At 40.4% G+C, this 119,014-nt stretch overlaps 12 protein-coding genes and 2 long non-coding RNA genes across 22 annotated transcripts; 7 read left to right on the top strand and 7 right to left on the bottom strand.

Moving 5' to 3' along the window:
- Window positions 1-5,338: 5,338 nt before the first annotated feature.
- Window positions 5,339-25,953, bottom strand: c16h8orf34 (chromosome 16 C8orf34 homolog). Of its 2 annotated transcripts, none has more exons than XM_077736549.1 (15): window positions 25,576-25,953; window positions 20,857-21,001; window positions 20,650-20,781; window positions 19,612-19,722; window positions 19,445-19,473; window positions 19,230-19,384; window positions 17,434-17,600; window positions 16,554-16,689; window positions 15,074-15,168; window positions 14,902-15,008; window positions 12,928-13,036; window positions 10,999-11,429; window positions 10,817-10,916; window positions 5,970-5,996; window positions 5,339-5,875 (listed from the first exon to the last, which is right to left on the bottom strand). In XM_077736549.1, exons 1-15 carry the CDS (start codon window positions 25,642-25,644, stop codon window positions 5,868-5,870), a joined length of 1,821 nt encoding a protein of 606 aa, XP_077592675.1. In that variant the 5' UTR covers window positions 25,645-25,953; the 3' UTR covers window positions 5,339-5,867. The 2 variants fall into 2 exon arrangements, with proteins under 2 accessions (XP_077592675.1, XP_077592676.1); XM_077736550.1 differs by lacking the exon at window positions 25,576-25,953 and adding an exon at window positions 22,963-23,120.
- Window positions 25,954-26,927: 974 nt separating this feature from the next.
- On the bottom strand, window positions 26,928-50,213 carry prex2 (phosphatidylinositol-3,4,5-trisphosphate-dependent Rac exchange factor 2). The gene is made up of 40 exons (XM_077736091.1): window positions 49,870-50,213; window positions 45,935-46,006; window positions 45,348-45,470; window positions 45,181-45,285; window positions 44,226-44,327; window positions 43,147-43,308; window positions 41,993-42,126; window positions 40,841-40,944; window positions 40,606-40,755; window positions 40,399-40,540; window positions 39,946-40,046; window positions 39,723-39,826; window positions 39,610-39,659; window positions 37,861-37,936; window positions 37,726-37,798; window positions 37,429-37,664; window positions 37,216-37,364; window positions 37,060-37,145; window positions 36,366-36,502; window positions 35,680-35,797; window positions 35,420-35,604; window positions 34,676-34,837; window positions 33,867-34,089; window positions 33,589-33,796; window positions 33,274-33,444; window positions 33,118-33,212; window positions 32,977-33,059; window positions 32,820-32,910; window positions 32,541-32,669; window positions 32,265-32,306; window positions 31,797-31,894; window positions 31,522-31,656; window positions 31,333-31,435; window positions 30,687-30,830; window positions 30,508-30,622; window positions 29,863-29,929; window positions 29,271-29,461; window positions 27,956-28,058; window positions 27,420-27,487; window positions 26,928-27,340 (listed from the first exon to the last, which is right to left on the bottom strand). The coding sequence occupies exons 1-40, from the start codon at window positions 50,008-50,010 to the stop codon at window positions 27,295-27,297; spliced, it is 4,824 nt and encodes a 1,607-aa protein (XP_077592217.1). The 5' UTR covers window positions 50,011-50,213; the 3' UTR covers window positions 26,928-27,294.
- Window positions 50,214-50,580: 367 nt separating this feature from the next.
- On the top strand, window positions 50,581-57,403 carry cpa6 (carboxypeptidase A6). Its single transcript, XM_077736092.1, has 11 exons — window positions 50,581-50,844; window positions 52,559-52,634; window positions 52,714-52,838; window positions 53,258-53,372; window positions 53,440-53,541; window positions 53,600-53,704; window positions 54,330-54,440; window positions 54,504-54,594; window positions 56,544-56,746; window positions 56,824-56,908; window positions 56,985-57,403. Exons 1-11 carry the CDS (start codon window positions 50,747-50,749, stop codon window positions 57,197-57,199), a joined length of 1,326 nt encoding a protein of 441 aa, XP_077592218.1. The 5' UTR covers window positions 50,581-50,746; the 3' UTR covers window positions 57,200-57,403.
- LOC144209655 (uncharacterized) lies at window positions 53,863-56,233 on the bottom strand. Its single transcript, XM_077736093.1, has 3 exons — window positions 56,165-56,233; window positions 54,345-56,085; window positions 53,863-53,944 (listed from the first exon to the last, which is right to left on the bottom strand). Exons 1-2 carry the CDS (start codon window positions 56,231-56,233, stop codon window positions 54,871-54,873), a joined length of 1,284 nt encoding a protein of 427 aa, XP_077592219.1. The 3' UTR covers window positions 53,863-53,944; window positions 54,345-54,870.
- Window positions 57,404-57,753: 350 nt separating the features above from the next.
- arfgef1 (ADP-ribosylation factor guanine nucleotide-exchange factor 1 (brefeldin A-inhibited)) lies at window positions 57,754-74,929 on the top strand. Of its 4 annotated transcripts, XM_077735941.1 has the most exons (38): window positions 57,779-58,241; window positions 61,901-61,931; window positions 62,998-63,154; window positions 63,240-63,386; window positions 63,505-63,684; window positions 63,894-63,947; window positions 65,140-65,452; window positions 65,524-65,625; window positions 66,223-66,443; window positions 66,534-66,667; window positions 66,785-67,019; window positions 67,079-67,178; window positions 67,286-67,425; window positions 67,497-67,605; window positions 68,714-68,915; window positions 68,986-69,097; window positions 69,163-69,368; window positions 69,433-69,517; window positions 69,583-69,748; window positions 69,809-69,960; window positions 70,028-70,156; window positions 70,321-70,479; window positions 70,565-70,709; window positions 70,779-70,869; window positions 70,945-70,985; window positions 71,059-71,380; window positions 71,462-71,634; window positions 71,709-72,000; window positions 72,103-72,232; window positions 72,312-72,447; window positions 72,517-72,655; window positions 72,729-72,774; window positions 72,842-72,968; window positions 73,040-73,179; window positions 73,238-73,409; window positions 73,527-73,665; window positions 73,744-73,861; window positions 73,937-74,929. In XM_077735941.1, exons 1-38 carry the CDS (start codon window positions 58,118-58,120, stop codon window positions 74,114-74,116), a joined length of 5,649 nt encoding a protein of 1,882 aa, XP_077592067.1. In that variant the 5' UTR covers window positions 57,779-58,117; the 3' UTR covers window positions 74,117-74,929. The 4 variants fall into 4 exon arrangements, with proteins under 4 accessions (XP_077592065.1, XP_077592066.1, XP_077592067.1 ...); XM_077735939.1 differs by having other exon boundaries at window positions 57,754-58,241; window positions 70,565-70,869; XM_077735942.1 differs by lacking the exon at window positions 63,894-63,947 and having other exon boundaries at window positions 57,787-58,241.
- A 545-nt stretch (window positions 74,930-75,474) lies between these two features.
- cops5 (COP9 signalosome subunit 5) lies at window positions 75,475-77,705 on the top strand. The gene is made up of 8 exons (XM_077735990.1): window positions 75,475-75,914; window positions 76,069-76,303; window positions 76,377-76,505; window positions 76,565-76,630; window positions 76,697-76,782; window positions 76,871-76,982; window positions 77,194-77,342; window positions 77,495-77,705. The coding sequence occupies exons 1-8, from the start codon at window positions 75,778-75,780 to the stop codon at window positions 77,580-77,582; spliced, it is 1,002 nt and encodes a 333-aa protein (XP_077592116.1). The 5' UTR covers window positions 75,475-75,777; the 3' UTR covers window positions 77,583-77,705.
- Window positions 77,706-78,784: 1,079 nt separating this feature from the next.
- On the top strand, window positions 78,785-84,445 carry ppp1r42 (protein phosphatase 1, regulatory subunit 42). 2 transcript variants are annotated; one of them, XM_077736285.1, is made up of 9 exons: window positions 78,785-78,879; window positions 78,958-79,114; window positions 79,217-79,383; window positions 79,455-79,593; window positions 80,637-80,753; window positions 82,157-82,274; window positions 82,354-82,482; window positions 82,998-83,083; window positions 83,156-84,445. In XM_077736285.1, exons 2-9 carry the CDS (start codon window positions 78,983-78,985, stop codon window positions 83,222-83,224), a joined length of 957 nt encoding a protein of 318 aa, XP_077592411.1. In that variant the 5' UTR covers window positions 78,785-78,879; window positions 78,958-78,982; the 3' UTR covers window positions 83,225-84,445. The 2 variants fall into 2 exon arrangements, with proteins under 2 accessions (XP_077592411.1, XP_077592410.1); XM_077736284.1 differs by lacking the exon at window positions 78,785-78,879 and having other exon boundaries at window positions 78,890-79,114.
- Window positions 83,926-86,264, top strand: tcf24 (transcription factor 24). The gene is made up of 3 exons (XM_077736286.1): window positions 83,926-84,072; window positions 84,664-85,041; window positions 85,747-86,264. The coding sequence occupies exons 2-3, from the start codon at window positions 84,673-84,675 to the stop codon at window positions 85,849-85,851; spliced, it is 474 nt and encodes a 157-aa protein (XP_077592412.1). The 5' UTR covers window positions 83,926-84,072; window positions 84,664-84,672; the 3' UTR covers window positions 85,852-86,264.
- mcmdc2 (minichromosome maintenance domain containing 2) lies at window positions 84,353-93,048 on the bottom strand. Its single transcript, XM_077736287.1, has 15 exons — window positions 92,902-93,048; window positions 92,709-92,839; window positions 92,579-92,638; window positions 92,176-92,371; window positions 91,979-92,101; window positions 91,787-91,888; window positions 90,538-90,666; window positions 89,919-90,156; window positions 89,648-89,853; window positions 89,423-89,589; window positions 89,176-89,355; window positions 88,979-89,118; window positions 88,507-88,616; window positions 88,225-88,430; window positions 84,353-84,960 (listed from the first exon to the last, which is right to left on the bottom strand). Exons 1-14 carry the CDS (start codon window positions 92,996-92,998, stop codon window positions 88,264-88,266), a joined length of 2,046 nt encoding a protein of 681 aa, XP_077592413.1. The 5' UTR covers window positions 92,999-93,048; the 3' UTR covers window positions 84,353-84,960; window positions 88,225-88,263.
- Window positions 86,520-88,210, top strand: LOC144209784 (uncharacterized). The gene is made up of 4 exons (XR_013329235.1): window positions 86,520-86,660; window positions 87,590-87,627; window positions 87,833-87,884; window positions 88,090-88,210. It is a non-coding gene; the product is annotated as an uncharacterized LOC144209784 (long non-coding RNA).
- Window positions 93,049-93,276: 228 nt separating the features above from the next.
- Window positions 93,277-99,871, bottom strand: sgk3 (serum/glucocorticoid regulated kinase family member 3). Of its 3 annotated transcripts, XM_077735999.1 has the most exons (19): window positions 99,696-99,869; window positions 99,153-99,214; window positions 98,681-98,858; window positions 97,186-97,299; window positions 97,027-97,110; window positions 96,868-96,940; window positions 96,725-96,800; window positions 96,547-96,628; window positions 96,331-96,380; window positions 96,196-96,253; window positions 95,835-95,918; window positions 95,644-95,775; window positions 95,189-95,301; window positions 95,092-95,128; window positions 94,742-94,828; window positions 94,573-94,668; window positions 94,262-94,417; window positions 94,092-94,181; window positions 93,277-94,015 (listed from the first exon to the last, which is right to left on the bottom strand). In XM_077735999.1, the coding sequence occupies exons 4-19, from the start codon at window positions 97,261-97,263 to the stop codon at window positions 93,845-93,847; spliced, it is 1,467 nt and encodes a 488-aa protein (XP_077592125.1). In that variant the 5' UTR covers window positions 97,264-97,299; window positions 98,681-98,858; window positions 99,153-99,214; window positions 99,696-99,869; the 3' UTR covers window positions 93,277-93,844. The 3 variants fall into 3 exon arrangements, with proteins under 3 accessions (XP_077592125.1, XP_077592124.1, XP_077592126.1); XM_077735998.1 differs by lacking the exon at window positions 99,153-99,214 and having other exon boundaries at window positions 99,696-99,871; XM_077736000.1 differs by lacking the exon at window positions 99,153-99,214 and having other exon boundaries at window positions 98,681-98,823.
- A 122-nt stretch (window positions 99,872-99,993) lies between these two features.
- On the top strand, window positions 99,994-106,046 carry mybl1 (v-myb avian myeloblastosis viral oncogene homolog-like 1). The gene is made up of 15 exons (XM_077735996.1): window positions 99,994-100,019; window positions 100,248-100,345; window positions 101,166-101,250; window positions 101,320-101,391; window positions 101,482-101,574; window positions 101,833-102,053; window positions 102,131-102,302; window positions 102,477-102,575; window positions 103,179-103,328; window positions 103,509-103,763; window positions 103,833-103,951; window positions 104,028-104,142; window positions 104,216-104,335; window positions 104,395-104,499; window positions 104,684-106,046. The coding sequence occupies exons 2-15, from the start codon at window positions 100,320-100,322 to the stop codon at window positions 104,969-104,971; spliced, it is 1,920 nt and encodes a 639-aa protein (XP_077592122.1). The 5' UTR covers window positions 99,994-100,019; window positions 100,248-100,319; the 3' UTR covers window positions 104,972-106,046.
- Window positions 100,080-108,371, bottom strand: LOC144209589 (uncharacterized). Of its 2 annotated transcripts, XR_013329174.1 has the most exons (6): window positions 108,259-108,350; window positions 104,353-104,556; window positions 104,183-104,257; window positions 103,198-103,325; window positions 101,627-101,693; window positions 100,080-101,191 (listed from the first exon to the last, which is right to left on the bottom strand). It is a non-coding gene; the product is annotated as an uncharacterized LOC144209589 (long non-coding RNA). The 2 variants fall into 2 exon arrangements; XR_013329173.1 differs by lacking the exons at window positions 100,080-101,191; window positions 101,627-101,693; window positions 103,198-103,325; window positions 104,183-104,257; window positions 104,353-104,556 and adding an exon at window positions 107,274-107,559 and having other exon boundaries at window positions 108,259-108,371.
- Window positions 108,372-109,700: 1,329 nt separating this feature from the next.
- On the bottom strand, window positions 109,701-112,592 carry rrs1 (ribosome biogenesis regulator 1 homolog). Its single transcript, XM_077736556.1, has 3 exons — window positions 112,185-112,592; window positions 111,463-111,865; window positions 109,701-110,124 (listed from the first exon to the last, which is right to left on the bottom strand). Exons 1-3 carry the CDS (start codon window positions 112,524-112,526, stop codon window positions 109,805-109,807), a joined length of 1,065 nt encoding a protein of 354 aa, XP_077592682.1. The 5' UTR covers window positions 112,527-112,592; the 3' UTR covers window positions 109,701-109,804.
- Between the last annotated feature and the right edge of the window lie 6,422 nt (window positions 112,593-119,014).

Below are 119,014 nucleotides of genomic sequence, written 5' to 3' on the forward strand. Positions count from 1 at the left end.
CTTTTTATCGGAAAAAAACGACATACTATAGTAAGGCTTTTTTTTCGGAAAAAAAACGACATACTATAGTAAGGCTTTTTTCGCAAAAAAACGACATAGTATAGTAAGGCTTTTTATCGCAAAAAAACGACATAGTATAGTAAGGCTTTTTATCGCAAAAAAACGACATACTATAGTAAGGCTTTTTATCGCAAACAAACGACATACTATAGTAAGGCTTTTTATCGCAAAAAAACGACATACTATAGTAAGGCTTTTTTTTTCGCAAAAAAACGACATACTATAGTAAGGCTTTTTTCGCAAAAAAACGACATAGTATAGTAAGGCTTTTTATCGCAAAAAAACGACATACTATAGTAAGGCTTTTTATCGCAAAAAAACGACATACTATAGTAAGGCTTTTTATCGCAAAAAAACGACATACTATAGTAAGGCTTTTTATCGGAAAAAAACGACATACTATAGTAAGGCTTTTTATCGCAAAAAAACAACATAGTATAGTAAGGCTTTTTATCGCAAAAAAACGACATAGTATAGTAAGGCTTTTTATCGCAAAAAAACGACATACTATAGTAAGGCTTTTTATCGCAAAAAAACGACATAGTATAGTAAGGCTTTTTATCGCAAAAAAACGACATACTATAGTAAGGCTTTTTTTCGCAAAAAAACGACATACTATAGTAAGGCTTTTTTTCGCAAAAAAACGACATAGTATAGTAAGGCTTTTTATCGGAAAAAAACGACATACTATAGTAAGGCTTTTTATCGCAAAAAAACGACATACTATAGTAAGGCTTTTTATCGCAAAAAAACGACATACTATAGTAAGGCTTTTTATCGCAAAAAAACGACATACTATAGTAAGGCTTTTTATCGCAAAAAAACGACATACTATAGTAAGGCTTTTTATCGCAAAAAAACGACATACAAGAGTAAGGCTTTTTATCGCAAAAAAACGACATACTATAGTAAGGCTTTTTATCGCAAAAAAACGACATAGTATAGTAAGGCTTTTTATCGCAAAAAAACGACATAGTATAGTAAGGCTTTTTATCGCAAAAAAACGACATACTATAGTAAGGCTTTTTTTCGCAAAAAAACGACATAGTATAGTAAGGCTTTTTATCGGAAAAAAACGACATACTATAGTAAGGCTTTTTTTCGCAAAAAAACGACATACTATAGTAAGGCTTTTTATCGCAAAAAAACGACATACTATAGTAAGGCTTTTTATCGGAAAAAAACGACATACTATAGTAAGGCTTTTTATCGCAAAAAAACAACATAGTATAGTAAGGCTTTTTATCGCAAAAAAACGACATAGTATAGTAAGGCTTTTTATCGCAAAAAAACGACATACTATAGTAAGGCTTTTTATCGCAAAAAAACGACATAGTATAGTAAGGCTTTTTATCGCAAAAAAACGACATACTATAGTAAGGCTTTTTTTCGCAAAAAAACGACATACTATAGTAAGGCTTTTTTTCGCAAAAAAACGACATAGTATAGTAAGGCTTTTTATTGGAAAAAAACGACATACTATAGTAAGGCTTTTTATCGCAAAAAAACGACATACTATAGTAAGGCTTTTTATCGCAAAAAAACGACATACTATAGTAAGGCTTTTTATCGCAAAAAAACGACATACTATAGTAAGGCTTTTTATCCCAAAAAAACGACATACTATAGTAAGGCTTTTTATCGCAAAAAAACGACATACAAGAGTAAGGCTTTTTATCGCAAAAAAACGACATACTATAGTAAGGCTTTTTATCGCAAAAAAACAACATAGTATAGTAAGGCTTTTTATCGCAAAAAAACGACATAGTATAGTAAGGCTTTTTATCGCAAAAAAACGACATACTATAGTAAGGCTTTTTATCGCAAAAAAACGACATAGTATAGTAAGGCTTTTTATCGCAAAAAAACGACATACTATAGTAAGGCTTTTTTTCGCAAAAAAACGACGTACTATAGTAAGGCTTTTTTTCGCAAAAAAACGACATACTATAGTAAGGCTTTTTATCGCAAAAAAACGACATAGTATAGTAAGGCTTTTTATCGCAAAAAAACGGCATACTATAGTAAGGCTTTTTATCGCAAAAAAACGACATAGTATAGTAAGGCTTTTTATCGCAAAAAAACGACATACTATAGTAAGGCTTTTTATCGGAAAAAAACGACATAGTATAGTAAGGCTTTTTATCGCAAAAAAACGACATACTATAGTAAGGCTTTTTATCGCAAAAAAACGACATAGTATAGTAAGGCTTTTTATCGCAAAAAAAACGACATAGTATAGTAAGGCTTTTTATCGCAAAAAAACGACATACTATAGTAAGGCTTTTTATCGCAAAAAAACGACATACTATAGTAAGGCTTTTTTTCGCAAAAAAACGACATAGTATAGTAAGGCTTTTTATCGCAAAAAAACGACATACTATAGTAAGGCTTTTTATCGCAAAAAAACGACATACTATAGTAAGGCTTTTTTTCGCAAAAAAACGACATAGTATAGTAAGGCTTTTTATCGCAAAAAAACGACGTACTATAGTAAGGCTTTTTATCGCAAAAGAACGACATACTATAGTAAGGCTTTTTATTGCAAAAAACGACATACTATAGTAAGGCTTTTTTTTCGCAAAAAAACGACATAGTATAGTAAGGCTTTTTATCGCAAAAAAACGACATACTATAGTAAGGCTTTTTATCGCAAAAAAACGACATACTATAGTAAGGCTTTTTATCGCAAAAAAACGACATAGTATAGTAAGGCTTTTTATCGCAAAAAAACGACATAGTATAGTAAGGCTTTTTATCGCAAAAAAACGACATACTATAGTAAGGCTTTTTATCGCAAAAAAACGACATAGTATAGTAAGGCTTTTTATCGCAAAAAAACGACATAGTATAGTAAGGCTTTTTATCGCAAAAAAACAACATAGTATAGTAAGGCTTTTTATCGCAAAAAAACGACATAGTATAGTAAGGCTTTTTATCGCAAAAAAACGACATAGTATAGTAAGGCTTTTTATCGCAAAAAAACGACATAGTATAGTAAGGCTTTTTATCGCAAAAAAACAACATAGTATAGTAAGGCTTTTTATCGCAAAAAAACGACATACTATAGTAAGGCTTTTTATCGCAAAAAAACGACATACTATAGTAAGGCTTTTTTTTCGCAAAAAAACGACATACTATAGTAAGGCTTTTTTCGCAAAAAAATGACATAGTATAGTAAGGCTTTTTATCGCAAAAAAACGACATAGTATAGTAAGGCTTTTTATCGCAAAAAAACGACATACTATAGTAAGGCTTTTTATCGCAAAAAAACGACATACTATAGTAAGGCTTTTTATCGGAAAAAAACGACATACTATAGTAAGGCTTTTTATCGCAAAAAAACGACATAGTATAGTAAGGCTTTTTATCGCAAAAAAACGACATACTATAGTAAGGCTTTTTATCGCAAAAAAACGACATAGTATAGTAAGGCTTTTTATCGCAAAAAAACGACATACTATAGTAAGGCTTTTTTTCGCAAAAAAACGACATACTATAGTAAGGCTTTTTTTCGCAAAAAAACGACATAGTATAGTAAGGCTTTTTATCGGAAAAAAACGACATAGTATAGTAAGGCTTTTTATCGGAAAAAAACGACATACTATAGTAAGGCTTTTTATCGCAAAAAAACGACATACTATAGTAAGGCTTTTTATCGCAAAAAAACGACATACTATAGTAAGGCTTTTTATCGCAAAAAAACGACATACTATAGTAAGGCTTTTTATCCCAAAAAAACGACATACTATAGTAAGGCTTTTTATCGCAAAAAAACGACATACAAGAGTAAGGCTTTTTATCGCAAAAAAACGACATACTATAGTAAGGCTTTTTATCGGAAAAAAAACGACATAGTATAGTAAGGCTTTTTATCTCAAAAAACGACATACTATAGTAAGGCTTTTTATCGCAAAAAAACGACATACTATAGTAAGGCTTTTTATCCCAAAAAAACGACATACTATAGTAAGGCTTTTTATCGCAAAAAAACGACATACAAGAGTAAGGCTTTTTATCGCAAAAAAAACGACATACTATAGTAAGGCTTTTTATCGGAAAAAAAACGACATAGTATAGTAAGGCTTTTTATCTCAAAAAACGACATAGTATAGTAAGGCTTTTTATCGCAAAAAAACGACATACTATAGTAAGGCTTTTTATCGCAAAAAAACGACATACTATAGTAAGGCTTTTTATCCCAAAAAAACGACATACTATAGTAAGGCTTTTTATCGCAAAAAAACGACATACAAGAGTAAGGCTTTTTATCGCAAAAAAACGACATACTATAGTAAGGCTTTTTATCGCAAAAAAACGACATACTATAGTAAGGCTTTTTATCGCAAAAAAACGACATACTATAGTAAGGCTTTTTATCGCAAAAAAACGACATACTATAGTAAGGCTTTTTATCCCAAAAAAACGACATACTATAGTAAGGCTTTTTATCGCAAAAAAACGACATACAAGAGTAAGGCTTTTTATCGCAAAAAAACGACATACTATAGTAAGGCTTTTTATCGGAAAAAAAACGACATAGTATAGTAAGGCTTTTTATCTCAAAAAACGACATAGTATAGTAAGGCTTTTTATCGCAAAAAAACGACATACTATAGTAAGGCTTTTTATCGCAAAAAAACGACATAGTATAGTAAGGCTTTTTATCGCAAAAAAACGACATACTATAGTAAGGCTTTTTATTGCAAAAAAACGACATACTATAGTAAGGCTTTTTATCGCAAAAAAACGACATACTATAGTAAGGCTTTTTATCGCAAAAAAACGACATAGTATAGTAAGGCTTTTTATCGCAAAAAAACGGCATACTATAGTAAGGCTTTTTATCGCAAAAAAACGACATAGTATAGTAAGGCTTTTTATCGCAAAAAAAACGACATAGTATAGTAAGGCTTTTTATCGCAAAAAAACGGCATACTATAGTAAGGCTTTTTATCGCAAAAAAACGACATAGTATAGTAAGGCTTTTTATCGCAAAAAAAACGACATAGTATAGTAAGGCTTTTTATCGCAAAAAAACGACATACTATAGTAAGGCTTTTTATCGCAAAAAAACTACATACTATAGTAAGGCTTTTTATCGCAAAAAAACGACATAGTATAGTAAGGCTTTTTATCGCAAAAAAAACGACATAGTATAGTAAGGCTTTTTATCGCAGAAAAACGACATAGTACAGTAAGGCTTTTTGGCTTCAAAAACGACATAGTATAGTAAGGCTTTTTATTGCAAAAAAACGCAAAGTGATGAGCACCATATCATTTTATTAACATACAGGCATTCCTTTGATTTCATCCACATGTTTGAAAAGCTCTTTCCTCTCTCTGGACGGCAGCCCATTACACAACTTACGTGAGTATTAACATCCTTTATTGATTGAATACACATTGGCAGTTGTAAAAATGTCATAGTCATTCAAATTGGCGTCCATACAACCAAGTGACGGCTTTGTTTTGGTAGGAACGTTGCCTGGACCCCAACATGGCTGCCTTGAAACTCCCATCAGTGTACCACCACCACCACCACCACGGCGGAAGGTGAGTCCAATCTTTGTCGGTTTAGGAAAGAGGTTTTCAAACGACAAAGTGCACGCGGCCATGCGTGGCGCCCCAAAGCATGCGGAAGGAAGAACAAAGCACAAATTAAAAAGATCGTAACAGTCTAGGAAATATTGGTGGAAAACAAACATATACAATCTTCCTCATTAGGCTTTAGAAAAATAACACCATTTGTTTAAAATGTCTGACAGCTGACGTCATGGTGTCGCACGGGAGGACGCAACTCGTCTTCATAGACCTGAAGAGGACACGAAAAAACACAACGTCGATCAGAGTGGGTGTCTGCGAAGACTGAAGACATTTGGACACTTTGTAGGAGGACAAAGTCTCACCTGAAAAGAGGGATCTTCTGCCGGCGCCTACGAGACAAAAGTGAAATGAAATTTTTGAAATGACAGTATATATAGTAAAGCATTTCTTTCGTAAAAGATGACATAGTATATTAAGGCTTTTGTTCCTTTAAAAAAACGAGGACAAGATAGTAAATAAAGACTACTGCTTACTTGCCAGTTGGCGTAGTGGGTTGGTCACTCGCCTTCCGTCGGGAAGAGCCGGGTTCGCTCCCCGGTGTCACCGGTTGACGACTTCCCCTAAGTGTTAATTCCACTCTTTGCACTTCTCATATTGTTGATCCAGAAACAAGTTCAAATCCAGAGTGAGTTTCAATCCAGGACAGAGAGTGCTGATCCTGTTTACCAATGGAGTTGAGGTAATGAAGAGAATAAATCTGACTTCCGATTGCACCCACTCTTGTTGTTACTGTGGTCGAGTGGCAAAAACACGGGGTTAAAACTTTAGGTAGGAACAGGTTTAAATCAGGAGTGAGTTCAATTCCACTCTATGCAATTCTTGAATTGTTTATTGAGGTGCTGAAAAGGATAAATATAACTCCCACTTGCTTTATTTCAGACGTCACCGTGGTCCAGTTGCAAAGACGTTGGTCAGAACTTAAAGTGGAAACCGGTTTCAATCAGGGGTGAGTTCAACTCTTCTCTTTGCATTTCTCAAATTGTGTATCCAGTTAATGAAAAGGAGAAATATAACTTCCAAGTCATACTTTTCTAAAGTCCCTGTGGTCCAGTGGCATGTACATTGCTCAGTACGGATGGTGAAGTCCAATTCAGGATTGGGTTCGAATCCACTCTTTGCAATTCTTCAATTGTTTATTGAGGTAATGAAAGGATAAATATAACTTCCAAATTGTACATTTCAGAAGTCACTGTGGTGCAGTGGCAGAGATACTGCTCAGAACTTGGGATGGTGAAGTCCAATTCAGGAGTGGGTTCGAATCCACTCTTTGCAATTCTTCAATTGTTTATTGAGGTAATGAAAGGATAAATATAACTTCCAAATTGTATATTTCAGAAGTCACTGTGGCGCAGTGGCAGAGATACTGCTCAGAACTTGAAATGGTGAATCCAATTCAGGAGTGGGTTCGAATCCACTCTTATCAATTCTCCAATTGTTTATTGAGATGGATGAGAAAAGGGTAAGTATAAGTTCCAAATTGTATATTTCAGAAGTCACTGTGGTCCAGTGGCAAGGTTACTGCTCAGAACTTGAGATGGTGAAGTTCAAACAGGTGTGGGTTCGAATCCCACTCAAAGCTCAGAACTTGAGATGGTGAAGTTCAATTCCCGAGTGGGGTCAGATCCACTCAAAGCTCAGAACTTGAGATGGTGAAGTTCAAACAGGTGTGGGTTCGAATCCCACCCAAAGCTCAGAACTTGAGATGGTGAAGTTCAATTCCCGAGTGGGGTCAAATCCACTCAAAGCTCAGAACTTGAGATGGTGAAGTTCAAACCCGGAGTGGGGTCAGATCCACTCAAAGCTCAGAACTTGAGATGGTGAAGTTCAAACAAGTGTGGGTTCGAATCCCACCCAAAGCTCAGAACTTGAGATGGTGAAGTTCAATTCCCGAGTGGGGTCAAATCCACTCAAAGCTCAGAACTTGAGATGGTGAAGTTCAAACAAGTGTGGGTTCGAATCCCACCCAAAGCTCAGAACTTGAGATGGTGAAGTTCAAACCCGGAGTGGGGTCAGATCCACTCAAAGCTCAGAACTTGAGATGGTGAAGTTCAATTCCTGAGTGGGGTCAGATCCACTCAAAGCTCAGAACTTGAGATGGTGAAGTTCAATTCCCGAGTGGGGTCAAATCCACTCAGAGCTCAGAACTTGAGATGGTGAAGTTCAAACCCGGAGTGGGGTCAAATCCACTCACAGCTCTCAAATGAAGGGAGTGCCAGTAGTGGGGTCAAATCCACTAACAGGTAGAGGGGGGGGGGGAGGTAGGATAGGGTAGAGGGAGGGGGAGGAGGAAGGGTAGAGTAGAGGGGGGGGGGGGAGGAAGGGTAGAGTAGAGGGGGGGGGGGGAGGTAGGATAGGGTAGAGGGAGGGGGAGGAGGTAGGACAGGGGGAGGTGAGTAGGTAGAGTAGAGGGAGGGTGGGGGAGCAGGTAGAGTAGAAGGGGAGAGGAGGTAGAGTGGGGTAGAGGGAGGGAGAGGTATAGTATTTTTCTCTTCTAATACTTGGTCATAAATTACATGTCATTCTAACCATTCATTCTCTTTAAATACTTGCTTTTTTAATTACAAATTATTATAGGGAATGAATGGTTAGAATGACATGTAATTTAAAACCAAGTATTAGAAGAGAAAAATACTATACCTCTCCCTCCCTCTACCCCACTCTACCTCCTCTCCCCTTCTACTCTACCTGCTCCCCCACCCTCCCTCTACTCTACCTACTCACCTCCCCCTGTCCTACCTCCTCCCCCTCCCTCTACCCTATCCTACCTCCCCCCCCCCCCCCTCTACTCTACCCTTCCTCCTCCCCCTCCCTCTACCCTATCCTACCTCCCCCCCCCCTCTACTCTACCCTTCCTCCTCCCCCTCCCTCCCTCTACTCTACCTTTCCCCCTCCCTCTACCTGTTAGTGGATTTGACCCCACTACTGGCACTCCCTTCATTTGAGAGCTGTGAGTGGATTTGACCCCACTCCGGGTTTGAACTTCACCATCTCAAGTTCTGAGCTCTGAGTGGATTTGACCCCACTCGGGAATTGAACTTCACCATCTCAAGTTCTGAGCTTTGAGTGGATCTGACCCCACTCAGGAATTGAACTTCACCATCTCAAGTTCTGAGCTTTGAGTGGATCTGACCCCACTCCGGGTTTGAACTTCACCATCTCAAGTTCTGAGCTTTGAGTGGGATTCGAACCCACACTTGTTTGAACTTCACCATCTCAAGTTCTGAGCTTTGAGTGGATTTGACCCCACTCTGGGTTTGAACTTCACCATCTCAAGTTCTGAGCTTTGAGTGGATTTGACCCCACTCGGGAATTGAACTTCACCATCTCAAGTTCTGAGCTTTGGGTGGGATTCGAACCCACACTTGTTTGAACTTCACCATCTCAAGTTCTGAGCTTTGAGTGGATTTGACCCCACTCGGGAATTGAACTTCACCATCTCAAGTTCTGAGCTTTGGGTGGGATTCGAACCCACACTTGTTTGAACTTCACCATCTCAAGTTCTGAGCTTTGAGTGGATCTGACCCCACTCCGGGTTTGAACTTCACCATCTCAAGTTCTGAGCTTTGAGTGGATTTGACCCCACTCGGGAATTGAACTTCACCATCTCAAGTTCTGAGCTTTGGGTGGGATTCGAACCCACACCTGTTTGAACTTCACCATCTCAAGTTCTGAGCTTTGAGTGGATCTGACCCCACTCGGGAATTGAACTTCACCATCTCAAGTTCTGAGCTTTGAGTGGGATTCGAACCCACACCTGTTTGAACTTCACCATCTCAAGTTCTGAGCAGTAACCTTGCCACTGGACCACAGTGACTTCTGAAATATACAATTTGGAACTTATACTTACCCTTTTCTCATCCATCTCAATAAACAATTGGAGAATTGATAAGAGTGGATTCGAACCCACTCCTGAATTGGATTCACCATTTCAAGTTCTGAGCAGTATCTCTGCCACTGCGCCACAGTGACTTCTGAAATATACAATTTGGAAGTTATATTTATCCTTTCATTACCTCAATAAACAATTGAAGAATTGCAAAGAGTGGATTCGAACCCACTCCTGAATTGGACTTCACCATCCCAAGTTCTGAGCAGTATCTCTGCCACTGCACCACAGTGACTTCTGAAATGTACAATTTGGAAGTTATATTTATCCTTTCATTACCTCAATAAACAATTGAAGAATTGCAAAGAGTGGATTCGAACCCAATCCTGAATTGGACTTCACCATCCGTACTGAGCAATGTACATGCCACTGGACCACAGGGACTTTAGAAAAGTATGACTTGGAAGTTATATTTCTCCTTTTCATTAACTGGATACACAATTTGAGAAATGCAAAGAGAAGAGTTGAACTCACCCCTGATTGAAACCGGTTTCCACTTTAAGTTCTGACCAACGTCTTTGCAACTGGACCACGGTGACGTCTGAAATAAAGCAAGTGGGAGTTATATTTATCCTTTTCAGCACCTCAATAAACAATTCAAGAATTGCATAGAGTGGAATTGAACTCACTCCTGATTTAAACCTGTTCCTACCTAAAGTTTTAACCCCGTGTTTTTGCCACTCGACCACAGTAACAACAAGAGTGGGTGCAATCGGAAGTCAGATTTATTCTCTTCATTACCTCAACTCCATTGGTAAACAGGATCAGCACTCTCTGTCCTGGATTGAAACTCACTTTGGATTTGAACTTGTTTCTGGATCAACAATATGAGAAGTGCAAAGAGTGGAATTAACACTTAGGTGGAGTCGTCAACCGGTGACACCGGGAAGCGAACCCGGCTCTTCCCGACGGAAGGCGAGTGACCAACCCACTACGCCAACTGGCAAGTAAGCAGTAGTCTTTATTTACTATCTTGTCCTGGTTTTTTTAAAGGAACAAAAGCCTTACTATACTATGTCTTCTTTTACGAAAAAATAGCTTTACTATATATGTTGTTCTTTCAGAAGAATAGCCTTACTATACTTAGTCGTTTTTTTACGAAACAAAAGCCTTACTTTATATACTGTCATTTTTTAAGAATAAAAGCCATACTATACTTAGTCGTTTTTTTTACAAAACAAAAGCCTTACTATACTTTGTCGTTTTATTAAGAAATAAAGCCCTACTATACTATGTCGTTTTTACAAAAGAGTTAAGGCTTACTTTTGTCTTGCTCGGGAGGTTCCACCATGTCGCCGCCGTCCAAGTCGCCGGGGAGATGCCAAGGCTGCCGGATGGCCTGCAACCGCTGGTAAAACTCATCCTGAAAGACACGGACAAAACATGATATTTAAACATTTTGGGACAACCCCAAACAAGACTTAGAAATGGGTAGGTGGTCGTACCTCGGACAGGTAAGCCCTCAGGCTGGCCCCCAGGCTGTCGGTGGTGCTCAGCCCGGGCGGCGTCAGCAGGCGTCGGGTGTACGCCGGTCGCCCGGTGGGCGTGACCGGTCGACTCCGCGACCGCCGGAAGCCCCCGGCCGCCTCCTTGTGGCCGTAGAAGCCCGAGCGTAGGCTGTTGGGCGTCCCGGGCGTGTGCGTCCTGCTGCCGGGGTTGCTGAAGGCCCGAGCCCTGGCCGTGGGGCGAGGGGACGCCGAGCCGGGGCTGGCGGGGGGCGGGAAGGCGCCGCCAGCCTTGGCCGAGCGAGCTCCGTACGGAAAGCCGGCGAGGGGTAACGTGTCGGGGAGGCTCCGCATGAGGCTTCCACCCACCGGGTTGTTCCGGGCGTGTGATTTTCCGGCTTGGGCCAGCTTGGCCAAGTCTTTCTCCACTTCTGTTGGGAAGATTGACAGAATGGGAAATTTAGGCGTCATCAAAATGAATGAAATTTCCCAAATACATGATGAATAAAGTTATCCAATCCTCGCTTGCAAATATTTACAGCAAATGATTGATCTGCTGGCCAGTTAAGAAAAAAAATGAGCCATGGTGAGAACATTCAAGCTAATATTTACACGTCTCTGTGAATCACGCAAGCAAGAAAAACAATCACCCCGCGGCGTTTTGTTGACACGTGTTGCCTCGACCCGTTTTTAAACAAAAGTGACTCAGCCAACAGTGGGCTCAGTTTTTCCCTCGGCAAATTGTTGATGCTTTTGTACCGTTCTAACGAGCGTGACTCACCGGGAGACAAACGTCAGACGCTACAGGCGACGTTTAATAAACATCGACGATGGGAAAAGGTCGGCGGGGGCAAAACCAACGCAAATTAGCACAATAGCTCAATGTCCATCAAAGTTTTAAAGTCGATTAAAGCTTCTATCGCTGTTAATGGAAGTCAAAGAGTTAATAGTGAAAAATGACAATACATATTTTAACATGTTTTTTTTTTAGGGTGCTTGAAGAACAATTACACGGCAGGTGACCCTCAAATATGGAACGTGTTAGCGGCTAATAAAGACTGCGGAGCGGCCAATTAACTCGTTCAGACGCCCGACGGGAGCTCCACGTCAAATCAAAGACACGTGAGGCCGTCTACGTACAGAAAACGATGAGTGCGGGCCCGAGGGATATGCTATAAGAAAAATAACTTTCATGTCATTAATAAAAAACTAAATAAACATTCCCCAATGCTAAGTTGTGCCTCATTGTTATGCTTTTTTACACTTAGTCAGTTAAGGTTGGTTCTTATTTTGGAGGTGATGCTATAATGCTTAGCTACCAGATTGCTATTAACTGATAAACATCTACTTCATATTGTTTAAATATTATTAGCGATGGAATAGGTGATATTGGGTATTGTATGACTAGATGGATTAAAGGCCCTGAATATTCCACTATTTATTGATCTAAAACAATGTTTATTTTAGCTTTTTTTAATATATTTTTTAGATTTTAACAAATGATTTTTGAATTAAAAACAAAAAACAATGGATTAAGAAATTACAATTATTGATTTAAAAGGGAAAATCAGGAAATGTAATATACATATATAACCTTCATTGTAAGTTTTTGATAGATCTAAAACAAAGTTTATTTTAGCTTTTTAAAATATATATTTTTTACATTTTTGAACTAAAAAGACAGAAAAAAATAATTAAAAAATGACAATTATTGATTTAAAAGAGGGTAAATCAGGAAATCTAATATACATCTATACTCTTCATTTTAATTTGATCCTAAAACAGAAAGTCGGCACTCATCATTGACTTTCTCTGGCCAGATTTTGCCCCCGGACCTCCACTTTAACACTTATTTGCCTCAATCTATAATGGATCGCCATGGGTGTTAAAAATATCCCCTTGGACTAAGCCACAAAGACTTGTACGTACCAGCTAGCTGCTTGCCCATGCTCTCCAACTCCTTGGAGAAGAGGGGGTCCCCCAGCATCAGACCTCCAGCCCTCCAAGCTTTGACATCAGCGTCCCAGACAGACTGACGCTATCGTGAAAAAGGGAAAAGCGAAAGAGGGGGTTTTAGAAAAGAGGGAAAGTGACATAGGAAAAAAAAAAACTTCAATTAAACTCCTTTCATATCATTTGCAGTCAATTACTGGAAACATCAGAGCCGCCATGTCTGTTATTATTTTACGGGCCAGAGATCAAAGCATGTACTGGTGTAATATTGCCTTTTAAATAGTGTTTAAAACGGCCAATGGTGAGACTTTTTTTTGCCAAGTCTCGGCGTGTGGCGAGGGAATCCCCCTCCGCCAAACTCGCACGCCGGTGTCATCTCGCAATTTGGATGGCGAAGCTTTTAAAGCCCGGGGCCGAATACGGATGGGATAGGATGACGTGGCATCGCCATGGAAACGGAACATAAAGCCTCATAACATCGTCTGCCTTCCATCACGCTCATTTTCCGGCACGCGGTGGACAAATGAGCATGGATTTATGGCGCCGACCATCGTTGGGTTTGATCTGGGACGAATAAAAATATTAAAAAAATAAAGAAGGGTTGTTTAAGGACATTTTTTTTTGTAGCGGCGGGGCATTTATCGCCCTTGGAAGGAAAAGGGGAGGAGTGGGCCAAAATAATAATAACAAGCGTTAACAGTTTTTACAAGCTAAATTGAGGACAGGTGCTGTACAACATGTCATCATTTCAAAGAAATGTTGAATCATAAACTGAAGGAGGAGAAAATGGAAATAAGCCTGGATTTTAGAGGGTTTTTTTTTTGGGGGGGGGGGGGGGGGGTCTTGTTGGCGTGGTTTAAAAGGGGGGCGAGTAGAGAAATTTAAATGGCAAGATGTGGAGGATCTAATTTATTTAGTGTCATAATTATGATATAATATATTGAAAATATAGCAGAATAGAAATGTATTACGATTCAATAGAATTTGAAGGATTTTTGTTTTTACACTAAAATCCAATTCAAAATTGAAGTAATATATTCTACTTTTAATGGCAAAAATAAAAAGCCAATTGTGACTAGATATAAATATATTGAATATTGAAAATATAGCAGAATACAAATGTATTACAATTCAATAGACTTATTCTACTTTAATGGCAAAAATAAAAATCCAATGTTTATTTTAGCTTTTTTTTTTTAAATATATCTTTTAGATTTTTTAACTAAAAACAGAAAAAATGATTACATGTATTACAATTAACTTTGAGGGTATTTTCATTTTACAATAAAATCTAATCCAGGTTTGAAGGCATATTTTACTCTTAATGGTAAAAACAAAAATCCAATATTTATTCTATCTTTTTAATTAAAAAAATATCGTAAACCAAAAAGCTAATAGCCTCTCTCTCAATAACATAATGCTTCACATAGCCTAACTCTGTGGTTTCCCCCCCAATTGGGGTCGGCGCCATTCTATAATGAACTCCAAAAACCCTTTTTCTCACTCTCTCAGCCCTTTTGTTTTGGTAATTGCCTCTATCTCAGCCTTCTCTACACAACTTTTTACGACAATTTAAAATCTGACCTCAAGAAAAAGAAAAAAAATGAGCGAGTCGGAGCCTTGCCGAGACGTTACAGATGCGGCGAGTCTCGACGCTAACTGAGAGCAGACCCAATCAAAGCGGCGACTCGGCGTCGTTCTTTCGCAAATCTTTTCATCGTACGCGGAGACCTGAAAATCTCGCACCTTAGCCGCTAATGCGCACCATATGCTAACCAGCGTCAACTTTTGAATATTTTATACGACTATTTTAGCATTATTAGGCTACTTTGTTCTCGCTGCTAACACGATAGCACGAGTCACTAAATGGGTAAGTATACTTTACCGGCCCAGGGCTTTGGAATAAACCCCCCCCCTTGTAAATACATCACGATATCACGTGAGACTTACGGCGTTGGTGGACATGTGAGATGGCGCCTCGCATTCCTGCAAGCGTCTCGCCGCTGCCGCCGTCGTTGTTGTCGTCGTCAAAGCGTCCAACCCGCCGGGCGAGGAGGCTGAAAGATGAGACGGCATTGAGGTGGAGGTGAAGTGGAGATGCACTGACGTTTTTGGCACTTACATGTGATGTCGGGAACGGCTCGTTCGGACACGGGAGGTGGTGGAGGTCGTGGAGTTTCCTGGGGTGGGCCGCTGGAGAGGCTGTCGCCCTGCAACCTGACAGACAAAAAAATATGTATTCTTAAAATCACCAAAATATGCTTTTTGCGCTTTAAAGCGATGCCGATTTATCATGAAATCTAAAATAAATATGATTGGATTTGTGCCCATTGTGCTAAAATTGCAATGTGATTAATATTCCCTCTAATTTTTTGCTGGTCTGGGCAGAGAGACAACCTCCCTGAGTAACAGTGTGAGTGACATCTAGTATCATAACTGCCATAAGCAGATGCATATGTCAATGTTCCCTCTAATTTTTCATGTAAAACATGCTGTAAAACACAAAAAACATCAGAGTGGACAGAGATACTGCCATTGGTTGTCAAGTAAACTGCACCATCATGGAGAAAGGGGTAAATAAATACAGTTTGGATTTTATTTACCGCGCGTCATATGATTGCTGCTGCGCAGAGAAGACGAGAGTAGTGCAATTCCCATAATTTAGTTGCAATTTTTCCTACAATAGTCAGATTTGTTGTTGTTTTTTTCCATTGACTGTTGATCGCCCGCAAGATGAGTTAGTTACACAAGCAAGAAAGGATGACAAACAAACAACATAGGACTGCGATAGAATCCGTCTGTTTACATAACGGCTTCCTTTTAGGATAAGGGATATATAGTTATGGCTAGCTTACAAATGTCCTGACGAAAGGACATGAGTCATGCTTAAGTTATGTTTGTATAAAGCTAGATTGTATTGATATATTTTTTTCTGTTGAACTTTGTCAGTGCATTCACTAGTATTACAATGACAGTACTACAATTTTCGGTTTTTAGAATAAATTAACAAACATTTTTAAAAAATAAAACAGCTTGAATGGTAAATACTTAGTTTTTTTAAATCTTTGCCTTTTTTCTGAATGAATTTAGTTAATTAAATATGTTTGTGTAGTAAATTATAGTACATTTTGAGGATTTAATGATAGAAAATATATAAACTAAATATAGTACTGCACTAGTTAATGGGCTTAATCATGCAATGTATTAATTTAGTCATTCTAGGATTATTTTAAATGTTCTTTGGAGATGTTTAGGATTATTAAAAAAAATAATGCCACGGTGGATTAGAGTGTTAACTGAAAAAAGTCTATTTGATTGTGTTAAAATACTTTATATATCAATTATATAGCACAATTATGCCAAAATAAAGGGAGATGACAGATTAGCCTAGTCGTATAAATTACCACACGATTGTGACATCCAAGCGGCAGAACGCGATCCCGCGATAACATTCATCCCGCTGCGGGATGTGCGAAAACACCCTCGACTGATAAGAACGCGGAGAAGAAAACAGGCACGTCGTCCAGCCCAAACAACGGCGACATCGCACGGACAGATAAGGCTACGTCGCCATGATGGTGTCATGACGTGCTTTCCCTTACCTGGCGCAACGGGAGCAGATGTTGAGCGTGACTTTAGCCTGAGGTTCCGCCTGGTAAGAGCCACGGCCTCGACTGAATTTGCAACCGGACGGGGCCAAAGCGTTTACGCCTTCCATTCTGAGGTCGTCCAGGTCCTCTGTAAGCAAAGCAACCAATATTCAGTACATTCCAAAATCCGTTAATTATTATTTCTTTTTGAAAACTATTTCTATGAGCACTCAATATTCTGGAAAGAAATGCGATTGTTATTTTTCTTTTCTATTGGTGGACCCCCACCAAACCCACGCGCGCTTACTCGTGGGGGGGCGCAGATGGGAATCAGATGTGTCCGTGCACACATCACAGTTTGGAAAGTTTTATAAAAGTTGTTGTAAACCTTAACAGCCTCAACCACACTTTTTATTAGATTTTTTTTTTCTTTTTCCTTCTAAAAGGGCAATGTTCATATTCGACGTGTTCGCTAAGTGACACCAATGTGGAGGCTTCAACTTTTTACAGAAGCGCTAACGACAGTTAAGCGACATTAGCCAAACATTAAGAGCTCCGCCTAGTGGTTAACAAAGCAGTACATGCAAAATACAACAGTAAAAACTTTAATTATATTTAATTCATGTTGAAAAGATATTTTGAAAATGATTAAAAATAGAATAAGATGATCATTTGTTGTCAGAACTACCCAAAATGCTTGAAAAATATATTACAAAAATCCAAACCTCTCAAGGTAAAACTATGTCACATTTAAATCTATTTCTATTTAAAATACATAACCTTTAGCACACATAACCGTGATGACAACTCAGTACCACGAGAGGGCAACCTGCACAAAGCCTTTTACCCAAATCATAAAAAAAATCAATACCGAGCAGCACGGCGGACTCACCCAGAAGCTCCGTGGCGTCGTCATCGACATCGTCGTAGTCGTCTTCGAACGGCGCGGGACCGCGGAGGGGGCTGACAGAGTCCTGTGCCAACATGGCGGCGAGGAGATCTCGGTGATGCTGCTGCTGCTCCTTTAGGCCTTTCATTCTTTTGGGCTTGAACTTGAAACTGTAGGTGAGAAGGTGACATGGTCAGAAGGTTTTGACTGAAAAAAGTTAGAAGTTAATAATTTTTAGTTATGATTTTTAGGGGGAAAAAAACATGCTCGAGGTAACTAAAAATGTTACACTACTTCGAAAAGGTTTCTAAATGTCTAAATAGAAATGTAAGAAATTATATATACATTAAAAAAGAGAGTATATTTTAAAAATATAGCCTACTATATTGTACTCACTAGTACAAATAGAATAATATTAAAAATATACACTATTAGTTAAAACATTATCTTGTATATAGGGTAAAATGTATGTATTTTACCATTTTAACCGTTAAAAAAATGTGTTCTCCAAATATTTGAATCATTAAACTATTTTTAAAAACTGAATTTCATTTTTTTGCATCTGGGATTGGCTCCAGCACCCCCCGCAACCTTAATGAGGATAAAGCGGTTCAGAAAATGAGATGAGCATCTATTTTTCACATGCCTAAAAAGGGGTGTGTTAAAGAAGACAGGTCATTAGATATAATACCTCACTGTCCAATCCATTTCACAGGTTACCAACCAACCAACCAATCAGCCGTGTGCACAACATAAAAAAGTCCCTCCCTCCCTCCACTGTGTCTGCTAACTAAGTGATTTCTCCCCCAGCAGCCTAATGATATTATCAGCTAGTGTGTGTGAGAGAGAGAGAGAGCCGGGCATGATTTACGACTTCATAGCCTCATCCTCCACTAATTAGTCACATCACAGCGCAAATGATATCTCGCACGCAGGCGACGTGAAACGAGTATCTCGCTTCGGAAAAAAGCGCTCCGTTTAAATTCAAAAATGACTTTGCTGATGGGTGGACTTTGAAATGGGATTATGGCCGCCATTCTGAGATGGTTGAGGCCCCTCTGGCGACCTCAAAAAGTCCACTTGAAAGGCCTCCTCCGTATTACTTTTTAGGAACTTTCGGGGACCATTTTCATTCTTAAGACGCAAAACCTTTCTTAATACATTCCTTTTTACTCTACTTTGTACTTTATACTTTGTACTTTATACTTTGTACTTTGTACTTTATACTTTGTACTTTATTTTGTACTTTGTACTTTATACTTTGTACTTTATTTTGTACTTTGTACTTTATACTTTTCACTTTATTTTGTACTTTGTACTTTATACTTTATACTTTGTACTTTATACTTTGTACTTTATACTTTGTACTTTATACTTTGTACTTTATACTTTGTACTTTATACTTTGTACTTTATACTTTGTACTTTATACTAGACTTTGTACTTTATACTTTTTACTTGACTTTGTACTTTACACTTTTTACTTGACTTTGTACTTTATACTTTATATTAGACTTTGTACTTTATACTTTATATTAGACTTTGTACTTTATACTTTATATTAGACTTTGTACTTTTTACTTGACTTTGTACTTTATACTTTGTACTTTAATGATGAGTGATGATAATGTTAATACTTGAGTCTTTTTTTTCTATTTATGTTTCATATGTACTGTTAACAGATGCACTTTTTTATATGTATAATATCTTGTGCTGACCCGGCCCATCTCTCCAATTTTCAAACTCATTGTGGCCCCCCGGGCCCAAAAGTTTGCCCACCCCAGCACTAGAACCACCAACCTGGCAAGAGGAAGGCCATCCCCGCTCCAGCCGTGACTTTTCCCTGGCGGGACGGTCATCATCTCGGCGGCCAGCGGATCGGCGTCCTCCTCAGTCCGCCCGCTCCACTCGCCAACCACACGAGGGCGTAGCACCGGGTTAAAGCCGCCCAAGTTCTACAACAAGAAAACGTCTGAGAATTGGGACTTTCGCCTCCTGGCTACTGTGTGGCATACCTGATCGACATCGTCTGGGTTAGCCATGCCTGCAAAGAGAGAAGTAAAGCTTTAAGGCGAGAGAAGGGAGCGGCGGCGAGCGAGAACCACGTGGTGGTCTGGGAATTTGCCGCCGGGGAGCGTCTTACGGCTGCTTTTTTGCTACTTGTACGAGAGGGAGCGCTCACTGCGTGAAAGGCTCTCCAGGGCTCGGCCCAGCTTCTTGCTCTCCAGCAGGATTTGGTTGAGTTCGTCCAGGTCGCGGCCGTCCCGCCAATCCCACGACGGACACTGAGGCACTGGACAGACGAGAGCATAAAAATGAAAAATGGCATCATTGTCGCGTGCCATTGAGAGCTGGTGTCAAACGGGCTTTCCATTTTTCATGAAGTGCACGCGAACCCGAGGCCTCGGGAATGTTTTTTTAATGGGATCAGACCGCCAAATCTCTGGTTTTGGTCCTTTTGAAGCATTCTTTCACCCGATTGGCTCTTTTTTTTCAAGACCGCAGCCTGGAATAGTCGGATGAGGCGTGTTCAATTATTGAAATGATCGGAGCGCTCTACATTTGACCCCGCTTGGCGTCTCTGGTGGTTTCCGCGAACTGCGGTACGCTCGCTATGTGAGGGGTGAGCAAATTGGCCAAAGAATTTACATTTTTTGTTTATATTTTTATCTAGATTTGGTCATGTTAAAATTATTAATTAATTTTTTTTTTTTTATTATTTAAAAATATTTATAACGGGATTTGGTCACATTTGCTTTTATTAATTTAATATTTTTTTAATAATTTAAACATTTTTAACTGGATATGGTCATATTTACTCTTAATAATTTAATGTAATTTTTTTTTTTTATTTTAAAATATATTTTTAATGGTAAACTTTTTAATTACAACTTTTAAAATAACATTTAAAAAATTATAGAAACGGACTGAACAAATGTGCATTGAGCCGTCCCAGTCAAAATAGATATAACTACTATTACTGTCAATTACAGCCAATGAGTTGAGAAATAATATTATCCTCCATATGTTTTACGATATAGCAGTCATATCATGTTAAACATGCGACTGAGAAAATGGACGTCGGCGCACTTGTGTGCAACACACTGTGACAAATTCCAATCCCAGATAATGACATCAAATTAAAACTCGACGGAGCGCGTGACGGGGAAACAAGTCATACGATTAGCACGTCCGACATCGCCGACTGACATCAACTCACGGGACTTGTGCTCGGGCGACGGCGGCGACAAACTGGACACGGCCAGGTCGCTTTTGGACTTCTTGGGCTTCTTGGAGTGAAACTGCCACGCTTTGTCATGTTGCCGCGGCTCCCGGCGAGTGTTTTTACTCTCTTTGAAACAAAAGAGAAATACATTAAAAAACAAATAAGTCAGGAAAAATTGATATTTCCGTATCGTCCACCAACCGGGCGAGGTCTGAGCCCATAGCGCCGCTGACCCGGACAGCGCCCGGTGCATCTTTCCCGGGCTATCCTGCTTGCTCTGGAGGTGGTCGATGAGGAACGGGATGGGCCGGTCGGGGGTCTCGCTTATGAGTTTGGTCATCAACTCCTGTAAAACAAGTAAAAAACAAGGAATTGGAAGTCAATGAGATAGTAAAATATAATTGTCTGCATATTCCAATAATATGAAACTATAAACGTAATACATCTCTATATATGAAACAGTACTTCGATATGAAACAGTACTAAGACATTCAACAGTACTAAGACATTCAACAGTACTTAGATGTTAAACAGTACTTAGATGTTAAACAGTACTTAGATGTTAAACAGTACTTAGATGTTAAACAGTACTTAGATAGTAAAGAGTACTTAGATAGTAAAGAGTACTTAGATAGTAAAGAGTACTTAGATAGTAAAGAGTACTTAGAGAGTAAAGAGTACTTAGATAGTAAAGAGTACTTAGAGAGTAAAGAGTACTTAGATAGTAAAGAGTACTTAGATAGTAAACAGTACTTAGATAGTAAACAGTACTTAGATAGTAAACAGTACTAAGATAGTAAACAGTACTAAAATAGTAAACAGTACTTCGATATTAACAGTACTTCGATATTAACAGTACTTCGATATTAACAGTACTTCGATATTAACAGTACTTCGATATTAACAGTACTTCGATATTAACAGTACTTCGATATTAACAGTACTTCGATATTAACAGTACTTCGATATTAACAGTACTTCGATATTAACAGTACTTCGATATTAAAAAGTACTTCGATATAAAACAGTACTTGGACATTAAACAGTACTTGGACATTAAACAGTACTTAGGTATTAAACAGTACTTAGATCTTAAACAGTATTTAGATCTTAAACAGGTAAAAAAATACTGCAGTTCCAAAATTCCTTCATTGGAAGAAATGGCTCTCCCCTGACCGGTCTGAAAAAAAATCTGCATGCAGCTCACATCCTTACTGTAGAAGGAGAACAAGGCGACCGGTCGCGTGCCAGCGTATATCGATTGCTATGACATCATACCACCAAATAAAAGCGCTTTTTTCCATACGCTGGAGAAATATAGATTGAAATCAGTACATGGAGGAAATAAAATTGCTTTTCAGAGACTGAAGACTCCAGATTTTAGCTCGGAAGTAATTGAATGTCTGTCCGCCGGCCAAGAGACTGACGGGCCCGGTGTCATTGGACGCTCCCGGCGGGGCGCGCAAATTCTCAATGACGGCCGTGACCTGCTACACGCTCAAAAAAAAAAAAGAAGGTCGAAACATCAGCAGAGTTGGCCAGTCGGTTCAACAGCGATTCCATCTTGCGTGTGACGTATAATAATCAAAAATGCATGAATCCGTTTATAGGCACTGTCCCTGGGGTGATTGAAATACACAAATGCATTGACAAGCTTGTCACGAGCGCTCAGTCTAGCACTATAAAACGTAGACATGCTCTCATCATGATCCGTCCTTGTGTGAAGAAGCAAAATGACGACTGGCAGATATGGATGCTATTTTGCTGTTGGCTTCTTATTGTGGTCACAATTCATATTGAGTAGTATAAGGGGACATGTAAGTGGGTGGACGATAAAGATACAAAAAAAATACAAATGGAAAAAAAGGTTATTTGAAGTTGGATTCAATCTGATGATTTACAGTAGAGGGGATCGTTTTTAAAGCATGATAAATATTACACTAACGTTATTTCTATGACTGAAAATACAATGCGTTAAGGGTGGGGTTTGAACTACAGGTCACGTGATTTTACGAAGTTCGATCGATAGTATTTCACTGGAATTTATATAAATATATATTAAATATCTACATTTTTTAACAGAAATTAGTGTTATTAGAACAATCGGTACTCAATTAAAGTACGATCTTAAAGATCGCTCTTCATTTTCTTCCGTATGTTACGATAGCGTATGCTAGCAAACATCGGCGTTATGTACATTCTAGCGGTTAGCATCGAACATCGCGGCCTTTTAAACCTCTTTAAGCCACATATTTAAACTTGAACCCTGGAGTAACACGTGTTGATGTTAATTTAGAAAGTACTCACCCTCATCGATCGTCGATCTGATTCCAGATAAGTTACTCGATTAGACAATTTCGGAGTTGCTCAATAGACGTGTACTGTACTTTCTGCATAACAAAACCGTAGAAAAACTTTGTATACACGTTTTCCAACAGGTGTGATGAGAAAAGTTGAAAGCTGTAGCGCTCTCTAACGGGAAACGCCAACAGTGCATGACTATTGGTCCCTCAATGCAATGGCGTAACGATTCTTCTTCTTTTGTTTCTAGATATGCTGCACTGCCATCTAGCGGACACAGCAGCGAACTGCAGTCAAAAAAAAACAATGATAATTATAGTGTTGTACCTCAGGCTAGGAAAAAAATAAAAATAACTTTTTTATATGTTGATAGCATTGTATTTTTTTAAATAATTATAAATCTACAGCACAAAAACACATGCAATATGACTTTTCTCCCCTGTTGACCATCCCAATAGGGAATGTAGGTCAAGGTTTGTGCATGAGTCAGAATATGATGGCACACGTTTGTTAAAACATTAACATGCAGCCTTCATCCTCTTCCAGGCTGCCGTCCTTCCACAAATCACATTCTCACCGGCCTCTTACGAACCCTTGCGCACACTGGACCTGCTCCATCTCTCTCGGTGACATATCTTCACAACCCTCCTATGATGCATCTGGCCTCGGGCTAACTCCGCTGTGCGTAATTACTCTTTAGAGCCTCTGTCAAAGCAACACCTCTGGAAAAAAAGGTGATAAAAACAAGAGGGGAAACTTTCCGCCGGCGGTGGGACGATAAACAGCACATTAAGGAACATATCTTTGAAAATAGCTGGTGTTTAATTAGTGTGTTTGCGGTCAATGAAAGCGATAGACGTCTGGCCTATTTCAACTGAGACAGTTGCTGCCGTCCTTCCCAGTTCTCACCATCAGGAGCACACAAAGGTCAAAACTAAGGTCGCTCATTTACAGCATCCATTTGTCTGGGTTAGAGGAAAGCATAAGAAGAATGACTGCAATTAGTGGTGAAGCTAGCATTGGCTATTGAGTTTGACTTGAGCCTAATTGAGAAAAGTTTACTGGTATTGATGCTGGGACTTGATGTGGAAATTTGTTAGCACAGCATTTTATTAAGACCTTAAGTAAGTTTTGATCTCTAAAAGTTTTACATACATTTTTTCTATTCATTTCACATAACAGTAAATAATAGTTTAATCAGAAATAAACTGTATGTGGCATTACTCAAGGCTAAAATTTGAAACCATTGTAATTTTGGCATAGAAAGATGGTTAAAAATGATTTTTTGGATTGAAAATTAAAGGGAAAAACTTAATTCAAGATAGTACATAAGTGGCGTTCCTCAAGGCTCAATGTCGGAACCACTATAAGTCACATTAAAGTAGCTGAAAATGCTTTTCTGATTAAAAAAAAAGGAAATACATTGAATTTTTAGTGTGCTGCCAAACAATAAAGTCCTTAAAGCATATTTTCTTAATGAGAGTCACTTTCCGTGTTAAAGTAGCATTCTTTCTGTTCTAAATCCGCATCCGTGACATCATCGTATTCCTCTAAGGAACCGAATCCATGCACTGGGATTGTGTGTAATGAGTCGTAAATGGATATTGGTGAAAACACTTCCTCACATCTGCTTAGCATGCGCTTCTTTTTGCATGTGTGTGTGTGTTTTGTGTCGCTAGTCGCCCGAATGCGACAAAGTGTCACGTCAGCACTTTGTGATTACATTACAGCTCACACACACACACGTACACAAGTGAGCCGGGTGACCGTGATGGAGCCGTTTGTCTTGTCTTGCTTTTAAGCAATAAAAAGCCCAGAGTGGTCACACCGCTCCAACTAAACAAGAAGAAGGAAGTGTATGCTGGGAAATTTGGCCAGTGAGAAAACAGCTGCGGGCTTGAGACCTGTTTTCTGATCCCTAGTTGCAGCTGAGGTGCATGACAACAAGGCACAAACGGACAAAAAATGTCTGCTTGAAATGAGTCACGTATGCACAAATGAATTGAAATGAAGGTTGCTACCTTACATGAAATAATGAAGGGAAAATTGGTATGGATTCAAGTTTGCCAGCTACTTCAATAAAGTCATCCATTCATTTATTCTGGGGCCATAAAACAGAAACTGTATATACTCAGTGACCCTTGTGAGGATAAGCACTTGAGAAAATGAAGGAATTAATCATTTTTCACTCTCGGAAGAGGCTTCAAATGAACGGTTTAATAGTCTAGTAATAAAAAAAACTGGAAAAAATGATTTTTTTTCAATAAATATAAATACCCTTCTAATGAAAAACATGTTTTCAGCCAAATTGCCCAAATAAAACTCACAATGCAATCCTATATAAATGAATTGAAATATAAACCCTTCAAAATAAAACATTGCTAATTGAGCTGTCTAAATTAAAAGCAAATAAATAAACAATAAAGAACTATTTTGTCATTCATACACAAGCATATATGAAACATGCATACAAATGAGCTTGTATTTTTTCTTAAATAGCTGGAAAATCATTTACAAGGTTGCCAAATAAAAACTGCCCAAGTGCCCATAAGCAAGGCACCCCAACACTTGCATACATAGATTGGAATTTAAAAAAAATGGAAATAAAAGTGTACTTGCCTCAAACAACGGTCCAATTTTGTTGCTCTCCAGATAGGACTGAATCCTGGACTGTTGCGGAGACGCCATGGAGAAAGTGCCAAAGGGGGAGGGAGAATGCCTGCCTGCCTGCCCGGATGGGGGGTCCCTTCTCGGAAGAGCTTTCAGCGGGATCAGCCGCTCCGACCAGCGCCGATGAGCGCCCCTGGCGCCGGCGCCGTCATTCGCCCGCCCTTCAGGCGGCTTTCACGGGCTCCTCTGCTGCTGCTGCTGCCACCTGCCCGCCACGCGCTGGCTCGGCCGGCCGCGGGGGGGTGGATCATCTCCGGCGGCGGCCAGCAGCCCTGCAAGCGGCCAACATTTCCCCCCCACCCCCCTGTGCCCGTCCGCGACACCACTCGCTCTGGGTGGATGCAAGCGTGTAACACACACACACACACACACACATATTTCACCTTACTCTGTAAACGCTCCCTCGCGCTTGCGCACTGGTACGCCAATTTCTTCATTAATATTCACCGATTGAACTCCATTTCTAAGATGTACGTCTAATTAGAGAGTCATCGATCAAATATTTTCATCATGGGCTAGTCCGGGGGTGGGCAAACTTTTGGCACATTGACTTTAAAAATGTGACAGATGGGCCAGGTCAGTATAAGATAGAATACATATAAAAAAGTGCATCCGTTAACAGTACATCTGAAAGATAAACAGAAAAAAGGACTTAAGTATTAACATACTCATCACTCATCATTAAAGTCAAAAGTATAAAGTACAAAGTCAAGTAGAAAGTATTAAGAAATAGTAAAATTGAATTTAAAAAAGATAAAGGGGCTGGAAAACACGAAAAACAAATAAGAGTGGAAAGCTACTGCCACTGGCTTCCGCATGACGGCGCCATCTTGGGAAAAAAATATTTGGACACTGTTGGTGGGCCGGATTAAAAAGCCTAGCGGGCCTGATGTGGCCCGCGGGCCGTAGTTTGCCCACACCTGGCCTAGTCGCTTCATTAGTTACACTTTCTACATTGACGAGCGAAAATAGAAATGCAAAAAGGGATTTGTTACTTTAAACTCGCTTTGACTTACAAGTTTAGATTTGGACTCGGAAAAACTCTTACCTTAAATCGCCATTTAACTTTTTCACTTTCTTCATTCCTTAATGAGTTTTCTGCTACTCAATCATTTCCTGCCAAGTCAAATGTGGGTGAATTTCATATACTTTTGTAGTATGCAATTGTTCATTATGGGATGTAATTGTTTTATGGTGCATAAACTTGCAAGATAAAGCCACATATCTTAATATTTTTGCTCAAATGTTGGTCAAATTCACTGTCAAAAGTACAATTAACAAAATTATTTCAAATATTTCAATCTCAGATAAGAAATTTAATATACATAAATATATATATTTGACACATTGTATATATAATTTGAAGTTATATAGAAGATATTGTGACCAAAAAACAAACTAGCTTATTGGCGCTGTTTTTTGTTTGCATAGTGAGCTACCATTGGCTGTAATATGCCGTCTATATTCGTCAAACCTGAGAAAAACAATAACAGTACATGATCATAAAATGTATATTTACAATATATCCTAAAAATAGCGTTTCCTATACGTCACTAAACATTCAAAAATACTATGAGGCTTTTAAAAAAAACGATAAATCTATTTACAGTGTATAAAAATAAGCTAATGGGCAAGTCGGCGGGTTGTTGTATTACTCGCCGCAATGCATTATGGGTCACCATCTGGTGGGGGAGGTTGGCAAAGCTTGTATAACCTGGAAGGAAGGACATGCACATATTTCAAATGAGTCATATTTAATTTTTCTTTTAAATTGTTAATCTTATTTTTTTTACCTTGGCACTGATGAGGGTGTCCGATCTCGCACCCCCAAGTTTTTGGCTGAATTTTGAACTCTGGCACCCTAAAAAGACAGAAATGATTATACAAAAAAGGTCAAAAATGGTACTATAATTTGAATTCTAGTTAGTAGTATTGAGGTTTTTGTTTCCCATTTTTCATTGTTTCTGTATGTAGGCCATAAAATAGATTGCTCAGGACTTTTCAAGATGAATGTTGTTTACGTGCGATTATTATCATTACTGGCCAGTCATGAATTTTGGGAGCTGCTTGCGTTGCGTCGTGCACACGCTGCAACTTTTATTTTGAAAGCTGCGCTCAACAAAACATACGCGCACGACTAAATGACAAGCCAAAGAGAGAGAGAGAGAGTAAAAGTGGGATTGCATCAGCAATTATTTCATTCCCCTTTGCATAAAAAGGCCGCCAACGCCCTCAAAAGGACGATAACGCGGGAAATGGAAGATAGTAGGGGACATTTTACTTGGGCGAGTTGTTAAAAAGTCAGTGTTTGATTCTAGTTTGAGGTTACCTGCTTCCTCATGACGTCGGTGGCTTGCATGATGCAGCGAGGGGGGAGTCCGTGGTTGCGTGCTAAGAGGATGGCTTGCTCCAGTGTCACGCTAAGGGTGCATCTGAGTGGAGAAAAAAATAATAATAACACATACATAATTGATATTTAAAAATGGTACATTTTTTAAAAAGTGGATTTTTCTCTTGGATTCAAATCCACTGGCTTCTCAAATGTTATTAAATTAAGGAATAGAAGTAAAAAAGTGATTTTTTTTTAAATGTACTGATTTATTTATTTTATTAACTCATTTCCAAACAATAAAAATAGTCTGGATAGAATATTATGTTTAAAATGTATGAATATTAAGGGAAAGCTAGTTGTGTCGTATATTCCGGACTATAAGTGGTACTTTTTTTTATTTTAGACTAATACCCAAGTGACACTTTTGAAATTTTTTTCTCTCTCTGACCATTAAAAGCCTGTTATAGTTAGTTAATGATTGTGTTTTTTACTACTAAGCATTATTTCAGAAGCGGGGCTTACATTAATGACGTTAACAACATTTTGGCCATGTTGAAAATGGCAGGTGGCAAGAATTTTTTTTTAAAAAACTAAAGAAAAAGGATCTTTAAATATCTCCTGAGCCGGAGCGGAATAAAGGAATGTCTTCTCCCGCTTTACTGGAGCCGCTAGCAGCTGATTTATGTCCGTCTGTTTCCCAGTGTTGGCATCCATTTTACACCCCTGCCGAGACCAAATACAGCCAGCGCTCCAAACTAAAGGAGGAAAATAACTACAGGATGCTAAGAGAGTAGTAAAAAATTGACTTTTTACCCTAATTGTCTCTTATCCAAGGAAAGATGAAGTGCAATACAAAAAAGGACTAGTGTAGCAAATGCCACTTTATGTACTACAACTATATTTAAATACACTAAGAATACTCCATAGTCTCCAAATCGTCCTATTTCAAGCATACAGTGAATACATTTCATTCTCCCTCTTGCGGAATCCATGAATGAATGAATGAAGTAGATGAATAATTAAAATAATCGCCGGAGATATTTTAGAAAGGAAGGATATGACGACAAACTCGCCCCGAGACAAACTGCCGTTAATCAATGAGGCGAAGGGATGAAAATAACTCGGACATTTGTCACTATTTGGCCCACCTTTCATCTTTTCCTCCCCCGCCCGCTGACAGATTCCACATTTTTTTTGGTCTCGCTCGCCAGAGGCGTTTTTCATGACCGATGACAGCGTGTAGTCACGCCGTTTTGATCTCTAATGGAAACTTTAAACTGGGTTCGAATAGACTGGCGAGGTAGGCACTCACCTGTGAACGCCGCTGTTGCACATGACCACGTGGGCGGCGCCCAGACGTGAGCACAACTCCGAAGCCACGGTCAGGAGGCCCACGCCGGACGCCCCGCAGGGCGTGTACTGGCAGGCGGCCGTGCGGCGGCAGCGGATGAAGCTATCCAGCAGGCGGTAAAGTTCGTCCACGGCGTTTAGGGGACGCATCATCTGGAGGGCGAAAGCGGCAATAAGTGAGAATTCAAGTGAGGATTCAAAGAAGCAAAAGTCAAGGTCAATAAGAAAAATAATCACCAGTATTGAATATTTTAGTCTCATTAATGAGTATTCAAAAATAAAGGTTTGAGTCCCGGACAGATCCGTAAGTGTGTCAATTGTGCAATTAAGACAAAAGTTGTTGAGACGGTTTGTTTCTGCATAGAGGAAACTGGTGAAGAAACTCATTTTTATCTTTTGGTGAAAATTGAAAGCATTTCGGGCTCACTTAAAATCTAATATATAGCAAAAAGTCTGCATTTGCCTCTATCAAATTAGGTAAAGTATGCCTGCGGGAAAACAGTTGGACTTAAAAGAATCTTTGTTTAAGGGCTAATAGCGTTTAAACTTCTTACCTTATCAATCAAGGCAGCTTTGGGAGCAGCACTTGGTGGCACATTAGACTGATCCATGTAGAAAGCCCTGCAAGAGGAATGACAACAATCCCCATGTGAATACAATAGCGCAAAAAAAATACGTCATGGTTCATTTTTCCTGTCATCCCTCCCTTCTCCACCGGGGGCAGCGACGAGCCAATGGCAACTTTGGGCCACAAACTCTGCAGCGTGGGACTCCATCAAATGTGTGTAATCCACTAGTGCGCTAAAAATAGCAAGACTGCACTATATTAAAGTGGGTGTAATGTAATCACACTAGCTTTTACTTAAAGCAAGGCGCCGTAATAATGACGTACGGCGACCATTTTTTGAGGTTGAAAGTCAACAAAGGGGAGTCAGCAAAGAGTGCGATGCATTAAAATTTGTTTGCAAATGATATTGATCCATCCCACAATAATTAGCTGTCCATATGTAGTGTTTTGTGTACATTCACACAGTATTTTTGCATTAAGAGATAGCACTTTGAGGCCGGAGAGCAGGTGCCGGCCGGCTGACACCCCATAAATTTGTTTCCCACGCGGGGCGGGATAACAACCCGTGTAATTGTTTCAAGCTGGCCAATCCGCTCAAACGGAAAACACGCTTAACTCCAAAATGGCAAACCTTAGCTTCTTGTTGTACTGCTGGACTTTTTCCAGGGAGGCGGCGTTGATGTTAGCCTGGTACTCCTCCACGGATACATTGTCTCTGTAGTAGTAGCCCTCCATGCTCTCCAATGCTAGATGGGGATGGGATGGTGTTTTTAGGATGGGGAGATGGATTGAGGAGAAAGAGTAGTGTACCTTGCGTGAAGAGGACGGGGTGGATTTTGATGCCGCTGCCAGTTTGTAGTCGGGCAGGCAGATGAGAGTAGTGAAAAGTCTCCAGCTGGAGGAAGACCTTCAGATGTTGCCGACTGCCTTCGATGTGGTAGGAAACCGGCATGTCTGGAGACAACACCAGTATGTTAGTAATCATTACAAATATTTATATTGTGTGTGTTCAACTTGCAGCTAAGGGGGCCCCAGATACTGATTTTTTTAGATGAATAGTTTGGGAGGTTTTGGGCCTTAATGAATGATTAAAGACTCAAATAAGAAAAAAAAATTAAGTGATCTTTATAAAAAAATATCTGAATTAATAAAGAGAATGTTAGTGATCATTTTTAAATTGAGAATACATAAAAATTGGTGAAGTTTTGGGTTGTATCTTGTTTTGGTTATGTGTCTTGTATTGTAAATTTAAATATAAAATAAAAAAACTAACTATTTAGATGTTCAAAATTTCAATTGGACAATTTTTCAATACAAAAAAAAACAATGAAAAATACTTTTTAGGTACTTAAAAAAAGCGATGAGTGGATAATTGGACAAAAAAAGTACAGAAAAAACAGTTTTACACCCCTGCATTAGATCATAATCATAAAAAAATATGAGTATGCATATGTACTGGCAACTCGAGGTTCCCCTTCGAAGTGCTGGAAATGGAAGGTGACTTTCTCCAAGTCCATCAGCGCCACTTGCGTGTCCTCCAGCATGGCCTGTTCATCCGTCTGCAAAGCATCACATAATAGTTTTTTTTACCCAGTTTCTTTAGTATACATGTGTTACCTTTATTTAGCCCAACAATGCAGCTCACCAGGTTAGGCGAGAGAAGCGACTGGAAGTGAAAGAGCAGCCCGGCACTGGCTATCTGCTCCAGCCATCTTCTGCTGGCTTCTTGAGTCTCCTGCGGGTCCTGTTCTGGCTCGGACTCTGTGGCCAAACCGTGGAACTACACCCACACAAAAAGAAAAGTAGTAGTTTTACAGTTTTTCGTGTATCTCCATACTTTTCTCCAATTTTCTTATGGTAGCTTTTTCATTTCCACCATTTTCTTTCCATCATTTTCATTTCCATTTCCCCACTGTTCACCTGATTGAGTACAGCCAGCAGGTGCTCGGAAAAAGCGCAGACGGCCGCCACCAGCGACTGACAGAAAACCATGTCTCGCCGCAACTGGATTTCCGAGTCTGGAGGAGAAAAATGGAGACGTCAAACTGTGTAAAATAAACAAAAGTTGACGACATGGTTGCCCGGGTTTCGTCAACAACCGCAAACACTTGGTAGCGTCCTGGTTTGTGGTGCTTGGCGGTTGTAAATGTAAATAAACACTCTGTTAGGGGGCGTCTGTGTTTTATAGCGCCGTTAGCGCACAGACTGATTCACTTCTTAATGCCTCTAGTCACTTTACGAGCACTTTTTAATTCACATGGACTCTTTTTTTATGCACCGTAAAGTGGAACTGAATGTGTCGACTTTTACCTCCCGTCTTTGGCACTACATTTTGCTTTGGTTTGGTTTTTTTTCCACTAAAGTGTGTATTATGGCGAGTTAACAAACCTGTGTATTGGAGGAGGACCAAGAGTAGCCGCGTCTTCACTTCTGTAAAAACACACAAAAAGTTTTTTAGATAAAAAGAAAATATGTATTTAGCCAGTGTTTGTTTTGATTAGAAAAAGGTAAGAAAAATACCAAGAAAAATAAAAATGAATTATTTTTAATAGGCTCAAAAAGAGGTTTTGGATCTATTTGAGGTCAACAATGTCTTTAAAAAATTAAGCAACTAGCAAAATTGTTTGATAATGAATTAATCGATCAGGTGAGGTGCTCACCAACCTTCCACAAATTTCTCGATAGTTTGCGTGAGCGCCTGCACACTTCCGGGTAAATTCCACGGGTCCTCCTTGACGTGGAGCCGCAATCTCTTGGTGTAGTTCACTTTAGGTTCCATTTCTTGCTGGAATTCTGATGGAAACAAAATGTAAAAAACTGGCTTAAAAATCTGGAGATAGCTCCTCAGATAGTTTAGGATCGGTGCTAAGATATTAAACAGATACTTGGATATTAAACAGTACTTAGATATTAAACAGTACTTAGATATTGGAATTTGCTAACCTTGGAAGCCTCTTTCCGGCATGAAGTACTTGGTCTGCTCGAAGGCCCGGACCACCAGTGCTCCTCGTAGTGTGTTGCAAATGGAGTCCACCTAAGGTTTAAGGTTCAAAGTTCATATTTGAAGGAACCTCTGCAAAATGTGAATACTTTTTCTTACCTGACTAAAAAGGTGCTCTAAAAAGCTATGGAGCTTCTTCTGCTTTTCATGGGACAGCCACACACTGGACGTTGCGTCATCCCCTGCCGCATTTCATATTTAAATTATTTATTATTTGACAATGTTTGGCGTTTGGCCTACCTGAGTCCATTTCGTCACTGTGGACGTATGAGCTGCAATGGCTGCTGCAAATGCTGGTGAAGGAGGCGATGGAGTTTCTGTTGCTGTTACAGTCACTGAAAGTGGAAAAATATATATTAATATTTGTCATAATATTAAAGGATTTTTTTTTTGTACCTGTACGAGTCCCTGTTGCTGATGGTGTCATGGCCAGAGTCTTCCTGTTCATCTCCCGCCACATTAAAACACACTTTCTTCCCATTACGTTCGCCCTTGTCGTTGTCACTCTCGGCCGGTACAAAATTCTTGTCCTCGCTTGCCGGGGGGTACGTGATGGACGCTAACAGACTGAGTACAAGAAGAACAAAAGAACAATTTGAGGCTCACGAATGCCCCTTTCCACTTCTTCATCCTCATGCTCGTGGCTGTTAAGTTGTATGTCAGGAAAGAACATAAACACAGTTTCCTTCGAACCGAGAGCAATGATCTCACTCATGAATTTGTCCTCCGTGTGTCTCCATCTCCTTGACGACGGTGTCCAATTTGTCCAGGAGTTTCTGGTACGCGTCCAGGGCGAGCAGGTCTTCTTCTCGGAGAATGAAACGCAAGCCGTGGCCCTCGGTTCGACCCAGGCTGTGTCCGGATGGGGCGGCCATGGAGGTGATGGTGTGCTGGACGTGAACTGTGGGGCTCAATTTACCTTAAAAAGAACATAAATGTATACCGAAATTCTATTGGCTGACCTCGATGTGGCCCCCGGCGAGACTCACCCCGCTCAGCAGTGGAGCGCCCGCCTTTTGCGGGCGTATTCTTGCGGTTGTCCAACTGTACTCCGAAGGAACTGCCCAAGGAGGTGGTGGTCTTGGGGTAGGACACCTCCATGGTGTTGACGTGACAGTTGGTGGGGCAAAAGTCGCTGCTGTGTAGAGGGGACACTTTGCCCTTGGCTTGCTTGAACGTAGGCCAGGCTCTGTTCTTCAAGACTCGAGCAAACTGCAAGGATATTACGTTAAAAGACGTTAAAGATAAGATTCGGGTGATGGGATCTCCATGGACAATGGTAAAGACAAGGCAAGCCATTCCATGTTTTCCCTGGTGTCCTTGTATCTTGGGTCATTTCCTTGCCTACTCCCTTTAATGACATTCCCTTCAATGCCCCGCCCCCTTTCCTTTCTCTGAAAAAGGAATGTGCCCAAGGAGGAGACGGCTTACATAAACGAGGCCTTTTTGTGACCGTGCTATTTATAAAACCACTGGTAATTAATACAAGAGCAGCTTTAACTTGTAATGAGTTGGGAGCCTCCAGACATATGGGATCAAGCTAAGGGCTGCATGAACACATTAGAATTATTTATGATGGCTTGTTTTGGATTTTATGAGTGACATTTTTGCTTTTGTGATCTCTTCTCTTCTTTTTGTATTCTTTCATTACATTTATTATAGTCATTGTTAAGTTTTTTTACGATTACAATTTGTTTTTACAGATTTCATTTTATTTTGGAGTGTATTTTTAGCTCGGTGATATTATTAGAACTTTGTTAATAGTTGTATTGTTGAAAAACATCCAACACGGACTCACCTTTCTGTAGTTAGCGATTCGTCTTCTGATGCGCTCTGCTTTCTCTGAAGATGCCGCGCCAAAACGCGCCTGCAGCTCACGGGGGATGCCGTCACCCCCCGCCGTTAACCTTCCACACGTTTGCACTAGCGTGTCATCATTCCGCGCCAAGGCTTCCAGGATCTACAGAGTGATTGAAAGAGAAGGTGACTCGAAAGTGTACTTGATTACCAGCCAAATTTCATGAAAAAAAAATAAAAATCCAAAAATAATATGCTCTACCTAACTACAAACTGCAATATTTAAACATATTATAATGTAGTATTTAGTAATATATATTTCACATTTTGGCAAAGCTCCTGACATGGTTGAGGTTTTATTTTGAGAGTTTTTCTAAGTACTGTTTAATATCTAAGAGAGAGTTTAATATCTAAGTACTGTTTAATATCTAAGTACTGTTTAATATCTAAGTACTGTTTAATATCTAAGTACTGTTTAATATCTAAGTACTGTGTAATATCTAAGTACTGTTTAATATCTAAGTACTGTTTAACATCTAAGTACTGTTTAATATCTAAGTACTGTTTAATATCTAAGTACTGTTTAATATCTAAGTACTATTGAAAATAGTAGATATTTAGATATTAAACTCTCTTATGAATATAATTTTGAGAGCTGGTTTCAACAGTACTTGGATATTAAACAGTACTTAGATATTAAACCAAAAGACCAGCGACCAAACGTCCGGTCACGTAAGCAAAGTACCTTTGCGGTGAGACCGAAGAAGCCTTTGGGCTCCAGCATCTTCTCCAAGACGTGACACTTGATGCCGGCCGTGCTGTCGTAGTCGTACACCACGCCGTATTCCAGGTGGACATTGTCCACCGTCAGGCTGACGTGGTCCTTCTTGCCGTCGATGATGGCGATAGTGTTGAACTTGTCCATGGCCTCTGAAACGCAACCATTGTGTGCCATAAAATATAAATAGATGCATACGATCTGAGGCATAAAAGGGGTGTGCTCACCTTCCACTTTGCACTCAAAACCATCGCCATTCTCCTCCGGGGTGGCCTTGTGGTCGTCCCTGCGGTCGTCCTCGCGGGCGCTCTCGCTGTTGTTGTACACCCACTTGATTGTATCTTGCTGTATCGAGAGTGGAGTCAAACCTTCAACGGCTTTAATCTTCATTCTGTTCCTTTTTTTTCATTTGGCACACGTGCGCAAACAAACACTTTTGGGGATCTGGGTTTTCTCCAGCCATCTTGTCAAGCCACCCCGGTGGCGCGTCTGTCTGGTCTGTCCTCGCCCAAAAAACCCAGCTGTGGTTTTTTGGCCAACTTTTGAGAAGCTTTGCTCCCTCTGGGCGACCAATGGCGCGCAAAGAGTCTTAACTACATCCCCGCCACATGGAAATTATTCCAATGAAAACATGGCAGACTAAATTTATTGTCAAAAATGAAGTTCTCTTTTTCTAATAATGCTGTGAAGCGCTAGCCTAAGATCATTGATTCATTATCCATCTAAAGTGCCTAACCACTTCACGGCCAATTAGGAGAAAGAGGCGATGCGGTCGAATAGAAATTTCCCAAATTTGTTCTGAAAAACACGTCATTTCCTGAACACAAGAACATCATGGAAAGCTTTTTCTTACGTTTCCTTCTGTAGTTTTTAATGTGTATTGGTAATTTGTGGACGTCTATTGTGTTTTTACCTGAGAAGGGCGGCGGTATTTCCGACACGCCGTGACGTGAGCGATGACGCTAGCGTGGCTTTCCTTGCTCACGTTGATGCCGTTCACTTTAATGATGCACTGACCCGGGTGGAGCCCCGCCATGGCCGCCACTGTACCTGGCGGAGGGGAGGGCGACATGGTCACATTTTGGCAAGACTACATTATTACATATAAAAAAATGGTTTTACCAAGTATCTCTACAAATATCCAGTATATGCTACCTCACTATAAGTACCGTTACACTGCAGAATGACTATTGTTAATGGGCGACCAAATGTCCGGGCGACCAAACGTCCGAGTGACCAAACGTCCGGGTGACCAAACGTCCGGGCGACCAAACGTCCGGGTGACCAAACGTCCGGCCAGGATTGTTAATGGATAAAATGACTAAGAATTGAGGAGAACCATTTTAAGTACAATTTTAAAAATGAAATGAAAACAACTTGCTAACTGAAGTGGTACTTTCTGCTCACTAAATTAATGAACATTTCCAGACACTAATCATTTTGTTTTCCCATTTCCTACTGCAAAGTACTCTTATTTACTGACCTTGAAAGCATAGTTTCAGCCTCCCTAACAGGCTGCATTAGTTTAGAGGAGCACAACAACATCGCGGTGTGAGGCGCTCAAAAAACTGACCGTCCCGCGATAACACCCCGCTATGACTTTGTACCTCGTCCGACGGCGTGAACCACCGAAGGTCCGAAACCGCGAATCTGGAAGCCCAAACCGTCCACAGAGTCGGGAATCTTCACAGTCCTGGAATTAGAAAACAATCATCATTGGGAGTGTCCCATTTGGTTAATAAAAATACACATGGGGGACATACTCTCTGGGTTTAGTGCTGACCAGAACCCTTAGCGGCCCTTTTCCGCGGAAGCACCGCTCAAGGAGAACTTCCACCTCCGAGAAAGGCCTGAGAAAAACCAGATCTCCGTCGATGGCGAACAACTTCTTCCCCGCTTCCAGGCCGGCCATCTTAAAACGCAACAATCCAGTTAAGTCACGGACACAGTTCAGGGTCACTTGCCGAAAAGTATACCTCGGCGGGGGAGCCCTTCTCAACCGACTTGATGATGGGAAGCCCATTCCTCTCCTCCAGGTTGAATCCATAACCCCCATCGCTGGGTCTCACCAGGAGACATTTTGAAATGAGGTTCTCCACGATCTTCAAGTCGTGCTTGACGGGTTTGTGTTTGGTGTTGGAACCTTCCATCTCCTCGTCGGCGAAGAAGCGGAAGAGCAACGGCTCGTCCTTGAATTCGCTCTTCTCCAGCACTGATAACGTAAAAAATTGCAGTAAATATGCGGGAGATCGGGTTACGGGTGTTTTATTCACCATGATGCATGAATCCATTGTCACAGAGCTCCACTCCTAAAATGAGCGCTTCTTCTCGGGTTCTGCAGTCGCCCTGAGGGAAAGACGATGTGGATAACGTTGGCTTTTACGGCCGTGGAGGAGTCAATACGATACCTGCGCTATGAGCCAATCGATTAGCTTGTTGGCCATCACCACTGATTTGTACGTCCGTAAATGGTAATCTTTGTCCCTGAAAGGAAAGTAGTGTAAATATGGGCCACTTGAAACAGACTTCATATTTCTGCCAATATCATGACACTTTATACATATACTTGATGTGAAAAGAAAATGGACTGTTATGTTTAATTTAATTCAAGCTAGTTGGTCATTTTTATTTTAAATATAAAACAAATATTGCTTAATTAATGATGAATAAATAAAATATACATACAATAATAATATCAAAATAGCCACTAACCTTGTAAAAAAAAATCAACTGTATGTAAATTCCTACTTTCTTTGCGTACACTTGAATGCAACATGGGCACTCATGCCTTCTTCTAACAATAAATGATCTCAAGCCAGAACCAATACAACTAACTAGAAGCAAATGAGCCCACGTTCTGGACAATTGGCGACAGGAAAACAACATTCCAACGCGAATGAGCGAAGGCCCCGTCAGTGTTTGGTCCCGGGGGTCCCGACCCCCGCCCTCCGCCCCACTTTCCGACTCCCCCCGCCCCAGTCTCCACGCGGCTCTGCCATTTCTCAGTGTTGCGCCCTCACGTAAACGCAGCCGTGACTTTCCCATGAAGACGAGGGCCGAGTTACGGCCCCCCGGGGAGAGGCGGCGCAAACGGCTGTGACTTGGCAAAGCCCCGGAGGAGTTTCCCGCTCCCCCCCCCCCTTCCACAATGCGAGGTGGCGTTATGTAATGGAGCGTCTGGGAAGAGCTGGCCAAATAGTAGGTGCCCTCCCCCCCGCTGAATGGGAGAGGCTGTCACTAGTGACAAATGGGGGGCAGGTTGCGGTCTGGTGGGCATCCATATGTCCAATGTGAGGAAACGGCGGGTTGGGGGGGGATTGAGATGGCTTTTTACTGGAAGGGTGAAAACATGACTTTGGAAAAAGTTTAAGGAAAGAGTGGGACAAAGGCAAAGGGATTCTTAATATGTAGTATATACTATATTGGATATTAAGTTATAACATGTATATAAGGTAGTATTTTTTGAAGGAATCCTTACAGTAGATAAATGTTAACTTTGATGAAAATTGTTGAATAAATGGCGTCTCAATTAAAAATTGTTAAGAAACTTAATATTTTGTCTTATAAAAGATTAAAAAAATTTCAAGTTATGAAACGGTTTCACTATATTTTTTAATCTTAAAAATATGGAAAATTATGGGGAACCTTCAAATAAAAAAGTCTATTAATTTAAAAAACTGCAATGGGTTTTTAAGCATGAGAAAATATGCAATATGTAGAAAAGTATTATTCCCATGAATGACAATTCATATTTATATTCTCCTACATAGTACAATATTTAGAAAGCAGAAATTATTTGTATATTCAGCAACATTAATTTATAATAACCCTTTCACTTAAGATTTTTAATACATAATAGAGCTAGTAACTAGTTTTGGTCATTAAAAAAACATTATCAACTATTATTCTATGTATTTTTTCCTTAGCCTTTGCTGATGACCTAATAAAAGATTTCCAAATGTGTTACTTCAAGATACAAAAACAGGGACTAATTGAAGCTAGTGTTTTTGTTCTTCAAAAGTTGGCGTTCTGCGTACTTGGCCAAGATATTCCCCGCCTAATTAAGCGGGGATAGTGGCCCCAATTAAACTGGAACATTCTCAGGCCCCGAAAAACAAAGTGCCCACCGCAGAAAAAAACAAAAATTGGCCCAAAACCTAATGACGGGAGTGAAGAGACTGTGCAGCCGACAGAAGAGGCGAACACCCTGGTGAAGAGAGAAAAATATTAAAATTGCAGTTCTATAGTAGCGTTAAATATTTTTGCTTACTTTGGATATGACGTCGTGCATGTCGCTCCTTGGATGGAAGGTACCGTCGTCGTAGCGGAAGCGGTAAAGGACGGGCTCGGGTTTGAATTGGTGCTTGTCGGTGACTAAATCCAGAAGAAAAAGAATCATTTAAAAATTGTGTTGTTAGCTTTATGAGCTAGACTCAAAAACAAGAGTAATTCTGCCATTTTAATGTTTTAAGATAACACAAACAAAAACGAACCATGGTGGATGATGCCATTCTCCAGCAGTGCCTGTCCAAGATGGACGCCTTCCTCCGGGTTGCCAGTTTCGCCCATTTCCATCAGCCAGGACACAAACTCGCTGAAAAGACACAAAAAAACAGCTTGACTAATTAGAAAAAAAGTCAAGCGGTGAGAAGGAAAACAACAACAACAAACATGGCTGCTAACATGCCTATCTAACTAACATGCTAACATGCTAGCATGCCTTTTTTTGGGAATATTTGCACATTTTTCACATATACGTATCATTGGCATCAGCTGGTACCAACATGTGTTATTTTTAAAAGTGCGCATAACTGTGGCGGGGTTTTACATGGCGAGGCGGTTTGGGAAGTGGACCCCGCCACAGGAACGTTGGGAAAAGAAAAAAATAGTTTTTTTTAAATGGCTAGCATACAATATTATGATGACATCATTTGAAGGTAACTCACCTTCCCAGGAAACATTTTGGAAACGTGCTGAGTTTGCGCTTTCGGTCTTTGATGAGGTGTCCTTTGCTCATGAGTTGGTAAAGCTTCTCTCCTTTCTCCGAGACCATTAGCCAAGTGTCCTGCTCCATGCCCAGCGTCAAGCCTACAAATGTTGGAAAAGTGTTAGCCATCTTTTTTAGTTTTGTTTGGAAAATGGCGTGCACTGACTCTTGCGGCGTTCCCGTTCTCGCATGATGGCCTCCAGCCATTGGTGCTTCTCCTCCGACGTTTTGGCCATGCAGACGAACCACTTGTTCTTGGCCGTGTTGTGGATCTTCCAGCCGTTGTTGACAATGTTGCCCGAGCTGTGGTAATCGGCTGGCGAGAGGGGACGGAATTTGCAAAGATGGTGACCAGAGTCGTCCACCATTTGTTTGTTTACAGATGGAGGTTCGTGGCTGACCTGTGCCGTCATCCACGTTTTCCACTTCCATGACTTCCGTGTTAATTCTGCCTCTAAACAGGTAGCGGGGAGCTTCTGTTGTGGCTTTGCTGTTTTTCAAACGTCTTTGCAAACAAACAAAAAAGCAGATTTTGGTTACATTTTGAGTCTTTTCCCCCTAACAACCACTACAACATCCTAACAGACTTCTATCCCGTTTTTCCTCCAAACTTTAACATTCCTTCTCCTTACAAACCCTCCAAAAACTCTCTATACACCCTCTTCCCAACATACACAGATGTTTGTTTGTTTTTAGAACAGCTCCTTCCACATACTTTTGCCCCCAAAAAAATCCTTTTAGGTATTCTCGGAGTCTTTTAAGCCACAAAGATTGGCACACCCACCTTAAAAAAAACGTATGTTTGGGTACTTTCCGAGCCGCCGAAAAACGGCATTTCCCCCCAAAAAAGCCATGACCGGACGTTTGGTCGCCGGTCTTTTGGTTGCCAGTCAAATGTACTTAGATATTAAACAGTACTTAGATGTTAAACAGTAATTAGATATGAAACAGTAATTAGATATGAAACAGTACTTAGATATGAAACAGTACTTAGATAGTAAAGAGTAATTAGATAGAAAAGAGTACTTAGATAGAAAAGAGTACTTCGATATTAAACAGTACTTAGATATTAAAGAGTACTTAGATATTAAACAGTACTTAGATATTAAACAGTACTTAGATATTAAACAGTACTTAGATAGTAAAGAGTACTTAGATAGTAAAGAGTACTTAGATATTAAACACTACTTGGATATTAAACAGTACTTGGATATTAAACAGTACTTAGATAGTAAAGAGTACTTAGATAGTAAAGAGTACTTAGATATTAAACAGTACTTAGATAGTAAAGAGTACTTAGATAGTAAAGAGTAATTAGATAGTAAAGAGTAATTAGATAGTAAAGAGTACTTAGATATTAAACAGTACTTAGATATGAAACAGTACTTAGATATTTAACAGTACTTAGATATTAAACAGTACTTGGATATTAAACAGGACTTAGATATTAAACAGACTTAGATACTAAACTCTTTCTCTTAGATATTAAACTCCCTCTCATAAATATAATTTTGAGAACTGGTTTTAACAGTAAACTGGAGGAAGGAGGCCACCTGTTTTTCTTCTTGCAGTATACCAGGAGCTTGTCAAACAGAAAGAAAATCCTCTCCTGCACGTTCCCGGCGGAGATCTTCAACAAGACTCCATGCATGAGCATCTCTGTGCACGTGTCGGTGATATTGGAACCCTGACAACACACATTTAAAAAGGCATACATTATTAAATATTCACACACAGGAAAGAGAGAAGATTACACAAGTGAGGCCATTCCGGCTCAATCTCTTGGGGTGTGAAAAAATAAATAAAGTCAATTTTTTTTTTTTAACAAAACACTTCCTCTGCTAGTAGCGTCCGTAAAATAACATCCTGTGCGGGTAAAGGCAAACGTCTTTTCCCTCACCTTGGCTGCTCTCGAGGGAGTTGCCGTGCCCCCTCGCAGCTAAAAATAACGCAAGACTTTTTACCTTCTATTGCTCTTTTAGTGCTCTTGTTTCTTTTTTTTACAGAACTGAGCAGATGTCCAAGTCATTGTGGAGCACCACCAAGCACCTCAAATTAGCATCTGCATGACAGAATCTATGTTCCACTGCTTTCTTTTGCACTTTAAAAGTCATCTAGACTCAAATTGGACATGGTAAATGAAATGTAAAAAGAAAAACTATTGCACGGCTGTCAAAGTGGCGGCCCGGGGGCCAAATGTGGCCCACCGGATCATTTAGAGCGGCCCAGGAAAATAAATGACGAGTAAATCTAAATATTATATTTAAAATGGTCCATTGGAATCAAGTTGAATTTTCCCAATTTTCATTTTACCATCTTATAGCCCCACGTTATTATTATTTTTTGTAATAGAAAAGTGGCCATTCACTTCTACATAGAAGAGCCCCCCAAATACTTTAATGAGCTCTTTGTTGAAGTATTCCAACAGCTGCTTTGTTATTTTGATGTCACTTTCATTCCTTCCATCATAAAACGCAAAGCAGACCTTTAAAACATCATTTGGTCTCATTTCCCCTCATCTGAAGCTGCCAAAAATAACAAGCAGATGATGAATCGAGAGCTTTTTCTTTTCTTAAAACAAACGTGAAGCCCCGAAAAAGTCAAGTGGAATTGACCACCGTAACCAAAAAACATCGGCAGCGGAATGACCATCCACCCCAATTATTGGATGATGTTTGTGGGAAAAGTATATTTAAGAGTGAGGGACCTCCCAGCCTTCGATGTGAGACTGCCATTCCTCCAAAACTTCCAGCTTCTCCATCTGCCGTTTGGCTTCGTTGATGTTGGAGCAGACGGCCTTCATCACCTGCAGCGCCTCCTGAACCGCCGTGTAGTCGGCGTGTTTTTTGGGTGTACGCTTCAACAGTTCCTGACACAAAAAAAAATCAAGATGGCTGTGTTTTTAGGTCAAAAATCATTTTGCAAAATTTTAATATATTTTTTAAAAAAAGCTCAAATAAACATTGTTTTAGATCTATAAAAAACTGAATATTCAGGGATTTTAATCCAGTTGTGTTAATCCATTTATAAAAAAATATATACAAATTATATCTAAAATGGTCTGTTTTTTTCTGTTTTTAGATCAAAAATCATTGTGTAAAATCTAAAAATATATTTTTAAAAAGCTCAAATAAACCAGTTCTTTTAATCAATTCATAAAAAAAATCTAAATATTATATCTAAAATGGCCCAATAGGCCACAGGTGTTAAAGTGGTGGTCCGGGGGCCAAATCTGGCCCGCCGCATCATTTTGTGTGGCCCAGAAACGTAAATCACAATTTTCTGTTTTAGGATCAAATTAAAATGATAGATATAGATGTATATTACATTTCCTGATTTTCACCCTTTTAAATCAATATTTGCAATTTTTTAATCAATTTTTTTCTGTTTTTAGTTCAAAAATAATTTTGTAAAATCTAAAAATATATTTAAAAAAAGCTAAAATAAACATCATTTTAGACCTATAAAAAACTGAATATTCAAGGACTTTTAATCCAGTTATTTTAATCCATTTATAAAAAAAAAAAAATCTAAATATTATCTCAAATGGTCCAGCCCTCATGAAATCATTTTGACATTAACACATTACTCCTTTTGACTAAAATAAGTCCACCACGCCAAAGTTTTTCCAGGAGAAGTCCAAACAGCTGCGACCATTCAATCCCTCCCAGCGTCAGATGACCTTATTGTACTTCAACTTAAGTGCGTAATTCTACCAGGACGCGTCCTAAAAACTTTTTCCCTTCACCTGGCAAAAAAATGCAACATTTACTAACCAGTACTTACTCGTAGTAGGAGTGGGTACTTGCAGATCCTCTGAATGGGAGCCACCAGGTATCCCTCCAGCGGGACTTCCGTATTTTTGCGGCCCCCCAGCAACATGCAGTTCTAAGGGGAGAGACACAGGAAATGAGCTGAGAGGGAATGGAACTGATTTTGAATTTTTTTTTTTTTGGTCTTCATTCCGTGATGCTCCCCATGTGGAAGTGTCTCGGAGCGCGGCAGGAAGTAAAAGTCCTCCCACGCGCGTCAGCTGTCCGGCGCGCTCAAATTGGCTCAACACGAAGCTGAAAATGTTTTAACTTTGGCAGAGTTGAGAGTATCGTGGGATGACAAAACATGTTTTTGCTTAATAAAGTGAACCCAAAACATAATGAAATATATTTGTTGTAGCTGAAAATTGGCTTGAGGGAATGAGTGTCTGTTTTTGTCCAATGTTGTTGAAGGAAGATGCAATGATTTGATGGTTTGAATGGTTTGATTGGCACTTTCCGATTTTGCAAATATTGTCTCAATATGTATTATTATTATGACTAACTAAACCCTTCCCTAAACAAAAAACAACATTAGAACTAAAACAATGTTTATTATAGTTTTTGTGAATATATTTATAGGTTTTACTAAATGATTTTTGACCTAAAAACAGAAAAAAATTGATTAAAAAATTGCAAATATTGATTTAAAAGGGTGAAAATCAGGGAATGTAATATACATCTATATATATAATTTTAATTTGATCCTAAATTTTAATTTACTTTTCTGGGCCACACAAAATGATGCAGCGGACCAGATTTGGCCCCCGGACCACCACTTTAACACCCGTGGCCTAGGCGAACAATTTTTGTCAATATCCCTTCAAAATATGATTTCAACACCCAAAAAAAATGTTATGGTCAAAATTCCACAATTTTCCCACCCACCAAAACCCATTTTTTTGGTGTTTTGGTACTTTTCCACTCACCAACAAGCAAGTACGGACACTTCGAATCTTGTTGAGCTCCAGAAGCAGCCGCTGAGCCTTCTCGTGATTCCCGCAGTATTCGTCGTAAATCTGGAAACGCCGCCTCTGTGAAGCAAACATGGTCGTTTTAGCTCACCTAATTTCAAAGCCAATTTCGTCCCACTTACAAAATGCAAGAAACAGCGTCCCACTTGATGATGGGCGTGCGGGTCGGGGTGCATCAGCTCCTCCGCCATGGACAAAAAGTCCTTGTGGACAGCCAGGATGTCCACAATATTGGAGAACAACACCTGGGAGGGAGGAATTTTAAAAAAAAATGTCTGCCGTCAATATGTTGGCGTTGGAATGGAATTTGTCGTGGCGGCTTTTCATCTGGTAATTGAAAACAGGCAGATGGCGAGAAACCACATCGGTGGCGATATTACGAGCTGATGGGAGAATTCTATCCAAATGGGCATATGGGGAAAATATGCGCAAAATATCAGACTATTCAGTCCAGATACACTTTTTTTGCATTATTTTTGCAGTTCATTCATATCCAATTATACTCCTTTATTTTCTATTTTATACTGTTTTTTGTGGTGGGTGAAATTTTGGTGTTAGAATCCCTGAGATTGCAATGCATTGTGATGCTTGAAATTCTTTTGAGGGTTGTTGTGGACAGTGCGTTCCCAAACAAACCATAAAATGGCAGCAAATGTGGCTGTTTATCTTTGGAAGTACTGTAAATATTGGCAAAAAAAAGTCTGGTTACCTTCACTGTTTCTTCTGTGATGTTTTTGTCCATTTTGGTGACCACGTGCTGCTGTAGTCGGTGCAGGAACGCCTGAAAAGTGGAGTGTACATTTAAAAAATAAGATGTATATATATATTTTGTTGGACATATACTGAGAATAGGAATGTCAGACTTTGTTCAGACTAGCTACCACATTCCAATCTTTGGCTAATCTGTGTTAGCTCTTTTGTAGTCTGAACATTAACATCTTGACATTTTGAAGCTTTATACGGGAGGTTGTTTCATATAAGGGGGAAGATAGGAAAGATAGGAGTGTGTATGTAAGATATAGTAGTGGTAAAAGTGGCAAAGTATTGTTAGTTAAATGTTACAAATGAATATATTTGATGGAAAAGTATCGATACTTACCGATTTTTTAAACAATTTAGTCTGTAGGTGATTGATTTTTAACATACTATCAAAAAAATGGTACAACATTTTTTGTATTGATATTGGGTTTAAAAAAATTCAAGTGTAGTGAAATTTTGGTGTAAAAATCCCGGAGAAAAACAGACCGCCAATTCTGAGAAAGTCTTTAGAGGCAAACTGTAACAGAGTGCTGGAATCTGGCTTGGAGTGGACGGAAGAAAACAAATAGAGAAGGCTACTTCATTAATCAGGCTTTTTTGTTGAGGCCCCCGACTGGCTGATTAGCATTCCGCGGCTAGGCCGGCCTCGCTTCGCCCCGCGACTAGCCCGCATTAGCAAGTCTAATTTGAACAAACACGGAGGGCAGGGACCTCCACGGGGCTTTCCGGTCTCGGGGCCGTTGTGCTTCTTTGCAGTCGTTGCAACCTACCTTAAAACGTGAGCTAAAAGCTAAAAATAAAATGTTAGAAAACCTAAGTGTGAGTATAATTTAGCTTGTTTTGCTAGCATTCACAGCTAGTTTTTCGGCCAAAAAAATTCTGAGTGACAAAAAATAGTCATTTGCCCTATGGAGAGGTTAAAAACAGATTGGGTCTCCTCGTAAAAAAAGAGTAACAAAGCGTCTTTGGTAATTTAGTGAAAAGTGAAGCTCTGGAAGGCGCCCAAGACTGGAAAGCTGACTCATTGGATTTATGAACCTGGGACGACCGTGAATTGCAGCCCATTTTTTTCCTCCGGACGGCCCATAAATATCCACTTCATTTGCCTAATTGCGTTGCGCTGTTACTGGGTCACCCAAACGCCATTTTATTGACTATTTACCATACGCTTGCATACGTTGTGAATTGAAAGGGGTGACGTGGTTGAGTTTTTAGGGAGTCCGATGTGAGTTGGCGGACAGCAACGGATGAACGAATGAATGGGGCTTCTCTTCTCGTCTGCGTCGTCTTTTGTGTGTCGTTCGCTCGTTAGCAGCGTCGTCACGAACGATCGGATCTGAACAAGCGAGAATGGTAAAAAAATAGGAGCACAAATCTATTTTTAAAGTCTTGCCAAGAAAAAATAATGGTTTGGAAAATGAAAACGGATTTGAAAATGGAATCCGTTGAATAGCCCAAACTGTGAAAATTATAAACTGGCCTAAAATAGCAAAAGTGGCCAAAAATGTTTTGATGTTAGCACCATGCTAGCTAACAAAAAATCATAATAAATAAATGAATTATCTCAGAAAGTTAATATCTTTGGGTGGGAAATAGTCTGCAAAGGAAAGAAGGAAATAGAAATTGTAATTAAAATACATAAATAAAAAGGGAAGACAAAATATTTCATGAAAAATACACAAACAGCATTTCCTTTAAAAATATCAAGAATATACAAACTAAACATAAAAAACAGTCCAAATGTTATGGCTAAAAAAACTATCAAATTATACTGGTAATATCCAATATTGCATAAATAACACTAAAAATTAGACATTGCAACAATACTCGATTGTTTATAATTGCTCATGGGAATTGACGTCATTAAAACCTATTTTCAAAATAGCCCACTTTGATTTAAATCAAGTTTGCGGTCACGTCGTCTTCTCTTCAATCTAATTGAATCTGTAACGATTAGTGGAAATTCCCTATCGTGCCTGCCTTTAATTCTTTTTTGCAAAAATCTACTCAAAGTCAACGTTTTTGCCAATAACATTTGCCTACTTTATTGCATTTTGGAGCTTTTTTTCTTACCCAAAAACAGGTTGTCACATGGTCAACATGAACTAGCCCAAGTAGAGTTAGCGTTAAAGCAGGAAACTTGCAATACAATGTAAAGACGGGAAGGGCCAGTCGGGAAGGAAGGGAGGAGGAAGGAAGGAAATCCTGCTTGACTAATCTCTCACCGTCGAAAGCTCCAAAAAAAATTAAAAGGGGGGTCTAGGACGCTCCTTTCTTTAAAATAGGTATGTGAAACTCTTACATAAGTGAAGGCAAGACCATGAAAATGTCAAAAAATTGCAGTTTTTAAGGCCAAATTCACTCTACGAAATCTGCCTAGCAACAAGAAGCCATGCATGTTTTTAGCATAAAAATGAGTGCCATCTTTTTGAAAATAAAGCATGCCAACTGTGCTACTTTGTAGTCGAGCCAAGAAAACACTTAATGCCTCACATAAATGTTCATTATGTATCGGTCACATGAAAATAAGTAAAGGATTTGCTTCACACAGACTGTTTACATTATGTCTGTTTTTTATAGGCTGATTTCAATGAAGATAAACACTAGCGCCCACTGTTTTCTATTATAATGATTCATTATATAACATCTAGGCTTATTTGGGATGTCTCCCATAACTTTTTTGGACACTTTGGGCACTTTTGAGCTATTTTTAGGCAGGATAATTGCGGTACTTCCGCTGTCTGAGACAATTTTGAGCATTAACATTAAAGTGGGGATGAAGTACATTTTTAAAATAGGGAATGGTCGTCTATTGTCATCATTGGCGACCAATCTGCCTTTAAAATATCAATTTAGAGACTAAAAGGGTTCCGAAAAACTGGTTTCGCAAAGCGCACTTCCTGCAAAAGGAATTCCTCCGAGATTCGGAAATGCTGCGAGACAATGAGCGGTCGCCACCCCCCGTCCGCTCGCCCTAAAAAGACCTACAATGCACCTTTGGCGTGCCACGCCGTCCAAGTGCAAGTTGAATTGGACTTTTTAAGGCGACTTATCTCAGCTGGTTTCCGGCCACAACAGAGCGGCCTTTCAACCGAGCGGCCAATCCCGGCGGAGAGGACGCGCTCTGGCAAAGATGGCCGTTGTAAGAAAGGCCAGATTGTGATTCATGGCCTCCCCACTGGTCCCAAAGATGGGCTCCATTAGAAACATGTGGGTTGGACTGAGATAGCCATACAAAGACAAACGCACGCCTACACTCTCACTGATACAATCGAGCACAAAGCAAAAACGGAGATAAGATTAAATAGCAGGGATTTGCCTAAAAAATGAGTTTTGTGCCCAAAAAAGTTGAGATTTACCTTCACAATAAAATTCAAGTGACACAATTGAAATGTGACATCCATCAAAGCTAGTTATTTGACAAAAATTTGAGATACTAATGCTCCAAATTTATATTAAAGAGATTATTGTTGGATATTTTATAAATTGTCTCATATTAACTGTACATAAATTGAAGTAATTGAAAAACAAGTCTAAACTGGCTATTTCAGAAATGGAAAATATCATCATATAACTTGAAAGCTATTTTATCTTTATCATAGTAAAATGTGCATTTAAACTTTTTAATTCATAAAAGTTGTCAGTCAGTAAGCAATTTTATGAACTGTGCATGATCATAAATTGATGTTTTGGTAGAGAACCAGTTTTAAAAAAAAACACCATGTAATTCGAGACTATTAAAAAATGTTTGTTGCACTTTTTCAGCAATTATTCCTACTTTACGATGGAGACACCTGCATTGAGAGCACCTGAGTACACTTCTTCCCACTTTGTCATCGCAGTTTAAAGCAATTTTAATTAGAATTTTGGTGTAATTGAACTCACCGAGAGAAAGTCCAGTGTGGCCACATAATCCCGTTCAGTTTTGAGAAGCTCATTGAGAACGCAGGCTCTCAAACGGAGCTGTTTATCCAAATCTTTGCCACTCTCACTTCGGTGGTCGCTCCTGCCCTCCTCGGTCATCATGTCAAGCAAAAAAAACCTAAACAAAAGACCAAAAACACTTCTCAGGCATAGTTAGGGGGAAAAAAGTGGGGTTGTTTGAAGCCAACTTTGGCTGGACTTGAAGACTTTGTGCATTAAAAAAAGTAAAGGGCAACAAAACAAAGGGAAAAGTGGAAAGGATGAGCACATGTGACTTGCTTGCAGTTTATATGACAAGTTAAGTCAGTCTCCCCAAAGCGCCAAAAGAGGCTGTCAAATGCTCATGTGTCAGAAAAACAAGTTCCGGTGAAGCTTTTCAAAACAAAATCAAATTTCCTGAATAAATGAACATTGTTTTGATATTTATGTGATTTGAAATCTCACATTTTCAGGATCAAATCAAGGTACTTCCAAAAAACATAATGACAATTAAAACTACGAATACAGTATTACTAAGTATATTTAACAACAAATAATTACTTGTTACTAAAAAACTTACCTCTAAGAGTAAAAAATGGGAACACATTATCCTCTAGTGGCCAGGTTGGTTACTACAAATCACTCAGGCCCCACGTGACCCGCCCCCCTCCAGCCCTCCTTTTTAAAAAACGGAGCGCCGCTTCTCGTGGAGAGGTGCTAAACGATTCCCCCTCCTCTTTGGACTTGGCACCTCTCGAGCAATCAGGTGTCCAACTAAAAAAAAAATCGCGATCTGCACTTTCCTTTCAGTCGGACCAAAAAAAAGTCACGAGGAAGGACGTCTTTCTTTCCAAATAGGATGACAGTGGAGCTATTCCGTCTTATTTTGCTTCCCTGCGTGATCATCTGCAGCGGGGTGCTATGTACGCACTCGCTCTACAAGAATCGCTATAATGGGTGAGTAAGGAAGTATAGGGAAGCGACCCCCTAACCCCCTGTAAAAAAAAGACCCCCTTGTCTTTTGCATTCATGTGTGGCCGTGAGGGATAAGACAGACGCAATTGCAATCAGATGTTGCTTCTTTTGCGTCTCCTAAGGGGACAAAGAATGGTTTTATATGTCTTTTTTATGTTCATTTAAGAGCCACATGCAACATGGCTGGTTAGAAATGTCGCACTAGGAACATCCCAACTTTAGTGATGGAGAAGGACGTTTGTAGTTTTTTGTTTGTTTTTTTGGAATACTGAACTATAACAACAAAAAGTATTTGTTGTTGTTGTAATACTGTATTACAACAACAAAAAGTACTGTATCACAATAACAAAGTTTTTTTGTCGTTGTAATACAGTATTACAAAAACCAAAAAATACTTTTTTGTTGTAATACAGTATTGCAACAACAAAAAATACTTTTTGTTGTTGTAATACTGTATACTGTATAAAATACTTTTTGTTGTTGTGATACAGTAAAGTATTATTATATGTATTAAAAGTTTTGTTGTTGTTGTAGTACTGTATCACAACTACAAAAAGTACTTTTTTGTTGTTGTAATACTGTATTCCAACACTGTAAACACAAATACATTCCTAGTATCAAAAAAAAATGTCCATATAGGAGTTTACACAACATTATATTAGTGAAGTACTGTATACCTTCTAAGTTTTTACTATACTTTTAAATATCATTATATGCATTAAATTACCGAATTGAAAAAATGTACGACTTTAGTAGTGATGGGGCAGTTCAACTTTTGGCTTCATGTCACGGATTAACCGTATATGACACAAACGGCGTATTCATCAATGGATCTTTTGATGAATCGTGGGATGGAGGAGGGGGGGAGACCACGGGGGTGACGGAGGGAGGCACCTCGCTTCATTTCCTCCTCCATACACTACACAAACAAAGTTTACTGTATATTTATTATGTCTTTTTGGAAGAATGTCAAGCAAGAGTCTGCTTGACAAGGTAAGTGTTGCATTGCAATTGATAATAAACAGTTTATTGTGTTTGTCGGGTTAACTGACGCTTTTTGCTTCCTGTGCGACATTGTAAAACACCCTAATGACACACACATGTAAAGAAACATATGCTGGCGCGGGATGTCAAAATAACCAGGTGGATGTTCTTTATCCTCTGCCAAGACTTGCCATTACTGTTTGTTTTAGAACCTAAGGTCGTCACATTTTTTAATGTTAATAGTATGATGTTCTTACATCAAATTTAACTTGTCAAATTTTAAAGTGTTAAAGTGTGAATCTTTTTACGTTGCAATATATGATAGTTCAGTATTAAAAAAATATATAAAATGTGAAAAGGAGTACTTACCTTTTAACAGTACTTACCTTAAAGTAATTTCATGTGTGTAACATCAAAACACAACATTTATTACATGTCAAAAGTCAACGTTAGCATGTTGCTACAAAAACATTTAACATAAAAGCTACCACCCATTTTTCTAAGTGGGTAGAATGTTTCATAAAAAGGCTTTTGACTCCATTTTCAAAGCAATCTTGTTCTAGATGTAAACATGGGAAGCAGCTGCTATGGAAACCTGATCCCATAATAATGCTTGGCACTCTGTCAACCCATTTGACATCTCAAAACCAAAAATGCGTGCACTGTCTTACATTAAGAGGCTTTAGTAACTTAACACTTGGGATTCTTTCAGGGATCAAGTCTTCAGGATAAGCCCGAGAAATGACCAGGAGGTGTGCACGCTAAGGGAAACCCTGCAAACTATGAAGGTGGGCTCTCCATTGCTGTCCTATTAAGAGTTTGAGAATTTACATTTTTAGAAATAAAACCATTTTTTTTGCAATGAAGGTGGATCTATGGCAGCCCAACAGCGTTTCGCTGATTAGCCGCAATGCTACGGTGGATGTGCACATTAAGCGCAGAGACACGCGACGACTACACGCTACCTTAAAGCGGGAACGCATACGATATAGGTGACCACATTCCATTAAAATCGGATGATTAGGAGCCAAATTGCAATGGAAAATGTTATCAAATATTGGTAGAAAAAGGAATGTTATGCGAAATATGTTATGGGAAATATGTTATGCGAAATATGTTATGGGAAATATGTTATGCGAAATATGTCATGTGAAATAAGTTTTTATAATAGAACAAAGTCACAAGACTCAATTCTGATGTTGTTTTAAAAGTAAAGATATGTTTCCATTTACTGTTTAGTTAAACAATAAGTGTTCTTATATAGTCACAAATCTATTTTTATTGAGTTTAAGTTCTATAAGTTATGCTAACTTGGTATTTTTACAAGTTGCAAAAATGACACAAAACTACTGTTGAGAATATTGAAAGTGCATTATTTTTATAACGTGACGTCCATCTCGTCCTCCCGCAGCGTTTTTATCTCTAATCTGCAGCAGGAAATTGAAAAGCAGTCGAGACGTGGCTCGTCTCGTAAGCGGAGGTCGGATGCTCAATACGACTACGAGGTCTACCACTCCCTGGAGGAGGTAAAGCGTCCAATCATTTTAAATTTTAAATAAATAAATACAAATCACGTTTATTTCCCCCATAAAGATCCAAAGGTGGATGTTTGAGATGAACGCAACTCATTCTGACCTACTTGACATGTTCTCCATTGGGAAGTCGTACCAAGGACGACCCCTTTACGTCCTTCGGGTGAGAATTGTGGGGGCGATGGGAAATCAATCGATTTATGACAATTGTGTGTCGTCAGCTAGGAAAGAGAACTCGGCAACATAAAAAAGCCGTTTGGATCGACTGTGGAGTTCATGCCAGGGAGTGGATAGGCCCTGCTTTCTGTCAATGGTTCGTCAAAGAGGTACTACTTACTTATTTAAACCTGCTAGTTTGTGTACATTATCACTTTATACGGACATCAATGACTCGGCCCATTAGGTTGAATAGCACACATTATTAGCTTCCTATGGCCTTTTAAAAATAATTTTGTGACAGTAAAAGTGAATTAAGTTTTAGCTCACCATTTGTTGTCGTCTTGGAGGGTTATTTGATCTTTTTTTTTTTATTGCCAGGAAACATATTGGGTAGTCAAATATAACACCTGTATGATTGAGACAAAAAAAGAGCTTGGATTAATGATATAATGTATTACAATACATTTACGGTTTGATATTTTTTAAATACCTAAAAAATCCAGTTTGTGTACTCCTGTTCCAAAATTATTTTATTATTATTTTATATTTTTAAAAAACAAGTTGGCTTGCATTCATTTTGTCTTATTAATTCAATTCGTTTTTGCCAATTTACCAGTTATGAATGAGGTATTGTGTAATACCGACTTGAGCCACAGGAGGGCATCGTATCACCCGTGTTTACCACTAAAGAGTTTATTTACCTTATCAAAGAACTCCTAAATGCTTATTTCTGGAGACAATGTGAATTCAAGAGTATGTTCAATAAAAGTATGATTTTTTGTACAATTGTAGGCCTTAAATTCATACCTGTACGACTCGGGGACACGGCGACTGCTCAACCAGCTGGATTTTTACATCATGCCTGTCTTCAACGTGGATGGATATCACTTCAGTTGGACGACGGTATTTTAAATAAACCTACAAGCATAAAAACAGTAAGAATACAGCATGCGGTTCTCTGTGCAGGATCGCTTCTGGCGAAAGACACGATCCAAAAACCCAAAGTTCCATTGTCGAGGAGTGGACGCCAACAGGAACTGGAAAGTCAAATGGTGTGGTGAGTGGGATCACAAAGTCAATGTTATATTTAAAAAAAAAAAACATAAATAAGTACTGCAATTTAAAAAAATAAGAAAAAGTTTAATGATGGCTGCCTTTGTCTGCGGTAGAAGTCCAATCCATTTGATCTGGGAGAGGCTGGCGGCGACCATTCAATAGAGTTAATGGTATAAATAAGATATAGATTAGACAGTCATACCCACACAAAGCAATGATGGGTATTACTGATGAGGGTGGGCCAATCTGGGATAAAATTTGACTGAATTCAGTTACTTTAAAAAGTTCCAATGTATCCGCTATCGTCTTCGCCCGCTGACTCGGCAGAATTTGCGTCGGGGCTTGACGTGGCCACGCCTTCCTCTGCTCGGCCTTCCAGGTCTGCCGTGGAATCGTCCGCTTCGGCTTTTCCGAGCCGTGACGTCAACTCGTCGATGTCGCTAATGAAGCTAGCGAGTAGGCGGTCCTTCTCCCGCGAGGTCCTTCGGTTCCGCTTCTGTACTTGCTCCCACTCTGCTTTAAACTGCTGCCATTCGCCGTTGATGGCCTCCACGATCTTCTTGGTGGCCTCCTCGCCGCTTTTTTTCAGCTGCTCGTACTCGGACATCCAGTAGCGGCGCACGCTAGCCGTTTCCCGGCGGGATGCGGCTACGGCGTCCCGTAGCTGGCTCACCTCCGTCTGCTTCTTCTGGGAATTCCCCGCGGAGTCTTTGAGCACCTGAACTTCTCGCCGTCGTTCCTCATCCGGCGTCTTCTTGACCTCGCGTTGAATCTTAAGCTCCTCCTTCAGCCGGAAGATGGATCTCTGCATCTGGGCGGCTTCCGCCTCCAGCCGTAGAACCTGCGACGACAGAGCGCGGTGGTCATTCCCGAGCATGGAGTTGTCTTTTCTCAACTCGGCGATGACGTCGTCCTTCTCGGCGAGGCTTCGATTGACGTCCCAGCGTTGGCGCTCCAGCTCGGCCCTGTAGTAGACGGCGGTTTCGGCGGCGTGCCTCTCGACGCTCTCCAGCTTGGCGTTAAAGTACGCCGCCATCTCCTCGGCATGCCACTGGGCATTCTCCCATTGCGCTCGCAGCTGGGCCGCCGCCTCCCGTTCGCGGACGCCCCACCACCGCTGCCACTCGGCGTTGAGCGCCGCCACCATGTTCTCCGACTCGTCCTCGCGGGTTCTCTTGAGGAGGCGGTGCTCTTCCATCCAGAATTGGCGAACCTGAGCAGTCTCCCGCTGAGCGGAGGCCAGGACGTCCCGGAGATCCTGCTCCGTGGTGGTGGAGCCGGCCTGGCTTTGCGCCTCCTCCAGGGCCTCCTGGAGCCTTTGGCGCTCCCTGTGGTGGCTCTGGCGTTCATTGTCCATCTGTGCTCGCAGGGCCGTGTTCTGAGCCACTAACTCGCGGTTGGAGCTCTCGCTGAAGAAGAGTGCCCGTTTTAGGCCACTTTGTTTTGTGTAAGCTCCCTCAAGGAGCGATGGCGAATTCCGCAAATGCTGCGTCTGAAATTACAGTTTGAATATGGATTATCATGAGCATCTACATCCAGTTTTTGTGATATTTGCAAAAGTACTCACTCACCCTCTTTGCGAAGTCTACCATTGACGTGGTGGCATAATCCCTGTTGACTGGACTGTCCAAGTCGTCCATGATGCTAATTTAGCATGCTACTTTAGCTTACTGTTATCATAGTAAGTACCTCCTCCCACCTGGAAAAAAAAAACATTAGGTAACTTGAAGTCCTCAGAAGTAAACAAAGTTATCTGGTCACAAGGCACGATAAAAGGATAATGTCATTTTTAGGGGACTTTGAGATCAAGGTACTGACATTTAGATGACATGTGATAATGATATGACCTCATTATTGACAATACATAATGATAATCAATGTGTTCATGATTAGATACCGTCATAAACAATGTTTACATTGAAAGAGACAAAAATGTCACCCTTTTTGCAGAAGAAGGGGCTTCTTCCCACCCCTGTGATGACACCTACTGCGGACCCTACCCCGAGTCGGAACCCGAAGTAAAATGGGTAGCCAAGTTCCTACGGAAACACAAGAAGCGAGTCAAGGCCTACATTTCTGTCCACGCCTATGCCCAAATGCTACTGTACCCGTATTCGTACAAGTACGCGGCTATCCCCAACTTTAGTTGCGTGGTAAGTACAAAAAAACATGGTGGCTAGCATGTGGAAAAAAGGCCTTGTTGTTTAGATTTTTCTTCTTTGAATCGTAGGAGTCGGCAGCTCGCAATGCGGTCACGGCGCTGTACTCCGCTTACGGAATCAAGTACAGATACGGACCTGCTTCTACGACTTTATGTAAGCATGACGTTATATGAGAAGGGGGAAATGTATACGTGAAATTAAACCATGTTGGTTTTTTTCTATGGTAAAGACGTCAGCTCGGGGAGTTCCATCGACTGGGCCTACAGAAACGGGATCCCGTACGCGTTTGCTTTTGAGCTTCGCGACACGGGCTACTTTGGCTTCTTGCTACCGGAGACCCTCATCAACCCCACCTGCACCGAGACCACCAGGGCTGTGAAGGCCATCGCGACGGGCCTGCTGAAAAAATGCCAAACAGATGTCGATGCTTTTTCATACATGTGAATGATCAAACGTGTTGTTTTTTTAGGTGAGGAATTGGGACAAAGAAACACTTGTACTCATCCGGCAAGACTTTTTGATCAAATTTTTGGGGGGCTTATATTAATGTCATTTTGTGTTTTTGGTTGTTATTAGTTTAGGCATAGCTTTTCGACAAGGTCTGGATTAGAAACGTGTTTTTCAAATAAATACAAGAAAAGTAACGTATCTATGGTAGTTTGGGTTTTATTTTGAAGGGCTATTTCTGCCAAATAGGCAGCTACAAATAATTTACTAAGCATTTCTTTCTGTCCTAAAACAATGAATGCACATGATTTACTAAAGTGGGCCAAATCTGGCCCCGGAGCCGCAAGTTTACCACCAGTGCAGTAGTATACGTATTACTACATCCTTCCAACGGTGTGAATAACAACCAGGAAGACCCGCCCCCCTCACTTTTGACAGGTATCCTCCACATTGCTGCCCAATCTAGCATAACCATGACAATTTCTTAAGTGACCTAACTCTGCTTGCCATCATGTAATTTCTTCAGATCGGCCATAATTATTCTATTTCTTCTATCTTTTACGCCCCATTGGTTAGCATTGCCATTAGCATCCCCGCTACTGCCTGTCTGCTGCCTCACTGTGACGTGGTTTCCTCCCCAACATGGCGCAGGAGGCAAGTCGTTGATGGCCATCGGACGGGATCCAAGCCCACTTTCGCCTTCATGCGTGTGTGTGTGTGTGTGCGTGTCTCTCTCTTTTTTGTCTTTTCACTGGCTGATCGAGGATCGACGTTGAGGTGAGGGGAAGCCATCGTTTTTTTTTGTGGCCAATAGCCTCCCCTCCCACCATCACCTCTTCTCTCCTGAGACACACACACTCACACTCACTCACTCACTCCCTCACACACACACCGCGCCCCGAATTCCGGTGCGTCATGTTTGAGGGCAAAAAGACGAAAAACATGTTCCTCACTCGAGCTTTGGAGAAGATTTTAGCCGATAAGGAGGTGAAGAAAGCCCACCACTCCCAGCTACGTAAAGCCTGCGAAGTGGCACTCGGTAAGTTGCCTTGTTTTTGGATGGAACCCCCCATCTCCCACCCGCACACCCCCTTGCGCGACTTCTCCCGTCCGATCTCGTTGATTTCGACACGTCACGTAGTCATTAACAGGCTATTACACGACGATTTTAATGCTTTGTCCCACCTAAGCGCCGCCTTGTCCCCCTAGCATTCATAACTGGTTTGTTTGTGCGATTTTCAACGCGGAAATGGTGCTAAAGATGACATTTGGATAGCGGTGTTTTGATGAAATCGCAGGCCTCAGAAGAGAAACACTCTTCAATAACTAGGCATAATCGCATTTAATAGTCATTAAAGTGTTATTATATGCTTTTTCCTTGCATTGAATCGAGGCCGCAAAGGGGCGATGTTGTCGGCGTCCCTTCCTAGTGGACACTTTGAGACGCGATCGCTTGTTTCTGACAAAACATCAACATTGTTGCTGTTTTTATTGAGTAATGTTCACGTTTCTTAGGTTATATATATGAAGTGTGTTGCTAAATTTCAATATTTTGGACTGTTGAAAGGTGACAGCTGTCAGAGCACCTTCTTAAGATAGGGCAAAGTCGCTGTCGGAAGTAGACGAATAGACTTCCGGCATAACATGAAACTAAAAGTACAGAACTGCTGTCTAAAATGCTTAAAATGTACATATCGTCCAAGCTAAACAAAGTCAAGAATCTCTATTGTATAGAGTAAAAACAACTTAATCTAATTTAAACTAAAAATAAACGAGTAAACAATCTTTACCTAATTTCTAAACTCTTAATCTGAATTTTGTATCCTGTCACCTCCGGTTAAAGATGGAGTCTTTATTGCTAACTGCTAACAAGTGTATTTCCTCCTTCCACAGCTTTTAATAAACACAATTTCCACAACAAATTTAGAAGCCATTCGTCTTGGAGTCACACTAAAGTTACACGAGCAGTATCATTACACATTGGCATTATTTATGAAGATAGCTTTGGACAAACAAGGCTTTTGTTCTGTCATGGAGTGTAATATGATGCCCAAGGTGGACACAAGGAGAGCATCTTGTGTGCTAGCAACCACCTGTATGAGTTGGTTGACCTTAAGGTCACAGGTCACTACTACTAAGTCCTTTAGTATTTTTAATTTGGGTCACTTACACTGGTAGAAAACAGAAGCTCAATTTGAACAAATACATTGTGGTTATTACTATTGTTTATAACTCTGGGATTTACATTTTAGTGGAAAATGAGCGTTGGAAGGAGGAATTATGCACATAGAAAAGTCGAAGTATGACTATGATTCACAAAAACTTTAGTTTTTGAAGTAAAATGAAGTACAATGTCAATAAATGGTTGGAAAATAAATACATCAATATTGTATGGACTATTTTCAGTTCGTTTTTTTAAAGGGGTTTTCTAAATATATTATATGTATTTTTAAGTAAGAAAAGATTATTTGCTATATTTATTTTGAATTAAAATAATAGAGTTATTATGTATAATAGTTTTTGTTGTAATTTAGTTATTCTTTGGCTGATTTATTTTTCATTTAAGTAATATAGTTATTATATATACTAGTTTTTCTTTTTTACAAAATATTTTAGTTTTTAAAATGTTAGAGGCTTATATTATAGTATATATTGCATATATAGTATATAGTAAATAGAGTTTATCTATATATATAGCATATATAGTATATAGAGTATATCTATATATAGTATATAGAGTATATCTATATATAGTATATAGAGTATATTCATATATATAGCATATATAGTATATATAGTATTCAAATACATAGCATATATAGTATATAGAGTATTCAAATATATAGCATATATAGTATATAGAGTATATTCATATATATAGCATATATAGTATATAGTATATAGTATATAGCATATAGTATATAGTATATAGTATATAGTATATAGTATATAGAGTATATCTATATCCATATCTATATCTGAGAGGACAAGTGCGTGACCCAGAATACTGAGTGACTTACATAATCCTTTTCCGCTCTGAGACTCGGCGGCGACATTTCTGCACTATCGCTAACATCTCACTAGCAGGTCGCAAGTGATGGATGCGTATACACCATTCAACGGCTAGTGTTTTGCAAATAGCCTTTTAGCACTAGCTACAACGTATTGTTATCACGCCACCAAGAAGAAACGCTTCTAGCATCTTTACCGTGAATCACAGAGAGCCAAAAGGCCAAAGGTTCGGCCCATACGGAACGAATCAGCATCATCTGTTTGACCTTTTCCTAGGAATGTCACCTGGTGCTTTTTGGCTATAAAAAAGGCTGCTATCTCGGCCTACTTTTTCACCGCTATCGTCTCGGGTTAGACCTTAAATAAAAAGCACCACTTTTTAAAGCAAACTCATCATTTCTTAAAGCCATGTAAATACCCAAATTGATGCTTTCTGATTGGTTTTCCCCCCCAAGGCGCACCCTCGTAATCCCAAAGGTGGCGAGCTATCCCGATAATGAGCTTTCACTCAGCGTTCGTGTCGGCGTGCGTCGGGCCTCGCTTCCTGACACATAAATAATCCTTTTATCTATTTGGAAGAAGAATTTATTTATAAACGGGCTATATTTCCTACATGGTCTCGTGTGTAGCCTGACGGTTTATGAATGAATTACGAATTACGATAAAAGACGTCCGATCTCGTGACTTGATGGCCGCATATTTTCGGTCGCCATGCAGAAACGGGCGGCTGCGCTCCCTCCGCTAGGGACAAAAGAAATGTCAGGGGTCCTTTTGGTTTACTGTTTGGCATCCCATAGTAGGGGTTGCAGGAGAGGCCGACTTCAATCAAAAAAACATGGCGCCGCTGAGATAGGCTTATTTGCTTTACGGTAGTTGCTCGTTATTCAAGTGCCTGAAAGCTAGCGTGCTAAAAATAGACGGAAAAAAGCACAGTAGAATGACACTATTGTACTAAAAGCATCTCCATTTGGACCAATGGCAAAAACACTTGATTAAAAGGTAATTTAATGAGTTTTTGATGATTATTTTAAGCACTACTTAATGTTTACCCTCGCTAAGCTAATTGTATAAAAAGTCGTCCCCTAGAATACAAATGCAAAACGCCATCAAATATATTTTCATCCCCTAAAACAGTAATTAGCAAAAACCCAAAATGTCTGAATTATAAAAATACAAAAACTAAATTACGATGGAAGAGACTCAAATCTATCAGAATAATTAAAAGACCTAGTTAATAATTTTCCTAAAGAAGCTGCCATTGAAAGTGATCATAAAATGGATGTAAATTGTTTACATAGCAGAAATAAAATGCATATTAATATCTTTTTTCAAATGGAGTTGTGTTAAAGGTTCTACAGTAGCTGTTTCTGTTTGGGAACGGCCTGCATTCCTTCATGCTTGAAGGCTTAGAAAAAAAAAGTTGAAGGACGAAGGAATAATTAGCTGGCGGTATATATCGTGTGACCTTTCCTCCTGCTTTAAAAGCTTTTTGAATGAATGCAATTGGCGGCTGCTAATCAACATCCAAATGTTAAGCTATGTCAGAATGAGTTCTACTATTTAAAGTATGTAACTATAGCAACAATGAAAAGATGGATCGATAATTGTGAATAGGCCAAAAAATTGAAGTACTTGATGTAACAGCATGACTACTTTTTGACTCATTTGCCTTGTGTTCTTTTTCAGAGGAAATCAAGGAGGAGTCAGAAAAATTAAGGTAAGCACAGATAGAAAATTTAGTTCAACCAAAGGCTACTGGAACAAACCCTGCATGCTTTGTTTTTAATTAAAAACTTTAGTTTGAGTCTCCTCCATTCAATGTAGCATTAGCAAAATTCGCAATTAAAAGCTAGTTTATATTTTAGCTGTGGTTCTTTTAGTGCTTAACAGTCTGGAGGTCATAACGTCTCCCTGGCAGGACATTAAAAAAGTGAAAAAATAAATAAACCTCCCTTGTCTGAGCTCACGGGGGTGTGGAGACCGGCCCCCTTTAAAGAATCGGCGAAGGAGAAGAAGAAAAATGACGGCGTCACTCGACTTGAGGGTTTAGCGTCTTATCCCAGGCTCGGAGATGCTTTGTCAGCATGAGAGCTGATTACCCCACCGCCTCCTTAGACAGATTAAGTGCGCAATTTCCAGCACTCAGCTGAGAGCCCCCGACTTTTGCGTTTTAGTTATTAGCTTGCTAATGGTTGTCCTTTTGGATTGGGGAAGAAGTGCAAAACAAGACAATGTTCTTGGCTTCGTTTTAATGACGGAAATGTGTTTTTTTTCCGGTCTGCGGGTATTTGATTTACGATTATGACGCAGAAAGTGGTTTTGTGGTCTTGAAAGTAGATTTTTAGGTGTTTTTTTCCCTCAGATTAAAATTTTATCAAGCCTAACCAATACAAATAATGTAATTTTTGAATCTCTTCAAGAAATGCTTTGTTACTATTAAGTATTTGCACCCAATTTAGATTTAGATCAGCACCACGGGATTCAAAATGCACGCGACGACTGGATTGGCTGAGATCTCGTACAAAAGCGTCACTCCAAAAATAGCCGTATCGTGCGCCGATGGATTGACAACTTTAAATAGTCACTATCGTTGCTTCAAGAGTCTTAACTTAAAGAAATCCGCCATTAATTTGCTCACTAATTCTAAGACCATTTTAAAAATTAACTTCAGCCCAGTGATGAACATGACCCTGATTCCAGATAATGTTTGTTTTGGTCACTATTTAGCTTGACATTTAGCTTTTCCACATAGATAACGTTTTTTTTTTGTTTCCCTATTCTAGTCCGCCCAGCAACGATGGGAAATCAAGTTCAGGCACTTTACCGCCAATCAAATCCAAGACCAACTTTATCGAAGCCGACAAGTACTTCTTGCCGTTCGAGTTGGCGTGTCAGTCCAAATGTCCACGCATCGTCATCACATCGCTCGACTGTTTACAGGTTAGCCGCCTATGGGTTAAAAAATGGATTGGGCCAATCGTAGTTATTATCTGTGCGTTTTTTTGGTTTGTTTTGTCCTTTACAGAAGCTGATCGCCTACGGCCACCTGACAGGCAGCGCTCCAGATAATACAGCGCCGGGCAAAAAGCTAATAGATCGAATCATCGAGACCATCTGTGCTTGCTTTCAAGGGCCGCAGACAGATGAGGGAGTGCAGCTACAAATCATCAAAGTGGGCTAACTTATTCATCAACCATCAAAACAATCTCAAAATCATACTCTTACTTCCCACTATTGACCCAAATCACTGAAAAAGTAAATTTAAATAATTTCTCCATGTGAAACGCTAGGCCCTGCTAACGGCGGTGACGTCGCAGCACATCGAAATCCACGAAGGCACCGTGCTGCAGGCCGTGCGTACCTGCTACAACATCTACCTAGCCAGCAAGAACCTCATCAACCAGACCACGGCTAAAGCCACGCTAACACAGATGCTCAACGTTATCTTCGCCCGTATGGAGAACCAAGCGGTACGTGCCCACGCCCGCCCACGCCCGGCCAACGGCCTATACGCTCAGCCCTCACTCCCCGGGTTTCATCCACTGTCGGACATTTTGGGTGTTGCCTTGCTCTAATGTCATCTTTTTCTTTTTGAATGACACTTTTTTCCCCCCCTTCCGCCTTCCCTTCCTATCCTTCCTTCCTTCCTATCCTTCCTTCCTCCGTGTGGGACACGTAGCTTACAAATCACAAGCTATCTTGGTCCCTGGCCTGCAGAAAGCGTGACCGCCAGGTAAAACAAAAGCGCCCGGGACTGCCGTGAATTTTATTTATTTAGTTTTTTTTCTTTCCTACTCTTTCACTTGCCTGACCCACCAAATTTTCAAACTTTGTGCTCCTCTCCTCCCTCCCTCCAACTTCCTCCGCTTCACTCCGTCCATCAGGTTTGCCGTGTTCACTTCATGGCTTGTGGATCATGTTGTCGTTTTCACGGAGGGAAAGGAGTGCCAAAATCAAATCCAAAATAAACTTTATTAAGGCTTATTTTAATGTATTAGTGTCACGTTTTGATTTGAAATTGTATTCATCAACACAATCTATTTCAACGTCTCTATTTGAGATTTTCTTAATGTAATATTGGCACATAAAGATCCATTCAAATTTAAATCTATAAATAAAATACATAATAAATGAAATATGTAGTACAAATATATCTAAATAAGTACAATGATGTAAATGGTATGAAAAAAATACTGAATTAGTAACATATTTATATCCAATTATTTATTTAATTTTGATACTTTTGGTTCTTCAAATGTATATATAATAAATACAAAATGTACTGATTTGACTTTGGCACTCCTATTCCTTCCTTCATCCATTTTTCAAATTGGGTGAATTTACTACATTCCTCATTCAACCTATTATGTTGCCATTTTTTTTTTACTACACACACAAACGGGGTTGCCTTTAACACACAGGGCCCTGGGTGGCATTAAGCTAATGAGCTTAGTCAGTTTACTCCGCCTCTGAGGTGGCGTCTGGTCCCAAAGCTCAATGCTAATAGCGTCAATCAAGATGCTAATTTCATTTACCGGCTGATGCCTACGTTTAACAATCAAAAAAGGGAAAGAACGTCACATGCATTGTTTTTTGTGCCTGTCATGTCTTTTGTGCTGTCTTTATTTTATTTTTTTCAAATTGAGAATTTTAGCCTGCATTTGAAAGCATCATGGGCTGTGGTTAATGAAGCTTGGCTGGAGGAATGGCGCCCGTTTCTTTCTTGTTTGTCTTTGCTAGCAAAAAAAAAAAAGCTCTTTCGTCTCGGAGTACTTTGATTCTGCTAGATTTGAGTCCAGAGAAAATACCTTAACTTAATTTATGTCACACTGGCTGGGATTATTTTCAAACTAAATCCTAATCTGATTTTTTTGTCCCTCTTTTGTACATGTTTGCAAACCCCCCCCTCTCCTTACGCCGTTTAGTTGCAGGAAGCAAAGCAGCTAGAACGAGAACGGCACCGGCAGCACACAGAACCCGACTCGCCTCAAACTCCCACGCCACCCAAAGCGCCCACACGAGAGTCAAACGGACCGGTCGCCGCCACCACCCCGACTATCGCCTCGCCTTCGACGCCACGGAACGATGACGGCGAGGGCGGCCATTGCCGCTCCCCTACAGGGGAAGGCGGGCCCGTTTACGAAAGCCCCGATCCGGAAAATGGTTCGGATTTCTGCGTGGCAGAGAATGAGCAGACGGAAGCCGACCAGGCCACGGCGGCGGCAGTAGCGGCGCAGAGTAAGATGTTTGAAAGTGATGGCGACCTGGGTCACTATTGCGGGGGTTTGACAGAAAATATTTGCGTTCAGATGCAGCTAGTATGGAGGAAGACCTTGTTCCCAATTATGAAGAAAAAGCCCAAGAGATAGTACAGAACATACTGCAAGAAGTGGTCAACACTGTGGCGGGAGGTAAGATTGTTATTGTTATTATTATTTTTTATAGCATTATTTTTATAGCATTATTTTTTATAGCGTTATTATTTTTTATAGCGTTATTATTTCTTATAGCTTGATTATTTCTTATAGCGTGATTATTTCTTATAGCGTGATTATTTCTTATAGCGTGATTATTTCTTATAGCGTGATTATTTCTTATAGCGTTATTATTTCTTATCGCAATATTATTTTCTATAGCATTATTAATTTTATAGCATTTAATTTTATAGCATTATTATCAACATTATTATTATTGTTGTTGTTATTATTATTTGAACTTATTTAAATGTAAACATTTATTGCAATTTTTTATTTTATTTTAAGGGTTTTTCCATTAGTTTCAGCTTTTATACTTCTTCAAGTTATTTTTCAATTCATTTAATGGTAGAATACATTCGCATTTGGCCTACAAATGTTCTTAGCGTTTCACGCATGGGTGCAAATGCGACAAAATGGCGGCCTGGGGCACTACGCTATCCTCTCCTAACCTCGCTTTGAACAGAAGCGCAATACAAGAAGTCGAAAATAAAAATATGTCCTACCTTAAGCGATCTTCGTTGTCTTCGGCAGGTAACTGTTTGGACCCGGTCCACCTCTGCGCGGACACCAAGGATCCGACATTGGAGGCGGTCCCTGAAGCCGCCTTGACCCCGGCGGAAGACGGGGAGAGCACGCCGGGCAGCGACGGCGAGCACGTTCACGCCAACGGCATCCCTGGCACGCCCATTTCCGCCAGCTTCACGCCGTCGCTGCCGGACGACAGGCTGTCCCTGTCGTCCACCGACACTCAGGTGAGTGAGTGACGTCCTGTGGAAATTGATTTGGTTTAAAAAAAACATGGATAAATATCAAGGGAGAATAATAACATCCATTGTTGTCAGGAATCGGGAGCGACGCCAGGTCAACCACCCGGCGCCAAATTCTCACACATTCTCCAGAAAGACGCCTTCCTGGTATTTCGTTCACTTTGTAAGCTGTCCATGAAGCCTCTGTCGGACGGACCGCCGGATCCCAAGTAAGACAGCCTAAGTTATTACACAGAAAGGATTGTGTGTCGATCGGTGATGATTTTCTCAGTTTTCTCCTTCCAATTCCCATTTTTCTTCTTTAACTCTGAGCTCTCTGTCTCCAGATCACACGAACTTCGGTCCAAGGTGCTGTCCCTGCAGCTGCTGTTGTCCATCCTTCAGAACGCCGGCCCTATTTTCAAGACCAACGAGATGTTCATTAACGCCATCAAACAGTACCTGTGTGTGGCGCTCTCCAAAAACGGGGTGTCATCTGTGCCGGAGGTCTTTGACCTGTCGTTGTCCATCTTCCTCACCCTGCTGTCGCACTTTAAGACCCACCTCAAGATGCAAATTGAGGTGAGCCATCATGTCTGTGGAGAGAAAATGGACGGCTGATGGGTTTTTGTGTTGGTCAGGTTTTCTTCAAGGAGATTTTTCTCTACATTCTGGAGACGTCCACAAGCTCTTTTGACCACAAATGGATGGTCATCCAAACTCTCACCAGAATATGTGCAGGTCTGCATCGCTAATTCTTCATTCTGTCAAAAGTTCTGAGTTAGTTGATTTGGGGAGACCGCACATTCAATGCTAACAACCCTTTTCCATCCGTGTTTTTCCGGCAGACGCTCAGAGCGTGGTGGACATCTACGTCAACTACGACTGCGACTTGAACGCCGCCAACATCTTCGAGCGGCTGGTCAACGACCTCTCCAAAATAGCGCAGGGGCGCGGCGGTCACGAGCTAGGCACCACGCCTCCGCAGGTCACGACCCCTGTTTTCCCCTGAAAAAAAGTCAAGGGCTGGATTTTTGACAATAACGCTGGCCTCTACAGGAGCTGACTTTGAGAAAAAAAGGCCTGGAATGTCTGGTGTCCATCTTGAAATGCATGGTGGAGTGGAGTAAGGACCAGTATGTCAACCCAAACTCCCAAACTAGCCTTGGTAAGTGGGTACATTTTTCATCTCTGGGTACGTTTACCTGAATGACTTTGATATTATTTACATCAGCCTGTGAAAAAGAGTTTACAAAATTAAATAGCAATATTTGACGGTCTGTATTGGTAATTGTGAAGCATTGGTCGGATTAAAATGGAAATAACGAACACTTGAAAATAAGCTTTGGGAATGTAGTAAATGCATAGTGGTATGAAAAGCCTCTTTCTCAGATTACATTTTTTTTCTTTCAAGCTCCAACAAAAGAATGAGCGTGTTCCATAATTTCTATCCATTTTCCTGTCTTCTCCCTTGTTGTAACTCTTTTATGTTATTGTCTCCCATTGTGCCTGACTCTGAAGTCAAAGCAGGTAACGGTAGTATTAGCCTGAGTGCTTACTATTAGAATGGGCTAGTTTTTAGCGTCTGTGATTTTGAAACCAGATATTCTAGCACGGATATTGTGTCAAACAAAGCCAGCTTCTGGTTACCTTGTGAATTTTTTAAAGAGTTTCCGACATACTAGAAGGTAGTGTCAACTATTGTTAGCGTTCCATCCCACTGTGAATCCTTAGTTTTAGCTGTGTTAGAAAAGTTGTTTTTTCTAGATCAGGGGCGCTCACACTTTTTTTTTTAACTTTTCAATTAGTGGGTAGGTAGAGCATGGGCCGCTGTGGAGAGAGGATTTTGTTCCACAGAAAGTTGAAGCATCGGGGGTTGTGCTGAAATGCCACAGAGTTGAACCATCGGGGGTTGGGCTGAAACGAGAAGCACCTGATTGTGATCCACTAATTGCCCTTGTAGGACACCGCAGTTGTAGACTTGGGTGTTCAAAGTTTTTTTTTTTTTTTGTGCTCCACAATCTACTTTTCAAGGAGTTTACCTTCCCCCATTCTGTCTGTTTTTTTTTTTTTTTTACAAGTCGTAAGGGGGGCCCCTTGTTCTAGATAATCCTATAAAAAAATTTGGTGTGAAGAAATCTTGATTAATGGTGTATTTGTTATGTAGTGTTATTAGTGAGAACTACATGAATGCTTTTTTTATATATGTATGGCCATTTTAGTTGTGAATGGGTAATTTAGTGAAATAATTTGTCCAACTCACCTCTGACTCTCAGGTCAAGAAAAGCCATCGGAGCAGGATAGTGGCGAAAGTCGGGCCCCCGAGACCATCAATCGCTATGGGAGCCTCAACTCGCTGGACTCCACCGCCTCGTCGGGCATCGGCAGCTACAGCACGCAAATGTCGGGTACCGACAACCCCGAGCAGTTTGAAGTCCTCAAGCAGCAAAAGGAGATTATCGAGCAGGGAATTGATCTGTAAGTTTAAAAACATAAGAAAAAAGTAGCATAATCTTTAATTCTGATCTTGATTATAATTGTCACTCAGGTTCAACAAGAAACCAAAGAGGGGGATTCAGTACCTTCAAGAGCAAGGCATGCTGGGAACAACTCCGGAAGACCTGGCTCAATTTCTCCATCAAGAGGAGCGCCTTGATTCGGTGCGTTTCATTGCCTCGGGTAACATTTTGCAATCTGAACCATAAAAATAACATGTGACTTTCAGACTCAAGTGGGCGAGTTTCTCGGCGATAATGAGCGCTTCAACAAGGAAGTGATGTACGCATACGTGGATCAAATGGACTTTCTAGGCAAAGACTTTGTGTCGGCGCTGAGGATGTTCCTGGAGGGCTTCCGGCTACCCGGCGAGGCTCAAAAGATCGACCGGCTCATGGAGAAGTTTGCCGCCAGATACCTGGAGTGCAATCAAGGGTGAGTGCGGCATCCACCCACCCGCAATTTCGTCAACTTCACTTCACGTTACGTATTTTTGCAGGCAAACCCTTTTTGCCAGCGCGGATACCGCCTATGTGCTGGCGTACTCCATCATCATGCTGACGACTGATCTTCACAGTCCACAAGTAGGCGAGACGTGGCGGACAAATGGGGATGGACGATGGCGTGTTCATTTTCTCTCTTTCTGAAGGTGAAAAACAAAATGACAAAAGAGCAGTACATCAAAATGAACCGGGGAATCAACGACAGCAAAGACCTCCCAGAAGAGTACTTGTCGGCCATCTATGACGAAATCGCCGGCAAAAAGATCGCCATGAAGGAGACCAAGGAGCTGACCATGAAATCCAGCAAGCAGAGTAAATAGCATTTTTTGCTTTTAAAGTGGTCTTGTTTATGACACGTCTTTTGGCCTTCAGGCGTAGCCAGCGAGAAGCAGCGGCGATTGCTGTACAACGTGGAGATGGAGCAGATGGCTAAGACGGCCAAAGCCTTGATGGAGGCCGTCAGCCATGTGCAGGCGCCGTTCACCAGCGCCACCCACCTGGAGCATGTGCGACCAATGTTTAAGGTAAGTCAAGATGGATGGGAGGCGGCGACATTGTTGTCAAAGCTTACCTGGGATGTTCTCGTGGCAGCTGGCGTGGACGCCGTTCCTCGCCGCGTTCAGTGTGGGTCTTCAGGACTGTGATGACACAGAGGTGGCGTCCCTGTGTCTGGAAGGGATACGCTGCGCCATCAGGATAGCGTGCATATTTTCTATTCAGGTGCTTTGGGCTCCATCTTGAAATTTAAAAACATACACAATTAATTTGAAGAAAATTAAGCTAAATTAATGATGTTCAGCATTTGACTTGTTACTACTTACTACTACTGCGGTATGATTAGGTGGTGATTATTACAGCAGATTAATGTCCAAAATATTGTCCAGTTGGAGCGAGACGCCTACGTCCAAGCGCTGGCCAGATTCACCTTGCTCACGGCCAGCTCGGGCATCTCTGAAATGAAACAGAAAAACATTGACACCATCAAGACGCTCATCACTGTGGCACACACAGACGGGAACTACCTGGGCAACTCCTGGCATGAGGTGGCCTTCTGTAATGCTGTGTTTTTTCTTCAAATTGCTTCAATTTGCTTCAAAGTTTTGTTTTTGTTATTTTACGCTATCTCAGATCATGAAGTGCATCAGTCAACTGGAGCTAGCGCAACTCATCGGTACAGGTGTGAAGGCACGCTACATTTCGGGAACAGTGCGCGGCAAGGAGGGCTTTGTGACTAGCGCCAAGGACCAGAGCAACGATGAGTACCTGGGATTGGGTAAGTGTCCGCCGTTTCCCAAACCAAAGCAGACGAAACATAACGTAAAACGAAACCTCCGCTTGGCAGCTGGTGGCACAGTCGACCGCAAGCAAATTGCTAGCATCCAGGAGTCCATTGGAGAAACTAGCTCGCAAAGTGTGGTGGTGGCTGTGGACAGGTAAGACATTTCAACACATTGATAAACTTACCTTGTTTGGCATTAAAATTATTTTCTCTTTTTTTTTTTTTAAAGGATATTTACGGGCTCAACCAGACTTGACGGCAATGCGATAGGTAGGTTTAAGCTGCAATTATTTTAAAAGTGGAATAAATGGTGGGTGGATGTTTACCGTTGTCTGGTTGTCAGTGGATTTTGTACGCTGGCTGTGCGCCGTGTCCATGGATGAGCTGGCCTCGCCCACGCACCCACGCATGTTCAGCCTACAGAAGATCGTGGAGATTTCTTACTACAACATGGGCCGCATCCGACTGCAGTGGTCCAGGATCTGGGAGGTCATCGGGGACCACTTTAATAAAGTGGGCTGCAACTCCAATGAAGATGTGGCCATTTTTGCCGTGGATTCGCTCAGGCAGCTGTCCATGAAGTTTTTGGAGAAAGGCGAGCTGGCCAACTTCAGATTCCAGAAGGATTTCCTCAGGCCGTTTGAACATATCATGAAGAAGAACAGGTATGTCATAAAGATTCTGGACTCAAATCCAGGCATCACATTCTGTGAAAATTATTTTAACTCACCATTGATGCTTTTCAGATCTCCTACAATCAGAGACATGGTGGTCCGCTGCATCGCCCAAATGGTCAACTCCCAAGCGGCCAACATCCGTTCAGGCTGGAAGAACATCTTCTCCGTGTTCCACCTGGCGGCGTCCGACCAGGACGGGGGCATCGTGGAACTGGCCTTCCACACCACGGGGCACATCGTCAGTGAGTAGCCCGCCATTTCTCTATTGGTCCAAACGCCAATTCGTAAATGGCCACTGTCCATCTTTTCCCTATAGCGAATGTATTCGAGAAGCACTTTGCGGCCACCATCGACTCGTTCCAGGATGCCGTCAAGTGCCTTTCGGAGTTTGCTTGCAACGCCGCATTTCCCGACACCAGCATGGAAGCCATTCGCCTCATAAGACATTGCGCCAAATACGTCTCGGGGAGGCCACAGGCCTTCAAAGACTACACCAGCGACGACATGAATGTAGCGCCGGAAGACCGGGTGTGGGTACGAGGCTGGTTCCCAATTCTCTTTGAGCTCTCCTGTATCATCAACAGGTGCAAGCTGGATGTAAGAACCAGGTACCCTGACACTCTTCCTTCTTCCACCAGGATTCTCTGCAAATAACTGTTTCATCTGTGTCATCGAGTTTTTCCTCTGCTTTGTTTCTCTCTCTCCTTTAGGGGGTTAACTGTCATGTTTGAGGTGATGAAGACGTACGGACACACTTTCGAGAAGCACTGGTGGCAGGACCTGTTCAGAATTGTCTTCAGGATTTTCGACAACATGAAGCTCCCCGAGCAGCAGACTGAGGTGAGTCTATCGCTTTAAGTCTTCCTGTCCTCTCTACTCTTGACCACGGCTCTGAAAATACCTGGTTGCCTCCACACAGAAAGCAGAATGGATGACCACCACCTGTAACCATGCGCTCTACGCCATCTGCGATGTATTCACGCAGTATTTTGAGTCCCTCAGCGACGTTTTGCTAGACGACATCTTAGCTCAGCTCTACTGGTGTGTGCAGCAAGGTGAGTGAGCACTTTGTTTGAGGCGCTGGGGATTCAAAGTGGATACTAAATACTCTGTTTTGGGGGCAGATAATGAACAGCTGGCTCGCTCTGGGACCAACTGCTTGGAGAACGTTGTCATTCTGAACGGCGAGAAATTTTCCGCTGAGACATGGGAAAAAACCTGCAACTGCATGCTTGACATTTTCAAGACCACCATCCCTCATGCGTGAGACATATTAAAATTGCATTTTTTTTCCTCAGTCCTTAAGGCAACATCATTTTTGTTTTCTTTGTTACAGCCTGTTAACATGGAGACCATTGGAAGGCGACCATTTTGACAAGCAGGTGAGGCATTTATTTTTTTCCTTAATATCAGTCACATTTGGATACTTATGGCTCAACTTCCCTGCAGGACTCCATTTCCCAGAAGTCTCTGGACGAGCAGAGATCTATCAACAGCATGGACAGTCGTCGTCAGAGCCAACAAAGCGTCGGCCTTGGTCCGATTGAGGATGCCGCCAGGGGCAGGAACTCCACCAGTGAGTGTTCTCTAGAGTTTTGAGCAGACATATGAAAGACCATATTTGTCATATTTGATCTTATTTGGCAGGGGCGCAAGAGCAACGATTATTTGGTGCCTTGCTCATCAAGTGCGTGGTGCAGCTCGAGCTCATCCAGACCATCGACAACATCGTATTCTTCCCCGCCACTAGCAAAAAGGAAGACGCCGAGAACTTAGCCGCGGCCCAGGTACTAGACGCCGTCTTACCGTGTTGCTACATTACCAATAACGGTGACCTTGTTACAGCGAGACGCGGCTAATGCGTCAGATGTAGCGGCAGAAGCGCCAGACCAGGGAATGTTTCGTTACCTGACATCACAACAGCTCTTCAAATTGCTGGACTGCCTGATGGAATCGCATCGTTTCGCCAAGGCTTTTAACTCCAACAACGAGCAGAGGACACTGCTCTGGAAAGCCGGTAATTGTCCAAATCAGTCATGTGTTCACTGTAAAGAAATAAAAATAAGTTGGATTAGTTTAAGATTTAAATCTTGTTAACATTAAGCATGTTTATGACCATTTTTATGTGTTATAGGATTTAAAGGCAAGTCCAAACCTAACCTGTTGAAGCAGGAGACGGGCAGCCTGGCATGCGGCTTGCGAATCCTCTTCCGCATGTACACTGACGAGACAAGGCAGGATGCCTGGGAGGAGGTTCAGAGACGACTGCTAGAGTGAGGAATAACAAGAGAAAAATGAGTGCATTGTATCATGAATATGATTTTTACATTTTTTTTCCTATGTGTATTCAGCGTATGTGGTGAGGCAGTGGCATACTTCCTGGCATTGACTTCGGAAAGCCACAGGGAAGCTTGGACCAACCTCCTTCTTCTATTTCTGACTAAAGTTCTGAAGATTAGTGACCAAAGGGTATGTACACAAAAAAAATAACAACACAGTATAAATGTAGCTAAAAGCAGTTGCCATTGTGTTTCTCACATTTAGTTCAAGGCCCATGCATCGCGTTACTACCCGTTACTGTGCGAGATCATGCAACTGGACCTGATTCCGGAGCTCCGCTCTGTCCTGAGGAAATTCTACTTGCGGATTGGCCTCGTTTTCGGTATTGCGCCCGAGCTTCAACCGCAACCGACCCTTCAGGATAACCTGGAAGAAGTTCAGTGACATCACTCACCTTACAGCTTCTGGTCCTTCTTTCATCCACCACCACAAAAAAAATATAGTCTGGCTGCTAGCGATTTTTTCCAGCGCGACTATATCTCTAAGCGGCTCAGACGGAATCTATTTTAAAAACTCCCCCGGAATATGTGCTTCTTACTGTATATTTAATGTAACTGAATGATGGCAAAGACATATTGAAAAATCATGACGACATGTGACCTCTCTGCTCACCCCCACATGGCTAATGTTCATATCCAAATGTACAGATGTAATAATCTGATAACACTAGATTATGTTTATTTTTTATTCTTGTTATTTGGCGCTGCACTTGACCTCCATTTTGAATGCACTGGAGATGTGACTTTTTACCCCTGATTCGACTGTAACATCTCACGGTTAAGTGAAGGCTTCTTTAAGTTATTCCATTTTATACCTATGTCGATATTGTTTGATTTTTAACTGGAAGGATTGAGAGTGATTAATGATAGCTGCTTGAATTGGTACATTTTCATGTTTTACTTTAGTTTTCACTCGCGTGTGTACAAAAACAAAATCAAAAATAATATATTTAATTTGTTTTTCTTAGATTTTGGGAGAAAATATGTATAGGAAGAGCGAGAAAGGGTAAATTAACCATGTTAGCTGTGCTTTACGTGCAAATGGGACGCATTCCTGCTCATGGATGTAGAAAACAAAATGTATATGAAGCAGCAATGTAAAGTTTTCTATGTTGGAAAAAATATGTACAACTTTGTGTACGATACATCCTCTGGCATTCTAATCAGGTTCTAGGTCAATAAAGGTTTTTTGAACTTGGTTGGAATGGGCACATTGATTTTAACCTGGATTTGTTCAAGAATAATAGAAAAACTTTGGACTCATTAGCTACCATTGCCCACAATAGACCCTCAAACTTTTGACTGTGAAGGCCTGACAATTGTCTATAGAATTGGGGAATTAGCGCCACCAATGGCTTTAAATAACCATTCCAAGTTAAATACCATCACCAGGGTGTATTTCTGTTTTCGTCCATTTTAAAGAAATGATTAATACTTTGCTCATATATACATTTGTTCATGAAAACGTTTTAACTAAAACTATAACCACTTGGATGCAACTTTAATATCATCTATACAAGTCTAGCATACATGTTTTTTTCAATTAATAGAATGGTACATTGAGCGTTAAAGGATTAAGAAAAAAGATGAAAGCTTAAGGAACTTACCTTGACAATACATTTTTGTTAAATATTAGTACATTTCTCAAAATGCGTGCGTCGCAAGGTGGCACTAAAACCCCGGTTATTCGGCGTTCTCTTACTTCCTTATTGGACTGAACCAATATGTTATATCGGCGTGGTAACATGTTTTATTTCGTCGACCGACTTAAGTAAATGTTTAAATTAAAATGTTAACAATTAATGAACTATTAATGTATAAAATTGCGGAGAAAACTTAGTAATAATGGTTAAAAGCTGTAGTATGAGTTAGAACGTTCCAATTAACCCCCTCCTCTTGCCAATGGTATCGTTCGACTGTCATGGCGTCCCGAGTTAGAACCTATACCGCGGTGTGACAGTGTTTTGGCCCAAAAGACCAGCTTTCCGGCGATTTCAGCAAACGTTGATGGTTTGACTTTTACGTGTCGCCCTCGGTCAATACAATATGGCAGGCAGCAGTACAGCGCAGAAGACCTGGGAGCTGACTAACAGCATGCAGGAGGTTCAGAGCATCGACGAAATTTACAAATATGACAAGAAGCAACAACAGGAGATCCTTGCTGCTAAGCCTTGGACTAAAGAGTGAGTTATTATTTACAATATTTGTGTTTTTTCCTTATTTTAGGTTAATCAGATTTCATTTAAGGTCTTTTAAAGTGCATCCTCACTAGAATTGGATGACGCTGCATATGAACCCCATCTTAACCGTGATGTGTTCACGTGTATCTCGTAACAGCCACCACTACTTCAAGTACGCCAAGATCTCTGCATTAGCACTACTAAAGATGGTGATGCACGCCCGCTCCGGTGGTAACCTGGAGGTGATGGGCCTCATGTTGGGGAAAGTGGACGGCGAGAGCATGATCATCATGGACAGTTTTGCTTTGCCTGTGGAGGGTACTGAGACCAGAGTAAACGCACAGGCCGCCGCTTACGAGTATATGGCCGCCTATATCGAAAACGCCAAACAGGTTGGTGGGCTAAATGTACAGTGTACTAGAACGGTATGTAATCATGTGGAACTTACGATTTTGTTGGCTTCAGGTGGGTCGACTGGAGAACGCCATTGGTTGGTACCACAGTCATCCAGGGTATGGATGCTGGTTGTCGGGCATCGATGTCAGCACTCAGATGCTCAATCAGCAGTTTCAGGAGCCCTTTGTAGCTGTAGTGGTAAGTATACGAAATTAGAAATTGTTATGCTAAACATCTAATGTACCTTATTTTTCCAGATTGACCCCACGCGGACAATTTCGGCTGGTAAAGTCAACCTAGGTGCCTTCAGGACGTACCCTAAGGTAGAGGGAAGCCATTTTTTGTCTGCACGTGGGATGGTTTTAAATGTTAAAAATGTGTCGTTTCAGGGATACAAACCTCCCGACGAAGGGCCTTCTGAGTATCAAACCATCCCTCTGAATAAGATTGAAGACTTTGGTGTACACTGTAAACAGTGAGTTGTGTCCATCCATCAATTTACGACAGGTAGACTCATGTTCCTGTTCATGGACTACATTTGTCTTTGTTTTTTGTTGTTGTAGGTATTATGCCATGGAAGTAACGTATTTCAAGTCATCCCTGGACAGAAAGCTCCTGGAGCTCCTTTGGAACAAATACTGGGTCAACACGTTAAGCTCCTCCAGTCTTCTCACGGTAATGAGAATTTCCATCATGGAAGCAATTCAGTGTGAGCGAGCAGGCTTATCCAAACACGACAAGACGAATTGACTGCATGGCAAAATCGCTATTGTGCTTTAATGAGCCTCCACACTGATGAACGCGTCGGCCTCACCTTAAGTAAACGTTTCCAGCGAGTCGTCTCTGGCTCTTCAGTCAGCACAGGTTTTGTGTCTTTTTGTGTCAGAACTCGGACTACACCACGGGTCAGGTGTTCGACCTGTCGGAGAAGCTGGAGCAGTCGGAGGCCCAGTTGGGTCGGGGCAGCTTCATGCTGGGCCTGGACACGCATGACAGAAAGTCTGAGGACAAGTTGGCCAAAGCCACACGAGACAGGTATGTTAAAATGACAAGTTCATATATGGAGGAAAAATAGAAGAATTCTATTGTTTTTGAAAAATCTCAAAATGATTAAAAAAAATTCAAAACATCTCTAAAACCTGTTATAACTTGTATTTTAAGTCCTATTTTTTTGTGCTTTTTTTCAGCTGCAAGACGACCATCGAAGCCATCCACGGCTTGATGTCACAAGTCATTAAAGACAAACTCTTCAATCAAATCAACACATCTAATTAATTTTGTTCTTGCACTTGCTGGCTATTTTGTTTATGACTGAAAGGTCCTTTTACTGCCTCCTCCCCTTTTACCCTGTAGTCAAAAAAGTATATTGTTGGAGTTAATAAAATAGAACAAAGTACATTCGTCTTGTCTTTTTTTGGCTGACCCCCATTTGACTTGCATCTGTAGGCAACCACAATCCTATACCTAATGCATCATATTTCACTAATTATCAGACCTAAAGAATGTGATGCAAACATGCAGATTCTTGACTCAAATCCCTCGCTTTCAGGCTACACACAAGTGAAAATCATTACACTAAACTGGTGCCCAACTTCATCTCGGGCGAAAAAAAGCAGACTGGTCTGACGCCCTCTCGACGGGCTTCCCACCTCAGTTGAACATGACATCCAAAATATACATTTGGCCATTACAATACCCTAAGAAAACGACATGACATTGCATTGACGTGGACGCAGAGCAGCTACCCGCCCTGAATGGCCTTCAGTGTGCTTCTGTTTCTGGCCTGTGTCACTGCCACTACACTGACCCGAGTGGGAGGGCCACTACGCCTCGGGACTCGAAATGCGGCCGGGAAGCGGACGCCGCGGACTACCGGCTGATCCTGACCAGAACCTTGACTCGCTTGTTCCATTATGTAATATGGGGAAAAGCCAATGCCAGAAGAAAAGGAGGTGGTTTTGTTCTTTAAACTGTGACAAATGTGGTAACTTCTAGTTCAATGTCTTGGCCTGACTACAAATTGAGCGTATTGTTACTTGTAATTGGAAAGTTTCATCAATTGGGGTTTATGGTTTTATTTTGTTAGTTTAAACGAATTTTGCGCACGTTTCCGGGGGCATTTTCCGGCGCGTGTGGTTTCCATGGTAACATTTTTAGCGTCCCAATAACTTTTTGACTATCTAACTCTTTTTAAACCATTTCCCCACTTTGACATCACACGAGTTGAAAATTATTCCATAAAAGGCAAGATATTTTCTTATATTTTTAATATTTCTATGAGTGGATTCGACGTGAAGTATGTATGTGACGTGCCACAAGCCATAATGTGCTAAAATATTAGCATCAACGGCTAAAAACACGAGCCTGTAACGATCTTTTTGATGCTTAAATGCCGTATACATGCTATATATTAATACAATGTGCGTGTTTTATTTTTTTTACCCCCTTGCGTACGCGAAGGGAATGGTTTATGTCGCACAAAATGTTGACATAATGACAAGTTCGAGTGAAGGGTTGGGTTATATGACGTCATGACCACGGTGGTGAAAGACCCTGACGTATATTTCACATAGTAGGAACAAATTTAGCGACAAAAACCACATTTACTGTAATTAGAGTTAATAGCATATACATTATGATTTTCCCATAGGAGTGAAAGGGACCGAAGGCTCATCATGGTACGCCTGACTACAGAACTGATCGCCAAGTCTAAAAACAACTTTAAGAAAAAAATAGGCCTCTCCCTCCAGGACTACCTTAGGACCCTTACACACCTCCATTTCTCTGGATATAACATTGAAGACATTGTGAGTAAATGTTTGTCCTTGACTCATTAAACTAAATGTGGGCTACGGTAACCAATGAGAATAAAAAATAGAATAATGACAGGTTTATTTACCTTTTTCCAGGGCGACCTTTCGGAATGCCGTAACCTCAGCGTCCTCTACTTATATGACAACCAGGTCACACGCATCCACAACTTGGACTTTGCTCACAATTTGACTCATCTGTACCTGCAGAACAATAACATTACACTCATTGAAAACCTGTCCCATATGCGCAAGCTCTACAAACTGTGAGTGTCATTTTTTTTTTTTACCATTTATGTGGTCATCACGTTTTAGGACCCACACGTGTGTTTTCCAGCTACCTGGGAGGTAACAAGATCTCCATGTTGGAGGGCCTGGAGAACCTGGGCGAGCTGGAGGAACTCCACATAGAGAGTCAGAGGTTGCCCCCAGGGGAGAAGCTGCTTTTCGACCCCAAGACCCTGCGTTCCCTGGCCGTATGACCCACTTTTCTTCCTTTTTTCCACTGTATAAAAATAGTTCTCCATCCTTCTCCACTTGAAAACGATGTAGCGAGGTCAGATAAGAAGCTAGAAACACACACGAAGGTTACAAGTCGGGCTGGTTGGTGGTCCATGTAAAGGGGATGTTGTTTGAAGATGTCAAAGAGCCCTGTGTGGCTCAGTTTAACGGCTCAAGACGTGTTCGGGTTCTTGTTTGTTTAGATCATTCAAAGAAATTGCTGTGCAAATTGAAAGAGTTCCAGATTTTTTTTTCGCATAAATGTTGCTATTTCACAAGTTTATCAAGGTGACTTAGATTGTAAGAACTAGTGTTAATACAGAAAATGACTTCACTTGCATTGGGAATTTGGGAAATCCAGCATTACGACCCTTTGCAAATGTTTAATTTACATTTCGAAATTCATGACATCTATACGACTGTTATAAAAAATGACAAATGAATAATCAAGATAAGAATTTGACTCACTTGTGACGTTTAAGTAGTGTTGACAGTCCGCAGAAGACAGTAGAATGACCATTTTCTGTCCTGTAATGAAGATTCTCCTACTACAAAATTGCAGAATTGGCACATCTCACAAGGTTAATTTAAGTCTGACAAATTAATACAGAAGTGTGACAAAATATTCAGAAATCTCATGGCATAAAAAGTCTCACAAAAGTCTTACAAATAATAATCTGGCTCAGGTTCAAGTATTAAAACATAATTATAAGGTTTGCCGAGGTCTCAAGAATTTCATGAGATTTACATTGTCCAAAAATACACTAAAGTCCTGAATTTGTATTTTAAACTGAGTTAGTAGGAAATATAAAGTCTTAATAAATGCTGAAATCTCATAAGATATTAAAATTCCTCCTGGGATTTATCTTGGGATTTTTTAAAAGTCACACAAGATGTGTTGAAGTCTAGAAAATGAAAAGTCCAACTGTCACAAAAGTTTTAAAGACAATGCTGAAGTCTCATAAGATTTTGTACGAAATCTCAATGAAGTCTCCTGAACCTTTTCTCATTTTCCCAGAAATCTCTGTGCGTCCTCAACGTGAGTAACAACAACCTGGATGAAATCTGTCACCTGGCCGTACTGACGGAAATCCAGCATTTTTCCGCCTCTGAAAACAAGCTCCACGACGTAGAGGTAAAACTACATTTTGCTTAAATGACTTCCCCCTTGAAGTTTGCCCGACTCGTGATTAGCGCAAAGGCCCTCACGCATGAAATGATATGGGGATGCGGGTTCTACACAACCGAATCCTACAAATCTCACCGTGGGCTCCAATGACTCTCTGGAGGTTGGAATTATACAGAAAATCAGTGAGGTGTTCCCTGGAGAATTTTGCTTGTTGACAGCTTAAAACGAGCGCCAGGTATTGCTTGAAAATTTTTTCCCCTTTACATCCTATTGGGAATTTCCTCATTCCCTTGTAAAGGGCGTCTCTAAACTTGGGACCGGGAATTGTTTTGAGGAGGTCAATTTTCAGAATGCTCTATTTAGTAATTTTCCAAATTTTTGCACCAATTCAACCATTTTTTTTAATTATTGGGATTAATAAGCGGGCTACTGGGCCTATTACAAAACTATTAGTTAGTATTTTTTTTAGTCTATTAAACCGTTTTATAAGTGCGCATTTTTGTATATTTTTAATGTATAACACAATAGATTTCTGTCATTTCACCTTATTTTTTTAAATAAGTAGGGCTCTTTTTGAAGGAAATCCTGGCACAACTATTTGTAAACTTTTCCAAATTGAGACCTTAGCATAAAACAACCTATTTTACATTTATTAGTTTACAATGAAAAGAAAATTTGCCAATTGAATTGCTGTACTGCAAGTCAATTTTCTTTGCCTTGTATCTCATAATTTATACAAAACGTCTGCCCCTTTCGATCCCCAAAACACAGGCCTCCACAAGAATCAATTCAGCTCTCCTCCTAGAAAAAAAAATAGATTATGACAGGCAGTCAGCTCGGGTGACAAATGGGTAGCATCTTCGTCATCAATCGAAGTACTGGTCAAATGCAGGTTCATAACTGGCCCATCATTAGCCCGGCTGAGTTGGAACTCCCAGCATCCCTCTGGAACTGAAGGGGGGGCGATTTAGTCTCAGTGGCTTCTGAGTGACGGCCCTGACACGATCATTTATCAAAGCTGTGCTCAGCCCCCTCACCCCAACACATACACCTCCCCTGAACTGATTGCAGCGCACTGGGTAAAGTGGAAGCGCTTTAGCCAAGACAGGAAGGCAATGAACAATCAGAGCGTGTCCAGAGAGCGTTCATATTTCCACGGCGTGGATTAATGTGCCTTTTGGATAAACACACAAGTGCAGACCCCTGGGGGACACTTGAAGTTAACATGAAACCGGCGACACTGTTTATTAAAGCAGACTGATGGCTTGTTTATGGACTTTGCATTATACGTTCTTCCGTGTTTGTCTCTGATTAGCTACATACTAAGAAGGGGATTTATACTAGGTATTTGGGAAAGGTGGCATGTGTTAACACAAAAATTGAGATGGGTTTTTTTCTCTATGCTACAGGAGCTTGAAGATGTTTTGGGGTCTTGGCCTTGGCTCATTCAAATGGATCTACGGGGAAATCCTGCGTGTAAAACTGCCAAATACAGAGATAGAATGATTACGGCGTGCAAAACACTACGTAAAAAAAAGATCATTTGTTGGGTTTTTTTTGGGGGGGCTTTTAAGGTCAAACGTGTTTCAATTGTTTGTATTTTTAGGGGTATTAGATGACCGGGACATTAAGGAGGTGACTCGGCAGTTTCTGGTTAACTGGAAAGCATCCAAAGAATCCAAGAAGAAGAAAAAGAAAGAGACAACGGGACAGATTAAACCCTCGATGGTAACAAGTAAGGGATCGCTGTTAATTTCTATTCAATCTTCATTCTATTGAATCATTAAAAATTAAGATAGGGGAGTAAATTTTATTGAAAATTTAATGTTCAAATGGTGTATTTTTCTAAAGTACAGTTTGAATATGGACAATTTAATTGACTTACTCTTTTTGTGCAATTTGGAAAGGCTTATTTTATATTTTGGCTCAGTTTTAAAATTTAAACAATAGTTTGGAGATTTAATTTTTTAAAGGGGACTTGATGGAAAATGGTTGAGAAGGGTTCAAAATATTTTTATATAATGAGGTGGTTTTGTATTTAAAATTATGTATGTTATAATGTCTCAAAATTTTTAGATAAAAATTATGGGGTAATAACTGACAAAAAATGATGCATTACAATTATTTATATTTAAAGAAGTAAATTTGAAGCCTTAAGGGAATATAAAATAAACTAATTTGAAAAAATAGAAGCTGTAGAACATAATATATTGTTATTATAGTAATTGTACCTTGCGTATTGTGTCCTAGATATTAGCGGCCCGGTTCAGGTTGGCCGTCCGCCTCACGTCTGCTGTCACGTACGCGCAAGACTGGGAGCCTCTGCATCCTCACAGGTTAATTAACACTCATTTTATGATTCCATAATCTTCCAATTAGGGAAAATAATACATTTAATTGTCTTCTAGGGTTCTGCAGATAAAAAGCTCCCTGCGCCGAGAGCTCAAATACATCACCGTCACATCAGGCTTGTGTAAAAACGGAGGATTTTTATTTTAAATATAAAAAGTCCTTAGATATAATTTACTGCTAGAAATACCACATTTCTGTCTATGTTCTCGTATGGTTTAGTCTTGATTGAAATTATAAATCGCAAATTGTGACACGGACATCCGATTGTGAGCGAGGTAATTAGGCAAATAAGCTTACTTGACCTTCCTCTACTTAGTTGAATTATTAGCCGCGCAGGATACTATTACTCAGGCCTGTAACAAAAACAAGACATTTTCTCCCTTGTTGGAGCCATTTTTTATAAAGAAAAAATCTTTGTTGCTGTAATACAGTTATGAAAAAGTAATAACAATGTTTTGGGGGAATTTTTACAGCACTAAGCTTTAGCGTAGCCTATTTTAATTTAACATGGCATCCCAAGAGGATTCATTAAGAAACCTCTAGAGAATTTCCTCACTGTTGATTGCAAAAATAACTTTTTTTTTTGGCATATCACCTTCTTAAGTTGTGTTCACGGTCTACTGCAAGAAGCCTTTTTGATGGACAGGCCTTTCATCCTCGGAGTTAGAGGGGTTGAGAAAAAAAGGGGTCATTTTCTGATAGGCTCGTCAAGGCAGCCAATTAGAATGGTACTGCGGCCTTGAGCGGCCAGAGTGGAAAAGGAAGGGAACGCAGCCCTTAAGACGCAAACAAGCAGAGAAGGAGAAGAGGGAAAGTCAAGAGTCATACTGGGAGGTGATTAATTGATACGTGAAAGCTATTTGTGAGAGAATTTATTTTTTATTTGACCCAAGTGGGGCGTCCTGGGGACAATTTAGTGGCTTTTTCAAGGGTGGTATGCGGACTTTGATGACGCCTTATTGGAGAACTTCAGGTTGGTTTTGACTTTGTTTTTGGACATGCTATTTTTTGCTTTTAAAGACTGGTCAAATTGGCCAATGTTACACTGTATTATTACACGAGTTGAAGTATGGGCTTCATTTCGAAGGGAAATTTAGTATGAGTGTGTGTTACTCAAAATTATTGAATTATTTCTATTTAATTTGAAATTTGTGTACTTAAGAAACTTACAGCAACTTGAAAACGCTATTATATAATCAATTGAAAATTGTTTTATAATAATTAAAAATGGGGGTGAATTATACTTATTGGTTATTGTTTTGATGGGTGAAACTGACCCATATAAGAAAAGAATGTATTAAATATGTAATGTTTGGATTTACAATAAACTCAGATTTATGCAAGAATACTGTTTACTCATTAAGAGACAATCTGTTTACATTTTATGAAGATTTTTCTGGTAAGTTCTTTTTTCTGAGCTAAATTGAGCAATGAGGACTTATAACAATTTGTGGTAACTCTTCACTATTCACTATTTTGCTTTTTCGTTAAATTATGTCCTACTTTGAGTCAATTAAACCGTGAGTGAACTTTAACGCAACATATGTGTCATCGAACTCGTAAGGTCAATAAAATGGTCGGGAGGCAGACGCACCGATTGGACAGCGTGACGGTGGTGGATGACAGCCCAGGATCCAGCCCGAGCTCCAGCCCCGCGGGTCGGGCGGCATCGCAAGGCGGCGGCGGCAGGGGGCGGCCGGCGGCGGCCAACGCGGCGAGGGAGAGGAGCCGCGTGCAGACTTTGAGGAACGCCTTCCTGGAGCTGCAAAGGACGCTGCCGTCGGTGCCTCCCGACACCAAGCTGTCCAAGCTGGATGTGTTGATACTGGCCACCACGTACATTGCCCACTTGACTCGAACTCTGCAAGAAGAAGGAGTCGATGAAGGCGAAAGCCAGGCATTGCATTCGCTCAAAGGGCAAGGGTATCTGCACCCAGTCAAGGTTGGTCAAACACTAACTTTATCAAATATTTTGTCCTATCTTTCTATCATATTTGTATTATTGCATGGGTTTAAATATCATTAGAAATGTTTTTTCCCAATTGGACTATAGGAACCAAAATATGAACCTATATTGTATCACCTCTTATTTGAAGTTTTACATTGGCAGAAAAAAAATACAGTCAGTTTTAAAGCAATTACAATTATACAATACACACATTTTACATTTCACAATTACAATAAACTGTATGTAATGTAAACTACTATTTGTACTACACTTAACAAATTTAATTAACAGCCATGGTTACATATTTCTACTATGCATCTGTCTGTTATTCTTTTTATTTCTGAGTTGGTCCTTACCATATAAACAGAGAAAAAAAATCAAACCATCGTAGCGTTAACCAAAATATAGGATTATAGACACTATTAAAATTTAGAGAAAACTTTCAAAGAAATTAAATTATTCTACAATAATGTTTAACGGTATACTTTGAGCTCACTTACCTCTGGCACCACACTTACCTGTATCACTCCAATATAGTCAAAAGATAATGTCATGTATTTAAGACATTGACAGCAATAGATGTCCATTTAATTTCACTGTCCCCAGTCAAAATAGACCATATCGCTCTCAATAGTAGCCAATGACTGAATTATATTTTATCAAGACCTATATGTCTAATGCAAACATATTCTGTCACAGAAATGGCCAATGAGATCCAGACTGTACGTGGGAGCGAGCGGCCATTTCCTCAATACTCCTGAATCTGAGGACCAAGGTCCATCATCATCATCTAAGTCCAAATAAAGCCTCCAAATGGTCGCCATTTGCATGAGATGTGCTGAAGGACACCCAGTATATTCCACTATAGCTATACAGGGAGAAGGAGTGTAAATTAATATATGATGTCATGTGTTATTTTTTTTGTGTTGTTGTTGTTTCAGTCTTGTTTGCAATGTGGAGCTCAATACACCTTTCAATTTACATACCACCTTTCAATTTAGTATGATCTTTGGCTATGATAATAATAAGGCCGTCATGTTTGCAGTGTGCACCTTCGGCTTTTGCACTAAAATGGATGTGTGAGTAAGTTAACATCTGTCATGTGAAGTGGTCTGTCAGGGGGTCAACAATAGGGGGCTCACAGGCTCAAGCTCCCTGCTATGCTAGTTTTTTTAACATGTGCATGCTTTGAAATGTTGGTGAATGAAAAGATAGGTTTGAAAATGATGTAATTATATTGTACTATATATCAATACTATTTAAGAGAAGTAAAGATTAATAATTGTGAAAAAAGTGGGTCCACATTAATTGAATGTAAAAAAATCGTTATATTATCAAATATTTTTAGAAACACGGTGGAATATAATTATTTTAAATATATACGTTTATATCATCTAATATTTTTAGAAACACGGTGGAATATTATTGTTTTCGGTTAGTTTCGGCTATTTAGGGCGTCATCGGTCATGTTAGAGCTAAGTGCGCACGCGCGGTAAGGTCCTTCCTTTCCAGCAAGAAATCGAGAACCATGAGGCGGTTTGCCTCGTTACTCCTGCAAATCGTGACATTTTGACTAGATTTTCGACAGATCGTATAGTTTAACACATGAAAAGGTGAGTTAGAGTAACTGGGTCTAGTAATATTGGATCGTAATGCATTTTCTGCACTGTATTTAGTTGAAGACGTTGGTTAGCTGTAGGAATGTATGGGGCGAGATCGCATGGTGACTACGTAGACATAAAGAAACGATCGCTTTAAAGTTAGGTTATTTTGAAGTTTTAATCGTTTGTTTACATTTAAAAGAGGTAAGTATACATTTGTGGGTCGTCCACTAAAATACCGCGCAAAGATCAGAAACCCAAATTTAAAGTAGTAATATAAATTGGTGTTGTCATGGTTACTGTAAACAATTATTTTACATAGTTGTAGTAAAATATCTATCTGATTTCAAACCATGTGCTTCAAAATTACAATTTCTAACTTAGTGAAGCCTGCCATTAATTGATTACGTTGCATCACATCTCCCTTAAGGTGAAGTTATTAATCACTACAATAGACAGGTGAAAGTGTCTAAATTTGTCGCTGCCCAAAGGGGGCGTGACCCCTCGGCCATTATTAAGACGATCCTTACAATTTGAGGAAACAAGGTCGCGGCAGAGGTGGTGACCCGATGTTGAACCCTCGGCCTCAGACGCTCATGTCCCCCAAGTCCCCTAACTGTGTCGTGTCGGTGCACTTTGACCTTTAGGTGATCCGTCAACTGTATTGGCGATCCCGTCAGTGTACCCTCACTTAATCGATAAAGCTCATTCTAGGGGTCATTATGAGTAAGATGTCATTTTAGGGGAGAATAATGTTGTATTAGGAGTACAAATTAACTTGCAGCATGAAATGATGAGTTCACATATTTGCCGTTTACCCGTCAGACAAACAAATGGTGAGACGTGATAACTGAATTATTTGCTGCAAGACGGGAGCCATTTTGTGTAGAATTGGTGTAAATGATTGTGGAAGTAATGTTTTCGTCCCTTTGTGATTACAGGCAAGCTGCTCAACTGTGAAAAATTAACATCTTTCTCTGTGAGTAAACCATAAAAACTATACAACACCAACCCGTCTATACCAGAAGCGTTAATGATGAGCTCAACTTTTTGCCGTTTACCCGTCAGACATAAGAACTGGTGACATTTTGTCGACTGAATCGCTTGATGGAAGACAATCAATATCTGTCTCCATGCACAAATACAATTGAAGACTGTGAAAGTGACTTTTTCCCCCTTTACAGGACATCACTAACCACAAGGGACTGAATATTGAAAGGCTCGCTTCATCTTGTGGTAAGAAAACTGTCAAATTGACAATCCTTCATTTTAATGGGCATAATGATGAGCTCACCTTTTTGCCGTTTACCCGTCAGACAAAAAGAGTGGTGATACTGTGACTACTGAATTCCAATGCAAGAACATTATTGTACATTAGTAAAATTGCTTCACATATTTAATGCCACCATTTCTTTCTTTTTTTTTTTTTTTGCTTCGACAGATAAACAGCAGAGTTCCAGACACCGAAAATAAATCATACTTTAGCTCTACCCGGGTTATGTATTTAAAAATGTTCTGTCCTATATGTAATTTTCTGAAATAAAGCATTGAAAAAGAATGTACTTGTTGTCCTTACTTATAACTGGTGTGTTGTATACATCAAGGCTATCTTCTGCTACTCTTCTGTAGCATACACATCTGATTGCGGGGCGTAGGAGTTTATAAAGCGTAAGATGCTCTGGTGGAGCTGCTCTAGGGATCGGTCTCTCCTAAGCAGGCTGTCCGCATCTCCCAGGTCGCCGGGAAACACGGCGTCGGGTGGGATAACCAACACGCCTGTCCCTTTTTAAGAGATGTGTATTTTAGTCATGGAAAAAATTGAAGTGGTGTTAATTAAAAAATAAAAACTTAAGTGTACCATGCTTGAGAGTAATTGAGTTTTCACAGAGGAGAACGGCAATCACTGCATCTTCCTCAAGTACTTGCCGTCGCAGGCTTAATTTGCAATGGGCCTCTGCTAACGAGATCCTGTTACAACAAACATGAAAAGAATCATTCAATAATCACTTGCATTTTTCATGAATGAAATTGTGATGAAAAGGTAATTGAAGTTTCACGCCATTGATTATTTAACATATTTTTTAGTAGTGATTTTGAATGGCAGTGACAACAGTGCCACTACGTGGATGCTAAAGGTACTTCAAGTGCATATATTAACCTACAAATGAAGTAAAATGAGACCACATTTTATTGAGACATTGTACAAAAATATCACTAGCAGCTACTCATTCTAACATGTGATAAATATTTTAAATTTAAAACAAACTATTCTAGATATTCCAATTTTCAAAATTTTACTGCACTTTTGATTAAGATGAAACTAAACTTACAACAATTTGATGGACGCCACAGACATCTCACTGCTGTGGCTTTTCGAGCGGACAGTTCGGCTAGCCATGTAATAGCCATGTATTATCATCTGTGCGCTGGCACTTAAATCTGCGTGCAGGTTTTGGGCATATGCCACCAACTGGTGAGAGAGAAAAAACAAATCAAGAACTAAAGTACAGTTCAAATGTCTCAGTACCTCCTTGTAGTCTTCACTGGAGATGTCCACCAAGGACGGGTAGAGACGTTCCCCAGGATGTACTGCCTGCTGAAGGGTATGCACAGCCTGTGCAAGGGCAACTTGGTTCCCCGCATTATCCACACATTGAACCACCAGTCCAAAGCGGTCTGCCAATTGAGGCGGCATCGGCCCCAATTCCTGTCAACACAGCAATAATGCACTGCGTTATTCTATATACAACCAGGTAACTTAAAATGACACAAACCGCTGTTCCCAATGTGGCGTCATAGTCCTTGTTGGACCTCCAAGGAGCTCGTGTGGAGTCTGTGAGGGCCCAGAAACTGCATAATACAGGGAAAGACAGATGCTGGTCCACATCTTCGCCATACTTCTTCCCGGGGATGAATACGGTCACTGTACGGCTGTCCAGAGCTGATGTAGCAAAAATAGTTTTCACAGGGCTAAACAAGTCTCATAAAGATGTAGCTACCTGACTGAATAGCATCTAGTTTGTCCTTTTTGAAACCACTCAGGTCTCCAAGCATGCAAACGCCACCACCGGCAAGCAGAACAGAACCAGCATGGATGTTGGCAGTGCCTGCCCCATGCTCGTCCTGGGACAGGGATGCAAACAACTGCCCTGAAGCTGGATGTCGCACCCCTCGTTGTGCTAAGCTCAAGGCATATACCATTAACCTGCCAAATAAGAAAACTATAGTGCAAATCATTGAGAAAGATATAATAGATTAAGAGCATTTTACCTGTCTAATATGAGTTTGTCATCTGTTGTTACCAAGAGGTCCAAGTTGAATAGTGTGTTTTTTTCATTTGTTTCAGTTTGTACCAAGCTGAGAAGTAAGCAGTGCTTCAGAGTGTTGAAAAGACCAGGAGGAACCACATCCAGACCAAAGCAATGAGTGATCACAGCTGAGAACCTCCAAGGGGAATCTCTAGTAGCTTTAAGCAACTCCTTGAACTTGTTGTTTATTTCATGTGGATCTACATGTAAATGAATAGAAAAAAATCAACAAAACATTTCCATTTTTTTAAAAGAATTACATTTTAAAAGTCATCAAGAATTGCTCCAAAAGGAATTGACTTGAAACAAGTAGGAAATGACCCCAAATCAACACAAGGTGACTTCTAAATGTCTCAAAATCAAAAGGAATTGACCCACAATTGCCTCATAATTAACAGGTGACCCTAAAAAAAGAAAGTGTCTGAAAAATCAAAAAGGTAGTGACCCTGAAAATCCCCCCAAAATAAACAGCAGGAAAATAATTCAATAAAATGCTAGCATCCTCACAGCTGCTATTCTAATTTAAACCACACTAGCTCACATTACTTAACCCAATGTTTATTTTCAGTGGTCTCCCTTACACTCCGGCTCCCACGGCTGGACGCTGTTTGCCTCTACGCTCCAAGTGATGTTGGGAGCCCGGTGAACGTGCGCGGGGATGCCTATCACTCGGTAGCGCTGACCGATGCTCATCACGTTACAAAGCTCATCTGTAGGCAGGCAAACAAAGCAATCAGTCTCAAAGGGAGCGCAAAAACTTGCATGCCACCTACCCGCCACTGCCAAGACAAACAAGCGTGAGGCCCTTTTAGAAACAAAGATTCGGCTGTAAGCGAGTCGTAATGAGCCCCCCCCTTTGCACCTATTAACATGTTAGTAACGGGAAGCCGGTGTATTCCATTCCAGAATATGTTAATCCCAGCCGCCGAGTTTTGCTTAACTCTCAAGGGGTAGTGGCTGGACAGCGTTACAGGCAAGGGTAGAAACACTTAATACCCCTCCGAACTAGGCAGCGACATGTATTTATTTGAACTATTCCCCCTGCAAAGTTTGTGTTCCGAAGTGAGTTTCATTCAGCAGAGCGACACAATATTAATGAGAAAACTCCACCGACGTGACTGTGTGTAAATAGTCGGAATTAAAATCCCATTATTCAGTGTTAGGAGTGAACATAATGGATGAGGGAGTACGTTTTACAAACAAATAGCGGTGGTTTAAATGTTTGGGCTCTTAATTCAAAGCACCTTTGTACCTTAATAATGAAATTTGATATGCCTGCGCTAATTTGATTTACGGTTTTCCCAACAACAATGACATCATTATACAGTGGAACCTCCAAATTTGTGCTTTAATTCTACAATATTATTTACCCATGGGGATAGGAGTAAAGAATGTTTCCACCCATTGTAAAGGCCTAATAAAGTATAACATTCATCTCAGATACTCTGACATCTTTGTATTGTAGCTGGAAAAATACATTAAAAAACTCAAAGAAAATACTTCACTATTTTTCTTATACTTTATTCATTTGCAGTCTGCGTGAAATTTTGCCTAAGGAATGCCTAAGCAGATACAAATATTTTTTTTGTAGGCCACAATCTAAAAATTTAACCATGTGGGTGGCTGGTCTCAAAAGTACTATATATTTTTTATTATAATAATCCTTATTTGTTTATTTTTAAATAACTGCTGTATAAGAATTAAATAGTATTATAAGTGGTAACATTTGAATTTTCTAGTTAAAAACGATAGGAACCTTGAGTACAGTGGCTTAATATATACCAAGACCTTTACTGTACTTTTACTGCTCTGGAAACATACAAAAAGTACCTCTAAGAAACAGTGTAATTGATTGGTATCTGAGCGAGCTCTGTTGATGGCCACGGAGAACATTGAGTGCGTCGCTGTGAATCAGTTCCACAAACTGCTTGTCTGTCATAAAGAAACATCATTATTTAGAGGATTTGTGCTTATTACCAATAAACAAAAAATATAAAACATGTGTTTTGTACTCTTCCTTACCTCCCAATACTCTGAACTTAACATCCTCTTTGAGTGCTGAAGTGCAGGCATTGCAGATAAAATCCTTTCTCACTGTCACAGACTCTGTGGCTCCAGGAGTGTGAACCCGAATAGTGTGGAATCCTAAAACAGTCAAGGTTATGGTAGTTTTCAAAATTCATGTGCTAAAATATGGTTATTAAATTACAGTTCCTTACCCTTAGAAAATGGACAATTATCATTACTGCAGAGGAACCTGGCCCCCCGAGTGTATTTGGTGACCCTAGTTGTAGCTATAACCAGGCCTTCCATGACAACAGGCATCATTTTGGGACGCATACGAGGGAAACTGGCCAAGTCCAAGTTGTACTCGGGAAATGGGGGCAGGTGCGTTAGCTTCAAAATGACGTGAACCTCAACAGACACAAAAGACAATTTGTTACTAGCCTGAAGCTAGCATTTGTAACCAGGTGGTCCTCATTACTAATTAGCAGTGAACACAAGAGTTGGGCATTATTCATGCATTTCTATTACTGTTTTATACATTTATAGTAACAAAAACATATGTAAAACATATTCTTGGAGTATACCCCTGGTATATCGTTAAATAGTTTCATTTACCTGGCATTCTGTATGTATTTTGTCCACGAGTGATAGCGTCTTTATGGCCGCAAAGCAAACCTACAAAAAAACGAATTACTATTAACTCAAAGAATTAGTAAGGTCATAACTCATCTCTAAATGTCCTTACAGACTGAAAAAGAGTGGTAGCTCGCTGGTGGTCGTGCAATATGCAGTTAGCCAGCTCAGCGTCCAACTCAATCACATCAGAGAGGCCGACATTAATACAAAAGCGGTACACTGCTTCGTCGTGCTGGTGGTCTATTAGCATAAATGAATGATAATTAGCCCCAAACTAAGTGGAAATTAAAAGTTTACTTTACCGTGAAACGACTGGCAGTCGTGGGCGAGTTTCGAAAGGCTGCCGCTGGTATTTAAATAGGAAAGGACGGACTTTTGTAAACTAAGGAGGTCCGACATTTTTAAATGGAATGACTCCTTCTTCTTTTGCTAATTCTTGCTAAAAGACGTTTCTATGGCAACTAAGCAGAAGTAGCGGCAAAAATGAGTGATGTCATCAAAATGGGCCACCGTAAAGTTTCGATATTGGGGGAACAAATACTTACTTTCTAAATCCAATACTTAAATTGATTCTGAAATATATTTTTCATCACAACTATTTGTGAAAAGGATTTTGTATGCAGTATTTATCTTAACTTATACATTTGCCCTAAACATAAAACAATTAGGAAAAAAAGCTCATTCACAAAATTTATTTTAAATAACTACCAATTGTTTCAACATTCCAGAAATTTTTCAATCTATATCTTTTTTTTTATTACTGAGCAGGACCATGAACCTACCGAAATCATAATTATAAAAACAAATGTGACCTGTGAAATGCAAAAAAAAAGCTTTCTTGTGGACTCGAGTAATTCTACAGCAAGTTAGAGAATACACAAAAAAACAAATCTACATTAGCTGCGAGTCAAAGACAATTGTCTCATCCAATTCTGCCCTTTAAAGTCCAGTGACCATTCTTTTTTGTTTTGACAAAGTTAAGGCACATTTTGGGGTGACTTCAATGCTGAATAAATGCCCATATTTTCTTAAAATAACATATTTTCCTCTTTATATAAATATATGTATATAAATACAAATGGGTAAAAAAAAAGTATGATTTCTTTTCATCATAGTTCATTCCCATTAAAATCGTTTTTTAAGTGCCATTGTATTAACCACAGCTGCTTCCTTTGGCTTCATAGAATACCCATTTTCTTCCCTTTTAAGATGACTATGATGGAGTCGCCATAGGGAAATGACATATTATAGGAACGAGTCATCGGAGGGTGGTGCGTACGAGAAGCCCACAAAAGCGTCATCGGCCTCCATCACGCTGGCGTTGACAACGGAATGTTCCTGGGTCCAGCAAACGGAGTTGGGCACCATTTCCTCTGTGAACTCGGTGTCAAAATTCGAGATGTCGGAGAAAGAGTTCTGTTGAAAAAGAAGACATTGTTGATTTATCACTTATTATTATAATTTACATTATTAACTGTTAAATTAAAAATACCACATTGGGCGTAAACGGGGGAGTAATCCTCTTCTGTTCAAGATCATTCCAGTTGATGGAGGCAAAGAAAGGGTGTGTTTTGATCTCATTCTGAAAAACAAAAGATGGAAAAAGTTCATAAAATGTCCACAAGAGGGAGCGAACAGAGTACGGAAAAATGTGGCCCTTGCCAAGTCATCTCGGGCTCCTAGTCGGAGCGCCCCATCTTTTTCCAGGAGGCCTTGCAGCAGTGCCCACGCCGCGTTGGATGCCCCCGCACGCACTACCAGTGGCTTATGCAAAATGTTGTCGTACATCTCGTGCGTGTCCCTGCTGTAAAATGGCGGCTGCAGGAATAACACAGATTATTTTAGACCAATGGTATCCAAACCTGTTTCCCCTAGGGTTCCTTTCACATAAAAAACAGGGAGTCGGCATCCCAGAGGGTGTAGTTTGGACTCCTCTTTTGATTGTTATTTTGCAGACTTAAGCGAAAACTCACCAACCCAAATAGCATCTCGTAGAGTACAGAACCGAGACACCACCAGTCCACTGTGTTGTCATAAGGCTGCTTCTTTAGCACCTCTGGAGCCAAATACTAGTGATATATAAAATTTCCAGTCAAATTTTAGGTTTTAATTTGATTAAAGTCAGTGTGAGTGAATGTTTACCTCAGGCGTGCCACAAAAAGTGCTAGTGGTGTCCGTCTGGGAAATACCTTCCTTGCACAGGCCAAAATCAGTCAAAATGATGTGACCCTTTTAAAAGAGGCGAGCAAAAGGGGACATTTTAGTCGACATGTGCCACACAACAAGCATTTTTTTTTTTACACTACACGGCAACGGAATGAGTCTATTGTGAGCTACTGGAATGTTGGCTGGTGCATTTGTGGTTTCTGCACTTTCTGCCCGTTGCTAGGGTGGTAAAGGGGGGGGGGGGGGGCTCATTAGCTAATCCTATTACGTGTTCTGTTACAGTTGGAAGTGGGGAGAGCAGAAAAATAGGAAAATGTGGTACTCACTTCATGGTCAAGGAGGATATTTTCAGGTTTCAAGTCTCTGGAAGGAAGGATTGTCATTGTAGTTGACTGCATGTGTTGAGGTATAAGGTTTATTTACCTATATACGATGTTGAGCGAGTGCAGGTAGCCGAGGGCGCTGGCCATTTCGGCGATGTAGAACTTGGCTCGCGGTTCGAGGAAGGTTCGCTCCTTTTGAAGGTGGAAGAAAAGCTGACAAAAAAATCTTCCATTAGTTCAAATGTAAATGGAATTTTTCAAATTCAAAATATCTTTAAGTTGAATTTAATTATTTTTTTAAAACTAGCTGTTTGTGACGTCTATTAGCATGCTCGCTAGGCAAAATGTCATGTTTTCATCCTCTGACTCAGAGTCACGAGGCAGCTTTTAAAAGCAAGATTCAGTGAGGAAGTTGCAAAAAACGAGACATCCACCAATGTGGGCTACTACGCAGCTTTCCAGTCAAATTCCTCTGACTGCGCTAGTGTTGTTATTTTTCCACCAGCACTAAGTGTTTTCCTTTTTTTTTTCTTCAACACATGACTCACTACTCACTTCCCCTCCGTTGACGAAATCCAAGACAAAATACAACTTGTCCGTGGTCTGAAAGGAGTAATGAAGGCCCACCAGGAAGGGATGTTTCACATTCTTTAGCAGCACGTTGCGCTCGGCCATGATGTGTTTTTGCTGAGAGACACAAAAATTAGCGCATGTGCCAGGAAAAAAAAAAACAATACGACATTTACCTCTTTTCTGTTGAGAATGACCTTTTTCTGGAGAACTTTAATGGCGTAATACTTAGCGTCCAGCTTCCTTTTGGCTAGGAACACCTGCATAGCGTGAAAGATACTATGAGGGACAACAAACCACAGTTGTGCTTGATTCTTACTTCCTCATAAATAGTCAAAAAGCTAGCGCCAACTACTTCTTGTTTTATAGCGCTTTAACCGAGAACATTTGAGTTTTTGCAAATGGATCCCATTGGAAAATGTGATAAATAAATACATGTGTTTCTTGATGTGGCCATTGAAATGACACATTTCTAATTAAAAAGTACTTTTTAAATGTAAACAAGTAACACTTTCTGCTTTTATATCATTGGCATACCTTCCCAAAACTTCCCTTGCCGATGACTTTCAAAAAGTCAAAGTCAGTAGGCTTGGCGCTGAAAAACACAAATAAAAACATGTCATTTTCTCCTAAAATTCATTGAATGTAAGAATCTCCATATTGTGAACTTACTGTGGGTTTCCAGAAGGGCCCAGGTTAATGTTCCGGGATGATGAATTGTTCTGTCAATGACCAGAGATTTAAAAAAAAATAAAAATGAATAAAATATAAACATTTTTTTTTATGTTGACTCAGAATTACTGTAGAAGATATATTTTTCTCCTCCCTTAAAACACTACAATATATAAGAGAATGAAAATATCTGCATTTTAGTCAAACTCTACTTACTTTGTCATCCTCATCTTCGGATGCATCGGAATTCTGCAGATTTTGCATTTTGTCCATTAACAGGAAACTTCTCACATCTGGACTGCATATTTTTGAAAGAAAACCATAATGTACATTCACTGTACCTAAAAAAAATGGGATTTTTCGGCATCCATCCACACCCTTCTTAATAACTTACTTGTTACAAAGCTGCGGAAGCGACACAATGCCTTTAATGAACTCGTGTAGCCCGGCTCGTCTCTGCTTGATGAACTCTGACGGATAAAAAGGCACAACATTGAAGTTTACGAACAATCTACGGCGCCGTAAATTGACACTCACCGGGTTCAAAGTTATCACCAAAAATCCTCTTGGCGGGAATTTTCAAGCTTAACGACGGGCACTGTTTTTTCAACTGTGAGGAAAAACACAAGTCGGGAGATAAGACACAAAATGGCCGCCGCAGGTCGGGAGATATGATACAAAATGGCCGCCACTTACCGTGTTATAGAGTTTATCGAACTCGGCGTACCGTCGGAAGACGAACCACTCTTGCCTGCCCACGTTGACGATCACTTTATAAACCTGAATAGTGGAAATAAGACATTTTTGGAAGGTAAAAATGACTTGGGGGTGTTTTAGGGGGTTTGGGGGGCATACCGTGTAGCGCTTTTTCTTGTCCCGCTGCTCGTTGTGGCAGGGAATGCTAACGTTAGGCAGGTCCGATTGCTCTTCCATCTTAGATAACGACGCACGTGGAGTCAACGGCGCATCCTGCAAAAAAAATAAGGCATTTATTTACAAATGTGATTGCACTTTAGTTTACCGCCCCGGCGTACAGTACGACCCCGAGCGACGTCACGTTTTCCGACAAAGCTTTTTGTGTCTCCGTCTGAGAGCTCCATTGTTTGGAGTGAGGTCAGCCTGGTTTGTTTAGTAGTCCTTTTGTCTGTCTCTCTTGCTTCGAGGAAAAAAACAAACATTTCTCTATTGATCTGGCAGCTAGCGCATCCTGCCAGGATGCGCCATTCTACTCACGTCTAAGCGGGAGGAGGAAAGCTAGCGCCAAAAGAGCTGGGCCTCTTTAGGATGCAGCCAACGTGACACTGAGGCCTCTTTTGCTTTTGGTTTACTACTATAAATACAATCAATTCTGTGTTAAAAATATTTTTAAAAAACAGCATGTTGGTTCATGCTTATTGTTATCATGAATGGCAAAATGTCTTCTAACTGTGCTCCACTCCAATGCCTAATGGACCTGAACTTGCTTTTTAACATTCCATAACAACACAAGTACATCATATGCATTACGGTAGTTAAAATTTCAGCAGGCCTTAAATAGGGAACACAGGAGCTTACCACAAGCACAATTTATTGGACGTTAAGAGAAACAAATGGGCAATGAACGTGTTAGTCTTCAGCATCAAACCACAGCGTGAAGCAACTTGTGCTGACAGGCATAAATATGAAAGGGCTACCACGAGGAATCCAAAATAGAACACTTCCTTCCTAAGAGGACATACTTCATTTTTTTTCCTGCACGATTCATACGTCATAAGCAATTGAGGCGCATTGTAAAAGCAGAAATGTGTTCGAAGTTACAATAAAATGAAAATATACCTAACTATCTGCAAAATTGGGGTAGGGAGATATACAAAACAGGTCAGTATAAAAATATTAGAAAATGTATACTCACCTGAATGCATACAAAACATTTAAAGACAAAAAGAATAACAAAAACTGAAATAAGTCCTATATCATTAAAAAACATTTAAACTTCTTAACTCAATTGAAACATACAAAATATTAATTGAAAATTCTAATTATAAAAAACAGCCAGTGTATAAAGGAATTTGAATAGTAAATTCTGATCATAAATGAATCAATATTTTTTATTATTATTTAAGTAAATTAGCTGTAGAAAGACCTGCATTTAAATAATACAATTAAGGGGACCAATCAATTTGAATGGTCGGCGTTACATAATACAGCAGCCACTTATAATCTAATAAAACACACATTTCTACGCAATTGTACTCGTAGTACAAGTACGAAAAACTACATATTCAAGGAATAATTGAGCTAACAGTTAGCCATTTTGACGTTAGCGATGCAAGCGACTGAAAAAAAGGTTACGTTGAAGTCCACCTCGTACCTTTCAGTGTTTCCAGGCGGCGCTCCCCGAAATCTCGGTTAAGCCCACATTTATGCTGATTTGGTCAGGAAAAAAGGGGAGCCGTCGCCCCCCAAAACCCTCCAATTCGCTACGGGTTTTGACGTCCGGCTGCTACCTGTAAGCTTCGGTGTAGATAAGCAGGAAACATCAGTCTTTCCTGGTAGGAGAAAGTTCCGATGTAAATTCGTCACGGGACTTGAATGCAACAGGCATGTTATTTTCACCTTGAATGCACGTTTCTTTTTCTGGTCAACTTTCACAATAAAACACAGAAGTTATGTGAAATAGGGAGCAAAACATCACAAAATATACTCCAATTCTTCCTAGTGAACAAATTATAACGTAATATTATGTTTTTAAAGCACAGAGGTACATAAGTCTCCCACTTTATACATTCGAAGATTTAACTTTGTTTTGCAATTTCCGGTTTTGTGTACTTTGCTTGACATACTTGAAATAGGTGATGACTCAAAAATGCAGCCAAGAGCCCAAAAATGTGTGAGATAGCGCCACCTATAGATCAAAATCGAATACGCAACTAAATAAGCACACTTTGGTCGATATAAATTCATTTTATTTCGTACAAATATGTTACATGTTATTTAATTAAATTCGGTCGTATCAAACTTCAGTTGGGATAACCAATGGTAATGCAAATGTCAATAAAATACTAACACACTGGGATGTAACTATTTGTGTCCACAGGAGGGCAGCAGAACACGTTAAATAGTACTAACAAGACAATTCAATACATTTTTTTGCGTTGAAATTCTACTTATCCAATGCTCGTGTTGTCATGTCAAACTCGTCTCAAAATGTTGTTTATTCGGTGTTTTAATTCTTTTCGGTTTGTTTTGTAATGTCTAATGTTCTTTTATAGCTTTACTTACATGTTTAGGTTGACGCTAGCCGTCTTGTTTTACCCGTACTCTGTCACTGGGTTTCATTGGCTAAAACAGTAAAAATACAGGATAAACACCTTCATAGTACTTACCGTCGGTAAAATTAATGATGTAGTTGTTGTGACCCCCTCAGGGAGGCCCCCCAAAACCCCTCATTGCCAAATTCTGGGTCATTGGCGTCCGTGTGAAAGAGCCATTCTGCCTCCCAAGTGACAGTAACACTTGTTCGCTTCCTCAAATTCTCCGCCAATCACGCAGTTCCGCTCCAACACAGACTGCCAATAAAACACAAGAATCTCCTCGCTTCTGACCAATCACAGGAGAGGCCGCCCGCGCAGGGGGTTGGCGCGAGAATCGGCGGGATGGACAAACAACACACGATCGGATGAAGGGAGGCGAGGGTGTCCATATTGCAAGTAACGAAAGCTAAATTGATCATGTTTTTAGCAGTTTAGTTAAAATTTTATGTCTGTTAATTGATTTTTTTACTGTACGAGAACGAGTTTACTTATTCGAATGTACGTTACCGCCTATGAACTTGCTTTTAGCTAGTAGAAAGTAATTATGAAAACTTAATTAGCAATATGGCTATCGGAATAATACATATCAGAAGTCATCTCTCACGGACAATTCGATGGATGAAGGTCCACTTTCTTGGCATTTGAGTGAGCTGAGGAATAAAAACACGCAGAAGTCCACGCTTCCCGGCGGTTGTCATGGACAACGGGAATTCTTCACGCAGGTGGGTGCACTGACGTAAAGTGAGGTCACTGTTTTAGTACGTCACTTTTGTCGACTTACGTTAATATACTATTTAATGGATATTTTTAGAATATAGCAAGAGCAACAAAAGTGGGTACCTTATAACATGAATACTATGGATTTGAATTATAATTATGAACGTATATACATGGAACTCCAAGAAAAAAACAAAGAAAAATATATGTTTTAAATGAGTTTGGAAGTTTTAGTTTGATTTGATAAATGAATTTCATATTTGGACATAATTGGGGATTTGTCACATCTCAACTTACCTCTGGAGGTGAAAGAGCCCGTTTGTAGCTCATAAGAACCCTCACCCCTCCTTTTCTACTTACAATGTTGACAGAAGTTGTTGCTGCCAACATCCAAGTGACTTAATAAGAGTTTCCACAGTGATGGAACTTTGGAGGGAACATTTTCCTTCCAAAATATTGGATGAAAATTACATGACCAAGCAATTGGCAAATGTACAAATATATTAGAAACAATTCCGTTCCAGTGAATTGTACAACTTTTGCCCTAAATGGTGATCAATGGGTTAAAAAATCTTTAGTCAATTTTTTTCCTCCATATTTGTATTTTTTTAAACACAATTGGTCAATTTCTTCATCCTACTTGCTCTTTGAAGACTTTTGGTCCAGTTTGGTCATTTCATTCTTTGAAGTAATAAGAGAAAGCGAAGGGGGAGGAGTCTCCTTTCATTTATGGATCAAAGAAGCACACAGTATTTAAATAAATTCATCTTACCATCATTATTATTCATGATTTTCTCCATCATTCGGCAACATGTCCACGCTCAGCCATGACGAGGATGAAGATCCGGACACTAAAGAAAGGAGCAAAGACAAGAAGTTTTTTTTAAAAATCAAGTGGTCTCGCGATGAGGTAAGGCTATCATTTTTTGAAAAAGTTGGACAAGAATTGAGCTCATTTTGTTTTTGTTGTTCCTTAAAGGATGAAAAGCTAAAAAAGCTAGTGGAGCAAAATGGGAGCGACTCTTGGAAAGTCATCGCTAACTTTTTCCCTGTAAGTGGGCACCATTTCGAGACGCTAAGTAGGACAAAAATGGCTAACGGATGAGTGTATTGAGGTTTGTTTTTTTTGTCTCCACATCAGGGGAGGACAGATGGCCAATGTCAACACCGCTGGCAGAAGGTACTCAACCCAGAGCTGGTGAAAGGACCGTGGACAAGGGAGGAGGATCAGAAGGTAAGAAGATACGGTAGACAGAAGGTAGAGCTAGCGCCATATTTTTATTTACCGCCCAAAAGAAACCGCTCTTGACTTTGGCCGGGGGCGCCGGATTCAAATTCTCCACGACATCATTGCTAATAAAAACAGCACACAAGTGGTTGCTTTTAGTTTTTTCTTCTTTAGGGCGGGGGGGAGTGCTAACTCAGCTACGAATGAATGAATAATACACTGTACAGTAAATATTATTTCTGAAACGCACTATTTCTCTTTTAGGTGATAGACTTGGTGCGTAAGTACGGCCCTAAGCGCTGGTCAGTGATCGCCAAGCATCTCAAGGGACGTATCGGCAAGCAATGCCGCGAACGTTGGCATAACCACCTCAACCCGGAGGTGAAGAAATCGTCATGGACGCAAGAAGAGGACCGGATTATCTACGAGGCCCACAAACGGCTGGGAAATCGTTGGGCTGAGATCTCGAAACTACTACCCGGAAGGTCAAAAGCCCGCTAAAGTGCTAAAAAAGGTCAAAGTGTGGACTTAAAATGTATTAAAACCAACATTTTTGACACAGGACTGACAACTCCATTAAGAATCACTGGAACTCCACCATGAGGAGGAAAGTGGAACATGAAGGCTATCTGCAGGATGCTAACGCTAACACATGCACGTCCACCCATGGCGGCAAGAGGCGGCAGCAGTCGCCACGTCAACCTTTGACCTCTGTTGAGGCACCACCAAACCAGGTGCGGTTCCAATCTTCATTTATTCTTTACTGGATTTCCCTTTCGCTTTTCCTGTATACTCGAAATCCTTTATTTTCTTTCTTTCCTAAGTGTGTTTTGGTGTTTTCCTTCTCCTATTCTTGCTAACGGCGTCCTTTTTTTTTTAACATCCGCCCCTTGCCGCACCCGTTTCAGCCACCCTGGCCCGACGATCCCGAACGAGAGCAAAGAATAACGGAGCTCAAGATGCTGCTTATGTCAGCCGAGAGCGAAGTTCGTCGGAGAGTCCCATGTGTAAGCACAGCAGCCTTCCCAGCACCTGTTGTGTATTAGCCGCTAGCTTGCGTGTGTTTACGACATAGATACCCTGCAAAAAAGTGTGTATTTTCAATTTAAAATGATTTTATTTTGCAGTGTATCTATGCCAAAACTTTTTTTCTGTAGTGCTCAGGTGTCAAACTCACATGTTTTCTTTTTCAAAAATATACCAATAAATGTTTGAAATTTAACGCATAATCACATTTTTTGTTTACAAAAAAACTGCATTTTTTGGTTTTTAAATAATAAAATACATACAAATAAAGTTGATTTACTTTTAAAATTAAAAAAACTTACAAATAAAGACAAAATATAAATATATTGTGTCCTTTTTTGTTATATTTTGTCAAAAAATAAATCAATTAAACTGTTCTGAAAACAAATATAATTCGGGTCAAAGTGGCCTGTGATGAAAATGAGTTTGACACCCCTGCTTTAGTGTTTCTCTAGTTGCTAGTTTCCCATCTTGTTTCTCATCTGGACTGGCCTGACGCTTCAACCACCCCATTGCCAACATTCTGGGACCCCCACCACCTCAATAACGCTCATTTTTCCGACCCTCTCTCGCTCTATTCCCAGAGCTCGCAGTCATACTCACACTGGTCGAACGACGGTAGCGGTCAGGAGGCGCCCGTCGACATGACGTCCTGGTCGCCGCGGGGGGCCCCCATGCTCACCACTCTGCAAAGTATGCGTGACTTTGCAGAGTCTGTGGACATCTTAGATCTGGTAAGAAATGAAAATAAAAATAAATTAATATTTTTTTTGAAGTTGATAAAACTACAACACAGGTCAAAAATATCAGTAAATAATGCAAAATATTAAATTGGGTCAGGATAGAATCAATCAAAAGTAATGATTAAGAACTATGCAAATGCGTATTGAGGGTTGCCATGTTTTGCCATACAGGACCCTTCAGTATGGAGCAACGTTGCCAGTTTGGACCTGGCAGATACGGCGGCTCTCTGCCACGACCAGACCACCTTGGTTTCGCTCCTCCACGAGACCACCCCCGCCTCCTCTAAAGCATCTTCCAGAAAGCGCAAAAAGTTGCGCAGCGATCCGTCACCCTTGCGTGACAGGACCTCCTCTTTTTTCCTGGAAAACCTTTCCAACACGCCCAAGGGAACCCCCACCAAGCTTCCAGGCTTCACACCATCTCGGGTAAACCGCCTCACTTCAGCTTTGCTTCATCTGTCTGTTGGATTTTAATTTTGACGTCTCGTCTTGCAGTCGTACACTAAATCGAGCGCTGATCATCTGAATTTGGACTTCCCGGCGCTGACCTCCACGCCTGTATGTGGACAAAGAGGTCTCCTGGCAACGCCCACACACCAGAAAGAGAATGATGGGTACATTTTGCCTTACACAAACCATTATTATATTATATGCAAATATACAGATAACAATCATTCTGATTTATTTCAGTTCCAGGACACCCAAGTTACGCAAAACAGTAGCAATTCCAACCCCCAGGACGCCGACCCCCTTTAAAAATGCTCTGGCGGCTCAGGAGAAAATGCATGGGCCTCTAAAAATGGAGGTAAGAGTGTTTAGAAAACTGCACAGTTCCCACAATTTACCTTAAATCGGTCGATATTGATGTCACGTTTCAGCCACAGCCTTTGGCCCTCCTGGAAGAAGACATTCGGGAAGTTCTGAAACAAGAAGCCGATGCGGACATTTTTAACCGAGCAACAGTATCGCATCCCGACTACAGAGCGTGGAAGGAAAATGTAAGGACTACACATACCAGGTCAACTCCCTTTTTGTAACTCTTTATGTACTTTTGCAGATGGACGGTCCGGCTCGAAAAGTACGCAAATCGCTGGTACTGCAACTGTGGGGGGAAGAAGCTCTTCATATGGATCTGATCCAAGATCAGCTTAATGATGCACAGGTCAGTTCAAGATGGACAGCCTTGCAACGCTCAGTTCTGGTGGTTGAATATATCGTACTGAGGGCAAAAAAGAATGGCAGTTATCAATGTTGGGGTATTAAAATACACAAAACTAAAAAGTAGACCTTAGGATTAATATTTAGCAAAAATAAAGACACATTTTAACATTTTTGTGGTCGTTCAGGTTCCAGATGAGAGTCTCCTGTCCAGCTCAACATGCAATGAGGCTCACGAGGAGTTACAGGAGGCCCCTCCCCCTCCTTCCCTGACAATGGCGGAGTCCCACCCCCCTCGCCACGACTTGGAAAAGGACCCCCTGGATCCGACAAAACAGGTGACCGAACCTCAAGCATCCAGGGGAAAAGACTGGGATGCCGTCATCTACGGAAAGACGGAGGATCAGCTGACCGTCACTGAGCAGGCTCGCCAGTACCTGGACATGGCTCCGCCCACAAGGGCGCTCGTGCTCTAGTGGCAGCCAATCGGTTAAGGCTTGAATTTTTTTTGAAAGTTGTTTTTATACTTGTTATGGTTCAAATCAAGGGGTTAAGTTCGTTCATTTTTATTTCGCCGTTTTTAATTTTTAAAAATAATTTTTTGAAGGGAAACAATTATTATTTGGATATATTTATTCATTCGTTTATTTAAAATTTTCTTAATTTATTGGTAAATGGGAGTCGGTACAGATTCTTTTATTAAGAGTAAATATTCTACCATTTTGAGGGGTTGGAAATTTGATTAAAATATTTTGACCGGCAGGATTTATAAAAAAAATTATCATCTGGTTAAAGATAAGCACTTGTTATTGTTTTTACATTTTTTTTAGAGAAGATGAACGAATGAATTTGAAGGGGAAATTTTAAAAAAATATTGTCCGTCAGTCCGCAGCCGACTTGAATGTATTTCAATGGAACATGTTGACATTTTTTTTAAAATTTTGTATTTATTATCCTTTTTAGATGTTAATATAAATCCAACAGGCATAAGTAGTCATTCTAAAAGAAGTTCACGACAGCACTAGCTGTTATTTATTTACTAATTTATTTATTGACGAGAGCAATTATGGAAATACTAAAACATTTGGTGACCTTTTTAAATCTAGCCAATTATCTTTGTGCGATTTGTTGCTAACCGGATTTCTGACCTTTAATCATAGACAAATTGCACTCTTTTAAAAAAATAATAATTATTTTTAATTCTAGATTTTGTGAAGATGTAGAATTTACATTTTGATGTAATCTTGTTTTTCCTAATCCAACACTGACGTGAATTGAATATTTTACCACACAGATTAGCGGATTTTGGATTTAAAAACCACACAATTGGGGGTCTTTTTTTGTTTTGTCTAATCTGGATGATCCTGTATTACAAGTGAGAATAAGAAGGGAATCCTGTCAAGGAGATCAAATGTAAAGATTATGAGAGGGTATTTGTAAATATATATTGTTTGGGTTTTTTTAGAATTGGAGTTAATGCAGTTTTTTAATTAGAAGCAATACTACTGTAACCAAGCTTGTTTTTTGTAGCATTTTGTAGCGCAGGTGTCAAGCTGCTTTTCATTTCAGATCAATAAATGACATTTTTTTGGACCTTGGCTTTATCATTTTTGATGTTACAAAAAGGCATTTTAAATAATTAGCATTTCTGCTACTATTTACATTAATGCTAACTTGATTAATCAATTTCCCATGACCTGTTAGCATGATGTTTAGGTTCAACTCCAATTGGGTCATCACATGACCACCTCAGGTGTTAGCGACAGGTGAGTAGGGGGGATGTGAGCCCCTCAACCCGCACGAGAAACCCCCTTCCCGGAGATCAGCTGCCGGTAATAAAGAGGCGCACTGGGCCGTGACTTAATGCCCCCTGAGGGGGCCTTTTGTCCTGTACACATTCACTCAATTGGCCACCAAATGGGGGGAGAATAGGACCACTAGCCTTATGGCGCCCACATATTCGGGCGCCACATCCTTTTGCTCACTGAGACCCCGTGCGAGAGGGTCTTTTGTCCATGGGGGGGGGGGGGGGGGGGGGGGGGGGGACTATGGGATAGATGAGTCAGACCTCATTTGCTCTTATTTGGATCCTGGTGTCAAAAACACAAGGGAATGATGGCCTATTTGCTTAAAAGAATAATGTTAGATGACAATTGAGACATTAAAATTTGAAATATTATGATTACAATTTATCTCAATGCAGGTTTAGGCCATAAATGTAAAATTTGGCATATTAAATCCCCTTACCCATTAAAAAAATGGATTTTAATGGTTAATTCCTTCAAGGAAATACTAGTGTATCTTAAAAAGTGATGACATTTCCTCATATTTATTTCCTGATAATCTTATTAGTGTGGCATGGTCTTAATCATTTCCCCGTTTTTGTAAAAGTGCTCCCTTTTTTTATCCACACACACACAATTACACACTCACATGCTCACAGGTCGCCTTTGTGTTGAGTAGACAGCAGATGGCGGCCCATTATGAAGCTGACAGAGCCGTCATCTGGCAGGCCAACACGACGAAACCCCCCACCCCACCCCCCCAGTCGCCACCAATCGGCCCTCCCTCGCTACGCGGCGATGCGCTTTTTGGGCGGGAGATTCCATCCTGCGATTTGGATGCTTCGGCGCCCCCATATAGGTCAGCGTCGGGTGTCCCGTGACCTCCGATGAACGCTCCCTTGGGGACACCTCGGATTTTGGAGGACCCCTTTGAGAATTTTGGCTTGGCCCAATAAAAGGGATGTTTTTTATTTTAAATTAGGCCAAAAGGTGATGAGTTTTTTGTTTTTATTTTGAGAAAAGCAACATTTGAAAACATGAATGGGGATTGGTGTATAGGGAGTTTGTTTTAGTCTTCCTCAAAGGCCCCATTTGAGGTCCCCTGACATTCGCTCTTCCTGCGACACCTGGAGAGCATCCTGTGCAGCAGGCCGGGGGAACGCTGCATGTGAGGGGAGTCGCGGGGGCTGGCGGGGGACAACGCCGACCCCCGCACGGGGTCTTGCTCCGCTTGCCCTCCCGAGCGGCTCCCCCTGCGGAGGCCTTGCAAAATGGGACCGCTGGAAAGAAGCCAAAACAATGGAGATGATTGGTCTTCTGACCTCAATGTGGTCATTTGACCATAATAAAGTGGGGAGGGTGGAGGGAGGGCAGCTTGGTTATTTTAGTGGTGGATAGTGGTGAACCACAACTTAATATTTTCAAACTAAAGTTGCAAAATACAAACATAAAAGGTTTTTTCCCCATAGTAAAAATGAATATAACTAGTAGAATTTTAAAATGATTGTGGTTATTATAGTTTCTATATTGTAATAGTGAACCAAAATGAAATATTATTAAGTACTTTTGTTAAAAAAATAACTTTAAAAAGTATTATTTTTTGATTAATGAGGAAAATTAATGATAATTTGGACATTACATTGATAAAAACCATATTAATTTGATTTTAAAAAATCTCCACTGGTAAGACATAACGATCGCAAACAATAGTCTGTTTTTTAAAGTTGATACAATTTTTTATTTATTTATAACTAATAGAATTATATATTTTAGGCCAAAAATGTACATTCTGGAATAGTTCCCCTTGGGCTGTGGCTTTAATGAGATGCTATGAAGTGCTTTGTTAAATAATGAAGGGCCACCTGTTGGGGGGTGGGGTGGGGGGTCATGTATGTTTGGATTGGGTTGGGTTGGGGGGGGGCAACAGCTGTCGGGTGAGTTGCACGATGGGAGGGTAAGAGGGGGGGTGTCGGTCCTACCTGGCGCTATGGCAGCGTCCGTCGGCCTCCGAGAAGGAGGCGGCTCTCTGTGAAACGCTCCTTGTCTTCTTTACGTCAACTTTGGAGGACACATTGTCCTTGGGAAGAGAGAAAATAAAAACATGTTGACCTTTGACATGCAATATTTGGAGTTAGAAGGACCGGAGAGAGCACCTGTACGATCTCCGGGAAGTGGCTGTGTTGCAGACGATCAGAAAAATCGTCGGGCAGAGCCGATAGGACGTCAGTGGTGGTCATGTCCATCTCGCTCGGCCAATGGGGGGTGTAGCTGCGGACTGACGCCATCTAGTGGGGACAATAAGGTGGTTAGTGTTTGTGGGGGGGGGGCTGTTTGTGGTCAGGATAACTCAAGAATGAAGGATGGGATTGATGTTATTATCAAAATTGCAGCATATGGTTTTAATATGAGTTAAAGTTTTGGCCTTGTGAGGGAAAAGGTCAAAGTGCCAGAACTTCCATGTAAAGTAACATTTTGGGGTCATTTTATTTGTAAGCATGGATATGACATGAAAAACACAAACGAACATTTTTTTTGCCAGAACAAATATTAAAAATACATATATTTAGCTATTTTTATGTATTTTTCTTGTGCTTGAATTCAGTGAAAGGGACCATTTGAATGCAGCGGATTAGCAGTCAATGGGATTAACAAATGCGCAACACCACTGCTGGTCAAACAGAAAACCTAAAAGCAGCCTCTGAGCCGCTCCTAAATATCTTTTCCGTGCACAATCCCCTTAGCTTTGAGAAGAAATTTGACTTGGATGCTCATATCTCAAATCATCTCAGAGGAAATGACAGGATTTTTTGGTTGCTTTCAACCTATATATAATGAACTGGTAAAAATGGAAAGTGACTCACCTTTTCGTCGTTTTCTTGGTACGGGTGGCAACCTGTGGGAAAGCGGGAGTGGTCAGGATGGTTTGGACAAAAAAATGGATGTTATCGTTGACGGTAAAGGTGAACTGACCTCGTGGGGCGAGCACGGTGGTGAAGACCTCCAATTGCTGATGTCGGCTGTGCAGGTAGACGCTCTGCATTTTGGCGAAGTGGCCGTTGAGCGACTTTGTGGGGAAACGAGCGCCAGCGCCGCCGGCAAGTTATTGACGTCAAGTTCAGGTCGCTAAATACAACTAAGGCCAAAAGGTTTACGTAATGAAAAGTCGCGCTTAAGCAGCTTAGAAAAGGGATCTAATTGATGAGGACGCGTCTTAGAAGAACACCACCGTGGAGATGGAAATATTAGTTTATTAGAGGTATTAAATAAAGTTACTTTGGGGTAAATTATAGTGAGTACACATTTGCACTATTTTAGAATTTTTTTAAGGGGAATTGCTTATTGATCAAAATGGACGCATTTTTTTGGCATAGTTTACTGTTTTACTAATGTTAGTTTGCAAAAAAAAAATCCAGGTTAAATATGCGGATTTCTGGAAAACCTTTATTTGCACTAACAAAACATGTTTTGGGGGAAAGTTCAGGTCTTTTTTGAGGAAAAATGTACAAGTCCATGCAGTGTGTTCAGTCATCGCTTGCCAGTTTTGGACTTCTTTGCCCCCCCGGAAGCTTTTCCTCGTTGAGGTTTCCCTCCCGTGGGTTTGCCGCCCTTCTTGCCCTTGCCCCTGGCGGCAGATGGTGGTCCGCGATCTCGCCGTCCCTTCTTGCCAGCCCGCTTGGCGCCTTTGGCGGCGGCCGCCTCGCGATCGTCTTCCCTCATCTGCTTGTTGACGGCTTTGACCATATTCATTTTGGGCCTCTTGCTGTCCATCAACTTGAGGAGATCCAACTGCTTGGTTTTCTCCGAGGAGATGTCGCCGATGAGAGGCTGGAACTTGCGCTTCTTGCCTAGAGTGGAGACAAAAGTCAACGTCAGTTTTTTTTTTACTGTGTACTTTGTACTAGACTGTGTACTTTGAACTAGACTGTGTACTTTGAACTAGACTGTGTACTTTTCACTATACTGTGTACTTTTCACCATACTGTGTACTTTTCACCATACTGTGTAATTTTCACCATACTGTGTAATTTTCACCATACTGTGTAATTTTCACCATACTGTGTACTTTTCACTATACTGTGTACTTTTCACTATACTGTGTACTTTTCACTATACTGTGTACTTTTTACTATACTGTGTACTTTTTACTATACCGTGTACTTTCTACTATACCGTGTATATTTTACTATACCGGGTACTTTTTGCTATACTGTGTACTTTTTACTTAACAGTGCACTTTTTACTTAACAGTGCACTTTTTACTTAACAGTGCACTTTGTACTATACTGTGTACTTTGTACTATACTGTGTACTTTGTACTATACTGTGTACTTTGTACTATACTGTGTACTTTGTACTATACTGTGTACTTTGTACTATACTGTGTACTTTGTACTATACTGTGTACTTTGTACTATACTGTGTACTTTGTACTATACTGTGTACTTTGTACTATACGGTGTACTTTGTACTATACGGTGTACTTTGTACTATACGGTGTACTTTTTACTATACGGTGTACTTTTTACTATACGGTGTACTTTTTACTATACTGTGTACTTTTTACTATACTGTGTACTTTTTACTATACTGTGTACTTTTTACTATACTGTGTACTTTTTACTATACTGTGTACTTTTTACTATACTGTGTACTTTTTACTATACTGTGTACTTTTTACTATACTGTGTACTTTTTACTATACTGTGTACTTTTTACTATACTGTGTACTTTTTACTATACTGTGTACTTTTTACTATACTGTGTACTTTTTACTATACTGTGTACTTTTTACTATACTGTGTACTTTTTACTATACTGTGTACTTTTTACTATACTGTGTACTTTTTACTATACTGTGTACTTTTTACTATACTGTGTACTTTTTACTATACTGTGTACTTTTTACTATACTGTGTACTTTTTACTATACTGTGTACTTTTTACTATACTGTGTACTTTTTACTATACTGTGTACTTTTTACTATACTGTGTACTTTTTACTATACTGTGTACTTTTTACTATACTGTGTACTTTTTACTATACTGTGTACTTTTTACTATACTGTGTACTTCGTATTTTATATTTTTACTTTAATGATGAGTATGTTAATACTTAAGTCTTTTTTTCTGTTTATGTTTCATATGTACTGTAAACGGATGCAGTTTTGTAATATGTATCGTACCTGTGGCTTTGAGCGGCTTCTCCTTGGGAAGCCCTTCCTGGAATCTCCCCGCCGAGGCGGTGGAGGTCCGAGCCACGCCCACGGCACGGGCCAGCTCTTCTTTGGACTGCTTGGCCACGGGAACCAATCCCACGCCGGGCACTTTGATTTTCTGCGCTCTGGCGATGTTGCGTAGCCGGTTGAGCTCGTTCTTGGCCACCCGCTCCTTCTTGGCCGTCACGCGTTTGGAGAACTGGTCTTCGTTGGGGTCAGCGTTTCCCGGGACCTCGATCAGCCACTCCTTGGTGTCGTCCTTGACGCGCTTGTAGCCCCAGCGACGCCGCCATTCTTTGGCTGTCTCATCCCATGCCAGGTTGGTCTTCTTCTTCTTTTGGATGCCTTTTACTTTGGCAAATTGCTCCCACTTTGAAAGGGGGGAAAAGAAGAAAAAAGATAATCAACACCACATTATCACTTATTTTTTATGAGAAATGGTCTATTCTAATTTTTACATATTTTTTATACATTTTAGTATAGTGGCACAATATAAAACTACCAAGTATACACTGGCTGCCACTGACTTACCCAGGCCACACAAAATGATACGACGGGCCAAATTTGGCCCGCGGGCCGCTACTTTGATATGGGTAATAGGTCAATCGCTATTAATGATTTAACGTAATAGTAACATTAGAAATAAACTTTACACTGTTATATTAGACCAATTGACATTTTTTTCAAACCTTAGTAAGAGGTTTGGGCTTGGGAATCGGTTTCTCTCGGGGTAAAGACGTCGTCTGTTCGGGTAGTTTGACCACCACGACCTCCTGGACCCTCTCCGATGGAAGCTTCCACAACTCATTGATGAGAAGCTGCGTGTTGTCGCGTGCTAGCGAGCGGAGAAACTCTTCCTTCTGCTCGGCCAAATCGCTACGATCCACGCGGTTCTTGTCGGAGGCCAGCAGGTGACCCAAGTCAAAGTCCACATCTAGCTCCTTGTCCACGGTGATAGTGCGGAGCTTCTCCGCCTCGTTGCGCTCCGCCTGGGCGAGGAGCTCGTCCACGTTACAAACCGTGGCGGCCATGTTGGAAGGAGACAGGAACGATAGCTTGAACGTCTTCACATGTGTTTTTAGAAAATACTCCGTCACTTCCGAGTTGAAGCTTTTCCGGGTTGAGGTTAAAAATCTGAAACTGCGCAGGGTCTCCATGGGAGGGCGACATTTTCCCGTTGTAGCTCAATACATGCCTCATCACGTAGATACAATTTATTGTTTTGAATTAAAATTGAATTAAATGAGGTTATGGTTATTGATTGAGATCATTAAACTTGTTTCTTTTTATGGGATACATATATTTTCATTGTATTTTTTACAACAGGCTACACTGTCCAAGCATTTAGGGGGGGAAATCCACATTCTTGACTTTCTGAGAACCACAAACTACCACTTTATTTCTATTTTAAGACTTTCATTTCATTCTTTAAACAAGTTATTCCCAAAAGTTGTCCCTTGCCTTATAAAAAGTAGCTGGGATCAATGTTGAAACAGGATTAATGTCGGCATTTCCCCACTGATTAAATCCATTGATGTGGTTATCCCATAAAAAATACATGCACCATTAGTCAACGGTTGTTATTTTGGTCCTTTCCTGCACTAATTTGAAGGAAGACGAGTGTCTGATAACGATACCATGATGCTCTTATTTAGGATGCGACGATAATTACATGGTCCTCCGCCTGAATGCTAAAGACGCTTGACAGGCGCGCCGATAAGGTCACAAGCCAGCCAACGCCGGATAATTGGTGGCCCAAAGTCCCCGGTGGGATTTCAAAAGACGCCTTGTGACGTAGCAACGTGACACCCGGAAAGCAGATAGAGTGGAACTAGAAATAAACATTTAAAACTGTCACCCAGCTAGCCGCTAGCTGTTAATTAGCCATATTTCTGGGGCTTAAAAAGACCCTCAGTGGACTTTATATCAAGTCAAAATGGCCTCCTTGTGGTTTTCATGTTTTGCTGACTTTTGGTGGCAGGGATGAAGGCAGCAAATAGGATTATTTTTCATGGGGTTTCTTTTATAGCGCTCCTTGACGTATTGAAGCTTTTTATCAAATCCTCATGCAGGTTTCTTCTGCCCAAGTGTCTTTGATGGTCTCCAGTGGGCTCTTAGAGGGAATCAAAAGGTCTTTTGACAGAAATGATACACCTTCAGTCACCCTTTTACAATGTTCAGAGGGATTTTTTTTATATGCACTGATGCTCCCAATCTGTCAGCGTGAAAGGGTTTCTACACATTATTCTTGGTTTTTTTTTTTCCCAGTCAAAAACCTTGACCGCTTTTATTTTGTTGGTCTGAAACTGTTCATCTGGGGGATGGAAACAATGAAAAAATAATATTTATGTTGTATTTTATTATTTTAAATTAAAAATAATCATTCCAATTTCTTATTATGTTTAATAGTATAGAAAAATATATATTTCGTACTCTAATATATATATACACTATATATTTATGATCAATTTTATTCTTATTGCACAGCCCCCAGTGGTCACCTGAGGTATACCACAAGGAGCAACACAATGTCAATTGAAATAAAGCCAAAAAAAACGCATTAATGCCTTTAAATCTGAACTCATTCCTTGCTAGCCTTTCTAGTCAAAATGGATTGGACGCCACGGTTTAAAATGTTTGAAAAAGGGTTAGCATGACATTTTTTTTCTCCCCCCACGTTTGTTTAAGTCACCTCTAAAGCGCTCATGCACGACAAATACTATTCACCTAGCCGCTCGGGCTTAGGCACTTTTGGTGATTACATTGGCCGCTTCCTGTTTCCATCTGCTAAAAATGCCATTTTGCCGCACCGTAAGACCCCGGAGTCCAATCGGGTAGGCGGATAATAAGAGCAAATATTGACCCTCCTTTCGTCCGTGTCTTTTGTTGGCACCGACACTGGGCAAATAGCCACGGCACCCCCTCGGGCGGGGCCGGCCGGAGAAATCCCCTTCCGTTAATGAGCGCGAGGACCACCTTACGCTAGGGGTCCGTATTGATCCCGCTTTAATTAGGCTTCCCGATGCACATGGACGCATCATTAGGCTGATCACGGGTGGAAGGGATGTGGACAGACCCTAATTTGCCCCTAGAGACACTTTATTCAACACAGGGATGCTTAGACATTATTCTCTCCAAATATATTCATATTCCGAATTTAAATGATGTTATATGGCATTAATGTATTGTTTGATGGGAGTGGTTTTGCTCTAGTAATCCAAAATGAATGGTATTTTAAAGTTTTGTTTAATTATAGGTCTTTTTTCATTGTGTTATTCTATTTTAACTTTAAATTTATTTTTTACAAGACCAAAACAACATGGTGGAGTGACACAATACAACTTTTTGAAGGATAGAATCCAAACAGAGTACCCAAAGTGAACTTGAAGTACTTGTCAATGGAGCTAGCATGATAAGCTAATGTAGCATTCCATAAAGCGTTGCTATTAATCATAAAACATGGCGTCACAACGTCTCGTGAAAGTCCAAATAAAACAAATTCATGGCGGAATGCCCAGAAAAGTCACTCTGGACCGTCACAAACTTTTACAAGGCCCGAACGTGAGCAAAAAATTCTCTTTTGCCAATCACAAGACGTAGCATCTTTCTATAAAATGTCGTCTATTTACGCACATAGCATTGTTGGATATGCCAACAGCGTCTAAAGGGCACTAAGGCGAGAACGGGCAATGACTTCATGGGTCAACTCCAGATGCCTGTAATTAGTGTTGAGGAGTAATTGGGCCGTCAAGGAGGGAAGCCCACCTGATTTTCCCGCACGGCCCAACGAGCCGAGCAATGAGATAACCCCAATAGTCATTAGAAAGTGAGGAAACACCTGATTACGCCGTCATCTACCCAGACTGCTTACAAATTGATTTGGAAGAGGAATGTAATCAGGCGGTTCGGTGAATTGAGTGGTTTTAGAGTCTGCCTCGCTGTCTTGGTGTCGAGGGTTTGATCCCAAGGTGGGCCTTGGCTGTGTGGAGTTTCCATGTTGTCCCTGGGCTTGGGTGGCTTTTCCGTGGGTAATCTGATTTCATCCCACATCCCATAAACATGCATGCTAAGCTAATTTAATGCTAAATTGCCCTTTTAAATGTGTCCTTGTGCCCTGAAAATTGCTGACCATCAATTTTTAATTGGCTGGGATTGGCTCCAGAACCCCCCGTAACCCTCATGAAGAGAAGCGGTTCAGAAAATGACTAAATAAAAACAGTTAATAAATGTATAAATAGCATTTACTATAGTAACAGGGACAAAAAATACATAATTGTCAATGCAATGTTGATTAATTAGCTGTTATAATATACATGACAATACTCTTATTATTTACATTTATTAATTGAATTAATGGATGAGCTTTATTCTCTTTTGCCTGAGAAAGACATTTCCTTTCATATTTGGCCCAAAATATTTTTAAAAAGGAGAACTAATCATCTTTTTCTATCTTTATTTGAGCGTATTGTGCTTATTTAAGACATTTGACTTCATCTTCAGTGACCCGCGTCCACTGTTTCGCGACCCATTATGTTATTTCTCTCTAAAAAAACGACTTTAGTGCACATTTTCTCGTCTTTAAACCAAAAAAAGTCAATGGAACTAACAAAGGCCTTGTGAAACCAAGCAAGTGTTATGGCACCCAAGCGGAACTGGCCACGATTGGCGGCGTCTAAAAAAGGCGACACGCTCGCCCGCAGTCTTGTGACAGTTGTCGTTCATTAGCTTGACAATAAGCCCTTCTTACACTTTTGGGCGAGCGGAAGGACGGCGTTTTAGCACGCCCGCCTGGGTGACGATGACGCGAAACGAGCGCCGCTGGAAAACAATATTTTTTAAGGTCACTGAAGCTTCGGGGCAGGAAAGACACGTCGGGGGAGAAAAGGAGATTTCCCGCTGGCTTTGCGACCATTCTGTGGACTCCTTCTTTGCTAGCCTAGGTATGCGCTGTGGTAGTTAGCGATATGGATTCATATTTTGATTGATTTTGTTTGTTAAAAATTCCGTTTTGGTTGTTTTTGTTTAAAATAACTCTGAAACAAAGGTAAATGTTGTCAAACTAAAATGGAAATTGTATTTTAACTTTAGGGTCATGAGGTCAAAGGTCACAGAGGTCAAGAATATTATCAAACTACAATTGACATTGTAGTTAAAATTTAGGGTCATGAGGTCAAAGGTCAGAGGTCAGATATATATATATATATATAGCAAGAGAGAATAAAACTTGCAGGAGGACTAACATATGCTTGGTTTTAAGATAAATTAAGGTATTATTATAATAAGATGTTTGAAATATGAAATGGAAAATGTATATTTTGGGGTCAAAGGTCACCATGGTGATGGACAAAGGGAGTGAAACAGAAAAGGTGATTTCAGTGAGGTAGGCGTTTCAATTCATCAAGATGGTTTCCTTTTAAATCTTTGGCAAATGTTTTGTAAGGAAGGTCAAAGCTTTTTGTCTCATTTATGACAAGTACTTGACTTGTTGCAATTTCTTTCCCATTAGACGCTCGCCGCCTGAATGGAGAAGATGACACAAAATGAGGCTCAATAATGCTCGACGCTTTTTCAAACGCAGACAATACGTGCACAATTCTGCCAGATCTTCAATTTGCATCATCAAAGGAAGGCAATGCCAATGTGGAATATGAAAAGTATTAAGCCATTCATGTACCTGAACTATATTTTTCTCAGAAATTCCATCATTTGAGCACAAAAGATCGAATATATCGGTTTAGATATGAAATAATCTAAAATTTACTACAGTCTTGTATATTTAAGACACTAAAATAAATGTTATAATCAATTAAAAGTACATTTTAGCCCTTATATTTGCTCAAAAGACAGGATTTTTTATCTCCTCTATTAAATATTTCAAATATTTTTCCATCAACTTCACCCAAATATATTGATAATACAATTTTATGACCATTTCAATACTTAAATCTCATCAATTTGACCTTAAAAAGTGACAATAGACCAAACTTTCCCATCTTTTTTGTCCTTTAACCTTTTTTCTTTTGTGTAACAACATAAAAAAATAAACAAAAACTAAAATGTCACTTCTAGCTTGCCTATATATTCTCCACCAAAGGTCAACAATGTTCGCCTGTCCATGCCAATGTTTTATGGAACATAGCGAGATTTTAAAAAGCCAAACAGACCGATGAAAAGGTAGAATGCCGACAGGTCGCCGTGGCCATTCATTCCCCTCCTCGCATTTATCCAACTGTAATTAAGGAAAGGCCGTTTAAGCCGAATAATCTCTTCCGCCGACCAGCCATTTGCAAAAGGGATGTTTTGCTATTTGTGTCGGACGCCGCCCCGAGGCCACGTCACGCCACGTCACGGGCGTTAAACGGCGATGTCAATCCCGTGGCTTGAAAAGTGACAGACGTCTCAGAGGAGGGCGACACGCGGAAATTGCTCGCTCAAGGCGCTGACACCAAAACAAACACGAACGTAAAACAGCATTAAGGAATCTGTGGGAATTTATGGCTAGTTGTAGAAGTGACATGATGACGTCTGGGAAATGGCCTGATGGAATCCAGGTAGTACAGGTGTCAAAGTGGCGGCCCGGGGGCCAAATCTGGCCCGCCACATCATTTTGTGTGGCCCGGGAAAGAAAATCATGAGCGCTGACTTTCTGTTAGGATCAAATTAAAATGAAGAGTATAGATTTATATTACATTACCTGATGTTTCCCCTTTTTAAATCAATAATTGTCATTTTTTAAATCCATTTTTTCAGTTTTTTTAGTCCAAAAATCATTTTGTAAAATCTAAAAATATCTATAAAAAAACTAAAATAAACATTGTTTTAGATCTATAAATTTCCTGATTTTCACCGTTTAAATCCAGTTATTTGAATCCATTTATTTAAAAAAAATGTCTTTCTTTGCATGCCAGGTACCAAAAGGCAAAGTTTTGGTGGAATCTTTGTCACTTTGCTTGGGATTCTAACGGCTCGTTCCATCTCCAGAGTGTGATTTGGCGCCCGGCCCTCGCTGGGAGGCGGTGACGCGGGTATATACGTGCGGCGATCAATCAACGTCGCCGCCCTCCCCGCGTGCGTGCGTGCGTTTGTCCCTGCCTGACTGGGATGCAGATGGCCATTCATTCATTAAGTGCGACACCCAGAGGGTCAAGTGTTAGGGATGTCGCTATCCGGGTTAGCCGGGGAGGGCCGCGCCCTCGTTTGTTTTTGTTTTTTAAATGTTGTTCTCTTTCCAGATAGTGGAGAATACACGACTTACTGTAGTATTTTTTCTGCTTAGTTAAACCATTGGTGTTTGAATATCTGTAGAATAAAGCGGCTACTTGTCAACGGAGTTTCCCATTCTGTGTTAGCATCATGCTAATCTGAAGTAACTGTATTGAATAGGATGTTGACTTGGATTTGTACATTAAATAATGATTAAATCAAATTATTTGGAAGGTAAACGTGGATCCAATGGAATTCCATTCTGTTGAAAAGAAGTTTTTTTGACTGAAAAAAAGTTTTTTGTGAGTGAATTGTG

The sequence above is a fragment of the Stigmatopora nigra genome, chromosome 16, assembly GCF_051989575.1.
Source record: "Stigmatopora nigra isolate UIUO_SnigA chromosome 16, RoL_Snig_1.1, whole genome shotgun sequence".
NCBI lineage: Eukaryota > Metazoa > Chordata > Actinopteri > Syngnathiformes > Syngnathidae > Stigmatopora > Stigmatopora nigra.

What these genes read in the sequence shown, in the direction of transcription:
- prex2 (XM_077736091.1), bottom strand. Translation starts at nt 50,010, where the DNA reads ATGATGACCGAGGAGGGCAGGAGCGACCACCGAAGTGAGAGTGGCAAA. An exon ending in AGTACCCACTCCTACTACGA is followed by an intron (nt 43,309 to 44,225) that starts GTAAGTACTGGT and finishes TTTTTGTGTCAG; the next exon opens with GAACTGTTGAAGCGTACACC. An exon ending in GAATGGCATCATCCACCATG is followed by an intron (nt 39,827 to 39,945) that starts GTTCGTTTTTGT and finishes TTCTGGATTTAG; the next exon opens with TCACCGACAAGCACCAATTC.
- mybl1 (XM_077735996.1), top strand. Translation starts at nt 100,320, where the DNA reads ATGGACAACGGGAATTCTTCACGCAG. An exon ending in TCAAGTGGTCTCGCGATGAG is followed by an intron (nt 101,251 to 101,319) that starts GTAAGGCTATCA and finishes TGTTCCTTAAAG; the next exon opens with GATGAAAAGCTAAAAAAGCT. An exon ending in CTGTGGACATCTTAGATCTG is followed by an intron (nt 103,329 to 103,508) that starts GTAAGAAATGAA and finishes TTTGCCATACAG; the next exon opens with GACCCTTCAGTATGGAGCAA.
- mcmdc2 (XM_077736287.1), bottom strand. Translation starts at nt 92,998, where the DNA reads ATGTCGGACCTCCTTAGTTTACAAAAGTCCGTCCTTTCCTATTTAAAT. An exon ending in CTACCACTCTTTTTCAGTCT is followed by an intron (nt 92,639 to 92,708) that starts GTAAGGACATTT and finishes GTTTTTTTGTAG; the next exon opens with GTTTGCTTTGCGGCCATAAA. An exon ending in CCAGCCGTGGGAGCCGGAGT is followed by an intron (nt 90,157 to 90,537) that starts GTAAGGGAGACC and finishes ATTTACATGTAG; the next exon opens with ATCCACATGAAATAAACAAC.
- rrs1 (XM_077736556.1), bottom strand. Translation starts at nt 112,526, where the DNA reads ATGGCCGCCACGGTTTGTAACGTGGACGAGCTCCTCGCCCAGGCGGAG. An exon ending in AGCCCAAACCTCTTACTAAG is followed by an intron (nt 111,866 to 112,184) that starts GTTTGAAAAAAA and finishes CCCCTTTCAAAG; the next exon opens with TGGGAGCAATTTGCCAAAGT. An exon ending in GAAGCCGCTCAAAGCCACAG is followed by an intron (nt 110,125 to 111,462) that starts GTACGATACATA and finishes TCTCCACTCTAG; the next exon opens with GCAAGAAGCGCAAGTTCCAG.
- tcf24 (XM_077736286.1), top strand. Translation starts at nt 84,673, where the DNA reads ATGGTCGGGAGGCAGACGCACCGATTGGACAGCGTGACGGTGGTGGAT. An exon ending in GGTATCTGCACCCAGTCAAG is followed by an intron (nt 85,042 to 85,746) that starts GTTGGTCAAACA and finishes ATTCTGTCACAG; the next exon opens with AAATGGCCAATGAGATCCAG.
- cpa6 (XM_077736092.1), top strand. Translation starts at nt 50,747, where the DNA reads ATGACAGTGGAGCTATTCCGTCTTATTTTGCTTCCCTGCGTGATCATC. An exon ending in TCTACCACTCCCTGGAGGAG is followed by an intron (nt 53,373 to 53,439) that starts GTAAAGCGTCCA and finishes TCCCCCATAAAG; the next exon opens with ATCCAAAGGTGGATGTTTGA. An exon ending in ATCACTTCAGTTGGACGACG is followed by an intron (nt 54,441 to 54,503) that starts GTATTTTAAATA and finishes TTCTCTGTGCAG; the next exon opens with GATCGCTTCTGGCGAAAGAC.
- sgk3 (XM_077735998.1), bottom strand. Translation starts at nt 97,263, where the DNA reads ATGGAAGAGCAATCGGACCTGCCTAACGTTAGCATTCCCTGCCACAAC. An exon ending in TCATTCTCAACAGAAAAGAG is followed by an intron (nt 95,776 to 95,834) that starts GTAAATGTCGTA and finishes TGTGTCTCTCAG; the next exon opens with CAAAAACACATCATGGCCGA. An exon ending in CCCCGTTTACGCCCAATGTG is followed by an intron (nt 94,016 to 94,091) that starts GTATTTTTAATT and finishes CTTTTTCAACAG; the next exon opens with AACTCTTTCTCCGACATCTC.
- LOC144209655 (XM_077736093.1), bottom strand. Translation starts at nt 56,233, where the DNA reads ATGGACGACTTGGACAGTCCAGTCAACAGGGATTATGCCACCACGTCA. An exon ending in TGGTAGACTTCGCAAAGAGG is followed by an intron (nt 56,086 to 56,164) that starts GTGAGTGAGTAC and finishes CTGTAATTTCAG; the next exon opens with ACGCAGCATTTGCGGAATTC.
- cops5 (XM_077735990.1), top strand. Translation starts at nt 75,778, where the DNA reads ATGGCAGGCAGCAGTACAGCGCAGAAGACCTGGGAGCTGACTAACAGC. An exon ending in GCTAAGCCTTGGACTAAAGA is followed by an intron (nt 75,915 to 76,068) that starts GTGAGTTATTAT and finishes ATCTCGTAACAG; the next exon opens with CCACCACTACTTCAAGTACG. An exon ending in CCTTCAGGACGTACCCTAAG is followed by an intron (nt 76,631 to 76,696) that starts GTAGAGGGAAGC and finishes GTGTCGTTTCAG; the next exon opens with GGATACAAACCTCCCGACGA.
- c16h8orf34 (XM_077736549.1), bottom strand. Translation starts at nt 25,644, where the DNA reads ATGGCGTCTCCGCAACAGTCCAGGATTCAGTCCTATCTGGAGAGCAAC. An exon ending in AAATTGGACCGTTGTTTGAG is followed by an intron (nt 21,002 to 25,575) that starts GCAAGTACACTT and finishes CTTGTTTTACAG; the next exon opens with GAGTTGATGACCAAACTCAT. An exon ending in GTCGCCCGAGCACAAGTCCC is followed by an intron (nt 19,723 to 20,649) that starts GTGAGTTGATGT and finishes TCGTCTGTCCAG; the next exon opens with TGCCTCAGTGTCCGTCGTGG.
- arfgef1 (XM_077735939.1), top strand. Translation starts at nt 58,118, where the DNA reads ATGTTTGAGGGCAAAAAGACGAAAAACATGTTCCTCACTCGAGCTTTG. An exon ending in GTGGTGGTGGCTGTGGACAG is followed by an intron (nt 70,870 to 70,944) that starts GTAAGACATTTC and finishes TTTTTTTTAAAG; the next exon opens with GATATTTACGGGCTCAACCA. An exon ending in TGAAGATTAGTGACCAAAGG is followed by an intron (nt 73,862 to 73,936) that starts GTATGTACACAA and finishes TCTCACATTTAG; the next exon opens with TTCAAGGCCCATGCATCGCG.
- ppp1r42 (XM_077736285.1), top strand. Translation starts at nt 78,983, where the DNA reads ATGGTACGCCTGACTACAGAACTGATCGCCAAGTCTAAAAACAACTTT. An exon ending in TACGGCGTGCAAAACACTAC is followed by an intron (nt 82,275 to 82,353) that starts GTAAAAAAAAGA and finishes TTGTATTTTTAG; the next exon opens with GGGTATTAGATGACCGGGAC. An exon ending in GAGCCTCTGCATCCTCACAG is followed by an intron (nt 83,084 to 83,155) that starts GTTAATTAACAC and finishes ATTGTCTTCTAG; the next exon opens with GGTTCTGCAGATAAAAAGCT.